Below are 112,671 nucleotides of genomic sequence, written 5' to 3'. Positions count from 1 at the left end.
GTTAGATGTGATAATATAGGCAGATTCTGGATGTTAATTGATGGATTTAACCGGTTCTTAGTATTGAATTTACTTTATGTTTAGACATACACAATAGTTTTTTAAATTTGATTAAAGGGTGTTCAACTGACCAACTACGTTTTAATGTCACTAAATACATGAATATGCTATGGTTAAATGACAAGTGGTTACACCAAATTATATTAATATAATGATTAAGTGATAGATTAAGTTAGCAGTATACATTAATTAACTATAACTAAATAACAAGGATGAATGTAAAAAATAAACGTCATGCACTTATTATTTTTATATATGTACATAGGTATTTTTCTTCTTATAAAGAGTGAATATTGGGGTCTTTAGGAGCCTAAGGAATAGAAAAAACTTTATAATGTTTTCCAAGGAATAGGTAGTGTGTTGGATCCATGTTACATGTAAGTCCCAATAAAGTGTGAGTATTGTCGGATGGGCTTAGAGTAATATGGGTCGACAAGATATTTCTCATATTGTCTAAGGCCTCTTTTGTTTTGGTTGAGATTAAGACGTCTGAATCTGAATGCATATCTGAATGATTAAGATGTTATCTCTAGATCTGAACACTGAATGATTAAGACCGTTTGGTTTTTAACATCAGAATGTGCATAATATACTTATTTAAACATAATTGTTATACAATTCAAATAAAAAAGTAACTAACTATGTGAAAATAATATCAAATTTAATGAAATAAAATAATATTTGACAAAACAAATAAAAATTTATGTTCTCTAATAACGTTGGAGATATTTGTAACGGTGGTGAGTGGTTTTGGGGGGTGGGGATAGGGTGGGTGCTAGTGGTGTGGTGGGTCTAGGGGTAGGGTGAGGGTGGGTGGTGTTGTGGATGGGTTGTTAGGGTGGTTTTGGTGCTGAGTGGGAGGGAGGGGGTAGGGGGTAGGGGCTAGGGTGGTGGTTGGGTGGTGGTGGTGGAGGGGTTTTTGGAGTGGGGGTGGGCATTGGTGGTGGTAGGTACGTAGTGGTGATGGGTAAGTGGAGTGTGGGGTTAGGGTGGTGTTGGTGGTGAGGAGGGGTAGATTGGCGACGGTGGGTGGGTTGTTGGGGGTGAGTAGTAGTGGGGTTGGAGTGGGTAGTGGTGGGGGTGGGGTGGGGTGGTGTTGGTGGTGAGTGCAGGGTAGTGTAGGGGTTGGTGGTGGCGATGGGGTGAGGGGTGGGTAGGTGGGGGTGGGTAGCGGTGGTGGGTGGCGGGGGTGTTAGTATTGGGGGTGGAGGGTTGGGTTGGTGGTGGGCGTGGATTGGGGTTGGGGTGGAGTTGGTGATATAAATTATTGATACAAAATACCTCTTAATGATATTCAGGCTAGGGTGGTGGTGGTGGGTGGATTTTTGGGGGCGGGGGTGGGTATTAGTGGTGGTGGGTACGTAGTGGTGATATGTGGTGGTGGGTAGGGGGAGTGTGGGGTTAGGGTGGTGGTGGGTAGGTGGAGTGTGGTTAGAGTGGTGTTGGTGGTGAGGAGGGGTAGGGTGGCGACGGTGGGTGGGTTGTTGGGGTGAGTAGTGGTGGGGGGGTTGGGGTGGGTAGTGATGGGGGGTTAGAGTGGTGTTAGTGGTGAGTGTAGGGTAGTGTAGGGGTTGGTGGTGGCGATGGGGTGAGGGGTGAGTAGTGGTGGTCAGTACGTGGGGGTAGGTAGCGGTGGTGGGTGGCGAGGGTGTTGGTATTGGGGGTGGAGGGTTGGGTTGGTGGTGGGTGTGGATTGGGGGTGGGGTGGAGCTGGTGATAAAAATTATTTATACAAAGTACCTCTTAATGATATTGAGACTTTGTTCAAGATCTTAATGATTAAAACTTATTCAAACCAATTAAGTGGTTAGATCTTAATGTAAACAAATGCACTTAATGACTTAAGATCTGAACCATTCAGATTCAGACCTCTTTTAAGTGCAAACAAATGAGGCCTAACTCACATAATCGTAGAACAGGGGGACAAAAATGTCCGAAGAGGTGGGTGGTCTTGGACTTTAATTGTTCCATCACAAAACTTCACATTTATTTGTGAATTTTACTCTAATACTTCATTTATTCAAAGTTTTCAAAAGTTCATTTATTCAAAGTTTTCAATAAAAGCATTAGTACAAAATTGTACTGTTTAGCTTAAAAACAAAGCAATCCAAGAGGATTAACTCCATTGTTGAAAAGCATCAATACAAACAGAGGATGAATAGTTTTGTTTTGATCAATATAGCTTATCAAATTATCAAGCTGAATTGCTTTTTGTATTGTCACGAGTTTGAATTCAATTGCATTCATCCTTTCTAGTGAGATATCTTTCCACAGGGTTGCCATCCGATACTCTTTTGCCAAAAATTATTCCAAAATGAACAATATTTATTTAGAAAAAAGATATGTACTCCAACAATAGTTTCAAAGTAATGTAAACTTAACATCAATTTGTAACAAGAGGTAAATTCTTCCAACTTTTGCAATCTTAAACCGATTGGGCCAAATGGATCCAAAGTTGTTCTTAATATCGTGTGATATTATTTGTTTCAATTTAAACCCGCATGATATTTCTCAAAAGGTCTCACATCATTAAGAACATTCCTATACACTTTTTTATTTTTTTTAACCAAGCGGGGGCAACGACCACTCTGTCATGTCAATTCGATACTCTAGTTCTAATACTAATTGTTGAGCTAAATCAACCCAAAGACACCCTTAACATGTTGTAATATTATTTACTTTGAACCAAACACGCACAATTTCCCCCCAAAAGTTTCTCACCATTAGGAGTATTTCCTACATCTTATGTGTAGCTTTCATTTTTTTTTTAGCTACTAATTTCTGACTTTGTTCGCACTCCAACCAAACTCGATTGCATAAAAGTTGAATTGTGACAATAAAACGATACATCTGGCCCCAAAAAAATTCCTCTTACACTACTGTTCCAAGCAATTGCTATGCATAGAACTTAAAATAATATGAAAAAGAAAAAAGAAGAAAACTAACAACTAATACGATGTGGCCAATTGAAAGAAAACGTACAACCATGAAAATACCAAGTTATCGTTTGACCATAGATTTTGGATTGAGATTCTGCAAATTTATCTTCAAATATCTGTTTGTCCATGAAATTTGATTAGATTTTGAAAATTTATCTTAAAAATATTCTAGATCAGTTTTTGGGAGAAATTTCACTTCTGCTCACCAAACTTCAAATTTGCTCCATATAAAATACATGTTCAAACACAACTTTAAAAATCCAAATTTTTAAATTTCGAGTTTCAACTTCAAAATTTATGACCGAACGGAAAGTATTACATAAACGGAGGAAAATATTTAGAACAAGCCTAAAGAAATAGAAGTGGACTCTACAAACAAGACGTGGATGATGGATCTAGTTTTACTTTGATAGTTATCTAATAAGATGTAAAATCTCAACATAAATAACATTTTTTCAGTATATTTTCATTGATGGTGTTTTATTTTATTTGCATTCGACATATTGAGGACTTACAATATAATAAGTGTAGTTTACAGAGTCTTTAATGAAGGTTAATTAATTCATGAGTTGGCAATACAGTCGATCTCTTTTCAAGCTGATCTATAGAAATCCAATCCACATTCTAATTAGAAGATCTACTTGATTGTCAAGGCTACTTGTGATTAAAAAAATAGTTAAACTTAAGTGACTTATTTGTTATAGAAAATAGGTTATTGACTTTTGTGATACTTTAATAAAGTTAAGCGACTTTTTCGGAATAAAAAATGGCAAAATACATAAATATGTCCTCAAATTTGGCTTGTGTACAGGCAAACACCTCAACTTGTCTCCGCTTTGTCAGTTGAACACTCCAACTTACAAAATGATCATCTAGACACCTCCAAAATTTATGTGCCGTGTCAGCATTTGTATTTATGTGTTCAACTTGATATAAGTTGAAGTGTCCACTTGTGCATACCCAAAATTGAAAGACATACTTGCCAGCTGAAGCCAAGTTTGAGAGCTTATTTATATATTATGCCTAAAAGAATAGTTTAGCAACTTTAGTGAAATAAAGCGAAAGTCAAGTAAGCATCTATGTATTTAACCCTTCATACTAATAGTCATTCAATGTTATTAACATGTTAGTATTAGCTTAAGAAGTTGATTAAGTTGTTTAACATATGAGGATATAGAACTTGTTCAAGTAAAGCTGCAACGAAATTCCGTGGAATATGAAATGGACATGTTTATTTTTAACCTTATTTCATATGCTTCACGCTATGGTGTGATAGTCAGGTTTCAAGGTCGTGACAACGCTTATCCTGTCACGCTTATCCACAGGGGCGGAGCCAGCATACGGCTTGCGGGTTCGGCCGAATCCAATAACTTTGGTTCAAATCTTGTATTTGTCTTAAAAAATTCATTGAATAGGTATAAATTGTTACTTTCGAACCCAGTAACTTAAACAAATTAGTCTCTCGAACCCACAAGCTTCAAATCCTGGCTCCGCCTCTGCTTATCCACAGATTATGTTGTACTACCTTTGACCGTTGAATCTAAGCCTTGATTATCTTTCTTTTTATTGGTGTTCGGGCCAAATTGTGACTACTTTGATTAATTCTATCGATATTTGTTATCTTCCAGCAGCATAGTTACGAAATAACTTTGCCAATCAAGGCTTGTGCAGGTGAAAAGAAATCACTTATGTGTTGGTGTGCGAACAAAATACCACATTGGTAGCTGAAAATAGAAAAGAGCTACTTATAAGGAGTTGGATACTCTTAATGATGTGAGATGTTTTGGAGAAAACCGTGCGAGCTTGACCCAAAGCGGACAATATCACATCATGTTAAGAGTATTTTTGGGTCGTTTTAGCCCAACAACTGGTATCAGAGCCAATAGTTTGGCGAGACGAGTATGAAGATGGCAGAGTGTGACGTGGGGCCCAACTTAGTGCCTTTGCCTGTCTAGGGCCGGTTTACAACCTTTACCCATAGCTTTGAAGATGCATACACAACCTTTAGGATTCGGTGACTGTAAATACTCTGACAATGTGGGTGGCACATTGACAAATTGAATCTCTGACCCATAATGAGTCATATGGAACTTAGTTCGAGGGGGAGATTGTTGGGTGTGCGAACAAAGTATCACATCCGTAATGAGTCATGTGGAACTTAGTTCGAGGGGGAGATTGTTGGGTGTGCGAACAAAGTATCACATTGGTAGCTGAAAATAAAAAAGACCTACTTATAAGGAGTTGGATACTCTTAATGATGTGAGGCCTTTTGGAGAAAACCGTGCGGGCTTGATCCAAAGCAGACAATATCACATCATGTTAAGAGTATCTTTGGGCCGTTTTAGCCCAACAATATGTACCAATTTATGTGGCACCTTTCGGATTTCGAGATTCAAGCAAATTTTTCTTTGACCGTAAATTTTTCACACGTCTTTCAAATATTTTGAATTGTTAATTATTGTGACTTTTATATTACTTTTTATTTATCTTTCAACTATACAAATTATATTTCAAAAAACTTAAAGGTTTCATGTGCGAATTCACGATCAAAATAAAAGAGCGTGACTCTCGAAATTCGGACTGTACCACACAAATTTAGACAAAAGTAGTAATTTTTTTTCTCTGAAATTTGAACACAAAACCTCATAGTAATAACCACTAGACCACCCTTGGATGCCTCGATTATAATTTTCCTCCAATTACAAGTTGTAGCAGTTGGCACTGACAAACAAATGGGCGAAGAAGAAGTAATGCTTATACTATTAACCACATGGATAAGAGTCAACTACATTTAATGGCTATTTAGAATAAGCATGATCACAATCTGCTAATCTCTGAAAACAAGTAATTGTTTAGTCTTGGGATTTGGATCTGGCTTGATGTTTAATTTTTTATTTTTTTTCGTTTGGCACACAAAATCTTTAACAAATCATTTGCTTAATTATTCAGTATATTGGAGTATTACCTAGGATCCAATTTGATCCAGCTCTATCAAATTTGCAAGTATAAATACACATCAAAATCACACACTTATTATCAATTTGTCCAAGTTCTGTATATATAATTGTTGGAATTTGGCAACAAAATGATGAACCAAAGGCAGAATCTCACTGCTTTGTTCTCTTTTATGTTCATTTGCATGCTTCTAAAATCTTCTTTTTCCTCTTCTTTGACGAATTATCATCATGAAGAATTAGTGATGAATATTGAGATTGAAGAGGAAAAAATTTGTGTTAAAGCTTGCATTCTTGAAAATAAGTGTAACAATGAGAAAAGTGATTATTATGTGTATCATGTTTGTATTGATATATGTATAAAGAGTTGTAGAGGGTATGGCAAAGAATTGCTTAGACTTCCTATTATATGAATTTGGATTTAGCTTATGTATATGCAAGCGATGTTGTAACGAATTTTTATATTATCAGTATATTTTACATGTTGTAACATTGTCATTTTCAAGTTACTAACCTTGTTCACTAATTATGGGCGGTTTCTTTACGTGAACTGATAATGTTACTTTTTTAACATGGTCAATGGATAAATGTTAAACTCAGAATATTACTAATGTACAATTGGCTTAGTTTCATATTGAATGTGTTACAGTTATACCATGTAAAGCATTTTTTCATTATAATTTGGAGTTCCTAGTCAACATAAAAAGAGCAAATTAAAGTGAAATCACATAAGGTTTCCGTGCTAAAGTTCAAGCTCATTATTCCAACAGATAGGATGATAGATAAAAAAAAATGTTACAGAGAATTAAAATCATATGTTTTTCAATTTTTTTTGGAACATTATTTCATATGGTTGAAATGAAAAAGTATAGTAATGGTGTTATGTGATAGAAATATCAATTCCATAAAGATGTCTACGGAAGTGAAGGTTATCAATTCTATAGAACAGTTATAAAATCAGCAATGTTACATGCTATGCGAGTAAATGTTGGACAACTAAAGTTCTAACACATTCACCAGACATGAATGTCATAACTATATTCCTAAAATGGATACAAAATCATACAATGACTATGTAAAAAAATCTTGATTACTCGTAATATAAGTTAAATCTCTTAACTTATACATTAAGTTCTGCAGTGTATATGCAAGTCCGATATGATCGTAACTTGAAAAATAAAACGCTGATCGACATTCTCTTGCCACATAACTTCAATCCATAGCATATAGGTACCATCAAAAGCAAAATTTCTTTATACAATTGGTAACTCTTTTTTTAATGCGCCCGCTGTTGTTAATTGTTAATGAATACAATATACATTTGCACATGTTAAATTGATTTATGAATATGGGGGAATTCTAAGGTTAGCTACTTAAGAGAAAATGAAAGGCCAAGAATGTTATTCTAAGGATAGCACAAGATCATTAACGTAAACTTAGAAATTAGCAAAGAGACTCAACACACAACCTTGTGTCCTCAAAGTTAAAAGCTCCTGAAAGATATTAATCACAGATCTCTAAACCCTCTATTCACTACAACCGCAAAATCAGATTCTATGTATCAACTAAGTGAAGATTAAATAAGCTTTGGTCCACTATAACAATGAAATCACAATACTTTCACCAGCCATAGCAGTAAAATTTTGAATGCAGCTCAAACCCGCGGTCATATGAGGAGATGAATAGCAATGTCCAGGAACAAAATAGTACAGATTATCAAAATGAATAGCAACATCTGGCATAAAATATACTATTTTGTTCCTGGACATTGTTATTCAACATATCCTGGCATACCATTTATCGAGACAAATAGCAAAATAGTAGAGATTATCAAGACGAACAGCAGAGGAACATTGGAGAACCAGAGAAAGAAGACTATGTGCAACATCACATCCAATTCATAACAAGTGAAAAACAGTTTCAAGAGCTATTCCCTTCAACAGACAGAGCCATATCAAACAATGATAAATACTCATGCTTCCCTTCACTTGTAGATGCCTCTTTTTTTTTTTTTTTTTTTTGGGAGAATGTTAATCTAGCTATTTATTTGACTTGAACAATTCCAGCCCTAACCAACTTCTGGATTTTGTTCATGACAAGAGGGTTCTTCGTGTGTTCCTGTGCAGCTTTTGGGTTCTCCTGGAAGTCATCTAATACCTGTTCAGGAACACGACATTTAAATCACAAAAAAATTGAGGTGATTCAAAAATACTATAAAATACTATAAATATTACAATGGAAAAGATCCAGATAAAGCTTCTATCATACGAGATATATTCATTTACACCCTCTTAATACTTGGGTAGTATACCCTTGCCGTTAGCAAATTTGCCCTCACATTCAAGGACGCTCCAACGTGAATGGGATTCGCATTTTCGACTCTTGGTATAAAATTACCTTATGATATACGCTTGCAGCTCTGTCAGGGCAAAGGATAAATACAAGACAATTTGCTGTGGGGGGGGGGGGGGGGGGGGGGGGTATGAAACTACAAATGACTCCAAAGTATAATGGAGGATAAGTTGAGTTATTTCGTACATGAGGGGGGTATTTTTCACCTCCCTTATTCCATAATACAGTTTACAGAAACATCTATTCAGGATCAAATCTTATTTTACCTGTCTCATTACTGGATCTGCAAGGATGTTTTGAATTTCTGGGTCCTGCATTGCCTTGGCCTGCAGAAGTAATTGGATATTAGCGTCAGCATAGAAAAGTTGTCTATGACTAGAGAAAGATCATGGTATCATGGGTAGAAATTAAACCTGTCTCTCTTTGAGCTCCTCTGGAGTTAGATCGCCACGTGATGCCTTGTTTATTTGTTCTACACATCTGCAAAAGGAGACCCACCATTTCGAGTTTACTACATAAATCTATACCATGTGTCACAATCATCTTCCATTTAGAATCTTGCCCACAAAATCAACTCATCAAGGGCAACAACAACATGAAATTTATTCAAGTTTCAATGGCAAAATTTGCTGAAGAAATTTCTGTGGGAAGATGGATAACCAGGAGTCCAAAAATAACGAAGTAATACCGAAGACAGAAGTTCAGGTTAAAAAGTAAAAGATAATATTTCTTTACCTCCTGACACCATCTAGTAGTTCCTGATTTTTGGCATCATGTTTCAACCCCTCCTGATAAGTTTCCAAAGCTTTTTCGTACTCTTTCATAAAGAACTGAACAGCACCCTTTCTAGTGTAACCCTTCGCAAATGTTGGGTCAAGCTCAATGCACTTTTCTGCATCTTTAAGACCCTCTGGCAGTGCGCCTAATTTTGTGTAGCAGGCAGCCCTGTTGCTGTATGTCTACCGTAAAGAATCAAGATAAATGCATCAATAAAAGTTTCTAACAAAGAAAATAGGCAAAGTCCCCAGATTCTACAGAGAAACAGAAGATGGATGAAGGCACTACCCTTGGATCTTTAGGATTCCTCCTTAACGATTCTGTATAGTGCTTAACTGCCTCTGGATACTTCTGCTCTTTGAAGAATTGGTTACCTGTAATTATAGCAAATAAAGTTAATCACACAGAATAAGAAAGGACACAACTAAAGGAAGCCGAGTAGTAAGACAGATACCTTTCTCACGCTCCTCATCTGCTATTTGTGGATCGAAATACTCTTGCTGCTCCAATTCTTTCTTTGCCTTCTCAGCATCATTAAGTTTTTTCAGTGTCTCGGGGTTACGGTGTTCAGTAAGAGCTTTCTGGAAAGTTTCAATTGCAGGTTCATAATCCTTTGAAGTTTTTGCCATCTTCACCAGGGCAGTACCCTTTCGAGTCAGAGCCCTTGCAATCATCTTATAGTCTGACCTGAGCTCCCTCCCCCTTTCAACAGCTTTGTCACAATCTTTCATACAATCCTCATACTGAAATTAAGATAAACTGACATAAGGAAGAGATCCTGATGGACTATTTAGGACTTAAAGAAAAAACCATGCAGACTTATAAACAAAGTGATCATAGCACCACATCAGCAGAATGAATAAATGCAAACCTTGCCATACTGAATACGAACAAGAGACCTAGAGGAGTAATAGGGTGGCTCATTTCAAAGTTGTTTAAAACATCTCCCAAAATTATTTAGAAGAAAAACAAAATACTTATAGAATTTATCAACATTCCTTCCATTTTTACGCACATATCCTCTTTTAAAAGACAGAAATACTCCTCTAAACACACACACACACACACACACACACACACAAAAAAAAAAAAAAAAAGAAGAAGCAAGCTTAATAAATAATTTCTTGGGCAAACATCTGAAGGGGGCGAAAAGCAAGATAGAGCTTTTTTTTTTTTTGAACCGTAAAGAGCGAGATAAACAGCTTGCCTCTCTGATTCCAAGGGAAGAAAGGCTTCCCTTCAATCTTTTCATATCCAGAGACTATAACAAAGCCAAGGAAGTTGCAAAAATTCTGATCACATTTTCTCAGAATATCCAGATTACTCTATCGCCACTGTTCATACTTCTATTTAACCCCAACTTTGGTGCCTCATAAGTCATATCCTACTACCTTACTTGACTACCTCACCCCTCCGAACCCCCCATTAAAACAAAAAGGTGAGACTGTTAAAATGCTACATGCTTAGCAAAGCAATATTACCAAACCAGATCTCTTCTTATCAAGAACCATAATATTATCGCCTTAATTCTACCAATTAGATGCTGAAGCTAATAGTGGAGCAAAGAAATAACATACAAAAAAGGGCATCACATGGAACTCTTCTGTTACTATTATATTAAATTCACCATCAAAGCAACCCTCACCTAAAATCCCAACCACAATGAGTGCCAAGCGAAAAAGCTATTGAATCTCATTACCAATATCATCATTTATCCAGTAAGTCCTTTACCAATGAGAAAAGCAACAAACTTTTCTAGAAGTTACAATAATACATATGAGCTTAGCATCCTACATAAGCTCACATTACCAATTCCAAGCCCTAAGTAAAGCTAGAAAAGTGTTGTAATCCTCTCCCTCATTTACCTAGCAATTCCTCCACCAATGAGAGAAGCAACAACCTCTCCAGAAGTATCAAATATATACGAGCTTACCATCCTATGTGAGCTCAAGTTACCAATTCCAAGCCCGAGTGCTGAGCTCGTCCCCAGTGGCAGACCCATGTGCAAATTTTGGGTGCTCCAGCACCCATTAAACTCAGTCATGGAGTGTATAGCTGTATAGAAAATATAAAGAAAATAGATATAAATAGTTAATAAAGCACCCCGAACTCAAAATTTCTGAGTGCAGCACCCCCGAACTCAAAATCCTGGATCCGCCACTGCTCATTCCGCCCCGGTAGAACTAGTCCATTTATAAATGCATTGGAACCTAATCTCCTAGAGACATATTGATGAACCTAACTAGTTTGTTTGTGGCATAGTAATTATATCAAATACACATCATGCACTAAATAAGGAATTGAAAAAATGGCAACTCCATAGACATAAACTATAACGTAATAAAGAAATTCTGGTCATACCTTTCCCATCTCCAAGTACACAGCAGCACGGTTAGTGAGGAAAGAAATATCAGCATCATCCAACTCAATTGCCTTAGTATAATGCTGAATTGCATTCTCAAAATCCTTCTTTTTATACGCCGCATTACCGGCCTCCTTCTCCTTCTGTGCCAACGCTTTCTTCTCCTTCAACTCCTTCTCCTCCTCCGACACTTCCATAAGCTCGGGCTCGGGCTGTGGTTCGGGCTGAGACTTGTGCCCGGCCCGTTTCTCCTCCTTTACGGGCTCACTATCCGCCGGCCTTTTCCTCTCCGGCGAACCTCCCGGCATCTCCGCAGCATCCTCCGGCGTCCTTGTATCCAATTTCACTCCTAATAAAACTCCAAACGCTTGCATTACCCTTTGATCCTTCAAATACAAATTCAAATTGTTCGGATTCTTCTGAATATCCTGCATCATTCTTACGAAATCCGGTTGTTGCAAATACGGTCGAGTACTCGGATCACTTGTCAACTTAGCCCACATCTCTGGCCCGGAAAATGCATCACCAAACGGGCTAGCTGAATCATTAAAATAAAAAATTTACAACAAATTCGGAAAAAAATGACTTTTCGCATAATATTTTTTATTCATAATAGCAAATAAGATTTAAATACTAAATGTTGTTACGGGTGTAGAACAATCCTTCACTACAACAGCCAAAAAATGTACTCCCTTATGTAGCACAGTTCGAATGCCGAAAGTCAAACTTTTAAGTTTTGACCATAAATTCGGACATGCTTAAGTTTTTTGAGATAAAATTTTGCATAAAAACTACGTAAAATACTATATAATTCACAACAATTGATAATTCAAAATATTTAATAAATATATGAAAAAATAATGGTCAAAGAAACACTCGTTTGAATCTTGATTTTCCAAAAGTGGAGTAAATGCTATTATAGTTGTATAATAGTCGTTCAAAATTTAGAATTAATATTCAAACACGGTCAAAATTAAAAAGTTTAAATCTCAAAAAAACGAAAAGTATGACATAAATTGGAAAACATTTATGTCACAGAAATTGGAAAATATTTCCTCCATTCCATATTAAGTAACCTTTTAGGCTTTTCATTTTGTTTCAAAATAAGTGACAATTTTAAAATTTTCAGAATATTTTGAACAAATTGTTCCAAAATTGCCCTTATTTAAATAATCAAGATTCATTAAAGTAATTAAACTTTGTTAGTTGAAGATTTAATGATACACCCTCATTAATTGCTCATCCAACTAAAGTTTTAATTATCTACTACTCAATACCCAATGTTAACTTAAAATTTAATTAGGGTAAGTTGATAAAAACACTCTTAATTTTCTAAAATTTTGGGAGTGAGTAATTTCTTAAGAGTTGTGCATAAACTAAAAGAGTCACTTAGAGCCTGTTTAGATGGGCTTATGCTTATAAACTGCAAACAGCTTATAAGCAAAAAATAAATAAATTAGAATAGTCTAACTTTTTTATTAACTTACAAATTATTTTCAGCTTATAAGCTGCTTTAGATAAGCTAAATTAAATGGACTCAATTAATTTTTTGAGCTTATTTTAAGCACAAAATGATTTTAAGCTGACCAGTCAATCAAAAAAAACTAAAAACAACTTATAAGCTAATCCAAACGGGCTCCTATTATGGAATGGAGGCAGTACGTCATTATAGAGAGGCTTAATTGTACCTTTCGATCGGCTTAGAGCCGATTGAGCATCATTAAGTCCACTCTTTAACATCTCATTATTAGGATCAATTTCTAATCCCTTCTTATACGCCAAAACAGCGTCATTATATCGCTTCAAACCTAAATAAGCAGCGCCGAGCCGAGAATAACCTTTAGACCAATCCGGCTTCAACTCTACGGTTTTCTCAGCATCGGCTAATGCTTCGGTGAATTTATTCACCGAAGCGTAAGCCGCCGATCGGTTGGAATAGAGTACCTGCACAACAAAATATTTATTAAAATGTACTTTTTACTAGCATGTGTATAAAGTAAAATTTTACTCATTTAATTAATATATATGGAAAAAAAAAATGTTTCGAACTCCAATACTTAAAACTAAAAACTAGAACTTAATTACATATTCCTTCCGTCTCAATTTATTAACTTTTAAATTTTGACAGTGTACTTAAACATAAAATCTTTAAAATTTCATATAAAATTTACTTAAAAAGTACTACTACTCTATGAATTCCAATTTGTAAGACATTTTTTATTTTTAGATAGTCAAGCTTCTTAATTTTAACCTTATATTTAACATATAAATTTTAACATATTATAAATTATCATAATTAATAATTTAAAATATTTAAAAAACATATAAAAAATTATAAAAAAAAACCAACTCATTTGACTCTTCAAAAGTAAAAAAAAAAAATTCAAATAAATTAAGATAAGGGGGTATAAATCACGATAATTGATAATTTAAAATATTAAAAAAATTACAATAAAAAAATAACATAACTCATTGGACTCTCAAAAAATAAAAAGTGTCAAATAAACTAAAGCAAAAAGTGAGTCAGTATAATTAATAATTTAAAATATTTAAAATAATTAGAACAAAGATCAACTTGACCAACTCGAAAAACTAAAAATGTCAAACAGATTGGTACGGAGACGGAGGGATTATAAGTGAGGATAGCGTGACTTATAATTTGATTATTTTGAAGTTTATTATTTGAAGCGTAAGTTGCAGATCGGTACGTGATTTGTTGGAGAGAGATGTATTGCTTCAGTGAAGTGATTGATTGCCTCGCTGAAATTGCCAGCGGCGAATGCTGCGTTGCCTTTGGCCTTAGCTTCATCAGCCATTGTTTTTTTTTTTTTTTTTTTTTGTTTGTTAAATTCTAGAGAATTCGTTAAGGATGAAGAGTGTGAATAATGGTAGGGTGGTTATATTGCGTGGGTGTGGGGATACGAGAGGGTTCTAGGCGAAGGTTGTTAAGGTTCTGGAATGTTCGGTGAAGGACTTCGCGGGGTTCTAGGAGAGTACAAATACTTCTGATTCCTTTTTTTTTTTTTTCTCTGAAGAAGACAAATACTTTTGATTATTAAAAGACTTAGGAATGTCTATATCCAATTACAAGGTTTTTTTTTTTTTTTTTTTAAGGCAGAATTTTAAAAGGCTTAATACCTAGATGAACCTTTAAACTTGACATGTTTTGTAAGATAAGCATATAAACTTACAAGGTGACCAGATAGACACTCAAACTTACTCAAAGTGTATTTTTCAAGTTTTCCAGTTGTTTTGAAAACAAAAACTATATTTTTCAAACACTCACAATTTTCATGGCCAAACAAGCCCTAAATATATCACAAAATATTTTTTTTTAAAATGCAAAAATAAGGCAAACACATATACATGAGACTATAAATGTGCACTTAAACCAATAAATACTCGCTAATCGCAATTTTGCAGCTTTCAATTAACTCGATTTTTTTTTTTACACTTGAATAATTAAAAAACAATAACTTTAATCAATAAAAATTCTTAAAAAAAGAAATTTCAAATTAAGAAAACTGTAAAGCCGAGAAGAAAATCCTTAAAAAAAAGAAATTTCTTAATTTGAAATTTCTTTTTTTAAGAATTTTTATTGGTTAAAGTTATTGTTTTTTAATTATTCAAGTGTAAAAAAAAAATCCGAGTTAATTGAAAGCTGCAAAATTGCGATTAGCGAGTATTTATTGGTTTAAGTGCACATTTTATAGTCTCATGTATATGCGTTTGCCTTATTTTTGCATTTTAAAAAAAATATTTTGTGATATATTTAGGGCTTGTTTGGCCATGAAAATTGTGAGTGTTTGAAAAATATAGTTTTTGTTTTCAAAACAACTGGAAAACTTGAAAAATACACTTTGAGTAAGTTTAAGTGTCTATCTGATCACCTTGTAAGTTTATATGCCTATCTTACAAAACATGTCAAGTTTAAGGGTCCATCTAGGTATTAAGCCATTTTAAAACAATTTTATACAGCGAATTAGGACATTAGTATCATTTTTTTTGTGAACTTTCAAATAATAATTCGACTCTAATAGCAATTTCTAAAATCAGCTTATTTTAAAAAATATTTTTAAAAAAATTAGTTTTTGTGAGAAGCAGTTTATTTTTTATCAATTAATTTAAAAAACACTTCTAAGCAGCAATTAGTGTTTGGTCAAGTTTTAAAAAATGCTTTTAATCATACTTTTCTCAAAAGTGTTTTTCAAAAAATTGCTTCTGAGGAAAAATTATTTTTTTAACTTCTGAAAAACTGCTTATGATACTATCCAAAAGTACTTATTTTCTCTCAAAAGCTTGACCAAACATCTCACTTTTTTAAAAATAAGCACTTTTTGAAAGACAAAAAATGTTTTTGGAGAAAAATAAACTTGGCCAAACAAGCTTGAACTCTAACTATTTCACCAAACTCTCGATAAGCCATAAATTCACGGCATATTTGGATATTGCAATTTAAAGTATACTTAGTTTTTGAAATTATTTAATTTGTACTCAATTTCAACAAACATCAGACAAAACAAGCTTCTTCTTTTTTTCTTAATTGTTTATAATAATACTTTTTGAATTTATAACAATTGAACTATAATTCTTTGAGAATTTAAGGAAGTGAGTCTTGAATTCGATATGAAAAGTGAGTTCAAATCAAGTAGTGTTATTGAAATTTGAAAATATTGGCAAATCTCCATTGTTGTTGATTTGATAAATTAATGATTGAAGTTTGTTCTTTTTTATTTGAACTTATGTTTGAACTTTTAGCTCGTTTGAGTAGATTTGGGCGTTGACTCTGTGTGATGAATTGTTGAAATTCAAGTCACAATGTTGTTTCTACACAAACATTTGTTAACTTGAGACACAAATGCCTGAATTTAAAACAATATATGATTAAAGTTTAATAAAAATGATTGAACTTTTATTATGTGTGCCTGAACTCACATAGAACTGAAGCTTAACATAAATGCTTGAAGTTAAAAAAAATTGACTGAGCGAAGGTTCGAATCCGGAACCAAAAAATTTGTAGCGAAGGGCAAAAATTAAAGACCACCCTGAATAAGGGTAATCCTACAAATTGCTCGTTTATTTTTGAAAGGAAAAAAAAAATTAAAGACAACCCATTTGAAGGGCAAAAATTAAGACCATTCAATTTGAAGGACAAACCGTGCAATTACTTCCTTAAATAGTGGTTCTAAAATCGGCTATAGGTGCAGTTGGGGTCATTTGCACGATTATCCTTCAAAGGTACTGGTGTTTAATTTTTTCCCTTCACCGAATATCTTGAGGTTTGGAGTTTGAACTCCAGCTCAGTAAAAAAGAAAATCGCAAGACAGAGTTTCATAATAAAGTTAAGCCTATTCGAGCCAAAGTTAAGCTCTAGGCAGTGTTTTGCAGAGTTTGAAACTGTGCCTAAGGTAGAGTTTGTTTACCTTGCGAATCCAAACCTCTATCTTACGATTTTTTATTTATTTACTGAACTGGGATTTAAATCCAAAATCTCAAAGTATTAAGCGAAGGACAAAAATTAAAGACCACCAATTTGAGAGGCAAAAATTAAAGCCCAGTGCCTTTGAAGGTCAATCAGGACAAAAAAATGGTGCCATTACTCGTCCAGCCCAAATGTTTTAGCCCATATTTCAAAGGTCCAGACACCGGCCAACCCAATTAAGCAGAAATCCAGAAAGAAACCCATTTTACGCAATAGCAATATTCTTCTTCTTCCCTGCTCTTCCATTAAACCCATTTTCCAAAAATAAACGCCACGTATCACCAAACAGCTCCAAGTTCTAATCAAATTGTACGTTTCTTTTTTTTTTTTTTTAAAAATTTATGAAAAGAACAAATTGGAATATGCTGTGCTTGCTTTATTGTATTTACAAGCTGATATAGTGTAGTACTAGTTTGCTTTCAATTAGTAAAGATCAATTATTATATTTTGGATAAGTAATAAAGAAGTAAAAATCACATCTTTTTTAAGACTAATTAGAAAAACATTCAGTAATTCGCTATTTAAGCATATTGTTCAATGAATCAGTATAGTTTACATTTTGAATCGTAATTTTGACTGCATTGCTTTCTCTCTTTTTTAATTTGTTTGCATCTTCATACTTAGAATAGCCATGTTTGTTATGTGGTATTTACAACTTGATGTAGTAGTTATTCACTTTCTATGTGATAATGGATCCAATTTCTTATATAGTGTACAAATTTGCTTTCTAGTTGTAAAAAATCAGATCCTCGAGTTTTCATAGTCTGCCTTTGGCCCAAAGGGTCAGCCCTATACAGTGGCGGAGCCAGGATTCATATTAAGGGTTGTCAAAAAATATAGATATGTCATTAGTGGCAGAGCCAGGAATTTGGGGAAGGGTGTTCAAATTTTGTTTTCACTTGTGTTAAGGGTTCGTAAAATTAAATATATACTCATGATCGCTAACATTTAAACTATGTATATCATGTAATTTTCCGGCGAAGGGTGTGCACCTGCACACCCTTCACCTAAGGTGGATCTGCCCATGTATGTCATAACCCAAGTTCGAACCCGCAACCTTGGGGACTTCTTGCCACCCCTTAACCTCTAAGTTGAGCCTTCAACTTGTATCAAGGGGTGTCAACATTGGTATACATACCTATAAAACTAGAATTTCACATATCTATACAATGTAATTTTCCGGCGAAGGGGTGTCGCCCTGGGGTAAGGGTAGCTCCGCCCCTGGCCCCATACCTATTTTTCAGTCACAAAAAAAAAGTGTTAAAATCCATTTTTTTTAAGTAATGAAGAAGTAAAATACAGGTCTTTTTGAAAAAATTGAACATTAGTTACAAAAACATTCAGTGATTCATTACTGACTAGATTTGTTTGAGATGGTTTTGGAGCACTTAAGCATATAGTTCGATAAATTAGCTTAATTTTACATTTTTTTAATCTAAACCTTGACTACATTGCTTTCTCTTTTTGTTTGTTAGCTTCCACACGTACCGCCAATGGACCGAACTTCTGCAATAGAAAAGTTAATTTATATGATATTCCATTGCATTAGTGGAATCTGTGGCAAATATTTTGTGAAAATCTGTTAAATTTGCATTATTCTGTTATATGAGTGAGTAGGTACATGATTACTGAACTCTTGGTAGGACAGCAGATGAATTGTTGAAAACTTACGATTGGTCAAATTCTTTTGGATGCTGTTCTTTTGCTTGCTTAATTAATAAGGGAAGAAAAGAGTCCGAGTAAATGACATATCTAATCCCTCATATGCGTTCGAATGAACAGCTTAATCCTTCATATATAGCTCTGTTAGGATTTAGTTCTCATTCTTGTACAGAAAGGTTCCAATAATCGTAACTCTCTGATACCAATTTAGTACTAGATTTCTGTTATTTTGAGAAACAATTTTTTTTTTTTTGAGAAACGCTAGATTTCTGTTATTGATATATATATATATATATATATAATACTTTACCAGGTCAAAAGAATAAGGATTTAGTTCTCTTGTACTAGTAGCTTTTATTCTTAGATCTTCTCTAGGGCTGCCTGCTTGTTGCTTTCATTTCATTTATCTTATTACCTTGCTGCTGATACTTCCTTTTATTACTGTCGCCTTTTCATCTTTTCTCGAGCTGATGGTCTACCGGAAACATCCTCTCTACCTTTACAAGGTAGGGGTAAGGTCTGCGTACAGTCTACCTTCCTTAGACCCCATCTAGTGGGATTATACAGGGTATGTTGTTGTTGTTGTTGTATGTGCATGGACACAACTAAATGCTCAATCTCTAGTTTTGTTTAGATCTAGTCTCTTGTGTTTATCCAAAAAAGCTATTTAAATCCCTTATACTTACTTTGTTCAGATTTAATGTGTTCTCGAGAAAGTACCTTAATCATTTATATTTAGCCTGTCGGGAGTTAGCCTCTTGTCTATATTTTGTGATGATAACTATCAAAGCTTATTCTTTTGACAGAAAATTTATGTTACAAGCGTGTGATAAACATAAGAAAAAGTTTGATATTACACATAAATTTAAAGAAGGAAAAAAATAAGGAAATTTTAATCTCAATATGTAGGTTTTAGAGGAAATGAAGCGAGGATTGCATCAGTTTTGTTATTTTATCTTTTGATCCTTTTAAGGTCGGTGAATTGATTGCTTTTCTTTATTCATTTCGACGTGCTCATCACGTTAGTATGAGTTCCATGATTGAAAAAGCTCATGTTAATTGACCAAAAAAAAAAAACAGATAAGGGGCTAAACTTAATTAAGATTTATATTTCACATTCCCATAAAGAGCGAACTATGTATGTGGTTTGTCAACTTGCTGAAATAGAATGATGTTTAGTTTAGTTGTTGGGATTAATATTGTAACAATTTTATATTAGATGTTGAAATTCATAATCTTAATCTCATGGTTTCTAAGTACTAATTCATATGCTTCTGCTATTGCTTTTTTGCGCATTTCTTATCGAAAAACAATGGTTAGATGCACAAGTTTGCATTTCAGTCTGTTTCCGCATAACCCAGTTAAACCTACCCCTACAGAATCCAATCCACCTGTTTTCCAGCTGTACATTTCTGTAGAGAAAGGTTGACAATAAATATATCTTTTTCTTTTTTTTTTTCTCATGCAAGAAACAAGAAATGATGCCAAACCTTGTTCATTGTCTACTGTCTCATAAACTTTTGTTAGACAAGTTATTGCAAAAAATTGGAAAACAAATATACAAAGCGAAAAAGGTCAATTTGTATGTACGAGTATAGATCTAAATTAGTTCTTTCATTTTTTTTTTTTATGCTAAAAAGGAAGTGGTTTTCCTAATTTCCCTGCTTCTCTACGTTTCCTAGCATTAGTAGTTTCATCTGTATTTGATGCTTTGTTGTTGATTTTTATATTCATGAGACTGACTGCAGGAAAACCACACTAGGGGTTGAAATGAATGGTGCTTCCTCGTCCAGTGGTATAAGAGCTGCTTTATCCTATTGTGTGCAGCAAGTACGAAGGTATGATTATCATCACTACCTCTGCCTTCTTGAACTTCCACCAAACATGCGGAAGGCTGCATTTGCGCTCAGAGCTTTCAATGTCGAGACATCCCGAGCTATGGATGTCGCATCTGATCCAAAAATTGGTCTTATGCGCTTGCTGTGGTGGCAGGAAGCTTTAGGCAAGATCTATTCGAACAAGGTAATTGAGCATCCAGTAGCTCAGGCCCTCATTTCTGTTGTATCTGAGCACAAGGTTAGCAAAAGTTGGCTGAAACGAGCTTTGGAAGCTCGAATAAACGATGCAAATAGAGAAAATAATGATATCCCACAAACTGTTGAAGAGTTGGAGCGATATGCTGAGGACACGTCTTCGACTATTCTGTACTCTACACTTCAAGCAGGTGGTATTAAATCTACAGCGGCGGACCATGCTGCTTCACATATCGGTAAGGCAAGTGGTCTCCTTTTGCTGCTTAAATCACTGCCGTACCATGCTAGTCGAAACCATCAGTTTTCATATATACCAGCCAAGGTAGCTGAGAAACATGGATTGTCGGTTGGTCAGTCAGAGATCAGAAAGGACTCGCGTGAGGCCCTTTGTGATGCGGTATTTGAAATGGCATCTGTAGCTAACGCACATCTTCAGAAGGCTCGAGAATTAGCTGGAAGTGTTCCAGCTGAAGCTCGACCTGTGCTTTTGCCTGCTGTGCCTGCCCAGGCCATTTTAGATTCTTTGGCTCGGGTGCAGTTTGATGTATATGATCCACGGCTGGCACGTGGAATCTTAGGCGCTCCACCTTTGTTGTTTCAGTTGAAACTGAAATGGTATTCATGGAGGGGTAAATATTGACATTACCTTTACGGCTCTGTTGGCTCTTTTTGAGTAGATTGGAAATGTTAAAGTGTGGATGAATGGTTCATCCCTTTATAGAGCATGTGTGTTAAGCAACTTTTTATACCTAAGCTAACCACTGACTGGCATTACAAGTAGGAATTTTTGTATGAGTAATTGAATCCTCGCATGAATAAAATGATGATTCTATGGTTGGTGTTTCATCCATACACAGAAAGAGAACATAAACATTACACTTTTGGGTAAATTTCAGCAAGTGATCTGTCTGGTTTTGACACTCATGTTTCACTCTGGATTGCTGCTTTTCTGGTTTGGAAGTGATGTAGAATTTTTGTAGCATGTTTGACTAAGCTTTCAAAATTTACTTATTTTGGAAAGTGTTTTTGTCTGAAGTGTTTTTTCGAAAAAAGTACTTTTATAGAGTAGCAGTTTGTGTTTGACTACTCTATTTGAAGAACACTTTTATCAATGTTAGACTATACTTTGTGCTTGGTCAATGTTTCAAAAGTGCTTCGGAGCAAAATCTACATTGTTTTAGCTTCTGAAATAGCTTCTGAAAAGCAGTTTCTGCTACAACTCAAAATGAACTTGCGAGTTTCATATCATAACTATTACTTATTTCCTTTTCCTACCTGAATTATCACCATCTATGTATTAAAACACACCGCCTCAACTATCAGTTGTCCCCTTTTCCGACCTGGTGATAGTTCAAGTAGGAAAAAAAGAATAACTGATAGTTGGGTTGTGAAACTCGCGAAAAAGCGATAGTTCAAGTGTGTTTTTTATCATTAACTCTAAGCGAAAAAAGAAAACTGGTAGTGTGCGGCCTGAGTAATTAACCAAGGCCAAGATGAGTGATATTTTGCCTGTCTCTGATGTTTGGCATTCTCCTATAGTATTTTTCTGTTCATGCCCCTGATGGCATCTTCCCAATCCTTAATGTGGGAGAGGCAGGGAGCTAGTCTCCTCTACTCATTTTCTCCTTATTTAGTAGTATTATTACTAGTGAAGTAAGCACGAATATAAAATATTATTGAATTTATAAAATAACTTTATAATACCTAATATTAAAAATATTTAAATATTATTTAGCCTTAAAATTCAAATGTTTAGATTTTAGGTTCTAAGCTATTTTATCATTGTCATTAATTTTTATTATTTTTCTTTATTTTTTTTATCAATTACAGAATTTTAATCATCTATATATAGTTGAACTTTATATAATAATCTAAATATGTGAAACTATACTTTATATTTTCTCTTAAAGAATCTTGAAAGAAAAAGATGAAGAAAACTCTTTATGTTGATATATAAAATTTAAACGTAGTTTTCTTTTGTTTATTTATTCTATTAAGTATCTATCTAACTCTTCATAGTTTTTAGGGAAAAGGGTCAAAAATATCCCTCTACTTTAAGAAAAGGGCTAAAAATATCCTCCGAACTTATTTTGGGTTAAAAATACCCTTTCCATTAACAAAACCGTCCAATGCCCCAAAAGAACCCAAAATTTTGACCCGTCCTGAATTGTACCCGACCCAAATAAAATAAAACCCCTTAGCTTCCAAACACGACTCAACCTTCATCAACATCAGAGAGGGAGAGAGAACACTGTAGAGAGAGAAAAGTGGCGGTTCCATCTTTCTACTAGGGTTCTGCCGATTTGCTCTATTACAACACCATAAAGGTATGATTCTTTAACTACCCACCTTCTATTAAGTGTATTTCTCTTCATTTGCTGTAAGTTTTTGAAGTTTTGATGAGGTAGGGTTTTTTCTAAATGGGTTCCTAAGTTATTGTTTGATTAATGGTTTCTAATTTTTGTTAATTTTCCAGTAGGAGTTATTCGATTTATTTGTCTTCAATCAATTACGGGAAATGTTTGAAACAGTAGCTAACTTTGAGAGTCTAGACTTGGAAGATTTTGCTGGCACAGTGAGTGGACATTTTATATTCTTCCTAGAACAATGAGATTTTCACTTCTGTATGTTGTCCATGCTTTTCTTTCTTCTTTTTTGTAAACCACTTATGGTATTAGGCACACAATTAACACATAGATGCTTTAATAACTTTATATGTTTAGTTGTTATCTTATATTTGGATTATCTTTTAATTAATCTTTTTTTTTTGTTTATTCGTTTATATCGATTTCAGATTATTTAAGTTGGTTTTGGTTGATTTGGTATTTCACCATGGTGGTGTATGGATAAGAGAACCTTTAGCAGGGGCACTAGTTTTACGAATAGACAATGTAATTTCGGCATTAAAGCTACCCCGCAACTCTGCAAAATGTCGCAAAATAGTTGTTCGTCGCAAAGGATGTGCAATTGTGGTTTGGTTGCAAAAATTTGACATCCACCACTCCTGCTAATCCGGGAATAAGATTTTTCAGATGTCCTCATCCAGATGTATGTCCATTTAAAAGTTTTTTTTTCCAGTTTCGGTGAACTGATTTTATATCGATTAATCAATTAATCTCTTTTTATGTTTTTATATTGTTGCTAATCTAATTTTGATTGTTGTCGACAACATTCCTCATGTGGATATTGGGAATGGGAAGACCAAGCTTTTCCGGAGAAAGCTTACATACGAAATTTAGAGGAGTTGTTGAAAGACGTCAAGATTGAACGGCACGTTTTGAAGATTGAAATGGTCAATTTGAAGCGTGAAAGTGACAATTTGAAGAATGAAAGGGATTTTTTTGTCGGAAGTGGTTGCTACCTTGGAGGCTACTAATGAGTTGGAAACGAACAAAGCTAGGACATTTGAGGAGAAGTATTCTAAGGTGAAATTCAACCTTATGATTTCATGGGCTGATTTTGTTGGGATTTTGGTCGCATTGATGACAAAGTGAATTTCGAGATGTAGTGTTAGTTGTTAGTTTTTTTATGAAGCTAATATGTATGTGTAGTAGTTGAGAAGAACCGATGGTAGTTGTTTTCTCTTGTTTTTATCTTGGAGGTGTAGTGAATGTAGTAATTTGGATGTAATGTTTGTAAGGTCCTTGTTTGTAATGTATGGATGTGGAACCTACAAAGGTCTATTTGTTTCATCTTTCCGGACAAAGGTTACTGATAAAGTGCCATTTCAATGCTATACATGAACACTAACGAATATTTTATCATTCATGAACACTAATGAATATTTTATCATTCATGAACACTAATGAGTATCTAAGAGAATTACACGTGATTAAGAGATTTTTTTTAGCTTACCAATGGCCTAAGTCCTATACTACACTATGAACCTCTTCTCGTTTTTTTGCTATAGCTGATCAAATAATAGTGTTTGTAGTAATGAACAAACCAATTCCAAATTCCAGCTAAGTTCACCTGATAACCAATTTCTCTAATGACTCAACTGTAGTAATACATAAACAAGAAGAACAAGAACAGTTTGTGACAAAGCTGCCTCATCAATATCACATTAGCTTGAGCTTCTCACACACATCAATATCACATTAGCTTGACAATGTGCTGATCACCAACTGAACCAAAATAAGACACTAAACCAAAACAAATCAGTAGTATACTTGAACCAGATCAACAACCAACTGAACCAAAATAGAAGGAAAAAGCATTATACTAACAACTTCATATATTAATTGGGCAGCAAATCTAAAAGTTTGTTCATTACATGAGGGATGTCATGTTATAACCCCAAAAAGATGCAACAAAAAGTGATAAAAGGACATCCCATTGCCACAATCAACTACTGAACCATGATCGCTAAGTTTGTGCCATCAACAACACTAATTACATCAATGAAAGTTTTAAAGTTTTCACAAAAATACACCAAGTTTCAGTTGGTACATAACTCCTTCGCTGTTGTGCCTTCCCATTACCCTTCCTTGCCTTAATTTTCTCCACTCTCATCTGCTCTGTCTGTCTTCCAATAAGAGATATATTACCATTCGATGAGAGACATTTTGGTGCATACAACTCACTTGGTTTGCTTAAACCTCTAGCATCACCAATGAAGCTGATTTGTCTTGATCCAGTTAGTATGGGTTGCTTCTGTCTTTGTTGGAGTCTAGACTTCAACTCTGACACACCTCTTGGCCTCAAAGGTAGATCTTCTTCAAGTTCAAGTCCAGGATATTCAAAATCATGATCGCTAGGGGATGGATCAAATATGGACTGACTAGGTTGTGGAGCTGACAAGGGCAAGTCATCCACTGTTGCAATATCAAGGAATATAAGAGGTCCTTCATCCACAACTTCTTCATCGACTAGTCTCATTTGCATGTTCATTGGTTGCTTGTCCTTGCTTGGCCACTTCATTGGTTGTTTGTTCTTGCTTGGTCTCTTCATTGGCTTCTTGTCCTTCTTACCCTTCAACTGGCCACTCTTAGAAGTGCCTTCACCATTCATTTTGTCCAACTGATAAAAGAAGAAGAAAATTAAAGTGCTAAAAAAATCATATCACATTATAAAACAATTGACTACTAATTTAAATAGAAAGATTACCTTTCCACAACCCCTAGCATTATGTCCAATAAGTCCACAAGTTGAACATGTCATAACTCTTCCTTTCCTTAGTGCAACCCACCCAGTTTGCCTCTTAAGTGCTTCATCTTTGTCTTTTTTTCTTTTCTCTCTAGGTCTGCCAGCCATGTTTACCAAAGGTGGTGGTTCCATTGCTTCTGCTGGATCTATTTTCCAGAACTTTGGTCCTGGAACTGGTTGTAACTTGTGATGATAAGTCAAGAGATATGCTTCTTTTGAGTACCACCAGTGGATCTCTTTCAAGGGATCAAGCTTCTTGTAATGAAGTGCCTTGATTGCATGGGGACATGGGATTCCAGTGAGGTCCCACACCCTGCAAGTGCACTTCTTAATAGACAAATTGACAATGTGCTTGTCATTCCCTTCACTCACCTCAAACCCATAATCTCCATTGAAATGTAAAGTACACCTAGTAGCAATCTTCTGAAATTCATTGTACATTTGTATAGATTCTGGACTCCATTCAGTAGCCCAAGCCAACACCTCTTCTTCATTGTTTCTCACCATCTCCATCACCTTTATTCTTATTTCCTCATGCATCCCAATGATAGCTTTGTGTCTAGGTACCAATATCCAGGAGTTGAATGATTCAACCAAGTTGTTTTCCACTTTCTGATTCTTGCAAACTGTGTCAAAGAAAGTTCTACACCAAGTTTCTATTGGGTAGTCCAACAAGTGGTCTTTGGCTTCTTCTGAAAAATCACCCAATGTCTTCAGATGACCATCCAACTCCTCTCTATAGGTGCTCCATGCACACCACCAAAGAACCTTAGTCATTTCTTTGGTTTTCTTCCCTTTCTTTCTCCAATTAGCTTCTATGTGTTTCACACAAAACCTATGCAAAGCAGCAGGTAGAGCTTGTTGGACTGCCTCAATTAGTCCCTGATTAAGAATCACAATTAAAAAAAATTAAGCCATATATAAACTTAAAACAGTGAACTGAAACAGTGCGCTGTTCAGCCAAAACAGTGAATTGAAGCATGTCACTTCTAAGCAAAACAGTCACTGTTTAAGTCATTAATATGAAGAAAAAAAAAGTAAAATAAATATTTACCTTTTGCATGTCTGAGACTAATGTGATCCCTTCTCCATTGTTGAAGTTTAGAGACTTCCCAAGCAATTCCAAGAACCAAAGCCAAGTAGCTTTGGTTTCTTTGTCCACAACAGCCCAAGCAATGGGATAAAAGTGGTTCATTGAGTCTTGAGCAACATCAGTTAATATTTGACCTTTGGCTTTACCTTTCAAAAAGGTCCCATCCAAGCCAATAAAGGGTCTCAGTCCTGCTCTAAACCCCTTCTTCAGAGCATCAAAACAAATGTACATCCTCAAAAATCTTCGTTTGCCTTCTGCAAGTGCAGCTTTTGAAACCTTGAGGATGATATCACTTCCTGGATTACTCTCCTTCAAAGCATTTACATATCCAACAAGCTTTTTATAATCATCAACGAAACTACCTTCCAAATCTTCCAAAATCATTCTTTTGGCTCTCTTAGCCTTACCAAAGGAAGCATTAATGTTAAAAGCTGTTTTAAGATCAGCTCTCATATCTTTAATCTTATATTTGGGGTTACCTTGTACCTTTTCCTTGAAGTAGTATGCAATTGTATTTGCCTTAACACTATGGTTTTCAAAGGAAGGTTCACACTTATGTTCTCCTTTTAGTGTTTTCACACTAACACCAGCAACATTTTTTTCACCAGAAATTAGACACACAAAGTTGCATTCTTTTTTACAGGTATACCTAACCCTTAATGGATCACTTTTTTTCAAAGTAAAATTATAACCATGGCACAATGCATATAAGCTCATGTATCTCCTAGCTTCATCTATACCTTTGAATGTCATAAATTTGTGTAAGTCCTTATAATTAGACAACTTTGCATTGATTGTTCTATTTCTTTCTTTTGCAAAAGCCTCCATCTGTGCACTATCATAATCAGATTCATCGGCCCCATCATTACTACCATTATCAGTACCATGAGAGCTACAGTCTGTAGCTGCATCATTAACCTTTATGTTCTCAACATCAACAGACAATTCATTATCCTCAACAGCAAATAGGTTTATCACATCAAACTCACCATTAACAAAAGACAATAATGTCCTAATCCCATCATCACCTTCTATTTCATAATATTTTCCAGAAGGGATAGACACAATCAGTTGTTGAACACCCACAAACCCTAAACTATTTTTGTATTCATTAACGATATCTATATAAGATAAGAGATCAGGATCATAACCTTCCCATTTGTGAACATTCTTCATAGAATATAGCAGTTTTGGATCTCTTATCCATACACCACCATGGTGAAATACCAAATCAACCAAAACCATCTTAAATAATCTGAAATCGATATAAACGAATAAACAAAAAAAAAAGATTAATTAAAAGATAATCCAAATATAAGATAACAACTAAACATATAAAGTTATTAAAGCATCTATGTGTTAATTGTGTGCCTAATACCATAAGTGGTTTACAAAAAAGAAGAAAGAAAAGCATGGACAACATACAGAAGTGAAAATCTCATTGTTCTAGGAAGAATATAAAATGTCCACTCACTGTGCCAACAAAATCTTCCAAGTCTAGACTCTCAAAGTTAGCTACTGTTTCAAACATTTCCCGTAATTGATTGAAGACAAATAAATCGAATAACTCCTACTGGGAAATTAACAAAAATTAGAAACCATTAATCAAACAATAACTTAGGAACCCATTTAGAAAAAACCCTACCTCATCAAAACTTCAAAAACTTACAGCAAATGAAGAGAAATACACTTAATAGAAGGTGGGTAGTTAAAGAATCATACCTTTATGGTGTTGTAATAGAGCAAATCGGCGGAACCCTAGTAGAAAGATGGAACCGCCACTTTTCTCTCTCTACAGTGTTCTCTCTCCCTCTCTGATGTTGATGAAGGTTTGAGTCGTGTTTGGAAGCTAAGGGGTTTTATTTTATTTGGGTCGGGTACAATTCAGGTCGGGTCAAAAATTTGGGTTCTTTTGGGGCATTGGACGGCTTTGTTAACAGAAGGGCATAGGTGAAAAGTTTCGTAATGGAAAGGGTATTTTTAACCCAAAATAAGTTCGGATGATATTTTTAGCCCTTTTCTTAAAGTAGAGGGATATTTTTGACCCTTTTCCCTAGTTTTTAAGAGTTTCATTTTAATGTTTTTTTTTTAAATGCATCAACTACAATGTCCATCACAAAAATAATAAAGAAAAATAGGAAAAGACATATAAACAGAATTTTTTGAACAATTTTTGTGTTATGTTTTTCCTTTTGTTCCTTTTTTTCTGGCGTTATGTTTTTCCTTTTTTTTCTTTCTTTCTTGCTTTCTTTTCCCTTTATGTTAAGAACACATATTACCTTCTCTATCTGCTCTCACAAGAAAATCACATTCTTTTTAACATGCACTTGGCTCTAAAGCTACTCTTTTTTTGTCCTTAAATCATCATATATATTAAAAATTTATAAAATGTAAAAAGAATTAATTATTTTTGTGTATAAAGATTCCTATGAATTCAACACACGAAATCGCTAAAAAGGGAAGAGAATTCAAAGTACAACAAAATATTCAAGTTTTAATTTCATGGAAAATCCTATTTTGGACAATTGAGAAGATTTATCATTTCATAATTCCTTTTCATTGAAAATATGGAGAATTTTTGGTAAAGTAATTCTAAAATAATAAACTAATTCTAAAATAACATCTTCACTTACTATTGTTGATATATTTTCTAACCTTATAGCAGTTAATAGCTAACTAACAAAAATATGCTTATACTATCTACAAAAATACATGATATAAGAATGGGAACAAAATTGCACCAATAACTTTAGTGCCCGAAAAAATCTAGTTTCGATTCAAGAAAGTTCATACATTTTGAGATCAAAATAGAAAATCATATCAGTCCATCAAAAACAAAATATCAATAACTTACGAAACAAAATAGAGTAATATTACATCAACATATAACCTCATTAATCACCTAATTTCAGTTTGCAAAAAATCACAATCATGTACCAAATGTAACAATATGTTATTATAAAAAATAAAAAAAAATAAAAAATAAAAAAGGAAAAGAAAACAAAAACAAAACATTCAAAGAAACTAATCAACTGGCATCTAAAGAAATGACAAACATGATTGGTAGCAAGTAGTTTCACGATTAAATCTGTTACTTACACATGGTGGATAAATAATTTCTGAAGAGAACTTGTGAGTTACATATATATTTGCTTCTGTAACTATTGGGATAATTGATAATGAATGTCTTAAAAATAGGTAATTAATAGGTAATCAAAGGTTAAAAAGGTGAAACTTTAAAGTCTTATGTTATTTAAGAGTAACAATTGTCTTGAATTCGATGATAAGATCGTGGGTGCACTACTGTGAAAAAGATGACTTTTTAGTTCTTTTAACATATCACATAAATGAGGAAAAAATACAGAAAATACCAAAAAAAAGGAGAAAAAAGATAAATAGTTTTCTAGGCTTGTTACATTACTTTGTCTATGCTTAGTTTTATTATATATATAGATTTGGTATTCAAGTAGTATCTTATTCTTCATTTCTACTGTTGCTTCATTTGTTTTGTCTATCTAGCTTTTTTGCTGTCATTATCCTTTCAATCCTACTTTGATTACTCCTGCTTTAATTACTTCTTTTGAGTGGATGGTCTATCGGAAACAGTGTCTCTACCTTGGTGAATTGTGATGGGAATAGAGAAAGTATTTCACAGGTTCCCTCTGAGATACTATGTGAATGTTTAAATCAGACTAGTTTATGATCATTGTGATAATAACCCCTCCCCCACCCAACTAGAAAGGAAAAAAAAGGCTCTAATATGAACTGCGCACAAATGTTTGACAGCTCGAAGTGGATTTGTTAGTTTCTGATTCTGATTGAGAAAGGCTTGAAGTTCTATGTTTTTCATTTTTCTAGCTGTCACATAGCATGCTGCATAGAAAAAGTGAGTAAAGTTTCATATGTTTTTAATCTTGGCATTGGTATATAGCATACGGCAAAGGGCCAAATATACCTTAGTACTATTGGAAAAGGGCCAAATATATCCCTTGTTATATGGGTCTAAATATACTCTTACCGTTATACTTTGAGCATAAATATACCCCTTCACCGTTAAAGTTGTTCACCTTGGACATCCTATCCTACGTGGCAATGATATTTGATGAGATGGAAGCCAAGTGGCATTGCCACCTCTTCACCCCTAACCCATTTTATTTCTCCATCTTCCACCACTAAAATTTCCACCCCTCCACCACCATTTCCACCATTATTGCCATATAGTTAGAGCTCTAGAATATTTTTCTATCCATTCTGGCTAATAGAAAACTATAACAAGATGGTGATACTGATGCCTTGATGTTTGTTGCAAACCTATACTACAACAAATTGGAATAAGCACATAGATAACAATAGTTAAACCTTCTTGATCTCACAGAACCCCTAACAGCTTTCGAGAAAGATAAACTTACCACCTCTGTCAGAACTATGATAAATAATCAAGGCAACTTAGTGAAAATTGCATTGTTGTAATAAAGGATGACCATAATCAACATATTTGTCCCAGAGTGGCTTGTACTTCTCGTTACCAATCTTCAGCCAGGGTTTTGAGTTGCCATTAAAGTGCAGCACAGCTCCCTTTTCTATCAATTTGGAATCGACATTCCTATAACCAAAACCTAAGACATGCCATGAAGTATTAAAGCCTCTGTCAGTCCATCGAAGGTCAGAGTGATGGAAATTTTAGTGGTAGAAGATGGGAGGAATAAAATGGGTTAGGGGTGATGAGGTGGAAATGCCGCGTGACATCCACCTCATCAAATATCATTGCCACGTAGGATAGGATGTCCAAGGTGGACAACTTTAACGATGGAGGGGTATATTTGTGCCCAAAGTATAACGATAAGGGTATATTTGGACCCAAAGTATAACGAGGGGGTATATTTGGCCCTTTTCCATAGTACATGGGTATATTTGGCCCTTTTCCGTATAGCATATCGGGTGCACTCGAGGTGTGGCCTAGTGATAGAAGAATTTGGTGAAAATCATGGGAGATCAACGTTCAAATTACAGTGGAGATCTAGAAATGCTAGTGATTTATTCCCATTTACCTAATCTTTGGTGGACAGAGTTTTTCGGTTTGTGTTGGTGAGGTGTAGCAGGTACCCAACAAAATAATTGAGGTACACGCAAGTTGACTCTAACATCCCCGTTATTAAAAAAAAAGAAGATATAGCATACTTGTGGTTAGTAAAACAACCAAAAACCTTGTATGCCATGATATCTCGTGATCAAGTAATTGATAGTTTAAAGTGGATTCTTTGTCTCTGATCCATAATGAAAAGGCAAGCAAAGCTTTTTATTTTTTGTCCCTTCTCCGTCATATAGCATAGTGGTGGAAAATAAAATATTCCCAGAAAGATAAATAATGCAATAGCATGTATAACCATATTATAAAGTAATTGACAGCTTAAATTTATTTGCTTGTTTCTGATTCAGTTTTTCTTCCTATTGTCAGAGAGCATACTGGTGGTGAATAAAACAACTATGTGATAAGTGTATCAGAATTGTCTCATAATCAGGTAAATTGACAGCTTAACGTGGATTTGTTTGTTTCTGATTAGGATAGAAAAAGTGAAACAATGTTTTTTTGTAATTCATTTTTGTCAGTCATGTAGCATACTAGTGGAAGTGGTGAATAAAAACAATAGAATTACCAGAAGTAAAATAGTTTATAAAAATCATATATGCCCATCTTATTTTATGATTAAGTAATTGACAGCTTAAAGTGGATGTCTTTATTACTGAAAAGGATAGCAAAACTTTTATTTTTTTTCCATTCTTCTCTTTGTCATATAGCATACTTATGGTTAATGAAAACAAGCATATGATAGAGTAACTCAAAGAAAAATAGTACAATACCCCGCCGCTATGCGTGTGGGTTTGTGGTCAATGAAGTGGTAAAAACCGTGAAAGAGCAAGGTTTAAATCTCAGCATAGAAAAAAGAAATCGAAAGGAAATTTTACCCTACCAAGCAACATAGACATAAACTTGTAAACGTAAAAAGGTAGAGATAGTTGTCTAGGTCTTATTGTGAAAGAAAAAAGTCACCCCCCTTAGTTGACGGGGTGCTTCCTCTATCATTGTTGGGGAGCTTTTGGCGAGGAGATCTTCGGATAAGTTGCTAAAACAAATGGGATGAGGAATTGATTCATTTAGATAATCACGAAGAAACACTAAGTGTTTTTTACGTGCTTAAGCTTTGGTAAGTAGAATTATTGGATACTTATATTGGTAAGAGATGATTTATTCAGTGAAATAATCGAGGTGGCATGCGATCCGGAGGCCGCCAATTATTATAACAAAAAAAAGGAAAAAGAAGAACTATGCAATACAATGTATGACCATATTATCTTGATTAAAAACAATGTATGGCCATAATTGACAGCTTAAAGTTGATTTACCTGTTTCTGAGTCTGATTAAGAAAATGGAATAAAGTTTTGTATGTTACCGTTAGTCCCATTGTCATATAGCATAATGGTGATGAATAAAATAACCATATATCGAATCATTTCTAGTATTTTTCTTCTTTCTATAATATCAATCTCATTATCTTTTACGAGCTTTCAGAAAACATAAACCTAAATCATTTAGTTGGAGGCCACATATTCACAATAACCATAAATTTATTGAGTAATTTCTTTGATGCCATGCTTCCTAGGATGTATATAGAATGTAGCAAGTGCAACAAATTCACTATCTTTATCTTGAATTACGTATATAACTAAAAAATCTCTAAATAAACATAAATAGGGTCAAAGTCCGACATGATCAATAGTGAAAGTCAATCTAGTAAGTAGTAAGTGCAAACACATTCATTACTTTCTTCATAGACACGCAAGTTAAAAAGAATGTAATTCCAAATCTGATATTCACCTCTGGTCACAATTCACCGTACTTATGAGTTATGACTCCAGCTCGCTCCACGACAAATTCCACCGTCAACGTGGTGGCGATTCCTGTTCATTACTTTTTTCGACACACATAAGTTAAAACTGTACTTTTAAATATTAGATTCGTTAGCTTCTGATCACAACTTACCATTATTTATGCCTACCGTTGGTGGTGATTCTTGTTCATTAATTTTTCCTACCAACATAACTTAAGAAAATATACTTTTAAATTTTAGGTTCGCCTCTGATCACAATTCACCAGTATTTACGCCTCCACCTCCTCCTTTCGGCACTACTTCCACCACCCCCCGTGGCGGCAATTATTGATTGAACGTGCTCGAATTCGGATGTCCTACAAGGGATTTGGATGCCACCCGAGTGATTGAACCCATAAACAATTTCAGCCTCTCTCAACAAATTAGCAAACAAAGGATGATTAAAATAAGTCACGGGCACTAAAACTCTACATGCATCATCCTGTTTTTCACCAACATACACAGCCAAATGACCCTTTGATATTTGGTTCTGATTCATAAAATCCGACCCCACCGGGATATAGCCCGAACCAGGTCTTCTAAAGTTGACACCTTTAACACAATGCTTCAACAAATTTCCCAAATTACAAAGCTTTGAAATTGCTTTGGTTGCACAATTGGAGGATCCCAAACGTTTGTAGCTGATTTTTGCCTTTCTTCTCCTATGAATGAACTTGAAAACTCTCACCAATCTCCTTCCAAGCCTAAATCCTCTCATTATCCTCATTTTTTTGTTAACCGAGTCTGAAAATAATCTATCAGTCAATGATGTGTTCGTTGCCAAGATAGATATTTTTTTACCGCCACACAATCAGAATTGACGCTTTCTGACTCTCTATGAGAATCTTCATATGAAATCAAAAGTGCCAAATTTTCTTTGACGAAATATATGAGAACTTATGCTTTCTACACTCTCTGGGAAGATTTTCGCCTCGAGGTCATAAGTATCAAATTTTCTTTGGTTGAAGTAGGGGAATTCTTGAAAATGGCTATTTAACAAAGGATTTCAAGAACTTGTAACTGAAATTGCTTATGTGAAATCGGTGGTTTTTTGTTCTTATTATGATAACGTGTAAGTTGAAATGCAGTTTATAATACTGCTAAAAGAGTACTGTTTGCGTTTTTTTGGACCGTTTGCTTCTTGTAGAGTAGTAATGGAGATGATAAAGGAGTAATGAATTAAGATGAAGCAAAGAGCCAAAGACTAACTATAAATAGGACAATAAGGACAGCAAGTATATAGAGAATCTATACAAAAGACTGATTAGTTTTGAACTGATACGTAATTAACATTGTCACGATAAAATTGAGAGATAGTTCGAACAGAAGAAGAATGAGAATGTTTTCTTGTGGATCACAATGTATAAGATGTGAAGTATTGTGACAAGTCAAATAAATACATAGCATTTCTTTGTTTCTGGTTCAGAGTGAAAATGAGAATTTTTCTTCTTCTTCATTCTGCTGTCATATAGCATACGGGTGGTTAATAATACGGTCTTTACAAAAAAAATAAAAAATACAAGCATATGGTAGGTAGGGTAACTAAAAGAAAATTAATGTGGCGATCATAGGTGTGGTCTAGAGGCTAATGAAATGGTAAAAGTCGTGAAAAAACAAGGTTTAAATCGTAGCATAGATAAAGCACTCAGTGAGTATTTTTCACGTGCCTAAGCCTTGGTGGATAGAATATCGAAAACCTATATTGACAGGAGATGATTTACTCAGTAAATTAATCGAGGTGGCATGTTTTATTAAAAAGGAAAAAAAAAATATAACTATGCAATACAATGTATGACTGTGTGAATCCACTAGGTAGGTGCCTAGAGCGAGTTTTTTTATTAATAAACAAAAACAAACCTCAAAGAGAAGAGTACAAGTAAGGGGGGTTAGGCCTTGCCTTACTAATTCTAATGAGGTAACGAATCTACTAATCGACAAGCATGAAGAAAAATAAGAACTAGAGAAAACTAGGTATTCTATGATCATCTCAGAGTTTATAATACACTCTATGATAATATTACCAATGATGATGCTTAAGTAATGTAAAAATATAAAATCCAAGAATAAAGTCGAGTTATCAATCTCAAACTTCATTTTATATATGTATGAACTAAAAAAGATAGTCTGCCTGTCTAAAGAAAACTGAAGTATTTTAATCTTATCTTCTCTGTCCAACTTGTACAACAACACTTGATAGTTCATCACTTCTTCTTGAATTTATTGGATCTTGTTGATGTTGTTGACACTGTCATATGATTTTGCTTTGCTAGTTGCATCGGTAGGTGTCCTGAAACAAATTTCTCAGTAATCTTACCATGCTAACTATGTCGCCTTCCACGTGTCTTCTTTTTGCTTTTGTTGCTTCCACTTCTTTGTTGCCTAGGTGAGAGAGCCCTATCATTGGACACCTTATCAAAGCATATGTCCAGCATAGCATCCTCATCCTCGTCATCTCCATCAAAAATGTTATCACCCAAGTCAATATCATAAGTTGTAGTTGGACTAAGTCCTGAAACTACAGCTCCTGGCTCATGGCTCTTCGCCAATATTCCCATATCTTTTGTAGGACATAATTTAGAAGAATGACTTGTCAATGTCATAGATGAATTTGCCTTACTTGAAGGAACAAATATGGGTGCGTGAGAACTTAACTTACTCCTTGGAGGAGAAGTGACATATTATGAAGTAATGGACAGCTTAAAGTTGATTTGCTTGTTTCTGAGTCAGATTAAGAAAATCGAATAGTTTTATATGTTACCATTCTCCCATTGGCATATAGAACAATGGTGGTGAATTAAATAACCATATATCTAATATTTTCTAGTATTTTTCTTCTTTCTTTAATATATCAATATGTATTTCATTACATGAGCTTTCAGAAAACATAAACCTAAATCTAAATAGTTGGTAAAATGGCATCTTCTTGAGAAATATATTCCCAGATTAATTTTTTGTGGCTTCACCAGAAAACTGAGATCACATATTCACAATATTGATAAATTTATTTAGTAATTTCTTTGATGCAATGCTTCCTATGATACATATACAGAATAAAGCAGATGTAAACATATTCACTATCTTTATCTTGAATTACATATATATAACTGAAAAATCTTTATTAAATTTGAATTCATTACCACATCATTCTTTGAACATTCTACACCCATTGACTTAGAATCTTCTCGCACGATGACATTGAAGAAGTGTACGTTTAGTTTTAGAAAAAAAATATTATTTGATGATCTTGGAGCACCGAGCACCGCCTGTGCAACATTTGTTAGAGAAGTCAACATAATGGCTGATATTTGAACTATGGTTATACTAAGAAAGCTATTAGTATGTTATCCTACTACGTTTTATTTTCGTCGTATGTACATGACTATTATGTTAATGACTCTTCAAATCAATCTTAACATTTATCCTAAAGATATTTCATTTCCACCCGCAATGCATTTATGAAAATATCATTCAATGAAAGAAATGAAAGAAAAAACAGAAACACAGGAGATTGATTTTTCAATGACAGCAATAAGCGTTGCATTTGAGAACATAAGAGTTCCAATAGATTCTCTGTACATATATATCTTCCACATCCCCAAGAACCCAAGATTTGACATCACTATCAAAACTTTTTTTTTCTTCATGAAAGGACAAATACAATAACTAAATTAGAACCCCCCCCCCCCCCCCCCCCCAAAAAAAAAAAAAGCACACACACTATCCCCCCGCATCATTTTACTGAGTGGGTTAAAAACGACTAACGAACTGATCACTAAATAAACATAAATAGGTACAGATTCTGACATGATCAATAGTGAAAGACAAATCTAGTAAGTAGTAAATGCAAGAACATTCATTACTTTCTTCATAGACATGTAAGTTAAAAAGAACGTACTTCAAAATTTCAGATTCACCTCTGATCACAACTCATCCGTACTTATGACTCCAGCTCGCTTATCACGACAACTTCTACCGTCACCGTGGCGGCAGTTCTTGTCCATTACTTTCTTCAACACACATAAGTTAAAATATATACTTTTTAAACTTAGATTCGCCTCTGATCACAACTTACCAGTACTTATGACTACTGTTGGCAGCGATTCTTGTTCATTAATTTCTTCTACAAACACAACATAAGAAAATATACTTTTAAATTTTATATTCGCCTCTGATCACAACTCACCAGTACTTATGCTGCCACCTCCGCCTTTCGGCACAACTTCCACCGTCCCCTGTGGCGGCGATTCTTGATTGAACGTGCTCGAATTCGGATATCCGACAAGGGATTTGGATCCCACGCCAGTGATTGAACCCATAAACCATTTCAGCCTCTCTCAGCAAATCAGCAAACAAAGGGTGATTAAAGTAAATCATAGGCACAAAAACTTTACATGCATCATCCTTCTTTTCACCAACATACACAGCCAACTGTCCTTTTGGTATTTGGTTCTGATCCATAAAATCCGACCCAACCCGAATATAACACGAACCGATTCTTCTAAAGTTGACACCTTTAACCAGGGGCGGACCCACATTGAGCAAAGTGGGTGCTCGAGCACCCATTGACCGCGTCTCGAGCTATATATATTTATATATAAAACTCAACAAAACACCTGTATAAAATGCTTAAGCACCCATTGAACAAACATACCCCTTGGTCCGTTGGTTGAAAAGCGAATGTCAAAGCGTCTGCGTGCGTGACATTTGGGGTTCGATCCAGGCTTAGTGCATTTTCTTTTTTAAACTATGCTGGTTCATAATTTCCTTATTGAGTTAGTATTTCTAATTAAGTTTTCACTGCTTGCTAATTCTAGAAAGAGAAGGTTTGCCTTCTCTCTAGAAAAAAAACTACCGTTTCTAACCTTTACAATGGCAATAGATTCACCCACGCGCCTCCCAGTGTAATAATCTTGCTACTTTCCAGTGTGATAGGTGTACCTTATAATTACCTTACACCATTGATAGCAACTTTTCTCTCTCCGTACTAAACACAACAGTTGAAACCACTGCGCGTTCACCCATGCGCCTCCGTATGGCAACTCCGACGGCCGGAATTCCGGAGCGTATTGAGCAGCCAAAGGACCCAACAACAGAGGCGACCTCTTCTACACACCCAATTCTGAAAAACAACAGCTATAAAGGGGCAATCGAAGGAACCCATAAACAATTTATCCCTATTAATAATTACCCAGTGAAGGCAAGGCAAACAACCCACAACGGCACACCGGCGGCAATCTTTGATGCTGATAACTACTACGGGGTGATGACGGAACAGTGCAAATGGACTCTGGTGGGTAAATACACGTATGGCAGACCTCAAATCGACCTAATTCGGAGCAAATTTCGTGAGCAGATTCCTCTAAAAGGTGAGGTTCGCATAGGTGTTTACGATTATAGACATATTTTCTTAGATTTTGATAATGAAGCTGATCTCAACGACGTTTACTTTAGAAGATTTATTTCTACTAATGACTCTTTGATGAGAATGTTTAAATGGTCTCCGGATTTTGACCCAAATGAGGAAACCTCTTTAGCCCCAATTTGGGTTCTGCTTCCGGGTTTGAAATATCATTTGTATCAATGGAATTATCTGAGTCAAATACTCGAGCAAGTAGGGATTCCTATAAAAGGGGACATTGCAACAAATACTAGAACCAGACCAAATCTTGCTAAAGTAAGGGTAGAGGTTGACCTGGAGAAACCTCTTCCAAATTCAGTTTTCATTGGGATAGAAAAGAAAGTAGCTGGATTGAAAGGTTACTATCAAAAAATTGAATACGAAGGTGTTCCGGCTTTTTGTCGAACTTGTAGATTACAGGGTCATGATCAATCCAAGTGCAAAGTGGAAGCTAGGAGAAAAACAAATAAACAGGAGGGTAAACAGGAGGCTACTGTCGAAGTACAAAATAACAAGAATCAAGAGGAAAAAATTGAAACACAACATCATGAAAGGGAAAGGGAAGGGGATAAGAACAGGCACAATGAGAAACACAACAATGTACCAAGTGGTTCCAACATGGGGAAAAAGAAGCAAGATGAGGATGGGTTCATAGAAGTCACTAAGAGAAAGAGCAAGAAAGTTTTTGATAAGCCCACAAACCCAGTTAATACAACGAAAGGTATTGACACCAAAGATGCTCAGAACTATTCTGGCAATCAAAATCAAGGTCAACAGGTGGTAGATACAAGAAATCAGGTTAATAAGCTATTAGTAGCTGAACAAAGCAAGCAGAAAGAGCAAGAAAAGGCACCAGAAAAACCTCTTATTTTAACAGGAAGCATAGAGGAAAAATTAAATTTGGAAAGTGTTGGAGCTAAAGGGCAGAAGAAGAAGCAAAGAAAGAAAAGGAAGAAAGTAAATGCTGCTAGATTCCTCAAGAATATGCTATGAGTTAAACAGAAACCAAAGCAAGCTTATGCTAAGGAAAATCTGGATAGAACAGAGCATTATAAGAACAATAACTCTTTAGATAGCATGGAGGTTAATAAAGGAGAAATTGGAGATGATTTCTTAGACAGCCAGGGAAGTAGCTCTAAAGGAGAACATAAAGGGCATATGTCTCCTATTACTGCGGATATTGAATGTTTGCAACAAAAAGGAGGCAGACTGGAGATAGATTTGGGATATGTCAAGTTCATTCCACTTGAAGATAGACATGGCCCGGATATAGAACATAATTCAGATCAGGAATTATGTTATGACACCAGCGAGGAACAAATAGCACGAATTTCATCAGATGAGGAGGTGCCAGACAGTTTTGAGAATATTACTGCAGCAGAAGAGGAGCAAATCCTGGACAGCTTGGTTGAAGTATTTGCTCCAAGTCCAAGAGACATCAATGACCCTATCACACAGGAAAGAGAACAAGTCATAAATCAGCAAGGCTTATCACCAAGAGGTAGCAAAAACAGGAAAGGTAAAAACAGTAGAAAAGGAAACAAAGCTGAACAAGCTGAAAAAATGGCTACCCCCTCTAAAATTTCTTTATGATTAAGCTCATAATATGGAATATTAGGGGGATAACCTCTCAAGGTGCTTTCGATAGACTTACTAAATTAGTTAAACTTCACAGAATTGATTTTATTGCTTTGCATGAACCTTTTTTACAAAGTAATAAAATTGAAAAATTTAGGAGAAAGCTTGGATTTGATCATGCTATCTCCAATTCTCATAGTAAAGTTTGGATTTTTGGAAAGCTAACATCATTTGTTCAGTACTGTCCAAAAGTAGACAACAAGTTACTTTGCAGGTTCAGCTACATGGAAATGCAGACATGTCTTGGATAACAATTGTATATGCTAGATCCAAAGCAAATAAAAGGAGACACATGTGGCAGAAATTAAGAGAGCTAAATTATATCATAAATGGCCCATGGATCATTGGAGGGGACTTTAACTCCATAATGGAAGCAGAAGAAAAGAAAGGGGGTGTTCCATTTAGATTAAGCAATTGTCTTAACTTTATTAATTGTATGGAAGACTGTGGAATGACTGATGCAGGTTTTACAGGTAATATCCACACTTGGTGCAATGGAAGAGGAGGAACTGAAAGGATACATATGAGACTTGATAGACTTGTGCACAATGAAGAATGGTCTACCAAATTTCAAAACATTCATGTGGAGCATCTATCAAAAACTGGATCAGACCACAATCTATTACTGGTCGACTGTACAGAGGACAACCAACAGGTAATCAAGTATTTTAAGTTCCTTAATTTCTGGACAGAGCAAGAGGACTTTCTTCCATTGGTTAAAACTGTTTGGGACATTGAAGTTTATGGTAATCCTATGTGGAGGTTACAACAAAAGCTTAAGTTTTTAGCCAAGGAACTACGTAAATGGTCTAGACATAGCATTGGAGATGTTTTTGAGAAAGTTAAGGAGCTGGAAAAACAAGTTTCAGAAGCTGAAACAGCTTATTTGAACTCAGACTCTGATATTGATAGAATGTTTCTCAATAAATCTAAGGCTGAATATATAAAATGGTTGAAAATGGAAGACTCTATCATCAGGCAAAAGGCTAGAATAAAATGGGCTGAAGATGGAGACTCCAATACTAAGTACTTTCATAGTACTATCAGGGCTAGAAGAAGGAGAGCCCAGATTTTTAAAATCAAAGATCAACAGGGCCATTGGGTAGAAGGTTATACTGACATTTCTAAAGCTGCCACTGATTACTTCAGTGAGATGTTCTCTGAAAACCAGAGGGATTTAAATCTGGACTTTGTTAAAGACTGTGACAACTTGATTAGTCAAGAGGACAATACTCTATTGACCAAAATTCCAACAGCTGAGGAAATCAAAATGGCAATAGATTCTATGGATCCTAATAGTTGTGCAGGACCAGATGGATTCAATGGTTTCTTTTTCCAACACTGCTGGGAAATCATCAGAAGAGAGGTATTATCCTTTGTTCTTTCCTTTTTTCATGGAGCTGAACTCACTAAGTTTTATACTCACTCTTGTTTAGCTCTTATCCCTAAGGTCACTTCTCCTGATTGTTTCTCAAAGCTTAGACCTATCAGTTTAAGCAATTTTTCTAACAAAATTCTATCAAAAATTCTTGCTTTGAGAATCAACACTATTTTGCCTAAGATTATTTCAGAAAATCAAACTGGTTTTGTTAAAGGAAGACTGATTACCGAAAACATTCTCTTGACACAAGAGATTATTCATGGTATGAGATCCAAATCTAATGATTGCAATGTTGTTATCAAGCTTGAGATGTCTAAAGCCTATGATAAATTATCTTGGAATTTCCTTACTTCTATTCTTAGGAAGATGGGATTTGATGATTTCTTTATTAACATGGTTTATAGACTAATTTCTAATAACTGGTATTCTGTGATTATTAATGGCATTAGATTTGGTTTCTTCAAATCCTCTCGGGGATTAAAACAAGGAGACCCTTTGTCCCCAGCTCTTTTTATTATTGCAGCTGAAACTCTTACCAGAGCCTTGAATTATCTTCACCATAATGAAAGGTTCGCTAGTTTCTCAATGCATAAAAAAGGCCCTCAAATTAATCACCTGAGCTATGCTGATGATCTTGTTCTATTCACATCTGCTGATAGAATCTCTATTAAGCTTATTATGAAACAGTTGAAGTTGTATCAAAGAGCTTCAGGACAGGAAATTAATAAGGATAAGACTTGCTTTCTAACTCATAGTAAGACTGAGAGGATCTATAACAGAAGGATAAGAAGGTGGACTGGTTACAAACAGGCTGCTTTCCCCTTCACTTATTTAGGATGTCCTATATACTGTGGAAGAAAAAGAATCTCTTATTTCTCTGATATCTCCAAAAAGATTATCAATAAGATTGCAGGTTGGCAAGGTAGATTCTTATCACTTGGAGGTAAGGCTGTGATTATTAAACATATTTTACAATCTCAAACTCTGCATATATTTGCTGCACTGATGCCACCAGTAACAGTTTTATATGAGATTGAAATGCAGTTTGCTAACTTCTTTTGGGGTGAACATGAGCTTTCCTGTTAAAGAAGGAGGCCTGGGCTTCAAAAGTTTGCTGGACATCTGTCATACTTTCACTGCTAAAAGATGGTGGAGACTAAGAACTGAGCCTTCTCTGTGGGCACAATTTTTAAAAGCCAAATATTGTCAAAGAAGCAATCTCAATTCCAAAATGATAGCTTCAAAAGACTCTGCTGCTTGGAAGGACCTGCTTCACATTAGGGATAAAATGGAGATCAATATCAACTGGAGAATTAATTCTGGTAAAATTTTATTCTGGTGGGATAACTGGACTTTTAGAGGGTCCCTTTATCAAATGATTAATCCAACTCCCAAACCTAGAAATGTAATGGTTAAACACTTTTTACATAATCAGCAATGGGAGTTGGAAGAAAATGATCCTTTTATTCCAAGGAACATCCTGGAAATGATCAAAAATATCCCTATTGGCAATGAAAAGGAGGATGATAAAGCAATATGGAATTTGAATAGCAATGGAACATTTAGTTGTTCAACTGCGTATGAAATTGTTAGGAATAAAAATGTGGCCCCTCCTATTTATAAGTACATTTGGACTAAAGAGATTCCTTTTAAGATTTCATTTTTCATGTGGAAACTTTTAAAGAAAAATCTTCCTCTAGATGCTTACTTATCAAGATTTGACATTAACAAGGGCCCCAGTTGTTGTTGTTGCAGGGTAGCATGCATGGAAACAGGTGACCATGTCTTCGCTGCAAGTGAACTGGCCAAAAAAACATGGCAGAATATAACGAGACCTCTGGGATTTACAGTCACTGCAAATTCAGTCCAAGCCATTCTTTGGAAGTGGGGGAGACAAAAACCAAGGAGCTTAGTCCATAAATTCTTGCTACTTATCACTCCAGTGATAGTATGTTGGGAAATTTGGAAAGCAAGGTGTAAACAAAAATTTGAAAACAAAAAGACCACAGTCTCTAATATATGTTTCAAATCTCTTTTTCAGATCAAGGTGGGCATTGGGAAGAAATTCAAGTACATTGATTACACATGGAACTGGAACAAGGTCTGTCTTATGGCAGAGAATTTCAAGGCAGTAATCACAAGTAAAATGATCAAGTGGATTAAACCAACAGGCAACAAGTGGAAACTCAACACAGATGGAAGTTATCTGAAGAATCAGAGAAAGCTGGAGCTGGTGGTATTGTTAGAAACAGAATTGGGAACATGATCATGGCTTTCTCATATCCATCCTAATTCTACACTAACAATTATAGCGAAGCTCAAGCAGCTCTGATAGGAATCTCTTGGTGTGTTAATCAACAGTTTGAGGCATTAGAAGTGAAACTGGACTCATTATTAGTGGTTCAAATGCTAAATGGTACACTTAAACCCCCATGGAGGATTCAAGGTATCATCGATGAAATAAGGGCAAAGATGACAGGCAGAAACATCTCAGTTCAACACTGCTACAGAGAAGGGAACGAGGTTGCGGATGCTCTAGCCAAATACGCTGCACAAGTACAGGCCCCAAGAATTTTTTTGATTGAAGGAGACCTACCTATGGAGGCTAGAGGTCCTTTAAGAATGAACAAACTTGATCTCCCATCCTTCAGGAGACAAGTGAAGAAAAACTCCGGCTGGTTCTTCGAACCTCCGTGAGCAAACCTTCTGTAAATGCATTAACTTCTTATAGTTTCAATGCATCTTTATATAGTTTGCTAAGACTGTGACTGATAGAAGTTTGTAGCTTGCTAAAAGGATAGTGTAACCTACTGTTCTAAAAATCAAGGAGGTCAGGTACTAAAGCCCCCCTCCAAGCCAGTGTACTTTTTTGCGGAAAATAATAGACAAGGTGGTTTTTGGAAAAAAAAAAGTCTTCACTGCTTTGTTTCTCAATTTTTTTGGCAGATACTTCTTTTTATGTTTACCACCTGGCTTTCCTTTTCTTTTCTTACTACTTATTTTTTTTTTTAAAGAAATGTTTTCCTTTTTAATTAGTTTGTTTAATCACGGTGAAAAGGAGAGAGAATTATCACTTGTATTAATGTTCTCTAGTCTTCCCTTCAGTATCTTAACTTGAACACAATAGTTTTTCTTTTCCTGCCGCTTTACCTTTTTTGACGACCATTGTTTGTCGTTAAAGGCGAGCACCCACGACCTTAAAATCCTGGATCCGCCACTGCCTTTAACACCACGCTTCAACAAATTTCCCAAATTACAGAGCTTTGAAATTGCTTTGGTTGAACAATTGGAGGATCCCAAACGTTTGTAGCTGATTTTTCCCTTTCTTCTCCTATAAATGAACAACTTGAAATCTCTCACCAATCTCCTTCCAAGCCTAAATCCTCTCACTTTCCTCAACTATTTTTTTTGTGAACCAAGTCAAAAAATAAACTATCAGTCAATGCCATGTTTTTTGCCAAGATAGATATTTTTTTTTTTACCGTTACACTATCAGAACTGACGCTTTCTGACTCTCTACGAGGATCTTCACACGAAATTGAAAGTGCCAAATTTCTCTTTGATGAAATATACGAGAACTGACGCTTTCTGACTCTCTAGGAAGATTATCGCCTCGAGATCATAAGTAACAATTTTTTCTTTGGTTGCAACAGGGAAATTCTTGAAAAAATGGCTATTTAAAAAAGGATTTCAAGAACTTGTAACTGACACTGCTATTAGGTGAAAGAGATGATCTTTGGTCTTATTCTGAAACCGAAGCTGGAATGGAGTTTATAATATTGCTAAAAGAGTACTGTTTGCTTTTTTTTGGACCGTTTGGCTTCTTGTAGAGTAATGTTGGTGATGATAAAGGAGTTTAAAGTTGATTTGCTTGTTTCTGAGTCAGATTAAGAAATCGAAAATTTTTATATGTTACCATTCTTCCCATTGGCATATAGAACAATGGTGGTGAATTAAATAACCATATATCAAATATTTTCTTGTATTTTTCTTCTTTCTTTAATATATCAATCTCTATTTTATTCTATTGAGTTTTCAGGAAACATAAACCTAAATCTAAATAGTTGGTAAATGGTCTCTTCTGGAGAAATATATCCCCAGACCAATTTTTTGTGGCATCATCATAAAACTGAGATCACATATTCACAATAGTGATAAATTTATTGAGTAATTTCTTTAATACAATGCTTCCTATGATATATATATATATATATATATATATAAAGCAAATGTGAACGCATTCACTATCTTTATCTTGAATTACGTATATAATTAAAAAATCTTACATTAAAGTTGAATTCATTACCACACTGAAGAATTGAACATTCTACACCCATTGACTTAGAATCTTCTCGCACGACGACCTTGAAGAAGTGCACGTATAGTTTTAGAAAAAAATATTATTTGATGATCTTGGAGGACTACCTATGCAACACATGTTAGAGAAGTCAATATAAGGCTGATATTTTAACTATGGTCCTAATAAGAAAGCTATTAATATCTTATCCTACTACGACTCTTCAAATCAATATGTAATATTTATCCTAAGATATTCCATTTCCAATCGCAATGCATTTATGGAAATACCATTCAATGAAAAGAAAGAAACTTGCAGTGATGAGTTGCTGAAATTATCAAAAAATAAATAAATAAATAAATAAATAAAAAGAAAGAAACTAGAAAAACACAAGAGACGTAATGATTTTTTGATGACCGTAATAAACTCACATTTGAAGAATTTGAGAGTATCAACAAATACTATGTACAAATATATTCTCCACATCCCCAATAACCCAAGATTTGACATCAATGTCAAAACCTCTTTTTTCCTTCATGATAGGACGAATACATTAACTAATTAGATCTTACTACAGCCCGGAATCCTTTTTCTGAGTGAGACCAAAGAAACTGACAAATTGATCACTAAATAAACATAAATATGTACAAATTCCGACATGATCAATAGTCAAAGACGAATCTAACTAGTGAAAGTGAGCACATTCATTACTTTCTTCATACACGCAAGGTAAAGTGAAAAAAAAGTACTCCATATTATATTTTTAAATCTTAGATTCGCTCCGGATCACAACTCACCAATCTTCTGCCTCCAACTCCGCCTCCCACGACAAATTGCACTGTCACGTGGCGCGATTCTTGATCATCACTTTTTCCTACACACGTAAGTGAAAAGATGTGCTTTCAAATCTTAGATTCGCCCCTATCACAATTCACCAGTATTTATGCCTCCAGCTCCGCCTCCAGCGGCAACTCCCACTGCCACCCGTGGCGGCGATTCTTGATTGAACGTGCTCGAATTCGGATATCCGACAAGGGATTTGGATCCCACCCGAGTGATTAAACCCATAAACCATTTCAGCCTCTCTCAGCAAATCAGCAAACAAAGGGTGATTAAAGTAAATCACAGGCACTAAAATTCTACATGCATCATCCTGTTTTTTACCAACATACACAGCCAAATGACCTTTTGGTATTTGGTTCTGATCCATAAAATCCGATCCGACCCGGATATAACCCGAACCGGGCCTTCTAAAGTTGACACCTTTAACCCCATGCTTCAACAAATTTCCCAAATTACAAAGCTTTGAAATTGCTTTTGTTGCACAATTTGAGGATCCCAGACGTTTGTAGCTGATTTTTCCCTTTCTTCTCCTATGAATGAACAACTTGAAAACTCTCACCAATCTCCTTCCAAGCCTAAATCCTCTCATTTTCCTCATTTTTTTCGTTAACCGAGTCGGAAAATAATCTACCAGTCAATGACGTTTTCGTTGCCAAGAGAGGTATTTTTTCCTTACCGTCTCGTTATGAGAACTCACTCTTTCTGACTCTCTATGAAAATCTTCTCCCAAGATCAGAAGTATCAAATATTTCTTTGATGGAAACACGAAAACTGACGCTTTCTAACTCTCTGTGAAGATCTTCGCCCGTTGGCACCCTCGGGTTATGAGAATTGACGCTTTCTAACTCTCTATGAAGATCTTCGTCCAAGATCAAAAGTATTTTTCTTTGCCACCGTCTAGTTACGAGAATTGACACTTTCTAACTCTCTATGAAGATTTTTCGCCCGAGATCAAAAGTATGAATATTTTTCGTTGTCTGAAATATGGGGAATTGTTGAAACTGGCTATTTCACAGAGGATGTCAAGAACTTGTAACTGACATAGCTACTAGGTGAAAGAGGTGGATGTTTGGTCTTATTCTGAAAACGTGAAGATGAAATGGAGTTTATAATATTGCTAAAGAGTACTGTTTTTTTGTTTTTTTGGACCGTTTGGCTTCTTGTAGAATAGTAATGGTGGTGATAAAGGAGTAATTAATGTGACAAAAAAGGACTGCAAGTATATAGAGAATTTATATATTAGACTCTTGATTGGTTTTGAACTGAGACGTAACTATTATTGTTACGATAAAAATGAGAGATAGTTCAAACAAAAGAAGAATGAAGTTTTCTTGTTGTAGATGACAATGTATGAGATGTGGAGTATTGTGGCAAGTGAAACATGGTGGAAGTTTATATATGTAAGAATATATAGTATTGGTTGAGTGTGTGTTGGGGGGGTGGGGGGGGAGGGGTCTGAGTCCGTGAGGGTAGGAGGTGGGGTAGCTGGGAGAGGTAGTGGTTGGCACAAACAAGGTGAGACTTGACCAAAAATGTAAGACTGAGAGTTTTTATATTACTTATAAAGATAAAGACCAATAAATATGTGAAATAATCTTATCTTGTGTGGACGCTTCAAAACTATTTTCGGATGTGTTGGATCATAGGAAAGTAGTGAAATTTTTAAAGAAATTGATACGGGTCGGCGTTGTTTTTGGAAAATCTGAACAATAAACAAAATAATCACCAAGTGACTTCTTTTATGTCCTTAACTAAAACGTACATGAAATATCATAATGGGGCTTGTCTTCTGTTCGATTCTTCCATCCGGACGAGGTTGTTTTTGTTATAAAATTACATATACCCCTCCTTCTTGTCCAACTCGAGTTGCCTTGTTCGTTGTTCCTTCGACAGTTAAAATTGCTAGCTTGAAGAAGGTTGTATAATATGTATCGAATATGAGTTCTCTTGTTAATGGAAATAAGAATAGTGAAGTTTGGATCGTGCTTATAGTCTAGTAATACGAGTGAATTTAATTCTCACCGTCCTGTTTCCTTTAAAAAAAAGAAAAGATAAAGAGTACGTGGAAGAAGGGAGGACAGATGAATTGAAGTTGTGAATCCTAGCTATATGGAGTTTCAAGGGTCAGTAATTACAAAAGTATAATTAAAAAGAGATCGAACAGGTCGTTTTGTTAATCGTCTTTGATTGTGACGTTTGAATAAAAATAACATGGATCCACAAGGGCGGTTGAGTTGGTTCAACAAATGATTTTCCATATAAGATCTGGAATCGGTCCCCTTGCTAACAACCTTCTCAGTTTGAGCTCATCGCACGAGACTTGCCTAGTACGATTTATCTCTCTTATGTTGTTTGCGACAATTGCACTAGGAGCGAAGTTTCCTCCTAGCACACTCAAAGATAGCATTCTTTAGTTTAAAAGAAAAACATTATATAAATAAAGTGGCATTCTTGATTACTTGACTCTTTTTGAAGGTAGATCTCCGTGAAAGTTGCAAATGGGGACATATTTATTTCTTGGACTAATCCTTTTAGCAGAAAGTTGGAATAATTTTTCAAAAAATGTGTGTGGGCACTATTTTATGTTTTCTTTAAAAATTGTGCCCTGTAGGTACATTTGACGAGGTATCATATGGCATACTTCAAATGGTACGGAAATTTTAATATTTTTTAAATATCTGTCCTTTTCAAAATCTTGGTACGAATTTTGCTAGTCTGTCTTCAAAATTGAAATGTCTTTTTTATTATTTTTATTGGGTCTCTTTTATTTTTATTTTCTTTAACTCAATAATATGATTCTATTGTCACAAAATTGATGGGTATGTTTTAGATTGCAAGTTTTAATTTATTTTTTTAAAGTGTCAATTTTACAGAAGTTGGAATGGAGGAAACATTAAATTGTATGAAAGAATCCAAAATATTGGCTTTGGGGCGGTCTAGAGGGTTGATCACGAGTTCACGTGAACCAATTCCTTTAATCGTTAATTTAGCCCCTACACGTATAATAATAATAAAATCGACTAAATATATGTAAATGTTTGACAATGAACTTGTTTATTATTATAGTATTAACTTGAAATCATCGTACGAACTTATAATTTTAATCTTGATATGTCTTTTATTTATCCACCCTAGGAGAAAAATAAAAAGAATATGAAAGGAACAAAACATTAATTTGGTTCTTTCCATATGTCCATGTCTAAATCTTGACGGATAGAATTATCCGAAACTCGTTTTACTAGAAAGTAACACATACAAGAAATTATTTAAGGTACCTTTAAACTAACACAGACATTACAATTATATTAATAAAACCTACTAAATTTTGGGTTATTAATGCACATGGAATGCTGGAGTTTGGACATAGCGTACAGGTTGGAATATCCCATACCAGATTGATCATGAATTGGGGACTTACAGTTAGCCATGCATGTGATCAATCACCAACATACAAGAGGATATGTTTCTTTTTTTTGGACATATTTGCAAATTTTGAGATTCACCCTCACATGTCACGTTTAACTAAAATACAGAGTAATTAATATTCTTATAGCAATAAGCTAAGCATAAAAATGGTGACCTACAAAATAGGTAATGATTTGTTATATCAGGTAAGATCACACTATCAATTTCTTTTTTACATAGTCGATAAATATAATTTAAATTGTTGGATGTATGAATAAAGTTTATATAGTTAGCTGAAAAGAAAAAAAAAACTACTTATAAGGTGTTGAATACTCTTAATAATGTGAGACTTTTTGAGAAAAATCGTGCGATTGACCCAAAACGAATAATATCACACCATGTTAGAGAGATTTCTAAGTTGTTTCAACTCAACAAATTAGTCTTAGAGCCAATAGTTCGGCAAGAAGAGTATGAAGATGATATATAGTGATGTCGTGGGGGCCGGCTTATTGCCTTTATCTATTGAGTTGGTTTACTACCTTTGGGTCATGTGGAATTTAATTCGAGAGAAGATTATTGAGTGTGTGAACAACATCTAAATTAATAGCTAAAAATTAGAAAAAGAATTTGATTTTAACGTGTTGAATATTTTTAATGATGTGAAGCCTTTTGAGAAAATCGTATGACCTTAGGCTAAGCGAATAATATCAAACCATATTAAGAGCATCTTTAAGCTACATGAGCCCAACGTAAAAATCCCTTGTAAATTTAACCTCAAGTACAAGAGTTCACCAAGTCCTTTAATTTCTTTGATCTTAAGGAAAAACCATTTGGATTACTCTAAAAAAAAACATTTACGTTTGTGTCGTCTTGCTTCACGGGTGTCATTAACAATATAAAATTAATTAGATTTATCAAGAGTTTTGAAATAACACAATTTCTGTTATTTTAAAGTAACAATTTCAATACGACAAATTGCCAGTGCGCAACACACAAGCTAAAGGATACAGCTTGTTTAATTGGTTCATTGTCATCTAATGCAATCATTACTTTTTAGGGTAATTAGTACAAATTTTGTATAAATATGGTTATATACTACTCCCTCCGTCCCAATTTATGTGGCACATTTCGCTTTTCGAGGGTCAATTTGATTAAACTTTGAAGCTAAATTGGATAACATTAACTCAATATTTTAACATTAAAATTTATATATTTGAAAACTACATGAAAAGTACCATAAGTTGCAATTTTTCTCATATCAATTCAGTAAAAATACTATCTTAAAATGTTGGTCACAATTCATGCACTTTGAATCTCGAAAAGTGAAAAGTGTCACATAAATTGGAATAGAAAGATTACTTGTCAAAAAAATTCAATGGTACGTTACTATAGTTTAAGATGAAGACAATACAGATGAGTGTGCACCAACATATCTATCGTACGAGCTCAAGTCGTACTGTTGTAGTATACTATATGTAACATCTTTTATATAATAAAAATGACGCTATTAAGGTCAATTGCTCGCATCTTGATTATTTTACCGGATATCTGCTTCCTCCAACTAACACATTATACGTAATAACTCTGCCTAGCAAATATTATAGCATATATAACTGTTGGGATTTAATTTAAATATAAATTGATTAAAGTGTTTTTAAAAGAAAAGGTGTCTTTTACTGAAAGGGTGTGTCCTTTCATTTACCATAATTATATTTAAACCCAACTAGTTTTAATCTACAGAAAAGGGCCAAATATACCCCTATACTATCGAAAAAGGGCTAAATATACCTTTCATTATACTTTGAGTTCAAATATACCCCTGTCGTTATACTTTGGGTTCAAATATACCCCTTCATAGTTAAAGACCTCAATCCTACACGACATTAATATTTTAATAAAATAAATATTATGTGGCATGCCACCTCACTTACAAACTCAATTTTACTCTTCTCCTTCCTATCTTCTTCCACCACACCTCCCCCTCTACTACTACCGTCCTTATGCCCACAACATTTTTGGATCAAATATTCATGCAAAGCAGTTCAGATGAAGAACATAGTAGGTTAGATTGGGGGAAGAAGAGAGAGTTTTCAATTACATGCAAAATGTGTACAAAGAGGAGTGAAAATAAAGGCACTTTATTACATTTATCTAACTCTTCTACAAATATGAACGAGTATCACATAACACGAGACAGTGAGCGTAATAGACTTTAGTCGTGAAGATATCAATACAAGAAACAAAAATGCGTTTCATTACGAATCATTTCGCTTCTAGATTCAATTGTTTTAGTTGTCTAACTCTTTCTAAGCTAGTATATCTAAAGCTCTTATCTCTTTTTGGGCCAGATTTTCTCGAATGGAATTTACAGAAGCATAGAGCATAGATCAGTGGTTACCTCAGAAAAAAAAAAGGATTTCAGTAGCAACATTTCACAATCCCTTTTACCCCTTGGTATATTAATTAATGGTGGTGGCATAAGGACAGTAGTAGTAGAGGGGGAGGTGTGAGGGAAGAAGATAGGGAGGGGAGGGGTAAAATTGGGTTTGTAAGTGAGGTGGCATGCCACATAATATTTATTTTATTAAAATATTACTGTCATATAGGATTGAGGTCAACTTTAATTGTGGAGGGGTATATTTGAACCCAAAGTATAACGAAGAGTATATTTGGCCCTTTTTCGATAGTACAGGGGTATATTTGGCCTTTTCCGTTTAATCTAACGTAACTTTTTCTTTCTTCTCGGTGAAAATTCTTTTCTTCTACAACAAAATCCTGCACTTGAAAATCCGAAAAGTTCTTGCTTTCTTAAGACGGATTTTTCACTGTTTGCTCGGTGCAGATTTTCAAAAGGCTTGTCATATCCACTAAAACTATTTGCGTACAATCCCATAGCAATCTCGCAGAGGAAAAGGAGCAAATATCATTTTTAGGAAAGCATTTCGCACGAGTTTCAAGCCTCCAATCCTCTGTTCGTTATTCATAAATAATGTCAGACTTCATCTTTGTGTTCTTCTTCATATAATTTATGTGTTCTTGGTATAATATTTTCCAACAATCTAAAGTATTTTTTACGAAGAAGACACTGTCAATTTTCGAGAAACGTTTTGATATATTGTCGAGATAAGAGAAGTGTTGATAATGCGTCTGTGGTGATTGTTTGACGTCGTGTTCCAATTGGCAAATTATAATAAGAGTGTTCAAAATTCTCAATTTTGTTTTAGAAGAAGTAGTGGTAATCACTTGTGATTTGTTTTGTTTTGATGGTCTGACAATTCCGTTAGTTGAGTTTTGGTAGCGCTTCACTTCTTTGGTTTCCCTGAACGCCAATATGAAGATTAGGTTTAGTCATGAAAAATATTGCCAGATATTATACAATGTCCAAGTAAGAGTGGGAAACTAAATCCTCCAAAATAAACAATTGATTCACAAAAAGACTTGGCCAAATAAAGATACTCTTATATTTTTGAGAAAAGAAAAAAGGAATGATGAAATCTTCCTTAGTTAGTAGGAATGATATTTTAGGACTCCCTCGTGTGAAGGTTAGTTACCTTCTCATGCTGATTCTCAATATTCCAGTACTTTTATTTGTGAGGGAATAAGTACCCAGCAATTTGGAAATAATTTTGCTGTGTCAAGCCACTGGGAGAGGTTGAAACGACGTTAAAATCGGTTCTACTTTCTTAACTTTACTTATTATTTATCAATTTCTGCCCTTTGTGATTGTGAAATTTGTTTTCATAAATATTAGGGTAGGTGACTCATTTTGTGATGATGTAAATGCATGCTATGTATGGGACTAGCATATATATTTGATATGTTTTTTAAAGTTGTTATTCCATGCCAAATATCATAATCATATGTTGGCATAACTATATGTTGTGTGAAGATCAATTGGAGTACTTTACTTTCAATTAATGAATAATAATGAAATGATATATGTGAATTGCTTTGTTGGATGGTTCATATCTATAACTTGAAAGCTGTAATAACAACAATTTGAGGTCTAGAGAAATGATGATTTTATTTGCATCATTTGAGTTATGTTAAAGGATGAAAAACCCTTTCTATATGAGTTTGATGTCTTCTAAAGAGAACCCTAAATATAAATGTTTTGTGCATTATGCTTGGCAACATATGTTTTTCAATTGCAAAAGAATATGCCACTTAAAATATTCAAAGTATGAACTGTGGAGATGTTTGACTTATGGTTATTACTCAATATTAATTTATGAAACCAAGATAATTGTGTTTATGCCTTTAAAAGGAAAAAGTTGTGTTCTTTAATGAAGGGGTGTCATTTAAAATAGTGTATTCTTTTCATGAATACTTGAAAGGTTACGTTGTGACTTTAATTGAAAAGTTGTATTTACATCATAGTATGTGGTACTTATTGTGCTGGTTAATTTGTTCATATGTTATTACAAGCAGGGATATGAAGAACAAAATAGAAATAAAGAGATTTCTAAGGTATAATAGAAACAAGAGGTTTATATGGCATAATAGAAACGATGAGGCTTTCTTTTTTCCACATTTTAAATAAAGAATTTTGGACAAATTGATACTATGTTGGGTATCAAGATTATATGAAATAGCGGGGGTTATGTATTGAGTTAATCTCATTACATTGAGCAAGTGCTAAATAAATTAGTCACTTAAACATAAAACGGGGCAATACCCTATTTGATCCTAGATCGAGTTAATGGAAAAATTATGGCTTAACTTGTGTAAGCAAGCGCTATTGGAAGGGCCAGTAGTTTAGTTCTTGGTTTTTTTTAGAAAACTAAAGATTTGAGAAACTCTAAATTTCATAATATTTTATAAGGGTATATTAGTGTAAATTAAATATCGAGTACGTGAGAAAACACAATTTATCACATGATGGGTGCAATTTCTTGAAATCAAGAAATAGACTTGCATTAGTAGAGCAAGGAGCGGAGTTGAGTGGTTGAGGGATTCTTTTTTTCAAATCCATTGATTTTGCAAAATGTGAGCTCAACTTTGTGATAGTCAAGCCACTTCAAATTGGGCCAATAAATATACTATGTGAAATCAATCACATAAATCTTCGATATGATTATGTGAGCAAGTTAATTCAAGAAGGAATTATTTCTATCATATTTGTGGAGTAAAACAAAAAACAAACAAAAAAAAAAATTGGTGATCCAATCACTAAAACACTCATAAGGAAGTTGGTAAAAAAACAATCTCGAGTTGATTAAATTAAAACTCCTTATTAGATCCACCCATAATGGCAACCCTACCCGGTACTATTAAATCAATAATTATGGGTTCAAAGGGTAACAACAAGTTATTGATACGTGGATGTTTTAGTACTAAATTAAGAGATATACTAGTACTGGTTGTCACAGATTAGAGGGTTCAGTTCTTATATTCTTAATGAGGTTCAGTCTAAGGAACAAGTGTTTCAAATGTGACAAAGACACTGAAAGAACTCCACCTATATGAACATAGAAGTGGTGCCGCTTCGATTGAGAAGTGGAGTTATTCTCATTAATGTTCATGAATTTTGGATAGCACATGACCATAAAAGTGCTAAGCATGTTGAGTGGAAAGCAAGAATGAAATATTTATGTGTATAGTGTCACTGATGTTATTACAAGGAATAACATGTTCAAAGCTATTATGCTACATGAGATTTCGACTCCATCTTGTGATGTTATACTAAGGTAATGTGCATAAATCGAAAGATACATTACTCTACGCATAAATATTATTTGATTTTTTAAGTCTTAATTTATATTTAAATATAAATTAATTAAGTATTTTTAAAAGAAAAGGTGTCTTTTAATGAAAGGGTGTGTCCTTTCATTCTTAGGTTACGACAATTATATTTAAACCCAACTACTTTTAATCTAACGTAACTTTTTCTGTCTTCTCAGTGAAAATTATTTTCTTCTACAACAAAATCCTGCACTTGAAAACCAGAAAAGTTCTTGCTTTCCTAAGACGGATTTTTTCACTGTTTGCTTAGTGCAGATTTCCAAAAGGCTTGTCATATTCACTAAAACTATTCGCGTACAATCTCATAGCAATCTCGCAGAGGAGGGGGAGCAAATATTGTTTTTAGGAAAGCGGTTCGCACGTGTTTCAAGCCTCCAATCCTTTGTTCGCTATTCATATTGTCAGACTTCATCTTTGTGTTCTTCTTCATATAATTTTTGTGTTCTTGGTATAATATTTTCCAACAATAACTACATATTCACCTGTCACTAATCATGAAATTGGAACATATTCGTTGAGGAAATGTCCTGGCTCAGCATACTTTTCATTAGATGTAATATCGAATTGATCTAGAATTTTATATTTTCAAAAGTATTATTGAATCGTTGCACGACTTTCGACTGTTTTTTTTTTTTTTTTTTTTTTTGAAGTCTTAGAGATGTCATTTGTCAATGATATACCATATTCAATGAGATAAAAGAAATTTAGAAAACTATGGTAATGTTAACGACTACATGTATATGAAACTAACTCCTTTCTTTCCTTGTGTTAAAAATCAAATAAAAAATATTTTTCTCATTTCAACTCCCTCATGTTTCTTTCTTATGGATTCTCTCTTCTTTTCTACTCTCCTTATTTTTCTTATTCTTTTTTATTTTATTCTATTATATTTTACCTACTGAATTTGGATATTTTGTTAATAGAGGGAGTTAACCAAATTTGACTGTTTTGATTGAATTAGGCACCAACCAACAATAAAATCAGTTAGTTAACAAGTTTCTATCAAATGATTAACAAGCTAATTAGTTGACTTTAGAGGGAATCAACGAGAAATATTGAAATCAAAGCTGACCTTGTTTAGAATCTTTTTTATGTTATTGAAAAAAAGATGGATTTTACTAAGTGTTTGATGTTATTTCTTTATGTGCAAATTAGTAAACTTCAAACATGCGTCGCTATTTGTTCACTTGCCTCTTCTTGGGCTGGACGTTTAAGAAGCTCTCTTTCTACCCACTGGTCCACTCATATAGCCCACAATCAACCCATTCAGATACAAGTAAGAGTGGGCTGAAGTGTACAAATATTCAATTTTGGGATTACTATATTAACTTATAGGGAACTTTCATAAATACTAATGAATGAGTAACATATTTCATAATCTACAAATATTAATTAAATTATATAATTTACAATAGATAAATGAGTAAATGAGAAACTCTTTGGATATGACAGTTTTCCTATTAATGAGGAAACTAAATCTGATCGATGATATTTCTGCCTTCAATGAAGTACAATTAAGGCTATTCGAGCATGTGAAGAGGAGGTGTGTGGATGTGTCAATTCGGAAGTGTAAGAGGTTGGCTATAGCAGGAGTTAGGAAAGATATAGGTAGACCAAAGAAGAACTGAAGGGGAGGTTATTAGACATGACATGACACAACTTCAAATTACTGAGGATATGATCCTAGATAAGAAAGTATGGAGGTTGAGGATTAGAGTAGAACGTTAGCAGGTAGCCTCGTGTTGTCGCACTTTATGTGGGAGATGAGGGGGCTAGTAGTATTATTTAGGGCAAAGGGTCAAATATACCCCTCTACTTTACTTTATTGGTTAAATACCCTCAATTAGTCAAAGTTGTTAAATATACCCCTACATGGATGGAAATACCCAAATCAGATGAAATTAACCATTTAACTTTAAAAAAACATGCCCATAATTTTAACCCGACTCGACCCACAAATCATGCCCGAGATTGGCATCTTATCTCGGCTTTATTCTTTAAATTTTTCTAAAACTTTTATGGACTAACTAAACATTTATGCTTCAAAGAATTTTTCAAGAACAGTGGTTTAAAGATTTTGCAATATATCAAACTCCTTGGAACTATAATAAGATAGACCCATAAGTTTAAATAAAAGAGTAACTCAACAATTTTTAATCATTGATTAATTAAGTTATAATAAACGCTTGAACTATTGTTAATTTTTTATGTCATTCATTTAATTAACTTAAAAATTGACATAAAATTCCTTTACAAAAGTATTTCCTAGTTCCCGTGCACAATGCATCTTTTCAGAAGAAGAAAAAAAATTACCAACTTATGTACAATATAAAAAAATTAGTCCTATTCAATTGATTTTTTGTGTCTAATTGCAAGAGCCGAAAGTCATTTTTCATCGTTCTTCATTGTAGCTTTAATATGCGTCAGCAATGCTAAAGCTTCACCCAATTAGAAAGTTGATTATTAACGATGTTTTTAGAAAGGTTTAAAGAATAAAGCCGAGATAAGCTGCCAATTTCGGGCATGGTTTGTGGGTCGGGTCAGGTTAAAATTATGGGGCATGATTTTTTTTAAGCTAAATGGTTAATTTCATTTGATTTGGGCATTTCCATCCATGTAGAGGTATGTTTAATAACTTTGGTTAACATAGGGGTATATTTAGGTACTTTGGCTAACGGAGAGAGTATATTTAACCAATAAAGTAAAGTAGAGGGGTATATTTGACCCTTTGCCCTATTATTTAGTGTCTTATTTTTCAATGTGTATTACTATATGTTGCTTCATTTGATTTGCGTATTATTATTTTGCTGTCACATTCTTTTTAGAACCCTGCTTCGAAACTGTTCTTTTGAGTCGAGGGTATGTCGGAAACAACCTCTCTATCCCACAAAAACAAGGGTAAGGTCTGCGTACATCCTACACTCCCCAGACCTCACTTGTGGATTATGTTAGGTATATTGTTGTTAATAAAGTATTACTAAGTATGAAGTATATTTAATAAAATCGATTAGTCCCTACGAATTCTCCATTCTAGTAAAAAAATACTACGTATTAATAAGGAAGCACTATTGGGTAGCTGTTAGGTAATATATATTATATTTAAAGGTATTTTATGTGTAATGCAGTGTATAAAATATATAGTATATCGATGCACATATATTCTAAACTTAAATCTGCATTAGCCGTTAGGTAGAGTTAAATGTCCAAATCTAATATATTATCATGTTCAGTATATATTATATTAAGAGTTTATAACATGTTCACTATTGAGTAGAGTTAAATGTACAAATCTAACATATAGTTAATCTCATTTATTGTTTATTTAATTAAGAGAGATATTTTAGGGACATAAAAAGTGTACACAATATAATTTAAAAGGTAAAAATTTGAATAAATTGTATTTATGTAATTTTCAAAAAATGATTGTGGCCTTTTTAAATACCTTTTAAAAAGTTGAATCTTTGTAATTTCCTCTAAGTGAGGGATGTTTTCATAATACGTAAAAATTTGTGGAGTAAGTTGCAATTTTCACCCCTAATGAATGCACCTTTTTACGATTTTACACCTTATTCTATTTTTTTTTATTTACACGCTCATCTCCTTAATTCCTTGCAAAACAGTAAAAGATTCATTTTCTCAATTATTTATGAGGGCAAACCGATAAGTACAATTAAGAAAAACAATAAAAAATAAAAAATCATATTAAATAATATATCAATTGCTCGTTCCTGTCCATTCAAAGAGTAGCCTCTTCTCTTCCCTCAAGACACACTCTAAGACTCTTTAGACCTTTTAGAGAGAGGAAAAGATGACATTGAGCGTTTGGATGGACTTAAAATAAGTAGTTTATAAATTGAAAATAATTTATAAGCTGTTTTAGATAAATTAAGTTAAATGTGTTCAATTATTTTTTTGAGCTTATTTTATGTATAAAATGACTTTAAATTGACCAGCCAAATACTCAAAACAACTTATAAGTCAATCCAAACGGACTCATTATATATTAGGGTAACGATTAGATTGACGACAAACTGCAACTATTGATTTTCCAGTTTTGCGGCCGTACAAAATATTTCTTATACTTCATTTAGCTTATTCAAATTTAACACCCCTCCTATTACTTTTACTTATCTACCACATTAACAATATATTTTCACTTTTATTCGTTACTACCATATCAAGAGAAGAATGTATCTTTTTTTTTAAAATTATTTATCCCTTAAATCATTTTTCAAGATCTAAGACTAAACATCAATTAATATAAGTATTGTGGTAAAAAATTCATGTTTATTATTATTTTTTAAAGAATGTGTAAAATCTAAACTAGACAAGTATAAATAAATGGAGAGAGTATAAATAATATGGAGAGTTGATTTTATCTAAGTTTATGGTAAATTCTACACAGAACTTGTAACACTAGAAGCAAAACTCTAAGGGGTCGTTTGGTATGATGGATAAGCAAAAATAATTCTGAAATAAAAATTTAGTACCATCTTATCCCACATTTAATTGGAATAAAATCACGAGATAACTAATCTCGAAATTAATTATCCCAATATTAGAATATTATTTTATCCCATATATAAGATAGAATAATAATTTCAAAATTAGTTATCCTGATATAACTTGTTCCCCAACCAAACCAGCACTAACTTTTAAACTAAACCACGACAAATAACTACACCCTTAACAAATGGGTCTATAGACTCTACGGTGCAATGATACTATTGTCTGTTTTACCATCAGATGTCGTTTGTGGTCTTTTCGTGCGCTTGAGACGAAGGTGCTTGCAGGGGTAATAAATCCCTTAAGGTCGTTTAGTAAACGGGATAAGCGAGGATATCCCAGGATAAAATTTATATCTGGTTAGGTTGAGAGTATAAAATTTATTCCAAACTTAAGGACTCGTTTGGCCATAAGAATTATTCATTTTTTTTCAATTTTTTTTTTGTTTTTACTTTTTTTAAAATTTAGTATTCAGCCATGAAAATTTTAAATACAACTTTAAGTTGTATTTGAAATTTGAAAAATAAGAAAAACTCATTTTTCACAACCAAAACCTTGTTGAACAAGTACATTTCAATAAAAAAAATATTATTTGCAAAAACTACGACCAAATATAACTCTAACTTCAAAATTCCAAAACAAAGTGAAAGTTTTTTGGTTTTTGTGGCCAAACGCCTACTTAGAGCCCGTTTGGCTTAGCTTATAAACTGTTTTCAGCTTTTTTAGTGTTTAGTTGGCCAGCTTATGAGCCATTTTATGCTTAAAATAAGCTCAAAAAATAAGTTGGCCCGTTTAGCTTAGCTTAAAAAAAGTAACTTATAAACCAAAAACTTATAAGTTATTTTCGGCTTATAAACTATTTTTTTTAAGGCCATCCAAATAGGCTCTTAGTCTAAAATAACCCATCTTATTCTATCTAGCGTGCTAGTATTTTATCCTATTTCTCAAGATAAATATCCAAAAATTATAATTTCGGGATTATAATACTGAAATAACTTAATCTGTGTACCAAACGATCACTTAAAGACTTTTTATGTATTCCAGTCTTGTCAACTAAAACGGGCTATACTAGCTGTTGCATCTAACAAGGTGTAGTCTTTTCCTTCTTTTGTGTAAGACTATTCCACTGTATACCTCTTTCTTCTGGGGTTCATAACTTCTTTCAACACATTTTACAATCTTCTTCCGCCGGCAGTATCAAGAGTAATTTCTTGATTTGATTCTCTATCAAATTCGACTGACCAGATTGTACCTAATAAATTAATGCATCCCTAAGATCTTCTGTCAAGAAAAAGGTGTACCCCTTCCACTATTATTGACTTATTGTTTTGCTTTCTCCGTACATTTTTATTTATCCGCTTTAAATTTTTCACGCTATTTAAGAAATAATAAATAGAATATATAATTTATTAATATACTCATATTAATTGATGTATAATTTTATTAGATTTGAAAAATAATTTAAAGTGAGTAATTAATACTAGGGTAAAACTTGAAAAAAAAAATTATCTTCTATTGATATGCTAAAAGTGATAAATAAAAGTGAAAAAATCTATTTTTAAAATATTGGACAAGTAAAAGTGAACGAATGGAGCAACTCTTTTAACACACATTAAAAATATTTCCTCCTTTTTAAAATACTTGTCATTATTTCGCTTTCTCAAAAATCAAATATATAAATTTCTATCAATTTTTTCACCATACTGATATGAGAAGAATTTCTACTTATAATAATTTTCTCATAGTTTTTAAATATCTAATTTTAAAATACGAAGTTAACTTAATTTAATTTAACTCTGAAGATTAGTCAAATTAACTTTCGAAAAGCGAAACGTGATAAGTATTTTGAGACGGAGGGAGTAAAAAATAAAACTAATCTTATATATTTGAGGTTTAGTCTAAAATTGCTCTTTAAATATGTAATAAAACTAATGTTATTATAGTACAACACAGTCGAGGGTTCTAATAGAAACAGAAACTAAAACTGCTCAATTTTAATAACCATATACAAAAAGACAAATTTGTCAATATATATATATATATATTTAAAGAACTTCTATTTATATTCACACTCAGTGTTTAATATCTGTTTTGGAGCCCAGCTAATTCAAATTCATAAGAAAAAAATTCACTCTGAAATGTAATGCTACCAAAAGCATTTCATACTCAAAGCTCAATCAATTGCTTCCCACACAGCCTTTGCAGGTGTCTAGTCCCTCTTAACTCCAAGATCCAAATTTTGTATCTATTTCCATCAAATAGTAGTGATAAGTCAACAAACATGGCGTCTTTGTACTTTTTCTGCACTTCTCCGTGCAAATTCTTCTGGTTATACTATTTGAAAGGATTTTCAGCAGCCATTATAGACCTTATGATCAATTTATCCTATGCATACCTTTTTCCAATGGTGTTTTAATGACATAGACAATATATTAGGGTTTGAGCCTAAAATGCAAAAAAGGTTTCATTCTTGATCTTATTGTTGTTGCATTTTCTTGACTAATTACTGCCAACAGGCAACAAGTTGTGTCTGACTGTCTGTAATGAGTGCCTTGGTCGGAAGTAGATGTGAAGTGTAACGTATGCGTACAGCGCACCACTGAATTCACTAATTTTAACTAAAATTTATAGTATATAGTTTTAAAATTACTACTAGATGGCTTATGCCCGTGCTGCGCACGGGCCTAATACTTCGAATTATAGTGTATCTATGTATATGTAGTTGTGTTTAGATAATGATAATATATATATATACACATTGCGTTCAAAATACGATTAATATAACATTGTAGTTTGTGCTCCGTAGCTAAAACTTTATTATATTCAAGTTTGCTACGAAAATTTATTAATACTTTTTAAAAGAGGAGAATCGTTTAAAAGAAAACTATTTTCCTCTCTTTGAGATAAAATAATAGCAATATTTAAGCATCAGTTGATACTTGCAATTTTAATTCGATTAATTTAAAGGTGTAAAATACTTATTATTTTTTATCAAATTTTGATTTGGATAATTCTAATTCAAATTATTAAATTAATTTTACATGTTTAAAACGAAACAAAGTAGAAATTGATTTTTTCTATTTAAACGAAGAAATGCTATTTTTTAATTTTTGGTAAATATTTTCGGTTTAGCTCATTTTACTTGTCATGTTGTCTTTTGCATGGTTTTTTAAGGAAACGTGAATTAGAATTATAATTTGACTAATTTACCTTATTCATTATTTGATCTTCATTTGATATTAATCTCTTTTCACATTTATTAGAGTAAGAATAAAAATAAAAAAGTAATTAAATTGCATCTTATTTTTTAAATATATAAATTTTAAGTATATTTATTTTAGTAAACATAACAAATAAATGACATGCCAGAATAGCGAATACAACAATTAAATATTTTGAAGAAAAGTAATAACACGGGGTCCATGTTTTTTGCTTGCAATAATTTCATTTGCTCCCACTAATGGGTTAACATGCATGTGACAATGAATCCACTATTATTGACTTGATGGGGATACTTTGGGAATTAAATGAATATTGTTTTATTTTTTAATATATGGGGTGCGCGTTTTTTTTTTTGACGTTGCTTTTTTTTTTAATATGAGATCCTTTTTTTTTTATGATGAGTTTGGAGAAGGTGGGGTCCACCTTTTTTTTTTAAGAGTGACTGACGACGAAGCATAAGTATCTCTTTTCACATTTATTAGAGTAAGGAAAAAATGAAAAAGTAATTAAATTCAATCTTATTTTAATATATAAGTATTTTAAGTATGTTGTTGTACAATAATTTCATTTGCTCCCACTAATGGGTTGATACGCATGTGGCAATGAATCCATCATTATTGATTTAATTGTTTGATTTTCTAAGCACTTTTTTTTAACATTGTTTGTTTTTTACTATGGGATTCACTTTTTTTTTTTTTTTTAATATTGCTTGATTTTGTTAATATGGGGTCCACTTTTTTTTTCGCGTGAGTTTGGATGTGGTGGGTTTCACTTTTTTTTTTAATACTGATTGGTGTTTAATATGGAACCCAAAATTTATTTTTATTTTTAATATTAATTATTGTTTTTAATATATATGAGGCCCATAATTTTTATTTTTTTTAACTTGGAACGGACCACAAAAAAGGAGCCAGTTGGACGACGAAAACGGAGCCCAACCGGCTCTTCTAAATAGTTAGAAAATGTATATATTTATTAAATTTTAAACATAATTAGGAGTTGTTGGTTGGATATATTTGTCACGACCCAACCCCGTAGGCCGTGACTAGTGCCCGATATGGGCACTCAAACACATTCTAGTATATAGCAGAAGCCGACAAGGCTTTATTTCCAATTTAGATAATTTCCAGAAAAATTTCGGCAGAGTTTTCTTTGTTTTACGGACTATCCCATATACCCTGCACGCAGAAAAATACCAACAAAGGCCACATAGGGCCAACAGAGTAACATTTAAATATATGCGGACCGGCCGCCGAGGCGAATGGGATCGCCCAAACACAACATATACACACAGCTGTACAGAAAGATTCCAACCCACAAACATGTCCACAGACCTCTAACAGACCGACAGAATCATATGACGGGACAGGGCCCCGCCGTACCCATGAACGAGAATATACATATATAGAGGTGACAGACTATACCAAAAGATGGCTCTGAATAAAAGAGCGCTCTGTCGTCGGTACCTGCGCGGCATGAAAACGCAGCCCCCGAAGAAAAGGGGGTCAGTACGAAATATGTACTGAATATGTAAAGCCTGAGTTGCAGAAACAAAATCATAACTGGTATAGAACGTACAGAAAGTAAACAGAAAATACAAAGTATCAGATATATATTTTCAAAACATGCGGAGTGTGTACAGAAACATATGTCATATCAAATCCGGCCCCTGCCAAGGGACTCGGCAGACAGAACGTGGCCACCCTCCCGACGCTGGTGCCACAACACAGAAGAATCAGAATAGGGCATAACCCCGTAACATAATATATCATATCAGATGGCCATAGCAAATCATATCAGAACAAGCGTACATGGCACAGCATACTCCACAAACCCATGTACGCGTATACCTGCCCCCTCACATCGAGGCACGGCGAACAATGCAAAGGATCACGCTTGACAACATATCCTGGCCCGGGCTCAGTGTGGGAAACATTCGGGCATCCACGAATGGAGTAGTGAGAGACTAATGCAATTAAAATATCATGAATGTTTCCATAGACTCGATGAGGCATATCACAGACAAACCGATCTAATGAAGTCGGAAGGAATCATAGTAAATGACTTTCGAGTATCAAAACAATTTATCAGACTTAATGGAATATTTAAAACGACGTTTATTAGGTAATTAGAATGGTAGTCAAAACATTTCTTTCAAAGACCGCTCGAAAAGATGACTTAAGTACATTAAGGGCAAAACCGGGAATAGCGGGCCCACCTCGGAACAAGCAAGGCGGTGGGCTCAAATTACGCCCTTTAAGCTTATGGGGTCACCTATAAAGGTTCTACGGACATTCTGTAGCTTTCCAAGGAGTTTAGAGAAAGTTTGCATAATTTCAGGAAAAGCATATCCAAATGGTTCAATTCTACTGAAGGAAAAACTGAGATTTTCTCTTGCGGATTCCGATGGCCAAGAAGGTCTTTCGAGGCCCGAATCCGATCCTAAAACACTTAGACATGCCAAAAGAAGGATCGGGGTAGCTTTACATACCTTTTGAGCTTTTAAGCCTATCCAAGCTCACTCTCCGTTTCGTCGAAAATCTGCAAATGGTCAAGTTTACCAATTGTAAGTTATGAATACCAAAGTTTCAACTTAATGCATATTTGGCTACCGAAATTTCGGCAACACTTCCCCTATACATATGGCACCCCCGAGAATTCAACTCGGCTCACAATCATCAACAACAACCCAAACAACAACATCAACATCAACAACACACACTAGAAACACAATATGGCACAACTAGTTCTACTTGCCGACATAATGCCATAATCTTTACTTTAACCTTAACTTTCAAACTAATCTCAACGATTTCACATTCATTATCAATCAAGGTTATCACAGTATAGATTTAGAAACATTTCATATCCTTTCCTCAAGTTATACACACGATATACATAATATACAACTTTTCCGCCAAAGTCATAATTCACTCAAAACTTCTAATCTTTAACAAACATATTCATAATATGTTTCTAGCTTCCAACTTCATCAATACTCATCATAATTTGCAACTTAATAACTTCATTTTCATAATGTCGTAAAATCATTCTAAAACGACATAAACTTCTACATTCCATTTCATAACAAACTTATATCGTTTTACTTTCATGTACCTTGCAAACATCACAACAACACTACTAACTTGCTAAACAAAATTGATTCATTCTCATTCTACCAAAGACACCCCACGGCTACATCACTATTTTTCAATTTCTATCAAATTCATTCAACTTTCATTTCCAATATGCATTTCACCCCAACCACAACTAGAATATGATATAAATTCAACACATTATAATTATACACATACATATATTCACGGCCACATGCCTATATACATACCCACTTGGTAAACTTCCATTTTTCCGTACAATCAACTCATTCCCACATACTACAACACAAACAAAACTTCATAACACAAGAATAAGGGATAAATTCTTACCTTTTCCTCTAGTCTTCTTCACTTGGACAAATGATCAAATTGATGAACCAAGGCCTCTTTCTTCCAAACCAACTACACCAAGTTGAAAAGGGACCTTGAATTAGTAGGAATTCAACAAGAAATTAATTTTTAGAGGGAGATTTTTTATGGTGATTTTCCAAGGCCAAACCCGAAATGGGTTCCTTGTCTTGCTCTTGTTTTTTTTTTGGTTTTTCTTCCTTCTTTCTCTTGAAACTTCTAATAGATGATAACTAATATAATATGGTCCCTTTATTAACTTGTCACATGACCAAGCACATGACTAATTCATGTGGATCATGGGCCAAAGCTTGGCCGGCCATGCCCCTTAATTTGGGCCTCCATTCCATTAATTTTTTTTGAGCCCAATTGGTTGCGGATCTTATTTTGTAATTCCCAAAAATAATTTCCGAAATTCCAACTTTTCCCTTGGGCTTCCCCGACTCTTCCACATTAATATTCTTTCATAAACAACTCATGTGTTGCAAGGAAATCAATTATGACTTTACTTCATACAAGTCAAGATTATTTCTAATTTTTCCAAATGTGCGAAAACACGGGATATAACAATATTAAAGAAAATAAAACATGTATTAGAGTTGGTATTATCAATCCCTTATTTGGTATACTTTTTCTATCTATGTATAACTAATACAAATATTAATTATACACCCTATTTGGCACTCCCTCCGGATAAAAAAAGTGTCCACTTAGCCTTTTTTCTTGGGTACAAGAGAGTGTCCATATCAAGTTAAGAAAAAATTAACATTATTTTTTTCAGATTTGTCACTATTAAGTATTTTGTGATCAAATCTCAATACCTATTTAATGAGGGACATTTTAGTCAAATTACATTTTTTTTAGGAGTTAATATTTTTGTTAAAGGGTGTGAAAATGGTTAAGTGGACACTTTTTTTTATTCGGAAGGAGTACTATCCCTACGTATAATTAATTGTACATAGCAAATTATGATATTAGCAATACCAAGACTATTAACACATGCATAAGCATGATTAAACACAAAATTGTCCTTAAAGTCACTCAAAACTAAAGGATATGGAGGATATTTTTATAAACAAATGATTTTTTTAAGAAATTATATACAATGCGCGTTGTTTTTAATACACCACATCAAACAGTCGATAAGAAATTATCTCAGCATCATTAATTCATGCATTATCAATTCACCCTACCAAACGGCCCTTTACTGTAACGTAAAGTCGTTGTCCTTCACCTTATGATCAACCTGTTCATCTCATTCTCCAATGACGTTTTAATGTCAAATGCAAATTATAAAGATTGAGTCTAAACTACAAAAAGATTTCATTTGGATCGTGTTGCATTTTCTTGGCTAATGAGTGCCTTGATAGAGACAGATGTAGGTCATAACGTACCAGTTCGAGTTAGTTCCGTAATTTTACCTCAATGTCTCTCTCTTATATACCCTGTATATGAACATTGATTCTCGAATATAGTTATTGACCTTAAAGGTCGTTTCAACACGGATTATTATTTTGAGATTATAGTTCTACAGAATTATAATTCTTGAATTATCTCATTTGAGAAGTATGATAAAATAATTTCAAATTTAAGTTGATAAAGTAGAATATTAAAGATTAAGTTTGGAATTAAATTTATAATATGTTTGGTTGATGGTATAAATTTATCACAGAATAAATTTATAGCGTCAACCAAACACATTATAAATGCACACTTGAAAAAGGAGAGGAGAAAATGATCAAAATGATCATAATAAGAAAATAGTATGCTCTTGAAAAGCCTACAGCATAACATTTCATAAAACCTCATGAGAGGTTCAGGTATTTGAAAATAATAAAGTGATGAGATTTCAGGGAGTTATCTTGAATTGCGAATCCATATAATCTTAAATTTAATCCTGAATATTTCACCTTATCCCGCATATCAAACTACCGTTAGGGCTCGTTTGATACAAGAGATAAGGATAAATAATCTCAGGATTATATTTAAGATAAATTTATTCCACATTTGATCAGAATAAAATTATGGTATATAATTTTGAAATTAGTTATTCCGAAATTATAATGTTATTTTTCTCTTTTAAAGAGTGGAACAACAAAGTTATCCTGAAATAACTTGTTTCCAACTAAACGACTCCTTAAGGTCATTGTCCAACCTTATGATCAATTTCGCCATCTCTTTCTCGGATGTTGTTTTAATGTCCTAGGCAAAATAAAGGATTGATTCTAAAACTGGCAAAGAGATTTCATTTTGGATTTGGCTAATTTACTGCCAACAACTACTCTATGACTGTGTGTTATGCGTATATCAAAGTACTGCCGTGTACTATTACCAATGAAGCATGTAGTAGTTTTGGCTATGCTCCATTTAAAGCACCATAGGAAAGTTAACTCCTAAAATATGCTCCCTTCATTTTAATTTATGTGAATTTATTTGATTAGGCACGATATTTAAAAAAGAGTAAAGACTTTTAAAACTTATGATTCAAAATAAATCTTGAATATTTGTGTGGGTGTAAATCATTTCATAAAGTGAATTTGTTTTTCAAATTAGATAAGAGATCATTCATTTTGATACGGACTAAAAAGGAAATAAGTTCACATAAATTGAAACTGAAACAGAGGAGTATTTCCATTCAATATTTATGTCAAATAACTATATTTTAAAAAGAGCAAAGGTACAAATATGCCCTTCAATTTTGTGATTTAGAATAAATATACTTATCGTTACATAGCGGGAGGTCACGGGTTCGAGCTGTGGAAACAGCCTCTTACAGAAATGCAAGGTAAGGCTGCGTACAATAGACCCTTGTGGTTCGGTCCTTCCCCGAACCCCGCGCATAGCGGGAGCTTAGTGCATCGGGCTGCCCTTTTATACTTATCGTTACAAAAGTAGTTATATATAACAAAATTATGCAAATATATCTTTTTTATTGACAAATTTTTTTAAAAAAATCATTTAGGTTATTTTTTAATTAAAAAAATAACACGTGACTTTTAAAAAAGATAAACATATTTTTCTAAAGCCACATAGTAATTTTTTCTAGTGGGTCGAGTCTAGTTCGTTTATAAAAAAGGGTAGACTTATTTTTCTAAAGTCACGGAAATAATTTTTTAAACGACCCAGACCTGACACACTAGAAAAATTACCATGTAGAAAATTAAAGTCATGTGGCATTTTTTAATTAAAAAATAACCTAAATGATTTTTTTTTAAGAAAAACTCATCAGCGAAAAGTGTATATTTGTATCATTTTATAACGGCAGGAGTCTATATACACCACTTTTATAACGAGGGATATATCTGCTCTAAATCACAAAGTTGAGGGGTAAATTAAACCTTTGCCCTTTTAAAAATCTAAATCTGACTACTAATATTCTTATAGATTTCTAAAATGGTTAGGTAATAATGAGGGTAAGATTCAAAATAATAATTTCTTTTCTCTTGATTTGTTAAAATGAAAAAAAGGTTATGCTGAAGACGGTAATTATTGTTTTATTTTTAACTAGAGGAATAGTGTCACCCACTAGATATGGAGTCGATTTTGTTATGAAACATTTTATCCTCAATATAGGACTTTCAAGTGCGAATTAGACTGCAATGCATACCGATCGTAAGAAAAAAAAAACAGAAATGAATAAATAAATCTGACTTTTGTATGCTGGTCAAGTAAAAGGGTGCTAAGAAGTAACTTATTATAGCTAAATAATAAATTCCGCAATACATATATTAATTAGTTATAATTAAATAATAAAAAATATATATAAGAACACGTATCATACTATTATGCTTTGGTTGGTAATAGTAAAACAGAGTTGTACTCTCTTAAGCGTCCTGCCCCGCCGTTTCCTATTCCTCGCCACTTATTTGTCATTCTTTTCAAGTTTTCATCTGTGTTTATTCTTTCGTCTTTTGTGCTTCAAAACAAATTTCCTTGGCCCTTTTCAAGTTGTTTATGAGCCCGTTTGGATTGGCTTACAGCTTAAAGCTGTTTGCAGCTTATAAGCTGAAAAAAATAAGTTGGGGTAGTCCAACTTATTTTTTTTGGCTTATAAGCTGTTTTCAGCTTATAAGCTGCTTTAGATAAACTAAGTCAAATGGGTCCAATTATTTTTTTGAGCTTATTTTAAGCATAAAATGACTTTAAGCTGGCCAGCCAAACACTCAAAAAAACTGAAAACAGCTTATAAGCCAACTTATAAGCCAATCCAAACGGGCTCTATATCCATTTACTTAGTTATCGTATTATTTGCTATTTTCTTTATTTTAATTTATGTGATATTAATCTGTTATAAAAAAAATATTTTTATTTTTAGAAATAATATATCTTTAATAAAATAATTTACAGCCACACAAATATGTATGACTTGTTTTAGACCACAAATTTTAAAAGTTTTTCTTTTTTTCTTAAACTCCGTATCTAGTCAAACTATATCACATAATTGACATGGAGAAATCTTCATTATTCTATGAGTTATGCTCTACTGTATTTCCCTTTCATACCTGATTTGATATGATTTATTTGACCCGAGGGTCTATCGAAAATAATTTCTCTATCTTCACAAGAAAGGGATAAGGTTGCATACACAATTACACGTCACTCTCCCCAGACCCACTTGTAAAATTACACTGGGTATCTATTGTTAAGTTATTTATATTAATTCATATCAATTTAAATATCTTTTATTAATTTATTTGTGTTCTTTTTAGTATGTTACAAAGAAAAAGCTCATTTTATTTTCAATAAAACTTAAAATTATTATGTTACTCCTAGTGATACTCGTCTATAGTAATGACATGACGTATCTAAGACCTCAAGAGTGAAATAGATTTTTTGGTACGTTATACATATTTTTAATTTAAGAACATAAAATTCAAAAGCTTGTTTGTAATCTTAAATTAGGTCCAATTAAATTAATATACGTAAAATAAAACATACCTAGTGATACTCGTCTATAGTAATGACATGACGTATCTAAGACCTCAAGAGTGAAATAGATTTTTTGGTACGTTATACATATTTTTAATTTAAGAACATAAAATTCAAAAGCTTGTTTGTAATCTTAAATTAGGTCCAATTAAATTAATATACATAAAATAAAACATAGTTGGTATTATTTCTTAAGTTCCCTTTTACTTATCCTGTAAATTAAAAATATATTTTCTCTTTTACTTGATCATTCAACAAATAAAAAGATTCATTTTAATTTACTCTTTTCATTAAGTAGTCATGTTTTAAATTTATTGAAGTACTAATAGTCAAATGTAAATTTCCAAAGCATAATAAATATGAATAATTAAATAAATAAACATCTATTAATACTTTCTTAAAAAGAGTGTAAAATACAAATTGGACAAGTAAAATGGAACATAAGAATATGCATAACAGACGCATCATTTATTTGTTATAAATACAAAGTAGAGGTATCTTTGTTTTTCTTCTCTTGTACACCCTCTATTCCTTTCATACAAGGCAACACTCAGAAAATCTCATGCTCTTCTTACTCAAATATATATAACAAAGAAGAATACCAAAGCACAAATGGTAAGAATTTTATTAATCTTTTCAATTCTGATATATTATATGGTGTATGTACTTAATTTATGATTTTTTTTGAAGGCGGGAAGTGGTTCAATTTCAATTGTTCCAAGGTGGCTTGAAGTACTTCTAGCTTTGAAATTCTTCAATGCATGTTCAATTCATGAATTAGAGAAGAGGAATGAAGAGAATGTATTTTGTTTGGATTGTTGTGTTGGGTTATGCATCCATTGCATGCCTTCTCACAAAGGTCATAAAATTTTGCAGGTTAGCTAACATCTTTAAACTATTGATCTGTTTGGACATGATTTTTTTTTTTTTTGGGAAAATAGCACGGTATGATAATTAGGGTAAAATATGTACCTGGTTTAGCACACTTTTTATTTTATACACGTGTTAGCCGTAATTTTACCGACGAGCACTAGTGTCTTTACTTTCATAATTTAGGCTTTTAGCTGGTTTTTTTGTTGTGTTGGCACTGTTGGACTTTTTTGTTCCTTTATTTGTTTTGAACTTATGTTTTTTGCTTTTGTTTATTGTTAATAAATATCCCACTAAGTTTCTTAGTAGTTGCTAAAAAAAATGCGGGGGGAGTAGGTGGGTAAAATGTATATAAACACCTCTTATAAATTATTATATATTTTTATATGGTGTACAAGTGTGTATAGACACCTCTTATACATTATGTGTAAATCCCTCTTATGTATAAACACAAAGATAAGTTTGTATAATATTGTTAGTGTATAAGTGTTTTACATCTCCAATTTAAATTTGTATAATCTTGTATACCTAGTGTGAAAGTATGTATAAATACCTCTTATATCTTATTGTACACTTTTATACAAGATTGATACACTCCAGATGTATAAAATTGTATATTATTGTATAAGTTGTACATCCTGACAAAGTGGCTATGGAGGTGTAATTTTAAAATATGACTACGCAAATATAATTTTGTATGCTAAATTGTACATTATTGAAATTTCTCTTTTTCTTTCCTTTGAAAAGATTTAAATTATTATAGTTGCACAAGGGTCAAAGGAAAAAGAAGAAAGAAAAGGTGATTGGTGGTAGAGATAGTGGTAGAGAAAAAGAAAGGGGAGAAAAAAAATACTATATAAAAATTTAAAATTAGAGAAAAGAGTCACATTTGCCCCTGAACTATGTGAAAAGTTTAAATTTGCCCTCTATTTAAGAAAACTAATCATTGATTGCTAGAGTTTAAGCGTGAGCTAACACTCATGCAGCGGCAAGGACCCGCAATTCTCGAGCCACCAACTGCCCAACTCACTGACAAACCCTCTCTTTACTCAATGAGAAATATAGCATCATTGGGCGCTAAGCTTTTGCTCTTTGAAAATAAGGGCTAATTTAGCCTATTTTAGTATCGGTGAGGACATATTTGACTCCAACTATTATAACAATAACATAATAAGTGAAATCCCACAAAATGAGATTTTCACTCCAACTATTAACGGAGCGACAAATTTATTTTATAAAAAAATCGCATAACTCAATAGCAAATTTGACCATTTACCTTGTAATGTTGATTTTGTGTTTGTATTTATTGGTTTTGCAGATTAGAAGGTATGTTTATCAAGATGTTTTATGCTTGAAAGACGCTAACAAACTCTTAGATTGCTCTTTTGTTCAAGTAAGTTCCAAATGATCAAAATAATTATGTTCCGTTTTAATTTATGTGACGGTGTTTGAGTCCCACATTGATGGGAGAACTTAATCTCTTTATATAGCCTCGGACAATCCTAACCCTTTCTACTTGCTTTTGGAGTTAAGTTAGATCCAAAGTTAATAACATGTTATCAAAGTCCGTCCCATCCAATTCTTGGTTTACAGGTATTAGATCCTTGTATTAAATTATTCACGTTCAAGATCTTCAGCCCTGAACATGGGGATAGTGTTGATTTCCACATTGGTGTATGATGAGAAATTTTGTAACATCCCGTAAATACGAGTTAGGTGTCATTGTGAAATAATTGGGGTTTATATGTCATTTTAACGTTTTGGATCCCTTTGGGATGGATAATGGTGTTAAATAATCTTTTCGGGGTCAAATGAGATAAGGAAGTTCCTTAAAAATATTTAAATTCGTCAAGTTTGAGACAGTTTCCAGTTATGTCCAGTTTTCGGGTACTTTCGTTTGACATTTGGAAAAACTCAAAACATATAAGTTGTAGGGAATTAAAATACCTTTTCAAAAAAATATAATGCAGCCCAAACAGACGTGTGAGTAAAAAGTTATTACAGATTTACTGAAGCTGTGTAAAATGGAAATCGCAATTCTTGTAGGATTAGGTTTTAAAGCCCAAGCCTTTATAATGACTTATAAATACAACCCAAAAAAGTCCAAGGAGAGAGTTTTTCCACCAGAGCTATATATCATCTCTCTAAGGTGAGTTTTTACTCAAATCCCTAAGTTAATTACCTTAGCTAATCACTAGGTTAACACTGAATCATTATATGAAATCGATAGATTGTGGAAACTTCATTCAAGGTCAAATATGGGCTGAAGCTTTGGGATTTCTTCAAAAAGGTAACACCCTCATACTTTTATGGATATATGAAATTATTATTATGTTTTAGACATGGAATAGTTGGTAGAATCATGAAATATGATTGGTTTAAATGCACTTTATTAAAAACAAAACCCTAGTATTTTTGCTGTAGAATTTCCTCCGACCAGCCATATTAAATTGACTTTTCCCGCTTATGCAACTGTTAGATCGAGCCCAAATTTTAACTGAGTGGTCCCAACATATAGGTCTTAAATGTGAACGGTAAAGATCGGATTTCAAGGTCTGTACCTGTGCGTTTCAAGCTATGAACAGTAGCTGCGAATTTGGTGAATATCTACAATTTTTTGGTCATACAAACCTCAATTAGATGTAGAATGATTCTTTGAAGCATGGAGCTTACGTTTGGGATATTTTAACGGGATTTAAGGTATGTCTCTTTAAAAATAAAATCCTTTTTAAATATAAAGGTAATTTATATGTCTCTTTTGCAAACTCTCTTGAAAGATCGATTCTTTATAAAAGCATGTTTTGAATGATATGATGAATTGGTTTTACACTCTTGAAATTTATTACATGTTTTGATTAATGGTTAAGGTGCGTGAGTGGACAGGCCCACGTTAAACCTTGATTGTATTATCCTCTATATATGTATATGAAATCATAATCATTTTCTTTTATAAGAGATGATTAGTGATGATGGTTAATTGCTGGTATTGATGATTTTACAAAGGAAATATGACAAAGGAATCTTGTTTAAAGAAGTGCAAACGTTTTCAAGATTATCTATGAAATTATGAATTTTCGTAATGGCATAATAAACTTTAATGCTATTTGATGGTATGACTACTTTGAGACAAAATGTGAATCGGCTTCTATGCTATGAACTTTGTTGTTGTGTTTGGCCTAGCTACTCGAGAGGAAGGGTAGCCACTATAAATCCTAGTGTGGTAATTGCCTAGCCATTCGGGAGGAAGAGTGGCCACTACCGGGTTTGCTACCCGGAGTGTGGTTTATGCCTAGCTATTCGGGAGGAAGGATAGCCACCGAGAATTACATATTCTGGTGTGGTGCGCTGTGTTTAGGGAACCTCTACGGCCATCTCTTCGATGTGATTGATTCTTGGGCCTGCATTGGCATGTGTGGTATTCTTATTCTTTCATGAGAACTGTTGTTGACAATCGTGATCAATTTGAAAGGAATAATTGAAAGTTGTAACTTGACGAAAGGCTTTATAATTGGTTTTGATAATTCTTATTGAGATACACAAGATGAATACCTGTTTTTATATTGATTAATGGCTTTGTAAACTTTTAACAAATGATATTAAGAATCATAAAGTGGAATGATTGTTTTTATATTATCTTTTCAGAACTGATTTCTTTATGTATTATTATATTTTATTTTTATATTACTTGTTGTCCCCGAGGCACTTTCAGAGTACGAAAGTACTCAGGCATACTATTGTTGTTTTTTATGGTATGTTAGGTAATAGAGAAGTGCAGGTTCGTGATACTCTCGACGCTTAGGAGAACTTGCTACTGCTGTTGATTTGGTGAGCCACATCCTTGTTCGTGAGACACTTTCTGTTTCATTTATTATTCTAGATTTCCGGGTTGCGTCCCGAAGTTAGATGATTGTTGTATCTCTTAGAAGCTGCATAGATAGTTGTCAAAGTCTCGTACGACTTAATGGGTGTTTGCCACGTTTATGATTATTTACTTATATTAGACTTCCGCTGATCTTATTTCATAATTGTGATCCTGATATATGCAGTTACTTATAACTTTGTTTAATTTAATAAAGAAAGATTATTAAAAAGGAACTTGATGTTACATTTATTTTACAAACTTTTGGAGGCGAATGTTGAACCTGGCGGGTTCAAGTGTTATTATTGTGTTGTTTAGGTTCTTCCGATGTTGTTCATGACGTCGGATGCCGGTCACGTCTAGGGTGGGTTTTGGGGCGTGACAAATTGTCTCTTTATATAGTCTTAGACAGTCCTCACCTATTGAGTTAGCTTTGGGATTTAGTTAGGTCTAAGGTCCATGACAATACTTTTAAAACTTGTGATCTAAAAACAAATTATGAATATTTGTTCGAATATAAAGCATTTCATTAATGATAAAATGATAAATTTAAGTTAAATAACTATGAAAATTCTTTTTGAAACAGATTTAAAAAGTATGATACAAAAATTGAGACAGAAGAAGTGCTAGTTTTCATCTTAACTCTCCCATATTATATTGCAGAATAGACATTTGATAAAACAAGTCATGAACATTTGATTAACTATAAATCATGTCAAAGACTATATAATTAATTTAATATAAACATTGGGTGCAAAACAAATTCAGTTAATACTTCTTTATTTTATACTGATTGATCACTTATATTAGCATTAGAGGCTACTAAGACTTCAATGATATATTTCACTTAATTTATTTGGTTTAAATATATGCAGTCTTACACAACTAATAGTTCTAAAGTGGTGTTCTTGCACCAAAGGCCCCGTTCAAGCCAATTCAAGGGCTCAAACTACAATTGCATTCCATGTCATAGAAGTCTTCAACATCCAAACATTTTTTGCTCCAACTCATGCAAGGTTTGCATCTTCCTAGTAATATTTCTATTAGGCACTTCATGCTCAAATTTCAGATATTTTTTTGAGCATGTTATCAAACACCTATTAGTAGATAAGTTAACATTATAAAATTTATCACCTTCTTTAATGGGAAAAGGGTTCAAAACACACTCAAACTATGGCCAAAGTTGCCATAACACACCTGAACTTTGCGAGGGTCCTATGACCCCCCTGTACTTATTTTTTATGTATTTTGTACGCCTTTATATGGTGACCTGTACAAGCGATTGTATCTACTCTCTTTGAGCGCGTAAGATTCCATATAAAAGTGTATATAATGCACAAAAAATAAGTCCAGGGGGGTTATAGGACCCCCACAAAGTTCATGTGTGTTATGGCAACTTTGGCAAAATCTTGGCAGCGAATTACTGTTCATCTTCTTCAAAGAGAATTGGACTGAAATTTGATCCTAATGCACTTCAAATCTCAACCAAACATCACCAAATTTCATATTCGAAATCCTCTCGACGTTCCGGTTCTTTTGATATATCACCCACTCGAAATGGAGCTCATTTGCGGCAACCCGAAAATTCAAGTTCGAAGCTTCAAGCTTTGTTCATGGCAGTCATGGAGGCGTTCAGTTCTTCTTCACGTTCCAGACATCTTCTAAGCTCGAGTTCAGCTTCAAACAATCAGCAACCAAGAATTTATTCATCAAATCCGGAATTTGAAGACCCAGATCTGAAAGCTTCAAGTCGAAACTCGACGTCCCTAATGGAGTTTTTGTTTACTCGACGTCCCTCATCAAATCATGTTTTCAATATCGACAATGTCACAAATCCTATATAATATCGAAAAAGACTCGTTTGATTTGGTCGTTACAATGGAGTTTTTTTGGGTTTGAAATTTTGGAAAGTGGAGATATGAAAAATACCCAATTGAAGAATAATTAAATCTTTTAAAGGAAAGCAAAAGACACAAATTCTTGAACAGACACAAACTCAACACAAAAGGCACAAAGCAAAAGGCACGATAATTGAAAGAAAAATTAGCTCTAACGACTGGAAAAAAAATTGGTCACTATAAGTGCACTTATAACGACCGGATTCATCTCCCTTCGTTAAGAAGTGGTCGCTAAAAATCAAATTTCCTGTAGTGGAGCGTGTGCATACACTCAAACGAGTTTGGTGACTTTGTCCATTTGAAAGCGTAGATAATACACAAAAAATAAGTCCAGGGGGGTCATAGGACCCCTGCAAAGTTCAGGTGTGTTATGGCAACGTTGGCCATAGTTTGAGTGTGTTTTGAACCCTTTTTCCCTTCTTTAATTATACACATCAATCTTGATTGAAACAAATATGAGGTTTTATGGCGCATTGATGCATATAATTAAGAAAAGTAACATGTTTTTAGTGGTTAATTAACTAGTCTGTGTACTAGCAATTTGAGAACACGTGCAAAAGCTTTTTAAAAATTTGAGCCAAAATATTGTGATAGTAACACTTTATCATTTGTTCAGGTGCTCAATTAAAACAGACTATAGTTCATGTCTGAATGAAATTTACTAACAAATTTAAGAGGCTATTGACGTATTCCACCTGAAATGAGAAGACGTGTCTGACTTTCACCCCCACTCGGTTAAAAGAATACTTTTACTATATATATACTCTTTCCATTTCAATTTTTTCGTCTTACTAAAATATTTTTTCTACTTTATATATACTCTCTCCATTTCAATTTGTTCGTCTTACTTTTTTTTTTTAGTCCGATTCAACAAATATGCCTCTTTCTTTTTTTACAACTCTTTTGTTCCAATTGTCTACATGCATTTTTAAAACCACAGAGATAAAGGGCATTTTGGTACATTTTATATATCTTTAATTTAAAATTATAAGCTTCAAAAGTCTTTTTTATTTCCTTAAACTCCGTGTCAAGTTAAATTAAACAAACAAATTAAAACGGAAGAGGACTATTTGATTAAGTCTTCTTTAATTATTTAAATTACTTGTCAATTAAGCATACTAATTTAAAGTGAAAAAGTGGGAGCCATATAATGTAACTAACTCTTCTCCCAATAAATTGATCCTCACGTTCATTTGTTACAGGTGCAACACATGGTAAGTTGTTCTAATGTAAACTTGATTATAAAGTATCAAAAGTTGACGAGCAAGTGTGAAAGTTCAATGGACTTTATGGATGACCAAAGGACACCTAATTGTCAATCTATGGCCACTGAGTCCGTGAAAACTCAACATAGATCTCTAAATGCATCGACTTGTCTATCAAAATCCGACGGATCATTCACGCACCGTTGGAAGGGCACGCCTCAAAGGTCTCCCTTGTGTTAGATTTGGATTTTAGGGAACGTGGTATTTACCGTCTTGAGCAATTCTCATCTCATGATCTAGCTTTAGCAATTCAGTTAGCAAAAAGAGTTTTGAAAGAGTGGCGCATGTGTACGTCCAATGAAATACAGAAATGAAGAAATTTATATAGATTTCAAAACCATTTTCCATATTTATACATAATTGAACTATGTTAGTATATATCAATCAATTGTAAATCTATGGCTACTGACTCTGTGAAAACTCAACATACATCTCTTTGCATGTTCCAACTTGTTTGTCTCATGCGCTTACCGTCGGAAGGGCGTGCCTCAGGCGCTTAGAGCTTTAGGCCCCAACTTTTGAATGCTCCACTTTATATGCAAATAGATATCATTTTTTGCACAAAACAAAAGTGCATCTCTTTAGTGAAAATAGAATATATCTTTTGGAATTTGATTTGAGAAAAAATTAGGCCTTAAAATAAGTTTTCTATCGTTAGAAACAAAAACTTATGGAAGGGACAGTGATAAGTCGTGGATTTTCAGGCTTTGTACATTCACTAACTTATGTTTTTTATGAGTCATTCAAGTATTTTTATCTATTTCTATTATGTTTTTGTGTGTTTTAACATTGTGTGAGTTCGAGGGCATAAAAGGAACAAATTGGCAGAAAAAGGAGAAAAATGATGAGAATGCGACTAAGAAGTGATTGCAAATTGTTTACACAAATCAACAGAGAGTTTGCCAAAATGCAACAAGATGCTACGCAAGATGAGGCACCACAAACTCCAGATGCGGTCGCATATTCTAGCTCTAAGCAACCAATGAATCAGGCAAAGTGCACTAGAATGTGAAGTACATGCGACATCGCAAACTCCAGATGCGGTCGCATACTCTTGAGTTCGAGGGCATAAAAGGAACAAGTTGGCAGAAAAAGGAGAAAAATGATGAGAATGCGGCTAAGATGTGATTGCAAATTGTTTACGCAAATCAACAGAGAGTTTTCCAAAATGCAACAAGATGCGACGCAAGATGAGGCACCACAAACTCCAGACGCGGTCACATACTCTAGCTCTGAGCAACCAGTGAATCAGGCAAAGTGCACTAAAATGCGAAGTACATGCAACATCGCAAACTCCAGATGCGGTCGCATACTCCTGATGCGACCGCATACTTGGCGTCGCATGTCGTCATTTAGGCAGTTTTTGTACTTTTTGTTCTCTATCTTTAAATACTTGTGCCTAGGTTTTTGTGAACATTATTGAATATTCCTTGATAGACTTTATTGTTGTCTTTTAGCCATTGGGGCCATTGAATAGTGGTGGTTGAAGCTTTTAAAGAGAATCTTCTTCCTTTTTGTCATCTTCTTCCATTAATTATTGTAAGCTTTATGAATATTCTCTTTATCATTGTTGTGTATTTAATGAACATAAGTAGCATGTCACGACCCAAACCCATGGGCGTGACTAGTGCCCGAGCTGGACACTCGTATACCTACCTGCTAAATATAATCAACTGAAACTAAGGACAGTATGGAAACTTGTAAAAGCAACCGAAAGATTCATAACGCCATATGTCGTAAACCTGTCTCCAGAGGAGTCACAATTGATCAAAGCATAACACGATATGCAAGCCGACAAGGCTGCCACTACATACGGGAATATCCATAACAAACCATATCGACACAGCTGACCATAACCCATATACAACCCACATATGTCTACAGACCTCTAAGAGTATCATAGTAAAATATGATGGGACAGGGCCCCGCCGTACCCCTGGATATGTATAGGTCTACATCAAAGATCTGTACCAAAATAATCTAGGCTCCGGAACAATGGAGCTGTCCAAACAGCTGAGCAGAAGTCCTAGGCTGGAGGATCACCAAACCGAATGTCTGTACCTGCGGGCATGAAACGCAGCCCCCCGAAGAAAGTGGGTCAGTACGAGATATGTACTGAGTATATAAAGCATGAAATACAATAAAAAGGATCATGACTGAAATAGAGATTACAAGAGACAAGTATGACAATCAAGAAATCACTGTACTTGTGCCTTATGAAATGAAAATCATGCATAGCTATATCATATACCATATCCGGCCCATTATGGACTCGGTGAATAAAGTCGTATACATGTATACCATGCCCGGCCCATCAGGGGTCTCGGTGCCATCATCACATCATCATATTATATATATATATATATACCTTACCCGGCCCGGGACTCGGTGAAAGATATATTACGGCATGCACGAGCAGAGTAGTGAGCAACCATATGCAAACTAAATCATCATCTGAGACTCAATAGAATAATTAGAATGAACTAACAACACTTGAGAATCAAAAACAACAGTCATGTCAAGTACCCCTCAAATGTCATTATGGATTATATCAAAATAGGACTTTTGGAATCATAGACACGTATCAAGACATAATGAAATAACTTCTGGAAATCAAGAACATTAGCCATCCTAGTGTCTCTAAGAGTAGGAGTTTCTTTGGAGTTTATACATTCGTCGTCTGTTTGTCTCACATAGATCATGCCAAAAAGAAAGAAGGGATAGCTTTACATACCTTGAAGCGCGTCTATTCGTCTAAAATCTACTATCCAAGTTTGTAATCTATAACAAGGCAATAATTACGCCACAATTAGATGAAAGTCATTCTCTACTACTCATTGTAAGCTAACAAACAATCTAACGAAAATCCGGCAACATTTCCCTTATTTTTCTTACTCCGTCCCAACTCACCAACAACCCAAAATAATCACAACAATATCAACAACACACACAGCCACGAAAATCATACCAAACAACCCCAAAAAGTCATCACAAAACAGCCACAAAAATCGTACAAAACAGCCCCAAAATATCATCAACAACATCAACAACAGTACCAACCATTAATATACATCATAACTCAGCTAATCCCATCCATTTAATTCAACTAAAACATCCCCCGATCCATAAATCCCAACAAAGCAACAAACGAGTTTATAGAGCTATTTTCTCCGTTCTAATCCGTTAAAACCCTAATTAAACTTATTAACAATGAAAAAGGAACCTTAATCTTACCTTAAGTATGCAGCAACCACGTCAACACTCCTCTTTTTAGCTGATTTTTAGCTCAAACTGAAGGCAACGCAACGCACAACGCTTTTCTCTTCATGAGCTTCGGGATTCGGGGCTCGAATTTGGATCAAAATGGCTCTCTTAGCCTAGAAGCTCTCTCCCTCTCTCTCTAATATTCTTGGAAGCTCCTAGTTGCAAATGACCAGCCCTCAAATGAATTTTCCATATATATTAACGTTAATGGGCCTCATGGGCCGAAATGTAATTGCTTGGGTCGGGTCTCAACTTGCTGCCCCGCCAGCCCAACTTGCATCGTCCATATCTCCTTATTCCGATATCATTTTGACGAGAGGTTTGTTGAGTTGGAAACTAGACTCGATGAACGTCATTTTAGGCTTTTGAAACACCTTAAAACTCCTCATATACTAGGAGATATGCCTCCAACAATATGGGCTAAAAATCTGGTCCGAGATTTTACTGAAGTTGTTCCGATTCATTTCGTTTAGATTCGTTTAACTTCTAATCCTCTTCCAACCCTCGTGTAACCTCTTATACATACATATACATACTCATATACATACATAACAATCCATACACGTCTCGAAGGGTCCGGAGAATCACAATAACCTTAAACATAACTAGAGAACTTACGAAGCTTCGATGAAACTCCAATCGCAAAAGTATATTCATATCTTTTGTCCATCTTCTATATCATTACTAATAATCTCAAATACTTTAAAAGGGCACTCACATTACCTCATATACGTACTCATAACGCGATTTCAAATCCTTTAGGTTACCATGTCACCTCGGGATACTTAAGGCAACCATATATATAACGATATTCTTACTAACTCAATTAACTTTCCTTGAACTTTCTTAAATCATTCATTCTTGTCTTAATTCAAGTAGTACGGACTCTTACGGGGCGTAACATAGCAAAACCATTTAGCTAAGGTTATGAGACCAAATATGTTAGTTATGTGATTGTGTTTTATATTTCAACTACATTTGTATGTTAAAGATGTTTTTCCATTAACTCTTCAAGCTTTATTGACTTTTAATGGTGGCCAACATTATTTGTGACTAAATACTTTTCTTTTGCTTGAAAAAGAAAGTAAAAGTTAGGAAAAGAGTTAAATGGAAAGGATGTGGGGCTTTAAACCCTATCTAATAGCTTGAGCTAGAGATAGGAAAGCTAACTTGAAATAAAATGGGTGTTCACATTTTCTACATTATAAGGCTTGAGAAAGCTTAGTAATGACATTTATCAATTTATTCGACAGACTTTTAATAAACCTACGTAACCCATATTTAATCATATCTAGACACATAGATGAGTTGGATTGATACCCAATTGCATTACTTTTCATTGGAACCACAACCTTAGTCCTTTTCCCAATAGATTATCTTTTTAACAACAATTAGCGATAAATTAAATTAACAATCTCCAAGCCAATCATTATTATACCTCATTGCTAGAAATATTGACTAATAGTCGAGCATTACACTTAGCAAGTATATTTCTTGATTGTATTCTCTGTGGGATTCGATCCCAACCTTATTGAGTTCTATATTTGACAACGACTGCTTACTCCTATTTTAAAAGGTGTAATTTGGGCGTATCATAATTTGGCACCGTTGTCGGGGAATACGGTCTAGAAATTTACCAATTAGTATAAAACTCTACTTTTAGTCTTTATTTCTCTTCTTAGTTTCTTGTTGTTGATTTAGGTGAAATGACGGACTTCAATTCCGATGATGGAATGGTAGAGAAGACTGGTATGCTACCGCTACCCGCCCACCTCCGGTCCAAGCTAACGCAAGTTTCCATGTAAATAATACCATGCTACACCTACTCAGCACTAAGGGCTTGTTCGGAGGTCTAGCCAATGATGACCTGAATAGGCACCTTAAGAACTTTCTTGGGGTATATACCACCAACGTGCATCTGAACGTCTCAAGCGAGAAAGTCAAGCTGAGGCTTTTCCCATTCTCTCTCACGGGGAAAGCCACCGCATGATTGGATAATCTTCCGGCCGGGTCTATTACTATTTGGGCGGAATTGACTCAAGCTTTCCTCAAGAAGTTCTTCCCTCCATCCCGGATGTTGCAACTCTGTGTCGAAATCAACAACTTTCATTAACTTCCGATTGAGGCTTGGGCTCGATTTAAAAATAACGTCAAGAGTTGTCCAAAGCATGGGTTGCCCGATAGCGTTCTTCTCCAAACATTTTATCGGTCACTTGATTCGGTCAACAAGTCGGTGGCTAATAATATTGCGGGTGGGTCCATGATGGATAATTCTTATGATGTTATGTATATTATTTCTGTCATGTTTTTCCTTCTCGACTCTATTGTTATTGAAGTAGAAGAACTCTTCTATATATGCTCCATATGCCTTTATGCTTGGTGTAAAAGCATATACCTGTGGCTGTTACTAAGTTAATAATTATTTCGTTGACGAAGAGATTGTATAAAAAGTTTAAGAACGAAACCTCCTATCAAAGGCTTAATTAAATCAATACAAAGATTATGATATAAGTAGATAATTGTGTTGTTGATTGTTTTACATTCTCTCTTTTTGTAAGTCTAAAGGCAGTTCATTTATCTGAAGTACAGTACTATTCGTAAAGATAGCTTATAGGAAAAATTGTAGTCTAAGGGTAACCGTCGATTATAATAAAAAGTATTAACTAATCAATAATGTTAGTTTAATTTTCATGAGAGTTTTTAATGTAAAATATGTAATACGTATTATTAAATAGCTTGAAGATATTTGACTTGGTGGGTCCCGTTGCAAACCAAGAGATGAAAACATTTGTTTGGGAAGTGGTGTTTATTAGAGTTTTACTATCTCTGTTTTCTTCTACATTCAAAACCCTTTCTTCTTTTTCTGTAGGTTGTGACTCTTTAATCCAGAAGTCTAGATCTTTTTGTTTTTGCATATGCTTAATCCAGAAGTCTTTTTTTTTTTTCCAGAAGTCTATCTTTATGTACATGTAAATTATTTATAGATGCTTATAACACTTGCAATCCCAATAGTGCCTTAAGTTCATGCTAATAACTAATTTATACAAGTCTAATCTTTAATAACTAATGTTTTTATGTTATTTTTTCAGGTAAAATAAAACTCAATCCGAGGTTCTGCTTTCAACTGTTTTGATAAGGTTAACCAAATTGTGTAATTCTAGCTATTATATATGTCATGTGTCAAGTCAGCATAACAATATTCTAATTCTAACTATTTAGAAGAGCCGGTTGGGCTCATTTTTTGTCGTCCCTTTCAAGTTAAAAAAAAAAATAAAAAAATTGAGCTCCATATTAAACACCAATCAGTATTAAAAAAAAAAAAAAAGTGAAACCCATCAGATCCAAACTCACGGGAAAAAAAAGTGGACCCCATATTAACAAAATCAAGCAATATTAAAAAAAAAAAAAGTGAATCTCATATTAAAAAAAAACAAACAATGTTAAAAAAAAGTGCTTAGAAAATCAAACAATTAAATCAATAATGATGGATTCATTGCCACATGCGTATCAACCCATTAGTGTGAGCAAATGAAATTATTGTACAGCAACATACTTAAAATACTTATATGTGGACCCATATTAACAAAATCAAGCAATATTTTTCTAAATCAATAATGATGGATTCATTGCCACATGCGTATCAACCCATTAATGGGAGAAAATGAAATTATTGTACAGCAACATACTTAAAATACTTATATGTGGACTCCATATTAACAAAATCAAGCAATATTAAAAAAAAAAAGTGAATCCCATATTAAAAAAACAAACAATGTTAAAAAAAAAGTGCTTAGAAAATCAAACAATTAAATCAATAATGATGGATTCATGCCACATGCGTATCAACCCATTAGTGGAAGCAAATGAAATTATTGTACAACAACATACTTAAAATACTTATATATTAAAATAAGATAGAATTTAATTACTTTTTCATTTTTTCCTTACTCTAATAAATGTGAAAAGAGATTAATGTCATAAAAGAAAAAATACTATTAAATGGAGATCAAATAATTAATAAGGTAAATTAGTGAAATTATAATTCTAATTGACGTTTTCTTAAAAAATCATGTAAAAAACAACATGACAGGTGAAATGAGTTAAACAAAAAATATTTATTAAAAATTAAAAAACAGAAGTTCTTCATGGACCCATATTAAACATCAACCAGTATTTAAAAAAAAAGAGAGAAGAAAAAAAAAGTAGAACCACCACATCCAAACTCACGGGGAAAAAAAAGTGGACCCCATATTAACAAAATCAAGCAAGATTAAAAAAAAAAGTGAATCCCATATTAAAAAAAACAAACAATGTTAAAAAAAAGTGCTTAGAAAATCAAACAATTAAATCAATAATGATGGATTCATTGTCATGTGCGTATCAACCCATTAGTGGGAGCAAATGAAATTATTGTACAGCAACATACGTAAAATACTTATTTATTAAAATAACATAGAATTTAGTTACTTTTTCATTTTTCCCTTACTCTAATAAATGTGAAAAGAAATTAATGTCATAAAAGAAAAAATAATATTAAATGGAGATCAAATAATTAATAACGTAAATTAATGAAATTATAATTCTAATTAACGTTTCCTTAAAAAACCGTGTAAAAAATAACATGACGAGTAAAATGAGTCAAACAAAAAATATTTACTAAAAATTAAAAAATATAAGTTCTTCATTTAAATAGAAAATCAAATTTCTACTTTGTTTCATTTTAAACATGTAAAATTAATATAATAATTTAGAATTATCCAAATCAAAATTTGATAAAAAAAAATTATATGTATTACTTTACTATTACTACTATATAGAAGAGCCGGTTTATAGAGGCAAGATCGTCGTCCGTGTTCGGTCCTACATTTTTATTTAAGGGCAAAAAAAATCTTTTGTGGTCCCACCCACTTTTTTATTTAAGGGTAAAAAAATGACGTCTTATATTTTATATTACCAACTCTTCTAAAAGGTAGATAGAAATACTTTATTATATTTCTATTTTTCTACTATATAGAAGTATCGGTTTACTCATGCTTCGTCGTCAGTCACTCTTAAAAAAAAAAAAAAGGGGTGGGCCCCACCCTCTCCAAACTCATGAAAAAAAAGGTGAACCCCACCCTCTCCAAACTCATGAAAAAAAAAGTGGATCCCATATTAAAAAAAAAAAAAAAAGGCAGCGTAAAAAAAAACGTGCACCTCATATATTAAAAAATTAAACAATATTCATGTAATTCCCAAAGTATCCCCATCAAGTCAATAATAGTGGATTCATTGCCACATGCATATTAACCTATTAGTGGGAGCAAATGAAGTTATTGCAAGCTAAAAACATGGACCCCATATTAATATTTTTCTTCAAAATATTCAATTGCTGTATTTGCTATTCCGCCATGATATTTATTTGTTATGTTTACTAAAATAAATATACTTAAAATTTATATATTTAAAAATAAGATACAATTTAATTACTTTTTTATTTTCGTTCTTACTCTAATAAATGTGAAAAAGATTAATATCAAATGAAGATCAAATAATGAATAAGGTAAATTAGTCAAATTATAATTCCAATTCACGTTTCCTTAAAAAACCATGCAAAAGACAACATGACAAGTAAAATGAGCTAAACCGAGAATATTTACCAAAGATTAAAAAATAGCATTTCTTCGTTTAAATAGAAAATCAATTTCTACTTTTTTTTTTTTGTTTTAAACATGTAAAATTAATTTAATAATTTGAATTAGAATTATCCAAGTCAAAATTTGATAAAAAATAATAAGTATTTTACACCTTTAAATTAATCGAATTAAAATTGAAAGTATCAACTGATGCTTAAATATTGTTATTATTTTATCTCAAAGAGAGGAAAATAGTTTTCTTTTAAACGATTCTTCTCTTTTAAAAAGTATTAAGAAATTTTCGTAGCAAACATGAATATAATAAAGTTTTATATACGGAGCACAAACTACAATGTTATATTAATCGTATTTTGAACGCAGTGTGTGTATATATATATATATATTATCACTATCTAAACACAACTACATATACATAGATACACTATAATCCGAAGTGTTGGGCCCGTGCGTAGCACGGGCATAGGCCATCTAGTATATTAAGAAAGATGAAAGGCCGTTTGCTCATATTTGTGACACAGAGCGAATTTTCGGATCATGCTTCTCTTTCTTGGATAAGAGGTATTTTAGTTGATGCAGACCTTACAAAATTCTATTTCAGATTTTGGTGTCAAATAAGATAGAGGACTGATGTTGTAGTTTCATTTCCTATTTGAGCTCATATAAGCTCGTGCCAAATAATTCTTGTGAGCTTAGCTACTCCTAAATGTTGAAGGACACAAAGAAAAACCAAGTTATATACGCTCTTTGTATTTTATCATCATAATCTTATTGTAATTGTTGTGGATTACTATTCATCTTTGAAATTGAATGATGTTGCAAACTTATTTTGATATTGTTTTCATTTTGTGTTTCTTAATAGGACACTTACTTAAACGGGGGAAATGAACCCTGCAAGATCATGCAATCGAAGAAGAATTGGATGTTGTTTTAGATTGAGAAAATATAGTCCATTAATCTTCGCACGGTATGTAAGGAAAATTAGAGAGCTGGATGGCCTGTAACCTGTTGCTCATATTCCATTGAAATATTTTGTGTTAGTACTTTCACAAGTATTCTTTTAAATAAACTTATTTTGAATTTAAGACAGGAAATTTTTTCGTAAAGTTATAATTGAACAAAGTCATACTATCGATATGATTGCGTTAAATCTAGGGGTGTCAAAAAAATATGAAAAATCGACCGAACCTAACCATACCGAACCGATTTATAATATTTTTTTAATAAAACCGTGAATTCTTATTTAAGCTTATAACCGTCCCGAATAATTAGGGTGGTCTTTTTAATTTATACAAAAACCCGAAAAATTCCCAAACCGAACCGAATAGCCTTACATGTATGAAATATATTTTACGTATTACAAATATGTTAAATTGAATATATAAAATATATTTTATAAGTTCTGTTTCAAATATAAAAAAAGAATTTCGGCCACTAAATTTTGGGCCTTTAGTTGATTGGATTTAGTTTCAAAAGGATATCTCATATACATAGTCATACGGTCATAGATTTAGATGATTTAAGTCGACATTTTTTGTTATAGTTAGCACTAACAGAAGTTTACCTCCATCTCGGTCTCCTCTACTATGTTGCTTGATGCATACATATCAAATTCAAGCTGTGGTTTCTGTGACCTACGAGCTAATGTTTGTTTTGGCTCAATTCAACATTGTTGTATTTGGCAAGTTATTCTTCTCCTTGGTCAATCAGTGAGGATTCACGTCGCGATGGTGTCATCATTGTTGTCTTGCTGCTTGATATAACACATTTCAGTTTAATTACTTTGTATAATTTTTTTACTAGCTTTTACATTAAATATTCATAAGAAACAAATAGAAGCTTTATTTGATGGTGTACTACAAATAAGTTTGTGGAGGTCTGTGTCGTTACATTTTAATGGTGGTGTATTCTTAGGTGACACTTTAAAACTAAATAACCGAAAATTAACCGAACCGTACAGATACCGAAGAAAAACTGAGATGATGGGACAGTCTCGAAAAGTCTAATTTTGGTTATACAAAATAAAATATCCAAAGAATTGAGATGGTATAATTTTTTAAAAATAACTGACCGAACCATCCCATTGACACCCCTAGTTAAATCTTTCATGTTGAAAATAAAAGAGAAACAAATATTAACCGCTAATCACGTGAAATAATAATTAATAATTATTAAAGTTCAGGTTATATTTCATAAATTAATAAACAGTCTTGTCCCATCTCAAGCCTTTCAGATTCAAATACTTAATTTTAAAAATAAAGCAATTAAAATTAAACAAATCAAAATTAATAGCAATAATTACCTAAGGTATGACGACATTTTCATTTTTATACCATCTCAAACCTTTCATCATCCTAATCATTATACATGTTGATATTATTCCTGCAAAATGAATCGCTTATTGAAATCGTCAAAAGGACATTAAACCAGCACAAATAATGAATAACAACTAAATTTAAATAACAAGCAAATTATTTATTTATTTATTTTCAGAATTTCACAATCAAATTAACTACTGAATTAAAAAATATGTGATAGAGCAAAACAAAGAAAACTTATTTGTAGAGGCGAAAGAAGAAATAACCGTGGATTAGGGATTGAATTTAAATGGGAATATAAACCGTGTATGAGTGTGAGTGTAAGGTTAGTTTCATTTAGTGTATTCGTTTTTATCTTTCTTTGGTCTTTTTCTCTTCTTATTCTTTTTCCTTTTTCAGTTTCAACCCATTTTTTTGGGTTATGTTCTTATTTTATCCCTTTTTTTGTTTTTCTTTTCATAATTTAAAATTGTGTTTAACCACTTTTGACACAAACCTCCGTTTTTCTTTTGAGCCAACCGTAAGTTTCTAATTATTTTATTTAATATTTTCAAACTACAAAATTTTTAATTTTTAATATTTTCAACCTCCAAATTTTTTGGAGCTTTGTCCTAAAATTGTACACATATCTTAATCTGCTTATGACACTTGGCTTATTGTGATGCTTCTGCCTCTGCTTTTATATATAAAAAGATAATGGTGCCCCAAGTGGTTATTTAAGGGACGAAATTTGCAATTAACCACTTTTCAGGGCTTATAATTGAAAAATGGCTCTTATAACGAAGTTTCAAATCCACAACATTGACTATTTTTTTTAAAAAAAAAAAAAAAAACAAGATCAAAAAGTGGTTAGTGAGCATTATATCAACTTATTGCTGCACTGAAGTTTTACTTGTGGAATTTGAAACTGCATGACTGTGACTATTTCTCAAATAATGGTCAAAAGGGATCAGTAGGAGCTATTTCAAACGAATATATCTGATTTTGGTGCCACTGTTTTAGTTATGCCATGTTTAGACATGACTATGGCTATTTCATGCACGTTTGGTTGAAGCTCAATCATTTTCGCCTGAACTTCAGTCGTACATGGCTAAAAACCGATCATTTTTATTGAATTTCAGCGATTTTTCCCTTATGTTCTTGCACATATATTTGAAGTTCAGACACTATATGTTTGAAGTTGTTCTGAAACGGATAAACGTACAATTTTTTTAAAGAAAAAACTGAATATAGGTTAAATAGCGATATACAAATAAGAAACCAATTTTACCTCTATTTCTACCTATTTGTACACTTGCCCGGTTACCTCGACGTTTAAGCCCAAGCTAATCCAGCTCTACCTACTGGGCCATTCATGTAGCCCAAGACCAACCCATTTAGGTACAAGCAAGACCATCACAATATTCATTTTTTTTTTTGTGCGGCTTGTCCTTCAAATGCACTGATTTTTAATTTTTTTGTCCCTCAAATTGGTGGTCTTTAATTTTTGTACTTCACCTAATACCATGAGGTTTAGGATTCGAACTCCGGTTCAGTAAACAAAAAAAGTCAATTTCGCAAAGCAGAGTTTTGTAGTAAAGTTAGGCCTTAAGGTAGAGGTTTGTAAAATTTCAATTAAGTAAAAAAAAAAAAAAGAATTGCTACAAATAAGGCAAAATTTTGTCTTCTGAATGCAAAACTATTGGAAACTCTACCTGAGGCAGTGCTCTGCCTTGCGAATTCAACCTCTACCTTGTGATTTTTAAAAAATTTTGCTTTGACTGAGCAGGAATTCAGATTAAAAACCAAGAGATTATTAGAGAATCACAAAAATTAAAGACCACTAATTTGAGTGACAAAAATTAAATATTTGTGCCTTTGAAGGCCAATCGTGCAAATGACCCCACAATATTTAAAAGATTAGTGTACCAGAAAATAAAGCAACATGCTTCAAATACAATAATGTTAAGATTTCGGATAGGAAAAGGTGAAAACTATCACAAATAGAAGAAAAAGGAAACAAAACTGAATTGTAAAACTCCAATTTCTTTTGGCTATCAAAAACTTAATCTCTACACGATAATGGTTAGAGCCCTTTTAGCTTAGCTTATAAGTTGCTGAAAATAGCTTATAAATTATTTTCAGTTTTTTTAAGTGTTTAACTGATTAGCTTATAAATTATTTTATATTTAAAATAAGCTTAAAAAAATAAATTAGGCTATTTAACTTAACTTACAAAAAAACAGCTTATAAGTTATTTTTTCAAGCCCATCCAAAAAGGCTGTGATTCAAAAACCCATTCCTATATGATTATGGCTTGCAATAAATTATAAAATTGACTCCTGCCAGTTTCACTGGCCATCCACTACCTACTCATGTCCTGGTCAATTCAAACCCCTCTGTCTGGTTTAGCATTTCATTAGTCCCAATTTAAGTATTTTACTGTTATTTTTTTATCTGTTTTAATATGAGTATCTTTTTCTATATTTAATAAGTTTTTAATATAAATATACATACATCTTTAATTTAAGATCACAAAATTCAAAAATTACCTTTTATTTCTTAAACTCTATATTCAGTCAAACTAAAATATTTAAATTGGAACGGAGTAAATACTCCCTTCGGATAAAAAAAAGTATTCACTTAGTCATTTGCACATCCCTGAAGAAAATAATAACTCCTAGACAAATATAAGTAATTTGACTAAACTGTCCCTAATTAAATAGGTATGAATCTTTGATCACATATCACTTAATAAGGATAAATCTGAAATAATAAAGTTAATTCTTGATTTGATAAGTGAATATTTTATTTTTTTTCAAATTTCAATCGGCTCCTGTTCATTTGCATTCTCCAAAGGCCTACTTAATTTTTAAGTTCTCTTCTTTTAAGATAACTCCTTGTTAAGAAAGCGGTAGATGGAGCTTAATTATTGACATGTCGCAAATATAAGTTACATGAATTTATTTGAATCAATAGAAGATACTCATAAGTTCAAATTCTAAATCTATGCTGACATAATATTTTGCTGTGGTGTCTATTTAAGAGCTCTTAATCTAGTCACGTATTGTATTAAATTATGACAAAAAACCTAATTAGGAGCAGACCGTAAAGAAGACGACATTTTATGGGAAGGAGAAAAGACCTTCAATATTTTTTTAAACAAACCATGGAATTAGCTTTCATCGCCCACAGAAACTAATTATGGTATTAAAAACCAGGAACGACACTATTTTTTTTTTCTCCCTATTTTGTGTTTCTATTAAACAAATAAAAGAAAATTAAGATTTTTTCATGTACGCATCTAATTAATAGTTATGTTAAGTGATACAGTATATATTAGTATAGATTTAATTTCTAACTATTAAGATTGTTTCATTAATGTAATATTAATATCGGGACGAGCATGTATTCATGTTGTGTATGGGAAATAATGAAAGAGCTAGAAGTACACCCCTTTTAAGAGGAAGCACATACAACTACATGGGAAACATCTTAATTTTGTCCTCAGCCATATCTTCGGTTCATTTACATTGATACTGTTTTGTATTTGTCATTAACTCAAATGAAATTCCAGCATAGACTGATTAGATTCTACGTATCAAAATATTTTAGGAAATATTTAGATTTGTCTCTTGTCTTGTGAGTTGTCATTACTCGTTACCCACCAATATGCCACTATTATATTTCTGTTACAGATCATGTTTTAGAGGTATGCTAGGTCAAATATGAAATAATTTACTAGCAGTATATGTATGAATGGGATAAATAATGAATGATAACCCTCCGTCTCAAAATATTTATAGCTTTTTTTAGTTTACACGATCCTTAAGAAACAATGATTGGAAGGGTTCTTTTTACTATTTTAACCTTATTTGAGACTAAGCTATCATCTATTTACATTAAATGTTTAAATCAATTTATGTGTTAATGACATTATCTATGTAAATGTAAATCTGTGCTGCAAGTAAATGCAAATCAACTGGTAGATGCAAATTAACAGTGTTGTTCCATTAGAACGATTAACAATTCAACATAGGACATGTGAAAAGACTCCTTGGGATAAAGAAAATTACAGCTTGAAGAAAGAGAGAAACAACACTTCACCATAAATTTAGTGGAACGATTTTCATCTTCTTTGCCTTCAAAATCTTTCAAAATGATTGAAAAATTTCAACTAAAATTATTCTAGGAGTCATTTGAAATTTGAATTTCCCACCAAAATTTTCTTATAACACGTGATGAAGTGTTAAGATGGCAAGGTTGACCTGTTGTTTGTACTTGCACAAGAGTAATAGCACCGATAATCAAGAAGTTTGTAGTCTTCGAAAAAAATTCTATTATAGGTAAAATAGAAAAAAAAATTATTAATATTGCCTTGAACTCCGAAAATGATAATATTTTGAGATAAATATTTTTAATAAGGACGACTAATATTTTGAGACGGAGGAAGTATTGTATTAAGATATTTGGTCTAGTTTTGGTTAAAAATATTCAACTTGGGAAAGGAAAAAGGAGTAGCCGAACCCCCAACTATTGGGTCACATGCATGCACATTATTGCATATATTAATGTCGTTCATAATGTGGTTTATTATTTCACCTTCAATGCTACTCCCTCCGTTCATTTTTACTCATCTTGTATACTCAAAATAATTGTCTTGTATTTATGCTGTTTGAAAAATTCATAAATAATTTACTATTTCATACTTATTTCATCCTTATTATTAATTATTGAGTTGAAAAGTTCAAAAAATTCTTAATGGCTACACAACTTTAAAGTATATCTTATTAATTTCAATCATTAAACGACTTAATAATAATCAGGGGTGATATAATAAAATTGTTATTCTATTTATGACTCCCTAAAAGGTATGCCAAGTAAATACAAGATAATTAAAAATGGGCGGAGTGAGTATTAATTATTCATATTGATTGTATTAATTTTAACATGAAATAGAAAATTGAGATTGAATAACTAGTTTGAGAAGTATATCACGTAATTTTTTTATTTTTTTTAAACTGGACTGACCATTTTATTCATTTTATCATATGAAATTATTATTTCATTATGTCTCATTAAAAATCTAACTCCAAACACATATCCAACTTCCTAATACTCATTTCAAAATTCAACCAGTAGAAAGTCCAAGACCATGGACCATTCAAAACACGCCATATTGCCAACTTTTCTTTACTTTATTACCATTTCCCTGTCAGTGTCTCATTGTCTCGACCACGCTTGCTTTTAATTATAAGATACAAAAAACACAATAACCTCTGTATCAAAATCCCATATCTACAGATTCACAGATAAAGAAAGAAGAAAAAAAAAAAGCACATTGTTTGATGAACTTTGCATAACAGTTCATCATCATCTTCACTTGGCCCTAATGGCCTTAACCTAAACCAAGCCTTCTTCAAATCATTTTCCGACACGTGTCCACCAAAATGAAATTAACAGTTTTGGTTCTTTAAATTTGTCAAAAGTTAACATTTTTACTCATCGTCAAATAAATAAACTCTTTTACGGAAACTATGAAAAAAAAGAAGAAAAAATTAGCAGGAACTCAGATTTAGAGGTAAACTTTTATAGTTTCTGTTATTTTTTATTTATTCTAATAGTCTAGTGTGCACAAGTAGACACCTCAATTTGTACCACTTTATCAGTTGAACACTTTAAGTTACAAAATAATCATCTAGGCACTCCATAATTTATGTGCTACGTCAACATTTGTGTTTACGTGTTTAACTTTTTACAAGTTGAGGAGTGCATACTTAAAAAATGAGGCCAACCCTCTATTTCTGTATTATGCCTTAAATCTAACATACAAACGAAGACTAAAAATATTATTTTTTTGATAAACTTAAAAAACCAGAACTATTCGATGCATACTTAAGAAACTGAGTCCGGAACTTTTTTAACCCAAAAATTAACTTTTGGAACCAAACTAACCCATTAAAAAAAAAGAACCAAAGTAGGCTTCACGGACAGAATCTATGCGTGAAAGGACCAAACTGTAACTTTTTGAGTTTGGTCCTTTCACGCACAGATTCTGTGCATGAAACAGGGCGCCTTTTTTTTTCTTTTCTTTTTTTTGAAGCTATCAAAATCACGTTTTTCCCATATTTTGGGCAAAAATTAGTCATGTTTCAAAACCCCGAAATATCAATATGTTATATAGAACTTAATATATTTTTTTGCGTACAATAATGTCAGCTCATTACATCAAGTATACCTAAACGTTTGGATCATCGTTTTAGGGGTTGTAACGTGTCCCGAAGTAAGTTTTGTTTGCTTGAAAATAAGTATACATATGCCTTTTTTGACCTAGGGTATTTTTTAGAGATCCAGAGGGTCAAACAGCCATAGGTGGTTTGGTCGGGTCGATTTTTCAAAAAACGCCCATTATCGCATTCAATTTGAATTTTCCCCCAAATTGGTGCATAATTTTCATTCTTCTCTAGTAAAAATCTATTTCGAGATGCTGATCCCGTGGTAATGATGTTTTGAATGTCAATTTCGAGGTTCAAAATACAATTTATGAAAACGAGTTAGATAGCATTAGTGAACAATATAAAAAATAAAAAGTGTCTACTTTGTAACAATCACCAATTTGGCTTAGTGGTTTAGCCTTTTTTTTTTTACTCACTACTTTTTTATGCCAACAACATGGGATCAAACCTTAGTGGGAGCATTGAATGAGATATATTATACCTTGGTTGAATCTCTCGTATTGGATGAATTATTTTTTAATATAATATTTTTATTTATTTCAAAACACTTAAATCAAAACTCTATAAAATATGACACTTAGATCTAAAGATGACAAGTTTCCAAGCAAACAAAACTTACTTCGGGGCACTTTACAACCCCTAAAACGACGATCGAAACGTTTAGGTATACTTGATATAATGAACCGACGTTATTGTACGCAAAAAAATATATTAAGTTCTATATAACATATTGATATTTTGGGATTTTGAAACATGATTAATCTTTGTCCAAAGTATGGAAAAAACGTGATTTTAATAGCTTAAAAAAAGAAAAGAAAAAAAAACACCTTGTTTCACGCACAGAATCTGTGCGTGAAAGGACCGAACTCAAAAAGTTACAGTTTGGTCCCTTCACGCACAAATTCTGTGCGTCCAGCCTACTTTGTTTTTTTTTTTTTTATTTATTTAATGAGTTAGTTTGGTTCCAAAAATTAATTTTTGGGTTAAAAAAGTTTCGAACTCTAAGAAACTATTTCGAACCTATTCTTGTATAAACATAAGAAATTCATGTATATATGACTTGAACTCAAAACAAAATAGCATCATAAATTGTGACAGAAAGAATATTTTTTGTCAAAATCCACCCAAAAAAGGTCTTCAAGACCATTGATCATTCAAAAAATTCTAGAATTGCATATTGCCAACTTTCCTTTACTTTATTCCGTTTTCCCTTATCAGGGAGTCAAGTCTCCTCCGCTGTATCAACGTGAAGACCATTGATCATTGACTTTAGGTTTGTCAAAAAGTTGACATTTTTAATTTCCGTTAAATATTTATTGAACTTTATTGGTTATATTTGACGGAAATTATAATTTTTTTTAATTACGAACTCATATTTGAAGGTACAATTTATATAGTTTTTATTTTTAGAGTTTGGTGAAACTTTTTGATGTGTAATTTATGCTATTTTTATATCCTTTTAGTGTCTAATATAATTTTTTATGTCACGTATTTTAAGATTTGATGAGACTTTCCTGATGTTTATGATTATATCTTTTTTTTTTAATACTGCTTATATTAAATCTAACCAACAAAATTCCATAAATATTTGACAAATACTAAAAATATTAATTTTTGGTGAACTTAAAAAGGACTAAGATTATTCTTACCCTCAAACATAAAAAAATCGTGTATATGACTTGATATCAAAAGAAAATAGTGTCATTAATTTAGGCAGAAAAAATATTTTTTGTCAAAATACAACCAAAATATCTTCCTTTACCAAAGTGTCATATTGCCAACTTTCCTTTACTTTATTCCCTTTTTATAATTGACTAAGTCTTCTCCAGTGGGCTTTTACATAGACATTACTCTGTACCAAAGATCACCATATCTACAGATTCACAAAAAAAAAAAAAAAAAAAAAGTTTTGATTCTTTAAGTTTGCCAAAAGTTACAATATTTTATTCTCTATTAAATATTTATTAAACTTTATCTGTTATATTTGACAAAAACTATGAAAAAAGTGAAATTAGTAGGAATTCATGTTTAGAAGTATAATTTTTTATAGTTTATGCTATTTTGATTATTCTTGGAGTCTGATGAAGCTTTTTGAGGTGTAATTTTTGATATTTTAAAACCTTTTTAGTGTCTATTATAGTTTTTGATATTGCATATTTTAAGATTTGATTAGACTTTCTCGATATTAATGATTGAAGCTTTCTTTTTCTATTGTTGCATTTAAATCTAACCGACAAGGTTCGCTAATATTTAACAAGACTATAAGTGTTAATTTTTGGTGAAACTAAAGGACTAAAACTATTCCCTGCATATTTAAGAGATTATTTTAAACCTATCTTAGAACTTAAAAAATTTGTGTATATGAATCAAAAAGAAAATATATAAACTGTGAGTACTCCTTATTTCACCCAAAATATCTTCCAATACCATAAACAATTTAAAAAAAAAAAAAAACCAAAATACCATATTGCCAACCTTCCATTACTTTAATTAGTACTGCCTTTTTATAAATAGTGACCTTCCTTGGTGTTTTACATATAAAAACAAACATTACTCTGTTACCACAATCTATTTCACAAATCTAACACATTTTCTTGATCTAACCATGCATAACAGTGCATCAGCATCATCACTAGGCCCTGATGGCCTTAACTTAAGCCAAGCCTTCTTCAAACCAATTTTCAACACTCATCCACCACCCCAAACAAGACGCCACACAAAGATCTCAGTAATTGGTGTTGGCAATGTTGGTATGGCAATAGCCCAAACTATCTTAACTCAGGGTCTCGTCGACGAGCTAGCACTCGTCGACGCGAAACCTGATAAACTCCGCGGCGAAATGCTGGATCTCCAGCACGCCGCGGCGTTTCTCCCCCGGACGAAAATAGTCGCATCTGTCGACTATTCTGTTACGTCCGGGTCGGATCTTTGTATTGTTACTGCTGGTGCCCGACAGAACCCCGGGGAAAGTAGGTTGAATTTGCTCCAGAGGAATTTGGCTTTGTATAAAGGTATTTATTGGAGTTGTGTTTGATTATTTTCGCAAAGAAAATACTCTGTATTTGGTTGTTTTGAATGTACGGTAAGTGAAAATGTGAAAATAAGATTTTAGGTGATTTTTATTGCCAAAGCTGATTTTCAAATACAGTGCAAAAAGTTTTCGGTAAAAAGTGAATAATTTTCATGGCCAAACGGGTAGTAAGTTAGTAGCGTTTGGCCATAGAAACCATTTTTTTTTTTTAATTTATGGATTTTTTAAAGTTGGAGTTGAATATGGATTTGTGTTTGGTTATAAATTTGTAAAGAATATTTGTTTGTTTGAATGTATTGAAAAAAAAAAGAAGTGAAAATAGGGCTATAGATGTTTTCCAAATTTCAAGTTGTATCAGGAATTTTCATGGTCAAAATTTTCAAATAAAGTGAAAAAATTTCCGAGGAAAAAAGAATTATTTTCGTGGCCAAATGGGTCCTAAGTTAATATATAAAAATATAATGGAAAATGGCCAAACTAGCTCATAAATACCTTGCATAGCTTCTGTTTGGCTTAGATTTTGAAGTTGAAACCTGAAATTTGAAAATTTGAGTTTTTGAAGTTGTGATTTTTGAAACTTAAAGTTGGGTTAGGACATATATTTTATTTGTGAGTGAAAGTGAAATTTCTCCCAAAAATGGTCTTATCCAATTTTTAAAACTAAAATCTTGATGTCCATAAATTTTCAAAGTCCGATCAAATTTCATGGCCAAACAAATATTTGAAGATAAATTTTTAAAATTTGATTCCAAATCTATGACTGAACGTTAGTTACATTTTTGGTCAAGAATACTCCCTCAAACTAACATCCTTAAACGCGATGGCGATGTTTTTAAGGTATTATACCGGAGCTGGTGAAGTATTCACCTGAGAGTATACTTTTGGTTGTGTCGAATCCAGTGGATGTTTTGACATATGTTGCGTGGAAGTTGTCTGGGTTTCCAGCGAATCGGGTCATCGGGTCGGGTACCAACTTGGATTCGTCTAGGTTTCGGTTTTTGATTGCTGATCATTTAGATGTTAATGCCCAGGATGTGCAGGTCAGTTCATTCATCATTTTCCTTTAAATTTCTTTTATTTATTTAATTAATGTTTGTTGGATTTAATCATTTATTTACAACGTATATAATTAATACTAATATTAAGCTCTTTTATAAATCATAATTTCTACTACCTCAGCTGCATGTAGACTGTCAGTTTAGTGTAATAAACCAAGAAACATTGATTACAGGTTCCGTAGAATCAATAATTTTGGTCCAAATTCTATATTTATGTTAAAAAAAATTCACTTATATGGATAAATAATATATTCAGAATTTATATATTAGTAAATAGAAAAGGTTATGGTCTAGAATCCATAAAAGTTAAAACCTTTGATCCAAATGAGTAGAGAGATAAAGTTTAGTTTAGGTAAATATTTTTTAATAATTATTTAAGCTATTAAATTATTTTTTTCAGAAGTGAGCAAAATGAAATATGGACCGGAGATGGTATAATCTGAAAAAAAAATTGAAAACTTTTAAATCGAAGAGAAAATTCTTTGATTCGTGTCATATAAAAAGATGGAGCGTTTAGGTGTTGGTCTTTTACCATTTGTAATTGTTGGACAATTGGTCACACCTAACTATACACAGAATATTCGTACAAATTATGTCACCAATTTTGTTCTTTTCTTCTTATGTAAGTTGATTTTGTAGTAGTAGCTTATTTGTGCGAGCTTTGAAAAACTGCTTATTTTGAAAAGTATTTTTGAAGAATAGCGGTTTATATTTGGCTAATCAACTTAGAAAACACAATTGCATCAATATTAGAGCATTGATTTGTGCTTAGCTAAGTTCCAAAAGTGTTTATTTAGAAAAGCTACTTTTTTCAGCTTTTAAAAAATGAAAATAGATTCTACTGCCGCTCAAAAACACTTTTTTTCAATTTTCTAAATTAAGCATTTAAAAAAAAAAACACTTTTGATTTCTCAGAAACTTGACTAAATAGGGCTATAGAAAGATTGTTGAAGGATGGAACTTGTCTCTATGTGAGTACTAACAAATTGGCCCACACAAGTTGCTCGAAGATAAATTCTTGCATGGTTATTTTGAAACTACATTTATGTTTATTTTTCTTAAACTGCAAATTCACTATACAAATGAATTACCTATCATTTCTTCAAAGTATAGGTGTGAAAGAGTTGAATTTATGGTTGATTGTGTCTACAATTACCTATCAGTCTTCAAAGTATAGGTGTGAAGGAGTTGAACTTATGGTTTTTATTGTGTCTACAATTACCTTTCAATTGTTCAAACTACATTTATGTTTATTTATGGTTTATTGTTATAGAGAACATATACTATAACAACATGAAAAAACGGTTCCAAAAAAACTTGGACGTTACATTAAAATATCGTTATAGAGTATGACTGTTATAGAGAGGTCAAGCTGTATATTGATATTCAACTCCACTTTTGTTCTTGAATATAGTTATTGAGGCAAATTTTAGCATATAATTTAGCTTAATTGGTTTGATGTCTATACTAGGCATATATTGTTGGGGAGCATGGTGACAGCTCTGTGGCACTTTGGTCCAGTATTAGTGTTGGAGGAGTTCCAGTACTTAGCTTTTTGGAGAGGCAACAAATTGCTTTTGAGAAGGAGACATTAGAAAAAATCCACAAACAAGTTGTGCAAGGTGCATATGAAGTGATCAGTTTGAAAGGCTACACATCGTGGGCAATCGGTTACTCTGTGGCTAACTTGGCTTATTCAATCATTCGAGACCAGAGAAGGATTCACCCCGTCTCAGTCCTTGCGAAGGAGTTCTATGGTATTGATGGCGGCAATGTGTTCTTGAGTTTGCCTGCACAGCTTGGTAGAAGTGGAGTTTTGGGTGTGACCAACGTGCATCTTAGTGATGATGAAATTCAGCAACTTAGGAACTCTGCCAAGGCCATCTTAGAAGTGCAAAACCAGTTGGGAATTTGACTTTTGGTTAAAGTACATCCTCTAAAAGTAGTGCATTTGTGAAGGATTTGATAGGGATATGTGAGTCCTAGCAACATAGCTTCCCTTTGTTACTACGTAGTAGTATTATCTTTTATCATCCCGTTCATTTAATTTGCTTCTTGCAAGATTTATCTTGGAAGGAAAAAAAGTGAGATAACTTGTGTTTAACAGCAGTTGGTCCTTGACATGTTGGCTGCCTACTTATGTTGTGTGGTACTGATTTTGAAACTGACTGTAAAAGTGAAGTTTGATGCTCGCTCTAGTAAAAAATGGAGTTCCATACCTATATTTGTTTAAGTTTTTCTTAATTAGGGCGGTGCTGGGTCATTTTCTACGCACCTCGATTATTTTTTTGAGTACTTGTTATCTCTACGAGTGCATGTATAAGAAAATTCTGCCAACAAGTAGAGGTGGGCATAGTTTGGACAAACATCGAAATCCAAACTGAAATATATATTTTTAGGATTTTTAGTTTGGATTTTTGATTTGGGACTTCGAGTTTTGGGACATCCAAAAATAAATCTTTTATACCAGCCCTTTTCATTAGACATCAGCTCATTGCTTACATGTCCCATACTAATAAGTTCATTATCCTGTTCGAGTGGACGTTCGTCCATATATCCCGTACTAGTTACTAAGTTATTGTTAGAAAAATACTTTCTTTTTGTATATGGTTTTATTACGTTGGACCTGTTAGTTCTTAGAGCCTTATTAATTCTCCTGTTACATGATTTTAATAGTGATTTCATTGCTTGCGTGAATACTATATTTGGATGATTGTGGTGGCTGGTAGGAATGAGGAACTATTAAAGCAACTTTACATGAATGCTTTATTTGAATGTTCAACAAAAGAAGAAGAAAGAAACTCAACTTATAGATCCAAAACAAAAATTGGTAACATCCAAACCGGTCAATCTGAAACTAAACTTAAAAAAGTTCCAAAAATTGAAAATGCAAATCGAAAGTATCATATCCAATCTAAATCCATAACATTTAGCCTCATTGCGTACAAGCGCCATTAGCTGTCGCTGCACTGTGTACCACAACTATCTCTAGCCATCAATCTCAAAAAGGCCATTTATGCAAATACATAAGGGTTTGTTTTGTAGGTTAGGAGAGTCCATTGGACCCATTTACTATGAGCTAGAGATGGGCCCATTGGATCCGAAAAGGCAAACAAAGCCTTAAAGCTAGCACAGTAAATGTGATGCAATCCTTCAGTAATCGTTCACTTTTACTTGTCTATAATGAATTTTGTAGTTTTTTTTTTTTCTAATGAAGTGTATATTTTACTATAATACCCATGATTATTAGCATACCAGAGAATCTTAGAAAGCGATTTGGAGAATTAGTAGTTAATGTTAAGGGTAAAACAGACAAAAAAAATTATTTTTCTCTTGATATATGTTAAAGTAGACAAGTAAAAATGAAAATTTATTTTTAATGACAATTGACAAGTGACTAAGTGAGGGTTGCTCAGTTGGTAAAGTGCCTCCACCCACAACCAGTAGGTCCAGGATTCGAGTCACGCTGGAGGGGAAGTTTGGACACACTATAGATCCTCCAAAATTGGGTTAGATAAAAGATAAGTAAAAAAATTATTATTTATATAGTGAACAAATAAAAGTCAACGGAGAGGATATATATGAAAATAACAAGAAGGACATAAGTCCTAGTAAGGGTATGTAGGATAAGCATTCAGGTCGCATGCATTTCATATTTTATCTAACAATAACATGAAAAATTCTAAAATGCACCTCAGAATTAAGATATTTAATTTTATTGAAAGCAAAAAATGTTAGAAATTCAATATAATTTAAATGACTCCGCTAGATAACCGTTTTTTTTTTTACTTTGTCAACGTTAATTAGTTTGTCTACAGTTAGTTTTTACATCGCAAATAAAACTTAATTAAGCTCAATTAAGATTGTTTGTATGACTTGAGTAGAGTAGGTTGAGACTCTATGATCTTGAGGTCACATGTTCAAACTATTAAAAATAAATAAATAAAATGATAGTTAACACGTTATTAAATAGCTTGTAGCTAACATAATTTTTGATAATTTGTTACTTAGTAGATTAGATGATTTTTTTAAAAAAAAGGATATTTTTTTATTTACTTATTTTCTTATGTCATGAAGATTGGTTGGAACCAAGTGTATGCGACGAAGAAATGGTTTCTCAATTTTCATTTGGCCGTGAAAGTTGGTTGGTCCAAGATTTAATTTCAACTCAAAGCTAATCTATTAATTGACTCGTGATCGTTTGAATCCTAAAATATATTATCTTGCAATTACTGAAATGCTTAGCAAGAGTAAATATGTCTTATCAAAGCATATATAAATTACATCCCCAACGAGAAAAAATTAAACAGAGATCCAGTGAGCATCAAAATTATACAGAGAACCAGAGAGTATAGACCAAAATGTAGGAACATAAATTAGGGTATTGTATTTCGTGTAGATTTGATGTGATGGACAGAAAAATTATACGACAATCAATGAGCATATACAGACCATAAATATAGGAAGTACATACGTTAAGATTTTGTCCTCTTTGGTAGATTTAATGAAAAGGACAGCCAACAAGTTTGTTGAAATTTATAAAGTATGGGACTAATTACCCAACTATTTTTTTTTAAACTATGATTTGAAATTATCACCACGATTCAGATTATGCACCGTAAATCTCATTTTCAATATATTTCCCCGTTTCAATTTATGTGATATTTTTTGCTTTCAACATCACCATTTGCCTTGTATTTGACTTTGTATATCCATTTGTCCCGAAGGTACTTTGACTAAGTCCCATGTGTGATTACTTTCTAATGCACTGATTTCTTCTTGCATGGTTTTTATCCATCTAGGATCCCTTGCAACTTCAGCATAACTTGTTGGTTTTGAAATGCTAGAGAAGGCAGACGAACACGCTTGGTAATTTGGTTTGATTTGATCATAACCAATGTATTTATCTAGACTGTATAGGACATCTGTGTGCATATTAAGAGATACAAAGTCCTTCATCCAAATGGGAGGTTGTTTCCCTCTAGTGATCTTCTTTCAGCCACCGGAGGTTGTTGTACGATAGGATCTGGATTTTGTGGTTGTTGTTGAGCAATAGGATCTGGATTTTGAGGTAGTTGTTGAGTTATAGGACCAAGATTTCGTGGTTGTTGCGGAAGTATAAGGATTTGGTTGTGGAATCTGTGTAGGTTCATTTGAAACATCAGCTGGTGCGTTTCTAGTGTGTTCATATTGTATACGGTAAAAACCAGGTCAAACATTGACCGGTTAATCCGGAGCCGAGGGTATGACCAAATGAGCACGAGCATGTTCGGTCTTTTCTTCACACCAGGGTATCATGCCGGATGCAATTGACCCGAGACAGGGAAAGCGTGTCTGTTTGCTCGGGTACGCCGGTCCAAGATCATCGTGTCCGTTGGTCTGGTTAGCCGGTTGCGGTGTTGCCACGCGTCAGAAACCGTTCTGCCATTTTGTACTGACGACCGTACGGGTGTCAGACCGTATGATCCTACCTTATCTTTTTTAGGGTTTCTTTATTCATAAGGGCTTTTGTATTACATTAAAGGCTCATAAGGCAAACCTATAAATAGAGGACATTCTCCCCGTTTTTGGGGTTAGCTTTTTCCAGATCTTAACATTGTAATAGCCAAATATATTAAAGCACTCTCTCTCTCTCTCTCTCTCTGATATTGGTCCGGATTTGTGTGTTCTTCTTTAGCTCTATTTACTCATCCAACATTTACATTACTTAATATGTTTAGTGTAAATCACCAATCTCGATACATTAACTCACAACAATCACACACACACACACACACACACACACACACACACACACACACATATATATATATATATATATATATATATATTGCAACAAAATCCATATACATATCATACCAACCAACACAAGATTAAAATCCATCCACATATCCTATACCTCACTTACAAATTTAATTGTTACCGAAATCCGAGGTAAACAGTTTGGCGCCGACCGTGGGGCTAGGATAATAGTGATTTTTTAATCTTTGTTTCTTTTACCCGTTGATTGAGGAATCTTCTAATTTCCACAAAAAAAGGACAACATGGTAAGCAACGGACAGTCCGGTCATATCAACAACAACGAAATTGTGGCTAAAAACGAGAATAGTGGGTTACGAAACCTACCTGCAGATCCAGTCGACCCGAACTCTGTTGATTCGAGAGAAGGCCTCAACCGGCAGAATACCGTGAATCAGGAGAATGCCGCCTTGTCGGCCGTCGATTCTTTGAATACTCATAACTTAATTACTTTATCCCGGGCTCAAGGCCGGAGAACACCGGATACTCCGGATGAGATTAACTTGTGTTTAATATTTGAAATGTTACAGGAACAGGGGACCGCCATATCCAAACAGGGGATTGCAATAGCTCAGCTGCAAAGCAAAAACGACAAGGCAGCTCCGGAAAGGCCAAAAGGGGTCACCAAACCAAGGAGGGATGAAACACGGATAATCGAGAGTAATGGATCCGGAGCTGGATCATCCATCGAAGTTCTGAAGATGCTCGAGACCTTGGCAAAACGGGTAGATTTAATGGAGAAGAGGGTGGAAACGTATAACTCTCTGGTGGATCAGATCCCGGGAGCTCCGCCGATTCTGAAAGGGCCGGATTCAAAAAGGTACATTCAAAGGCCTTTCCCTCCTAGTGCAGCTCCGAAGTTAATCCCGAAGAGGTTCAAGATGCCAGATATACCAAAATACGATAGTACAACGGACCCGCAGGAGCACGTGACTTTGTACACCTGTGCCATAAAAGGCAATGATGTCGGAGAGGATGAAATTGAGTCCGTGTTGTTGAAAAAATTTGGGGAAACACTATCGAAAGGAGCGTTGACATGGTATGACCATCTGCCCGAGCATTCCGTCACTTCTTTCGAAATGCTCGCAGATGCGTTCATCAAAGCCCATGCTGGAGCTAAAAATTGCAAGCCTGGAAGCTGGACATCTTCCGAATAGCTCAAAGGGACGACGAGTTGTTACGAGAATTTGTGAACCGCTTCCAAAGGGAACGGACGGAGCTCCCTCCGGTTCCGGAAGAATGGGCTGCACAAGCTTTCACCAAAGGGCTTAAACCTCGGAGCTCGACTGCTTCATTCAAATTGAAAGAAAATTTGTTGGAATATGAAGCTGTAACCTGGGCAGATGTTCATAACAGATACGAATCAAATATTCTGGTAGAGGATGACCAACTCGAACTTCCTCCGGGACCCATAAGTATGAGCAAAAGCTCTGAGAGGTCGAGGAAAAATTACGAGCCAAAGACGCGACCATCGAGGGAAAGGTACCGTCCATACTCTCATTCGAAAAAACCGAGCTTCAGGTCGGAAAAATCGAGGGTCGGCCCCAGTTACTTCTCGGGTAGGGGCGATAAACGGGCCGAACGCCGGTCAAACAGTCGAGGCCTATCATTTACAAGTGATGCCGGGAGTTCGGCTAGCAACAAAGACATACCGAGGATATTGGAGTACAACTTCAACGTCAACACCTCGGACCTCGTCTCAACTATCAGTCGTATCACGGAGGCTAGATGGCCAAGGCTATTAAGGTCAGACTCGGGTCAATGGGATCCAAGCGTGGTGTATGAATATCATGAGACCCATGGGCATAGAACTGAAGACTGTTGTCAGTTAAGGGAGCAGGTGGCTCGTTTACTGAAGAATGGCCACCTTCGAGAATTCCTGATGAACGAGCCAAAAACCACTACAAAAAAAGGGAGAGTCACAAAGGAGTAGAGCCGGTTGAACCTCAACATGTAATGTGATAATTGGGGGAACGGATGCTCCACGAGGGTCGGTGATGAAACGAACAAAGGTTTCCATTGTACGAGAGAAGCGCAACCGGGACTATGTACCCGAGGGTTCCATCTCCTTCAGTAACGAGGATGCAGAATGCATCATTCAGCCTTACAATGATGCATTGGTAATTTCTATTCTTATTTTCAAATCACAAGTTAAACGTATTTTGATTGACCCAGGTGACAAGGCCAATGTGTATAGATTTTTCTGCTCGTACTTTGTCAAATTATAGTGAAGTTTAAGATATCATCCCACAGAGATTGGAACCACCCATGCTACAAATTTGTATTATCTTTGTTACTATTTGAGATAATCAAATTGATGAAAGGAGAGGTTTTAAAATTATAAATTACTTAAAATAAAATAAACAACTTATTAGAAAATTTAAAAAAGAAAAGAGTTGGGAGTCATTGAATCCACTTGGTACAATTATAATAAAATCTCATTCTATTAAATTCTACAAAAGAATAGGAAAACTTATTTGACTTGATTTGTGTTATGAGGAATAAAGACCTCTTGCGATTAGCCCTTAAAATCACTAAACTTATTTGAGTCAGTCCCTCCGCGAGAATTAGAACTGAAAGAAATAAGATAGAGACACCTCAAATCATTAAACTTATTTGAGTCAATCCCTCCGTGAGAATTATGATCGAAAGAAATAAGATAGCAATTTTAAACCAACAAAATTATTTGAGTTAATCCCTCCGTGAGAATTAGGACTAAAAGAAATAATATTGAGATTTTTGAGTTGATAAACTAGCTTGAATTAATCCCTCCGTGAGAATTAGGACTAAAAGAAGCAAGATCAAAGATTTGAATATCAAGACATGGAAAAATTAAAGTAAAGACAATATTATAACATCATACCAAGCTTCTTCAACTATCCCAACAAAAAGAAACTACTCCATTAAGGAGTATGAAAGAAAGAAATAAAAAAATAAAATACTACTCCTACAAATATAAAATAAAAAGAAGATAAATAGAGCAAAGACTATTTCTTGTACCTTGCTAAAAATTGGATGCCCTTTGTCTTCAGAGTAGCTTGCTACTTATAGAAATGGATGCCTGAATTTTTCTCCATAGACGCATCTGTGAATGCCATAGATGCGACTGTGGTGACGGACGCGTCTGTGGATGCCATAGATGTGACTGTAAATTTTCACGGATGTGTATACGGAGTTGTAGATGCATAAGTGGTTCTCTTCTTTTCTTTCGCAATTTGTTCCTTCTCGTTATTTCTCTTGTATTCCTTTTCCTGCAAGATTTGTTAGAAGATATGCGGGAATATGATAGTATTATTCATGTTTTATTTGTAAATCTTATTTTTTACATACAAAATTATATGAATAATTTATATCCATCAAATTCCCCCATACTTGAATTTTTACTCGTCCTCGAGGAAAAGAGCTTATATATATATTTAGAAATTATTACTACTCCTGTAAAATGAAAATTTAATCAAATAAAATTTATCATACTTTCAAACTTTATAATCTTTCTATACTTATCCAATCTTTACCTTGTTTCTGCTTTTATTTTTATTCAACAAGTGCTGCATCTTCTTACTTTTTGGAACTTCTCCGAAATTGATAATTTTATGAACAGTTGCATTGATTATTCTTCATCTTTTTTCCATAGGCTTGCCCTTTATGTCTATCTCCACTAATGTAGACTAAACACTAATTTTTAAAATCTTTTAGGTCTTTTTCTGGCTAGTAATGTTGGCTTTAGGCTGGTAGGATAAAGGTTATATTTATAGTGACTTGCCTTTTCCAGCTTTGGAGTACAATATTTCTAAGATCAACCTTTTCAGATAGATTTTTTTTTCTTTATCTTTCATCTTTTCCCTCTTCTTTTCTTTATTTTCGAGGTACTTTTCTAATGTTTATACATAAAATTGCCTCTTTTTTTTTTTCTCAATAATTCTGATTCTTTTTCAAAATGAGCTCCAAACTTATTTTCTGAAAAAGGACTTTTCAAATTATAAGAATGAATTTGTGTATTTAAATTTGGGCAATGTGTAGGTTTTCAAAGAAAAACAAAATAGGTTACAGTCTTCAAAATGGGTGCTAAGAGATTTTTTTTTTTTTTGGGTGCAATATTTATAAAAGGTTGAGGTAAACAAAGAAAGCCTAATTTCATTTTTAAAAAATCAGTGTTGTCTAGAATTTCGCTTCGAAAGACATTCAGGGCAAGTTCTAGCATAAAGATTGTGAATTCTCCATGCTTTTGATCATAATGCTTCTCAATCTCTGGATGTCCTACTAAATGTTGAAGATACTTGTTCTTGCCTTCACAAAAATAAACTCACAAACAAGAAAGTTAGGTGGTAACTATAGAAAATATATATTTGACATAGGATGGTAAAAATAATTTTGGTAAATTACCAATTTACAAAAGGTATAATTACCATAGGGATTATTTTTTATCTCTATAAGAAAAAATCAAAATCATTTTGGCATTCAAATATACAACTGCAGAAGAAAGCTTGAAAGAAACTGCAACCACACACCTTTTGTGTGCAATAAGTTCATTTGTTAACTCTGTTAACTTTCAGAGCCTAGCTTGAATATAAACTAGAAAATTACCTGTGCCAATAATATTTTTTTTTTAAAATACAGTTGATTAACCAGTCATTTAGGCATGCCAATCACTATGGAGTTACTCCTATATAAGTGACATTGTTTTTGCAGAGGCCATCATTTTGTATTCTGGTTGTACATTGATTTGGATATTGACCAACTCAATTAATCAAGTGCACTTTCACTCCTTCTTACTGGACTCATAAGGTTCCATTGCTTCACCTTCAATGGGTACGGGAAGATAAAAGAAAAGTTGAAGGAATTTT

General features: G+C 33.5%; 8 protein-coding genes across 9 annotated transcripts; 3 read left to right on the top strand and 5 right to left on the bottom strand.

Moving 5' to 3' along the window:
* Positions 1 to 7,806: 7,806 nt before the first annotated feature.
* On the bottom strand, positions 7,807 to 14,381 carry LOC132609834 (hsp70-Hsp90 organizing protein 3-like). The gene is made up of 9 exons (XM_060323997.1): positions 14,153 to 14,381; positions 13,133 to 13,388; positions 11,444 to 11,982; positions 9,537 to 9,825; positions 9,371 to 9,456; positions 9,041 to 9,264; positions 8,719 to 8,785; positions 8,572 to 8,631; positions 7,807 to 8,110 (listed from the first exon to the last, which is right to left on the bottom strand). The coding sequence occupies exons 1-9, from the start codon at positions 14,258 to 14,260 to the stop codon at positions 7,997 to 7,999; spliced, it is 1,743 nt and encodes a 580-aa protein (XP_060179980.1). The 5' UTR covers positions 14,261 to 14,381; the 3' UTR covers positions 7,807 to 7,996.
* A 2,714-nt stretch (positions 14,382 to 17,095) lies between these two features.
* On the top strand, positions 17,096 to 21,503 carry LOC132609833 (uncharacterized). 2 transcript variants are annotated; one of them, XM_060323995.1, is made up of 2 exons: positions 17,096 to 17,235; positions 20,337 to 21,503. In XM_060323995.1, the coding sequence occupies exon 2, from the start codon at positions 20,359 to 20,361 to the stop codon at positions 21,259 to 21,261; it is 903 nt and encodes a 300-aa protein (XP_060179978.1). In that variant the 5' UTR covers positions 17,096 to 17,235; positions 20,337 to 20,358; the 3' UTR covers positions 21,262 to 21,503. The 2 variants fall into 2 exon arrangements, with proteins under 2 accessions (XP_060179978.1, XP_060179979.1); XM_060323996.1 differs by having other exon boundaries at positions 17,179 to 17,235; positions 20,326 to 21,503.
* Positions 21,504 to 24,853: 3,350 nt separating this feature from the next.
* On the bottom strand, positions 24,854 to 29,234 carry LOC132609832 (uncharacterized). Its single transcript, XM_060323994.1, has 4 exons — positions 28,585 to 29,234; positions 26,824 to 28,117; positions 25,731 to 26,651; positions 24,854 to 25,643 (listed from the first exon to the last, which is right to left on the bottom strand). Exons 2-4 carry the CDS (start codon positions 28,105 to 28,107, stop codon positions 25,017 to 25,019), a joined length of 2,832 nt encoding a protein of 943 aa, XP_060179977.1. The 5' UTR covers positions 28,108 to 28,117; positions 28,585 to 29,234; the 3' UTR covers positions 24,854 to 25,016.
* A 4,342-nt stretch (positions 29,235 to 33,576) lies between these two features.
* LOC132608732 (auxin-responsive protein SAUR36-like) lies at positions 33,577 to 34,907 on the bottom strand. Its single transcript, XM_060322467.1, has one exon. It carries the CDS (start codon positions 34,514 to 34,516, stop codon positions 34,010 to 34,012), a length of 507 nt encoding a protein of 168 aa, XP_060178450.1. The 5' UTR covers positions 34,517 to 34,907; the 3' UTR covers positions 33,577 to 34,009.
* Positions 34,908 to 37,517: 2,610 nt separating this feature from the next.
* LOC132612306 (auxin-responsive protein SAUR36-like) lies at positions 37,518 to 46,543 on the bottom strand. The gene is made up of 3 exons (XM_060326602.1): positions 46,493 to 46,543; positions 45,428 to 45,605; positions 37,518 to 38,300 (listed from the first exon to the last, which is right to left on the bottom strand). Exons 1-3 carry the CDS (start codon positions 46,541 to 46,543, stop codon positions 37,969 to 37,971), a joined length of 561 nt encoding a protein of 186 aa, XP_060182585.1. The 3' UTR covers positions 37,518 to 37,968.
* A 93-nt stretch (positions 46,544 to 46,636) lies between these two features.
* LOC132609831 (auxin-responsive protein SAUR36-like) lies at positions 46,637 to 48,728 on the bottom strand. The gene has a single exon (XM_060323993.1). It carries the CDS (start codon positions 47,942 to 47,944, stop codon positions 47,435 to 47,437), a length of 510 nt encoding a protein of 169 aa, XP_060179976.1. The 5' UTR covers positions 47,945 to 48,728; the 3' UTR covers positions 46,637 to 47,434.
* Positions 48,729 to 71,095: 22,367 nt separating this feature from the next.
* On the top strand, positions 71,096 to 79,190 carry LOC132612305 (uncharacterized). Its single transcript, XM_060326601.1, has 5 exons — positions 71,096 to 71,101; positions 73,308 to 73,493; positions 74,806 to 74,880; positions 78,222 to 78,362; positions 78,789 to 79,190. Exons 1-5 carry the CDS (start codon positions 71,096 to 71,098, stop codon positions 79,188 to 79,190), a joined length of 810 nt encoding a protein of 269 aa, XP_060182584.1.
* Positions 79,191 to 100,458: 21,268 nt separating this feature from the next.
* Positions 100,459 to 104,248, top strand: LOC132609827 (L-lactate dehydrogenase B-like). The gene is made up of 3 exons (XM_060323989.1): positions 100,459 to 100,950; positions 101,808 to 102,010; positions 103,500 to 104,248. The coding sequence occupies exons 1-3, from the start codon at positions 100,545 to 100,547 to the stop codon at positions 103,941 to 103,943; spliced, it is 1,053 nt and encodes a 350-aa protein (XP_060179972.1). The 5' UTR covers positions 100,459 to 100,544; the 3' UTR covers positions 103,944 to 104,248.
* Positions 104,249 to 112,671: the final 8,423 nt, after the last annotated feature.

This window comes from Lycium barbarum, chromosome 9, assembly GCF_019175385.1.
Source record: "Lycium barbarum isolate Lr01 chromosome 9, ASM1917538v2, whole genome shotgun sequence".
Classification (NCBI taxonomy): Eukaryota; Viridiplantae; Streptophyta; class Magnoliopsida; order Solanales; family Solanaceae; genus Lycium; species Lycium barbarum.
This window is presented reverse-complemented; position numbering and strand designations above follow the sequence as displayed.

Coding starts and splice junctions, on each gene's coding strand:
- LOC132609834 (XM_060323997.1), bottom strand. CDS start 14,260: ATGGCTGATGAAGCTAAGGCCAAAGGCAACGCAGCATTCGCCGCTGGC. Junction 13,389..14,152: donor ATCTCTCTCCAACAAATCAC/GTACCGATCTGC, acceptor TTTGTTGTGCAG/GTACTCTATTCCAACCGATC. Junction 11,983..13,132: donor GGCTCTAAGCCGATCGAAAG/GTACAATTAAGC, acceptor TTAATGATTCAG/CTAGCCCGTTTGGTGATGCA.
- LOC132609833 (XM_060323995.1), top strand. CDS start 20,359: ATGAATGGTGCTTCCTCGTCCAGTGGTATAAGAGCTGCTTTATCCTAT.
- LOC132609832 (XM_060323994.1), bottom strand. CDS start 28,107: ATGGTTTTGGTTGATTTGGTATTTCACCATGGTGGTGTATGGATAAGA. Junction 26,652..26,823: donor TAGTCTCAGACATGCAAAAG/GTAAATATTTAT, acceptor ATTCTTAATCAG/GGACTAATTGAGGCAGTCCA. Junction 25,644..25,730: donor ATGCTAGGGGTTGTGGAAAG/GTAATCTTTCTA, acceptor TTCTTTTATCAG/TTGGACAAAATGAATGGTGA.
- LOC132608732 (XM_060322467.1), bottom strand. CDS start 34,516: ATGAGGATAATGAGAGGATTTAGGCTTGGAAGGAGATTGGTGAGAGTT.
- LOC132612306 (XM_060326602.1), bottom strand. CDS start 46,543: ATGGGTGTAGAATGTTCAATTCTTCAGTGTGGTAATGAATTCAACTTT. Junction 45,606..46,492: donor GTAATGAATTCAACTTTAAT/GTAAGATTTTTT, acceptor CAAAAAAAATAG/TTGAGGAAAGTGAGAGGATT. Junction 38,301..45,427: donor GTTGAAGCGTGGTGTTAAAG/GCAGTGGCGGAT, acceptor CCCTGGTTAAAG/GTGTCAACTTTAGAAGAATC.
- LOC132609831 (XM_060323993.1), bottom strand. CDS start 47,944: ATGAGGAAAATGAGAGGATTTAGGCTTGGAAGGAGATTGGTGAGAGTT.
- LOC132612305 (XM_060326601.1), top strand. Junction 73,494..74,805: donor AAGGTCATAAAATTTTGCAG/GTTAGCTAACAT, acceptor TTGGTTTTGCAG/ATTAGAAGGTATGTTTATCA. Junction 74,881..78,221: donor TAGATTGCTCTTTTGTTCAA/GTAAGTTCCAAA, acceptor AAATATATGCAG/TCTTACACAACTAATAGTTC.
- LOC132609827 (XM_060323989.1), top strand. CDS start 100,545: ATGCATAACAGTGCATCAGCATCATCACTAGGCCCTGATGGCCTTAAC. Junction 100,951..101,807: donor GAATTTGGCTTTGTATAAAG/GTATTTATTGGA, acceptor GATGTTTTTAAG/GTATTATACCGGAGCTGGTG. Junction 102,011..103,499: donor TTAATGCCCAGGATGTGCAG/GTCAGTTCATTC, acceptor TGTCTATACTAG/GCATATATTGTTGGGGAGCA.